A 140,597-nucleotide genomic window follows, 5' to 3' on the forward strand; every position below is an offset into this window, starting at 1 on the left:
ATTCTCTCAATACAGACCCTCTGACAGTGCATCACTCCCTCGGTACTGACCATCTGACAGTGTAGCACTCCCTCAGTACTGACCCTCTGACAATGCTGCACTCCCTCCACAATGATTCTCTGACAGTGCAGCTCTCCCTCAGTACAGACCCTCAGACAGTGCAGCACTCTCTCAGCACTGACCCTCTGACAGTGCAGCACTCCCTCAGTACTGACAATCTGACAGTGCTGCACTCCCTCAGTAATGACCCTCTGACAGTGCAGCACTCCCTGAGTACTGACCAGCTGACAGCGCGGCACTCCCTCAGTGCTGACCCTCTGACAGCGCAGCACTCCCACAGTACTGACCCTCTGACAATGCTGCACTCCCTCCACACTGATCCTCTGACAGTGCAGCACTCCCTCAGTGCTGACCCTCTGACAGTGCAGCACTCCCTCAGTACTGAACCTCTGACAGTGCAGCAGTCCCTCAGAACTGATCGTCTGACAGTGCAGCATTCCCTCAGTACTGAACCTCTGACAGTGCATCACTCCCTCAATACTGACCATCTGACAGTGCAGCACTCCCTCAGTACTGACCCTCTGACAATGCTGCACTCCCTCCACACTGATCCTCTGACAGTGCAGCTCTCCCTCAGTAATGACCCTCAGACAGTGCAGCACGCCCTCAACTGAATCTCTGACAGTGCAGCACTCCCTCAGAACTGACCCTCTGACAGTGCAACACTCCCTCAGTACTGACCCTTTGACAGTGCAGCATTCCCTCAATACTGACCCTCTGACATTGCTGCACTCCCTCAGTACTGACCCTTTGACAGTGCAGCACTCCCTCAGTACTGACCGTCTGACAGAGCAGCATTTCCTCAGTACTGACCCTCTGACAGTGCTGCACTCCCTCAGTACTGACCCTCTGACAGTGCAGCTCTCCCTCAGTACTGACCCTCAGACTGCGCGGCACTCCCTCAGTACTAACCCTCTGACAGCGCAGCACTCCCTCAGTACTGACCCTCTGACAATGCTGCACTTCCTCCACACTGATCCTCTGATAGTGCAGCATTCCCTCAGTACTGACCCTCTGACAGTGCAGCACTCCCTCAGTACTGACTCACTGACAGTGCAACACTCCGTATGTCCTGACCCTCTGACAGTGCGGCCCTCCCTCAGAACTGATCCTCTGACAGTGCAGCACTCCCTCAGTACTGACCCTCTGACTGTGCTTCAATCCCTCAGTACTGACTCTCAGACAGTGCAGCACTCCCTATGGACTGACCGTCTGACAGTGCAGCATTCCCACAGTACTGACCCTCTGACAGTGCAGCATTCCCTCAATACTGACACTCTGAGAGTGCAGCATTCCCTCAATACTGATCCTCTTAGAGTGCAGCATTCCCTCAATACTGATGCTCCGACAGTGCAGCACTCCCTCTGTACTGACCCTCTGACAGAGCAGCATTCCCTCAGTACTGACCCTCTGACAGTGCTGCACTCCCTCAGTATTGACCCTCTGACAGTGCAGCTCTCCCACAGTACTGACCCTCAGACTGCGCGGCACTCCCTCAGTACTGACCTTCTGACAGCGCAGCACTCCCTCAGTACTGACCCTCTGACAACGCTGCACTCCCTCCACACTGATGCTCTGATAGTGCAGCATTCCCTCAGTACTGACCCTCTGACAGTGCAGCACTCCCTCAGTACTGACTCACTGACAGTGCAACACTCCATCTGTACTGACCCTCTGACAGTGCGGCCCTCCCTCAGAACTGATCCTCTGACCGTGCAGCACTCCCTCAGTACTGACCCTCTGACTGTGCTTCACTCCCTCAGTACTGACCCTCAGACAGTGCAGCACTCCCTAGGGACTGACCGTCTGACAGTGCAGCATTCCCACAGTACTGACCCTCTGACAGTGCAGCATTCCCTCAATACTGACCCTCTGAGAGTGCAGCACTCCCTCAGTACTGATCCCCTTAGAGTGCAGCATTCCCTCAATACTGATGCTCCGACAGAGCAGCATTCCCTCAGTACTGACCCTCTGACAGTGCTGCACTCCCTCAGTATTGACCCTCTGACAGTGCAGCTCTCCCACAGTACTGACCCTCAGACTGCGCGGCACTCCCTCAGTACTGACCTTCTGACAGCGCAGCACTCCCTCAGTACTGACCCTCTGACAACGCTGCACTCCCTCCACACTGATGCTCTGATAGTGCAGCATTCCCTCAGTACTGACCCTCTGACAGTGCAGCACTCCCTCAGTACTGACTCACTGACAGTGCAACACTCCATCTGTACTGACCCTCTGAAAGTGCGGCCCTCCCTCAGAACTGATCCTCTGCCAGTGCAGCACTCCAACTTACTGACCCTCTGACAGTGCGGCCCTACCTCAGAACTGATCCTCTGACAGTGCAGTGCTCCCTCAGTACTGACGCTCTGACTGTGCTGCACTCCCTCAGTACTGACCCTCTGACAGTGCAGCACTCCCTCAGGACTGACCAGCAGACAGTGCAGCACTCCCTCAGTACTGAACCTCTTACAGTGCAGCATTCCCTCAATACAGACCCTCTGACAGTGCATCACTCCCTCAGTACAGACCCTCTGACAGTGCAGCACTCCCTCAGTACTGACCCTCTGACAATGCTGCACTCCCTCCACACTGATCCTCTGACAGTGCAGCTCTCCCTCAGTACCTACCCTCAGACAGTGCAGCACTCTCTGAGCACTGACCCTCTGACAGTGCAGCAATCCCTCAGTACTGGCGATATGACAGTGCTGCACTCCCTCAGTACTGACCCTCTGACAGTGCAGCACTCCCTCAGTACTAACCGGCTGACAGCGCGGCACTCCCTCAGTGCTGAACCTCTGACAGCGCAGCACTCCCTCAGTACTGACCCTCTGACAATGCTGCACTCCCTCCACACTGATCCTCTGACAGTGCAGCTCTCCCTCAGTGCTGACCATCAGACAGTACAGCACTCCCTCAGTACTGAACCTCTGACAGTGCAGCACTCCCTCAGAACTGATCGTCTGACAGAGCAGCATTCTCTCAGTACTGAACCTCTGACAGTGCAGCACTCCCTCAGTACTGAACCTCTTACAGTGCAACATTCCCTCAATACTGACCATCTGACAGTGCAGCACTCCCTCAGTACTGACCCTCTGACAATGCTGCACTCCCTCCACACTGATCCTCTGACAGTGCAGCTCTCCCTCAGTAATGACCCTCAGACAGTGCAGCACGCCCTCAGTACTGAACCTCTGACAGTGCAGCACTCCCTCAGAACTGACCCTCTGACAGTGCAACACTCCCTCAGTACTGACCATCTGACAGTGCAGCATTCCCTCAATACTGACCCTCTGACATTGCTGCACTCCCTCAGCACTGACCCTTTGACAGTGCAGCACTCCCTCAGTACTGACCGTCTGACAGAGCAGCATTCCCTCAGTACTGACCCTCTGACAGTGCTGCACTCCCTCAGTACTGACCCTCTGACAGTGGTGCTCTCCCTCAGTACTGACCCTCAGACTGCGCGGCACTCCCTCAGTACTGACCCTCTGACAGCGCAGCACTCCCTCAGTACTGACCCTCTGACAATGCTGCACTTCCTCCACACTGATCCTCTGATAGTGCAGCATTCCCTCAGTACTGACCCTCTAACAGTGCAGCACTCCCTCAGTACTGACTCACTGACAGTGCAACGCTCACTATGTCGTGACCCTCTGACAGTGCGGCCCTCCCTCAGAACTGATCGTCTGACAGTGCAGCACTGCCTCAGTACTGACCCTCTGACAGTGCATTTTTCCCTCAGTACTGACCCTCTGACTGTGCTGCACTCCCTCAGTACTGACCCTCTGACAGTGCAGCACTCCCTCAGGACTGACCGTCTGACAGTGCAGCATTCCCACAGTACTGACCCTCTGACAGTGCAGCATTCCCTCAATACTGACCCTTTGAGAGTGCAGCACTCCCTCAGTACTGATCCTCTTAGAGTGCAGCATTCCCTCAATACTGATGCTCCGACAGTGCAGCACTCCCTCAGTACTGACCCTCTGACAGAGCAGCATTCCCTCAGTACTGACCCTCTGACAGTGCTGCACTCCCTCAGTATTGACCCTCTGACAGTGCAGCTCTCCCTCAGTACTGACCCTCAGACTGTGCGGCACTCCCTCAGTACTGACCTTCTGACAGCGCAGCACTCCCTCAATACTGACCCTGTGACAACGCTGCACTCCCTCCACACTGATCCTCTGACAGTGCAGCACTCCCTCAGTACTGACTCACTGACAGTGCAACACTCCATCTGTACTGACCCTCTGACAGTGCGGCCCTCCCTCAGAACTGATCCTCTGACAGTGCAGCACTCCATCTGTACTGACCCTCTGACAGTGCGGCCCTACCTCAGAACTGATCCTCTGACAGTGCAGTACTCCCTCAGTACTGACGCTCTGACTGTGCTGCACTCCCTCAGTACTGACCCTCTGACAGTGCAGCACTCCCTCAGGACTGACCAGCTGACAGTGCAGCATTCCCTCAGTACTGACCCTCTGACAGTGCAGCATTCCCTCAATACTGACAGTCTGACAGTGCAGCACTCCCTCAGAACTGATCGGAGTTTGCACATTCTCCCCGTGTCTGCGTGGGTTTCCTCCGTGTTCTCCGGTTTCCTCCCACAGTCCAAAGATGTGCAGGTCAGGTGGGTTGGCCATGCTAAATTGTCTGTAGTGTTAGGTAAAGGGGGATAAATGTAGGGGAATGGGTGGGTTGCGCTTCGGCGGGTAGGTGTGGACTGGTTGGGCCGAAGGGCCTGTTTCCACACTGTAAGTAATCTAATCACTCTCTCAGCACTGACCCTCTGACAGTGCATCACTCCCTCAGTACTGACGATCTGAAAGTGCTGCGCTTCCTCAGTACTGACCCTCTGACAGTGCAGCACTCCCTCAGTACTGACCGGCTGACAGCGCGGCACTCCCTCAGTGCTGACCCTCTGACAGCGCAGCACTCCCTCAGCACTGACCCTCTGACAATGCTGCACTCCCTACATACTGATCCTCTGATAGTGCAGCTCTCCCTCAGTACTGACCCTCAGACAGTGCAGCACTCCCTCAGTACTGAACCTCTGACAGTGCAGCACTCCCTCAGAACTGATCGTCTGACAGTGCAGCGTTCCCTCAGTACTTACCCTCAGACAGTGCCGCACTCCCTCACTACTGACCCTCTGACAGTGCAGCACTCCCTCCGTACTGACCATCTGACAGTGCTGCACTCCCTCAGTACTGACCCTCTGACAGTGCAGCACTCCCTCAGTACTGACCGTCTGACAGCGCGGCACTCCCTCAGAGCTGACCCTCTGACAGCGCAGCACTCCCTCAGTACTGACCCTCTGACAATGCTGCACTCCCTCCACACTGATCCTCTGACAGTGCTGCACTCCCTCAGTACTGATCCACTTAGAGTGCAGCATTCCCTCAATACTGATGCTCTGACAGTGCAGCACTCCCTCAGGACTGACCAACTGGCAGTGCTGCACTCCCTCAGTACTGACCCTCTGATAGTGTAGCACTCTCTCTGTAATGAACCCATGACAAAGCTGCACTCTCTACACACTGACACTCTGACAATGCTGCACTCCCTCCACACTGATCCTCTGACAGTGCATCTCTCCCTCAGTACTGACCCACTGACAGTGCAGCTCTCCCTCAGTACTGACCCTCTGACAGTTCACCACTCCCTCACTACTGACCTCTGACAGTGCAGCACTCCCACAGTACTGACCCTCTGACAGTGCAGCATTCCCTCAATACTGACCCTCTGAGAGTGCAGCACTCCCTCAGTACTGATCCTCTTAGAGTGCAGCATTCCCTCAATACTGATGCTCCGACAGTGCAGCACTCCCTCAGTACTGACCCTCTGACAGAGCAGCATTCCCTCAGTACTGACCCTCTGACAGTGCTGCACTCCCTCAGTATTGACCCTCTGACAGTGCAGCTCTCCCTCAGTACTGACCCTCAGACTGTGCGGCACTCCCTCAGTACTGACCTTCTGACAGCGCAGCACTCCCTCAATACTGACCCTGTGACAACGCTGCACTCCCTCCACACTGATCCTCTGACAGTGCAGCACTCCCTCAGTACTGACTCACTGACAGTGCAACACTCCATCTGTACTGACCCTCTGACAGTGCGGCCCTCCCTCAGAACTGATCCTCTGACAGTGCAGCACTCCATCTGTACTGACCCTCTGACAGTGCGGCCCTACCTCAGAACTGATCCTCTGACAGTGCAGTACTCCCTCAGTACTGACGCTCTGACTGTGCTGCACTCCCTCAGTACTGACCCTCTGACAGTGCAGCACTCCCTCAGGACTGACCAGCTGACAGTGCAGCATTCCCTCAGTACTGACCCTCTGACAGTGCAGCATTCCCTCAATACTGTCCCTCTGACAGTGCTGCACTCCCTCAGCAGTGACCCTCTGACAGTGCAGCACTCTTTCAGCACTGACCCTCTGACAGTGCAGCACTCCCTCAGTACTGACGATCTGACAGTGCTGCACTCCCTCAGTACTGACCCTCTGACAGTGCAGCACTCCCTTTTTCCTGACCGGCTGACAGCGCGGCAATCCCTCAGTGCTGACCCTCTGACAGCGCAGCACTCCCTCAGTACTGACCCTCTGGCAATGCTGCACTCCCTCCACACTGTTCCTCTGACCGTGCAGCACTCCCTCAGTACTGAACCTCTTATAGTGCAGCATTCTCTCAATACAGACCCTCTGACAGTGCATCACTCCCTCAGTACTGACCATCTGACAGTGTAGCACTCCTTCAGTACTGACCCTCTGACAATGCTGCACTCCCTCCACAATGATTCTCTGACAGTGCAGCTCTCCCTCAGTACAGACCCTCAGACAGTGCAGCACTCTCTCAGCACTGACCCTCTGACAGTGCAGCACTCCCTCAGTACTGACAATCTGACAGTGCTGTACTCCCTCAGTAATGACCCTCTGACAGTGCAGCACTCCCTGAGTACTGACCAGCTGACAGCGCGGCACTCCCTCAGTGCTGACCCTCTGACAGCGCAGCACTCCCACAGTACTGACCCTCTGACAATGCTGCACTCCCTCCACACTGATCCTCTGACAGTGCAGCACTCCCTCAGTGCTGACCCTCTGACAGTGCAGCACTCCCTCAGTACTGAACCTCTGACAGTGCAGCAGTCCCTCAGAACTGATCGTCTGACAGTGCAGCATTCCCTCAGTACTGAACCTCTGACAGTGCATCACTCCCTCAATACTGACCATCTGACAGTGCGGCACTCCCTCAGTACTGACCCTCTGACAATGCTGCACTCCCTCCACACTGATCCTCTGACAGTGCAGCTCTCCCTCAGTAATGACCCTCAGACAGTGCAGCACGCCCTCAACTGAATCTCTGACAGTGCAGCACTCCCTCAGAACTGACCCTCTGACAGTGCAACACTCCCTCAGTACTGACCCTTTGACAGTGCAGCATTCCCTCAATACTGACCCTCTGACATTGCTGCACTCCCTCAGTACTGACCCTTTGACAGTGCAGCACTCCCTCAGTACTGACCGTCTGACAGAGCAGCATTTCCTCAGTACTGACCCTCTGACAGTGCTGCACTCCCTCAGTACTGACCCTCTGACAGTGCAGCTCTCCCTCAGTACTGACCCTCAGACTGCGCGGCACTCCCTCAGTACTAACCCTCTGACAGCGCAGCACTCCCTCAGTACTGACCCTCTGACAATGCTGCACTTCCTCCACACTGATCCTCTGATAGTGCAGCATTCCCTCAGTACTGACCCTCTGACAGTGCAGCACTCCCTCAGTACTGACTCACTGACAGTGCAACACTCCGTATGTCCTGACCCTCTGACAGTGCGGCCCTCCCTCAGAACTGATCCTCTGACAGTGCAGCACTCCCTCAGTACTGACCCTCTGACTGTGCTTCAATCCCTCAGTACTGACTCTCAGACAGTGCAGCACTCCCTATGGACTGACCGTCTGACAGTGCAGCATTCCCACAGTACTGACCCTCTGACAGTGCAGCATTCCCTCAATACTGACACTCTGAGAGTGCAGCATTCCCTCAATACTGATCCTCTTAGAGTGCAGCATTCCCTCAATACTGATGCTCCGACAGTGCAGCACTCCCTCTGTACTGACCCTCTGACAGAGCAGCATTCCCTCAGTACTGACCCTCTGACAGTGCTGCACTCCCTCAGTATTGACCCTCTGACAGTGCAGCTCTCCCACAGTACTGACCCTCAGACTGCGCGGCACTCCCTCAGTACTGACCTTCTGACAGCGCAGCACTCCCTCAGTACTGACCCTCTGACAACGCTGCACTCCCTCCACACTGATGCTCTGATAGTGCAGCATTCCCTCAGTACTGACCCTCTGACAGTGCAGCACTCCCTCAGTACTGACTCACTGACAGTGCAACACTCCATCTGTACTGACCCTCTGACAGTGCGGCCCTCCCTCAGAACTGATCCTCTGACCGTGCAGCACTCCCTCAGTACTGACCCTCTGACTGTGCTTCACTCCCTCAGTACTGACCCTCAGACAGTGCAGCACTCCCTAGGGACTGACCGTCTGACAGTGCAGCATTCCCACAGTACTGACCCTCTGACAGTGCAGCATTCCCTCAATACTGACCCTCTGAGAGTGCAGCACTCCCTCAGTACTGATCCCCTTAGAGTGCAGCATTCCCTCAATACTGATGCTCCGACAGAGCAGCATTCCCTCAGTACTGACCCTCTGACAGTGCTGCACTCCCTCAGTATTGACCCTCTGACAGTGCAGCTCTCCCACAGTACTGACCCTCAGACTGCGCGGCACTCCCTCAGTACTGACCTTCTGACAGCGCAGCACTCCCTCAGTACTGACCCTCTGACAACGCTGCACTCCCTCCACACTGATCCTCTGATAGTGCAGCATTCCCTCAGTACTGACCCTCTGACAGTGCAGCACTCCCTCAGTACTGACTCACTGACAGTGCAACACTCCATCTGTACTGACCCTCTGAAAGTGCGGCCCTCCCTCAGAACTGATCCTCTGCCAGTGCAGCACTCCAACTTACTGACCCTCTGACAGTGCGGCCCTACCTCAGAACTGATCCTCTGACAGTGCAGTGCTCCCTCAGTACTGACGCTCTGACTGTGCTGCACTCCCTCAGTACTGACCCTCTGACAGTGCAGCACTCCCTCAGGACTGACCAGCAGACAGTGCAGCACTCCCTCAGTACTGAACCTCTTACAGTGCAGCATTCCCTCAATACAGACCCTCTGACAGTGCATCACTCCCTCAGTACAGACCCTCTGACAGTGCAGCACTCCCTCAGTACTGACCCTCTGACAATGCTGCACTCCCTCCACACTGATCCTCTGACAGTGCAGCTCTCCCTCAGTACCTACCCTCAGACAGTGCAGCACTCTCTGAGCACTGACCCTCTGACAGTGCAGCAATCCCTCAGTACTGGCGATATGACAGTGCTGCACTCCCTCAGTACTGACCCTCTGACAGTGCAGCACTCCCTCAGTACTAACCGGCTGACAGCGCGGCACTCCCTCAGTGCTGAACCTCTGACAGCGCAGCACTCCCTCAGTACTGACCCTCTGACAATGCTGCACTCCCTCCACACTGATCCTCTGACAGTGCAGCTCTCCCTCAGTGCTGACCATCAGACAGTACAGCACTCCCTCAGTACTGAACCTCTGACAGTGCAGCACTCCCTCAGAACTGATCGTCTGACAGAGCAGCATTCTCTCAGTACTGAACCTCTGACAGTGCAGCACTCCCTCAGTACTGAACCTCTTACAGTGCAGCATTCCCTCAATACTGACCATCTGACAGTGCAGCACTCCCTCAGTACTGACCCTCTGACAATGCTGCACTCCCTCCACACTGATCCTCTGACAGTGCAGCTCTCCCTCAGTAATGACCCTCAGACAGTGCAGCACGCCCTCAGTACTGAACCTCTGACAGTGCAGCACTCCCTCAGAACTGACCCTCTGACAGTGCAACACTCCCTCAGTACTGACCATCTGACAGTGCAGCATTCCCTCAATACTGACCCTCTGACATTGCTGCACTCCCTCAGCACTGACCCTTTGACAGTGCAGCACTCCCTCAGTACTGACCGTCTGACAGAGCAGCATTCCCTCAGTACTGACCCTCTGACAGTGCTGCACTCCCTCAGTACTGACCCTCTGACAGTGGTGCTCTCCCTCAGTACTGACCCTCAGACTGCGCGGCACTCCCTCAGTACTGACCCTCTGACAGCGCAGCACTCCCTCAGTACTGACCCTCTGACAATGCTGCACTTCCTCCACACTGATCCTCTGATAGTGCAGCATTCCCTCAGTACTGACCCTCTAACAGTGCAGCACTCCCTCAGTACTGACTCACTGACAGTGCAACGCTCTCTATGTCGTGACCCTCTGACAGTGCGGCCCTCCCTCAGAACTGATCGTCTGACAGTGCAGCACTGCCTCAGTACTGACCCTCTGACAGTGCATTTTTCCCTCAGTACTGACCCTCTGACTGTGCTGCACTCCCTCAGTACTGACCCTCTGACAGTGCAGCACTCCCTCAGGACTGACCGTCTGACAGTGCAGCATTCCCACAGTACTGACCCTCTGACAGTGCAGCATTCCCTCAATACTGACCCTCTGAGAGTGCAGCACTCCCTCAGTACTGATCCTCTTAGAGTGCAGCATTCCCTCAATACTGATGCTCCGACAGTGCAGCACTCCCTCAGTACTGACCCTCTGACAGAGCAGCATTCCCTCAGTACTGACCCTCTGACAGTGCTGCACTCCCTCAGTATTGACCCTCTGACAGTGCAGCTCTCCCTCAGTACTGACCCTCAGACTGTGCGGCACTCCCTCAGTACTGACCTTCTGACAGCGCAGCACTCCCTCAATACTGACCCTGTGACAACGCTGCACTCCCTCCACACTGATCCTCTGACAGTGCAGCACTCCCTCAGTACTGACTCACTGACAGTGCAACACTCCATCTGTACTGACCCTCTGACAGTGCGGCCCTCCCTCAGAACTGATCCTCTGACAGTGCAGCACTCCATCTGTACTGACCCTCTGACAGTGCGGCCCTACCTCAGAACTGATCCTCTGACAGTGCAGTACTCCCTCAGTACTGACGCTCTGACTGTGCTGCACTCCCTCAGTACTGACCCTCTGACAGTGCAGCACTCCCTCAGGACTGACCAGCTGACAGTGCAGCATTCCCTCAGTACTGACCCTCTGACAGTGCAGCATTCCCTCAATACTGACAGTCTGACAGTGCAGCACTCCCTCAGAACTGATCGGAGTTTGCACATTCTCCCCGTGTCTGCGTGGGTTTCCTCCGTGTTCTCCGGTTTCCTCCCACAGTCCAAAGATGTGCAGGTCAGGTGGGTTGGCCATGCTAAATTGTCTGTAGTGTTAGGTAAAGGGGGATAAATGTAGGGGAATGGGTGGGTTGCGCTTCGGCGGGTAGGTGTGGACTGGTTGGGCCGAAGGGCCTGTTTCCACACTGTAAGTAATCTAATCACTCTCTCAGCACTGACCCTCTGACAGTGCATCACTCCCTCAGTACTGACGATCTGAAAGTGCTGCGCTTCCTCAGTACTGACCCTCTGACAGTGCAGCACTCCCTCAGTACTGACCGGCTGACAGCGCGGCACTCCCTCAGTGCTGACCCTCTGACAGCGCAGCACTCCCTCAGCACTGACCCTCTGACAATGCTGCACTCCCTACATACTGATCCTCTGATAGTGCAGCTCTCCCTCAGTACTGACCCTCAGACAGTGCAGCACTCCCTCAGTACTGAACCTCTGACAGTGCAGCACTCCCTCAGAACTGATCGTCTGACAGTGCAGCGTTCCCTCAGTACTTACCCTCAGACAGTGCCGCACTCCCTCACTACTGACCCTCTGACAGTGCAGCACTCCCTCCGTACTGACCATCTGACAGTGCTGCACTCCCTCAGTACTGACCCTCTGACAGTGCAGCACTCCCTCAGTACTGACCGTCTGACAGCGCGGCACTCCCTCAGAGCTGACCCTCTGACAGCGCAGCACTCCCTCAGTACTGACCCTCTGACAATGCTGCACTCCCTCCACACTGATCCTCTGACAGTGCTGCACTCCCTCAGTACTGATCCACTTAGAGTGCAGCATTCCCTCAATACTGATGCTCTGACAGTGCAGCACTCCCTCAGGACTGACCAACTGGCAGTGCTGCACTCCCTCAGTACTGACCCTCTGATAGTGTAGCACTCTCTCTGTAATGAACCCATGACAAAGCTGCACTCTCTACACACTGACACTCTGACAATGCTGCACTCCCTCCACACTGATCCTCTGACAGTGCATCTCTCCCTCAGTACTGACCCACTGACAGTGCAGCTCTCCCTCAGTACTGACCCTCTGACAGTTCACCACTCCCTCACTACTGACCTCTGACAGTGCAGCACTCCCTCAGTACTGATCCTCTGACACTGCAGCTCTCCCTCAGTACTGACCCTCTGACAGTGCAGCTCTCCCTCAGTACTGAAACTCTCAAATTTCAGCACTCCCTCAGTACTGACCCTCTCACAGTGCAGCACTCCATCAGTACTGACTCTCTGACAGTGCAGCACTCCCTCAGTAATGACCCTCTGAAACAACACCCTCAGAACTGACACACTGACCAAGTAGCGCTCCCGAAGTAATGACCATTTGACAGTCCATCACTCTCTCAGTACTGACCCTCTGGCAATGCAGCAATCACTCAGTACTGACTGTCGGACACATAGTGTGGCGCTCCATCTGTACTTACCCTCTCACACCGCGCTGATCCCTCAGTAATAACCCCGTCAGTGTGTGGTGATCCCTCATTTCTAACCCTCTCACAGTGCAGCGCTCCCTCAATAGTAACCCTCTCACAGTGCAACTGTCTGACAGCATGGACATCCATTAGCACTGACCCGCAGAGAGTGTTCACTTCATCATTGCTGACTCTCTCACTGCATAGCAATCCCCCCGTCCTGACTCTCTGACAATGCTGCACTCCCTCCACACAGACCCTCTGACAATGCAGCACTCCCTCCACACTGACCCTCTGACAATGCTGCACTCCCTCCACACTGATCCTCTGACAGTGCAGCTCTCCCTCAGTACTGACCCTCAGACAGTGCAGCACTCCCTCAGTACTGAACCTCTGACAGTGCAGCACTCCCTCAGAACTGATCGTCTGACAGTGCAGCATTCCCTCAGTACTGACCCTCTGACAGTGCAGCACTCCCTCACTACTGACCCTCTGACAGTGCAGCACTCCCTCAGTACTGACCATCTGACAGTGCTGCACCCCCTCAGTACTGACCCTCTGACAATGCAGCACTCCCTCAGTACTGACCGTCTGACAGCGCGGCACTCCCTCAGAGCTGACCCTCTGACAATGCAGCACTCCCTCCACACTTAATTAATTTCAAAGGATTTCACTTCATGTACGAAGATTAAGTCAAAGGAAGTAAACGGAGTACATTTATTTGGGGCATCTTCGACGATAAGCAATTTACTGGGACACCTTTATCACAATCATTTGGCCAATCCTGACAGTACGCTGGTAACATGGTCTTCAGCGTCTGATGCTTACTTTTTAATGCTCCCTGGGATTCAGGATGGGACGCACTTGATTTGAAGTGCTGTATGCCTATGCTATCCATGACTTCCTTAAACAGCTGAGGGGTAAAATGAGACCATTGGTCTGATTGAATCTCTCTGCGGAGCCCACAGTGAGTAAAAAAAGCCACCAACTCCTCTACCTCCCTTTTTGCCTTAATACTCCGTAATGGAATTGCCTCTGGAAATCTGGTCGACACATCCATTATGGTCAGCAAGTGTTGGTTTCCACTTTTACTTTAGAAAGGGGAGCTCCACAATTAATCAGAACCCACGTGAAAGGTTCTTCGAATGCAGAAATCGGCAACAAAGATGCTTGTTGTTTATTGCCTGTGACTTACCGACCACATGGCATGTATGATATGTAAAACAAAAATTAACCACATCCTTGAGCATTCCAGGCCACTAGAAATGCTTCTGCACCTAAGCTTGAGTCTTCCTTACACCTAGGTGACCACCTGCAGTTAGTTCGTGTGTTACCCATAACACGGTATGCTACCAGTCAAATGATCGAGTGCACTTGGCCCATTCCCCTTCTGCACTAACCTACCGTTTTTCTCCACGTTCAGGATGTTCCTGCACCGTGACATCACACAGGGTGTCAGTTACCTGAACATCAACTCCTTTGTCTTTTTCTTTCATTTTTCCTTCCTGCTGTAACTTATGACAATGGGATGTTGTTACTGCACAGTCTGGAAAATTCCTGGGTATATTTCTTTTAACTCCTCAGTTCCCTAGTTTTCATTTGACTTCTCCACCATCAGAGGTCTCTCCCACCTTGGACCCTATTAAATTGTTCACAAGAACAAACTGTATTCCTGGGACTGACACTCTGTCACTAACTCTCACTGTTACTTCCCCAATCCTGATTTGGCACTCCAATGTGATGTTTCTGTCCCCAACCTGAGTTTCTGTCCCAATTCCACAAATTATCACACTCTTGAGTAACATGTCAGAAAGAGTGAAAATCCTTCCATCTCTTGCTATGAGGGGCTGAGAGAAAGTGAGGACTATAAACGGTGGAGATTAGAGTTGAATATTGTGGGCCTGGAAAAGCACAGCAGATCAGGCAGTATCTTAGGCAGGAGAGTTGGCGTTTCAGGCACAAGTCCTTCATCAGATAAGTGGGGGTTAAGGGAGGGAAAAAGGGGGCTGAGAACTAAAGAGGAGGGTGGGGGTGGAGCTGGGTGGAAGGTAGCTTGCAAGATGATAAGTAGATGCTGGTGGGGTGTGATGGTGATAGGACGGAGAGGAGGGTGAAGTGGATAGGTGGTAGGACAGCTGGACCCCTCAAACTATACCGCATCAACATCGACTTCACCAATTTCCAAATCTCCCCTCCCACAACCTTATGCCAGATCCAACCATTCAAATTATTCCGCCCTCTTGAACTGTCTTAATTATCCTTCATCCTTCCCAACTATTCACTCCACCCTCTCCTCCGACATATCACTATCACTCCCAACTACATCTTCCTATCACCCTCCCAGTGACCCTCCCGCGAGTCCAGCTCCTACCCTCCTATTTATCTTTCAGTCTCCTTGTTCCCCCGCCACATTCCTGACGATGGGTTTATACCTGATATGTCGATTGTCCTGTTCTTCAGATGCTGCCTGATCTGGCACCTCACTTCTCAACTATTAGCAACTGCACAGGTCCCATATCTCAGAAAATTATAATTTATCGTCCTCCCCGGAACCTCCCCCCCCCCCCGCCCCCCCACCTTCTGAGTAAACTTTATCCACAGAGGTTAATTCTTTATAGAGCCCAGGCACTGACTCTGTACCTAGGCTGTGCACTCTCCTACAGCTCCTTGGAGACTTGGGGTCTTCTTTAACAGTTTCACTAATGCCACTGGCTTAGCCTCTTCCACCACATCTTTTCCCAAAGTATCTTCCTTCAACCCCCAGCACGGTGTGTCCCAGCTTACTGCAGTGAAAGCTCCTTTTCCCAGTGCCTTTCTTAAACCATGGGCACTGTAATGGTATGTGTTTCAATCCCTAATAGTGAGAACACCATAGGCCTTTCACCTCCTTTCAACTCCCTTGGGCTTCTATTTTCACCTATAGTAAACTATTGTGTGCTACTGTTCGCTTTGTAGTGTGTGATCTCTCCTTCTCCCAGTTTCTATCCTTCACAGGATGAAAATCCTCCCAGAAGCTAAATTTCATCTCATGCACCAATGCGTATTTACCTGCCGTTTCTGCCACGCTTCCAACTTCTTGAAATTTCTATTCATTCACATGATTTTTTACCATCTCTGGAAGTGCGTCTTTAAACTCCTCCAGCAGAATAATCTCCCTTCGAGCCTCACAGGTCTTATCCATTTTTAAGGTCCGCACCCATCTATCAAAATGACTGTGTTTAATTCTTTCAAACTCAACATAAGCCTGACCTGGTTCCGTCTCTATATTTCTGAACTTCTGCCTATATTCTTCTTGTATCAATTCATAACCAACCAAAATAGCCAGTCTGACATCTGAATAATCTCTTGACCCCTCATCTGCCAGTGTTGCAAATACCTCACTCCTGTGCCCACCAGCGTAATCTGAACGAGCATTATCCACAAGTTCATGGGACACACCATCTGCCAAGCCATTTTGTTCTTCAAATGAAATAAAAACAGATATTTACATTTTTCTCACCGAAATATGACAAGGTATTATCATAGCTGTATACATCCCTTCATCTCTATCCTGTTCATTTAACTTTCTTGTCTAATTCCCAACTTTCGAAATTCAAATTATCTCTCTCTTTTCCTCTCTTACCCATTCCCTTTGTTCTCTCTCTGTTTCCGTCCCTATTTTCACCTTCTAACTCCTGTTGCCAGATTTGCAATTGAAGATTTTTTCTAACTCTACTGCAGTTGCCTGTTTCTCTGACACACCAAAGTCCTTGACCAACTCCGTTACAATTTCAGCTTTCCTTTTGTCCCTGGTTAAACCCAATTCCAACCTATTTGCTAATTATAAAAATATTCCTTGCTCTGACTTTGTAAACTTCCTTGGCAAATTTGGGAACCTCTTTAGTAATGTTAAAAAAAAAACAATTCTTTCACTTTTACTTTAACCAACCACAAGTTAACAAAATTAAATGAATTTTCCTAACGGTTTTATGTGAAGATCCAGGTATCTAATTGCAATGTGTTGGAATCTGCTGGGACCCTTTGTACCACAAATCTGTTCAAGTCTGTCCAAGTCTCCAGCAAGGCCCCAAACACATCCAGAAAAGCTCGCCTCGCATCATAATCTGATAAAAGGTGGGTGACAGAGAACTCCTAAATTCCACTAATTAACGAAAAATAATAATTTGTATGTATGCAAGTTAGCTCACTGAGCATGAATATTTGTTTTCAGATGTTTCGTCACCATGATTAGGTGACATCATCCGTGAGAGTTTCCGCTGAAGCGCTGGTGGTTTGTCCTGTCTCTCTATTTATAGGTTTTTCTTCCCGAAGGTGGGTGATGTCATTTCCGATTTTTTATTAGAAGAGAAAGTAGATAGGATCCAAATTGATGCATTTATTGAAGGACTTCTGGTTAGAATACCATTCTTCTGAGAACGTCCTTGCGTGTCTTAGTATGTGTGTGTGTTGTTCCAGTCAAAGTGATGCCCTTTTCTGTCTGTATTATGGAATATAGTGATAATGGGTCATGTCTTTTGGTGGCCAGTTGGTGTTCATGTATCCTGGTAACATGACAACAGGACCATTACAATGGCAGAAAAACGATTCTGTATACATTGTTTAATCAATGTGTGTGCAGATATTTTTCATATGTTCACAACACATTCTAAATGAACAACGGAGACACAGTTATTGAAAAATGATACACATCATGTATAAAATTTATAAAACATTATTTGATGCTCATCTACTGTGACATGTTCCCCTTCTCGCAATGTTCCCTCCTTTTCTGGAATTCTCTACTCTAACTTCACATTCTTATCAGGTTGTGTGTTGTGCATTCTTTCTTCTGGTGTCCCAACGTATTTCCGTTAATCCCCTTTCTACTGGGACGTCAATATATTGGCCTGCTGGGTGCTTTCCAAAGTTAGTGTCTGTCATATCATTGGAGATAAAAATTCTGGCATCAGACCCACCATTTGAACACATTACTCTGTTATAAATGCACTGTAGAAAGTACCACAGCACACAGGAATTGCCAAAACATTGAGGGATGTGCATCTATTTCTGTCAATAACCTAGTTTACTCATTTTTCACATGTCCCCATCCATATCCTCTCTCTTGCTCTCTCTTTGTATCTAGTCAAAAATTTGTCAATTATTCTTTATGTCCCATCTCTCAAAACACCTTATTTCGATTTATATCTATTCCTCTCTTCTTGATGTAATGTGATTATAATTGAGCAATATAAAGATATGAGGGAGAAGCTGGCTAAAGTGAATTGGAAGGGGAGCCAAGCAGGGAAAACCACGGAGCTACAATGGCAGGAATTTATGTTGGATAATTCGGAGGATATCAGAAATTCTCCCAAAAAAGATGAATCATATTCATGGGAGGACAAGGCAGCCATGAGTGACAAGGCATCGAAGCAAAAGAGAAAACATACAATGTGGTGAAGATGATTGGGAATCTAGAGAATTCATTGGCTCTGAAACTACATCAGGCTGGCATCCCTGACACTGCAGAGCTCTTAATCATTGTCAGGGAGAGAAACAGAGGGAATCACATTCAACTTAAACACAGGAGATGGGATTACTCAAGGGAAAAGATTCAGGTGAATTTAACAATTGAATTAAAATCAGTTAAATGTTCTTACGGAATGTGTCAGATTGGAAACATGACCTCAGCAGAATGAGAATATGAAAATGCAAGTATTTCCACATCAGAAACCAGAGTAGTCACTGAGTACAGGGCTGATAGGTGAATGAGTCTCAATGTGAACTAGCGGACAGACAGCAGAATTGAATTTCAGATATTGCAGCTCAAAACTGCATATTCATGTAGTGCTGGAGACCACAGCAGCAGGAGAAGCAGAATACCATTCAAGCACCACCTTTTATATTTTACCCAGGGATAATCTCCTCAGTCTGCCATTACAATCAACACGATCTATATATCAGTAATGACTGTGGGTGAACATGTCAGGGTCCAAACCACGTGAACCTAAACCTGCTTTTCGCATCAGAGAGAGGCAGGAGCTGGGCGGAAGTGAAGTCGGAGCGCAAAGCCGGCCGGGAAGGTAAGTAATTGTTATTTAAGTGGAAGTGATTACGCCACAGTTGAAGAGGGTGAAGACATGACTGCCCAACTGGTTCAGTGTGCTACCTTCTTGATGTGGGAGGTCAATGACTCTGGTGTGTCTGGCTCGTATAAGTGTGGAAAGTGTGTGCACGTTCAGCTACTGACAGAGCATATTGCAGCACTGATGAAAGAACTCGAGGACCTTAGGCTCATCCGAGAGAACGAGATCTTTCTGGACAAGACCTTCGGCGAGGTTATTACGCTAATCGTACCAGAAGAGAGCAGAGGAGGGCAGATAATGAGTAAGGCAGAGAGGAGACGGGTGCAAGAGACCCCGGGGGAAGTACATGTCAGGAACAAGTTGAAACTTTTGGAAACAGTAGAGACAGACGACACTGCCAGTCCACGAGGCGGCCAGGTCTATCAATCAAAAGTTGGCATGGAGGCAGAGCAGAAGAGTCACACAGAGCCGTGGTAATAGGGGACTCCATAGTGAGAGGAACTGACCGGGGTTTAAGGATGGTGTGTTGCCTTCCTGGTGCCAGGGTTAAAGACATCACAAACAGAGTGCAGGAAATTCTCCAGGGCGAAGGTGAAGAGCCAGAGGTGGTGGTACATGTCGGCACAAATGATGTCGGGAAGAAGAGGAGGAACATACTACAGCGGGACTTCGGAGAACAAGGAAGAAGGCTGAAAAGCAGGACGTCCAAGGTGGTTATCTCCGGTTTGCTTCCAGTTCCTAGGGCTGGTGTGGCCAGAAACAGGGAGATAATGGACTTGAACGTGTGGTTGGGGAACTGCTGCAGGAAGCAAGGATTTAAATTCTTGGATCACTGGGGTATATTTTGTGGGAAGCATAAATTCTACAAGAGAGACGATTTGCACCATCATTCTGGCAGGCAGGTCTGCTACTGCAACACAGCTATGTTTAAACTAAGAAGCCGGGGGAGGGGGGTGGTGGAGGGGACAAACTGGATGTTTATGAAGGAAATTGGAGGGAAAGTTAGAACAGGGGAAGGCAAGAAAGATAACTGTGTCAATGAGGCAGGAAACTCAGAAAGAGATCATGCTGTAAGGTTGAGTGAAATAGGAGTTGATGGAAAGGGTCAGGGCAGTAACAAATTAAAAATACCATATATGAATGTATGAAGCATTAGAAATAAGATGGATGAGCTTGAGGCTCGTTTGGAAATTTACAGATCCGGTATTGTGGGGATAACTGAGACGTGGCTTCAAGTGGACAGGGGCTGGGAAATGAATATTCAAGACTACACATGCTATTGTAAGGACAGAATGACGGGCAGAGGGGGTGGGGTGGCCATGTTGGTAAGGGATGATATGCAGTCCCTCGCACGGGGGGACGTAGAATGAGGAGATGTAGAGTCAGTGTGGATAGAGCTCAGAAATACTAAGGGTAAAAATACCCTCTTGCGAGTTATCTACACGCCCCCAAACAGGAGTCTGGATGTTGGAAGTAAGTTAAATCAGGAGCTGAAATTGGCCTGTCGCAAATATGTTGCTAGAGTTGTTATGGGGGATATCAACGTGCAGGTAGACTGGGAGAATCAGGATGGTATTGCACCTCAAGAAAGAGACTTTATGGAGTGCCTCAGAGATGGATTCTTAGAACAGCTGGTGCTGGAGCCGACCTGGGAGAAGGCAATTCTGGATCTGGTATTGTGTAATGAACCAGAATTGGTCAGGGACCTCGATGTGAAGGAGCCATTGGGAAGTAGTGACCATAATACAATAAGCTTCAATCTGCAATTTGAGAGGGAGAGGGTACAATCAGAAGTGATATTTTTTCAGTATAATAAAGGGAACTATTAAGCTATGAGGGAGGAGCAGGCCAAAGTTCAATGGTGCAATACCTTAGCAAGACGACAGTGGAGGAACAATGGCGGATATTTCTGTGCATAATGCAGAAGTTGCAGGATCAATTCATTCCAAAAAGGAAGAAAGATCCTAGGAGGAGGCATGGGTGGCTGTGGCTGACGAGGGAAGTTAAGAATCATATAAAGTTAAAAGAGAAAAAAGTATAACATAGCAAAGATAAGTGGGAAAACGGGGGACTGGAAAGAACAACAGAGGATTACCAAGAAGGAAATACGCAGAAAAAAAAGGTACGAATTTAAGATGGCTAATCATATAAAGGAGGATAGTAAAAGTTTTTTTTAGGTATGTGAAAGGCAAAAAAAATGGTTAAGACTAACATTGGGCCCTTGAAGACAGAAACAGTGGAAATATTACGGGGAACAAAGAAATGGCAGAATAATTGAATTTGTACTTCAGATCTGTGTTCACTGGGGAAGACACAAACAATCTCCCTGAGGTAACAGTGGCTGAAGAACCTGAACTGAAGGAAATTTATATTTGCCAGGAATTGGTGTTGGATAGACTGTTAGGTCGGAAAGTTGATAAGTCCACTGGGCCTGATGGTCTACATCCCAGGGTACTGAAGGAGATGGCTCGAGAAATCATGGATGCGTTGGTGATTATTTTCCAGAGTTCGATAGATTCGGGATCAGTTCCTGCCGATTGGAGGGTGGCTAATGTTATACCACTTTTTAAGAAAGGTGGGAGAGAGAAAGCAGGAAATTATAGACCAGTTAGTCTGACCTCAGTCGTGGGAAAGATGCTGGAGTCTACTATAAAGGATGAAATTACGACACATCTGGATAATAGTAACAGGATAGGTCAGAGCCAGCATGGATTTATGAAGGGGAAATCATGCTTGACTAATCTTCTGGAATTTTTTGAGGATGTAACTCTGAAGATGGACGAGGGAGATCCAGTAGATGTAGTCTACCTGGACTATAAGAAAGCTTTTGATAAAGTCCCGCATAGGAGGTTAGTGAGCACACTTAGGGCGCATAGTATTGGGGGCAAAGTATTAACTTGGATTGAAAGTTGGTTGGCTGATAGGAAACAAAGAGTAGTGATAAACGGCTCCATTTCAGAATGTCAGGCAGTGACCAGTGGGGTCCCACAGGGATCAGAACTGGGACTGCAGCTTTTTACAATATATGTTAATGATATAGAAGATGGTATTAGCAATAACATTTGCAAATTTGCAGATGATACTCAGCTGGGTGGCAGGGTGAAATGTGATGAGGATATTAGGAGATTACAGGGTGACCTGGACAAGTTAGGTGAGTGCTCAGATGCATGGCAGATGCAGTTTAATGTGAATAAATGTATGGTTATCCACTTTGGTGGCAAGAACAGGAAGGCAGATTACTATCTCACTGGAATCAATTTAGGCAGTACAGAAAGATCTGGGTGTTCTTGTACACCAGTCAATGAAGGTATGCATGCAGGTTCAGCAGGTAGTGAAGAAGGCTAATAGCATGCTTGCCTTCATGTCAAGAGGGATTGAGTATAGAAGCAAAGAGGGGCTTCTGCAGCTGTACAGGGCCCTGGTGAGACCACACCTGGAGTACTGTGTGCAATTCTGGTCTCCAAATTTGGGGAAAGACATTCTGGCTATTGAGGGAGTGCAGCATAGGTTGACGAGGTCAATTCCTGAGATGGCGGGTTACCTTACACTGAAAGACTGGAGCGACTGGGCTTGTATACCCTTGAGTTTAGAAGACTGAGAGGGGATATGATGGAGGCATATAAGATTATTAAAGAATTGGACACTCTCGAGGCAGTAAACATGTTTCTGCTGATGGGTGAGTGATGAACCAGAGGATACAGCTTAAAGATATGGGGTAGACCATTTATGACAGAGATGAGGAGAAACCTCTTCAACCAGAGAGTGGTGGCTGTATGGAATGCTCTGCCCCAGAGGGCAGTGGAGGCCCAGTATCTGGATTCGTTTAAGAAAGAGTTAGATAGAGCTCTCAAGGATTGTGGACTCAAGGGTTATGGAGATAAGGCAGGAACAGGATATTGATTAAGGATGATCAGCCATGATCATATTTAATGGTGGTGCAGGCTCAAAGGGCAGTGTGGCCTACTCCTGCACCTATTGTCTATTGTCTATTGATGCTAACCCATTAATGTTACCACACTTGAGCAACCGATCTGATCAAAGCTCCGCAGTCCTGCCACATTCAGTTGTAACTGGTGGTGGATAATTAAACAAATGACTGGAGGAAAGCGATCCACAAACATCCCCATCCTAGATAATGGAACAGACCTACATATCAGTGTAAAAGGCAAGGATGTAATATCTGCGCCATCCTCAGCCAGAAGTGTTGAGTCGATGATCCACCTCACTCTCGCCATGATGCCCACAGAATCACAGATGCCAGTCTTTAATCAATCTGATTTGCTGCCCGTGACATGAAGAAACAGCTGAACACAGTAGATACGACAAAGGCAATAGGCCCTGACCCCATTCCTGTAATAGGACTGAAGAATTGTGCTGCACAATATGCCGTGTCCCTGGGGAAGCTGTTTCATTCCAGCTCCAACTCTGACATCTCCCTGGTAATGTGGAAAATTACTCAGCTATGTCCAGTCCCCTAAGAGGGGATAATTACTATCTGACCAATTACCACTCCCTCGGGACAGTCACGATAGTCAAGTTGGTGGGAGTTCTTTTTGACAGAGCTGTCAAGCAGCACAGAAATAACCAGCTCAGTGTTGTCTCTGATAGGTCCCCATGTGGAGATGGTGCTGTTGTGAAATTTCATTGGATTACCAATCCAGACCAGGCTAATGGTCTGGCAGCGGGTGGAAGTTTAAAATAATTAATAAAATATTAAGATGCAAAATCTGGTGTCAGTAATATTACCTTGAAGCCAATATCGATTGTAAACACGAATTGCTTCCCCAATGGACTTTCAGGAAGTAAACCTCCCGTGCTTCCCTGGTCTGTCCGAAACGTGACTCCAGACACACAGATATGTGTTAATCGTTTCAATGGTCTCTGAGTCGGCCAAGCAAGATAATCTATTGTTTCAAACTGCTCCGAGGTCGTAAAGGATAAAACGAGACACAACACCCGGCACCATCCTCGGTATCGGAAAAGGGAATGTTAAACTCAATCCTGTCGATCCTGCAGAGGCCTCCTTCCTAATATCTGAGAGTTTGTGACAACTTTCCCACAGACTACACAGAAACACCGGTAAAGGAGGAGGTTTTAAAACACATTGAGCCTCACCCATTCTAGGTCATGTTCAAACATCTCCTCAATGCACTTATCCCACACTCTGAATATATCCATTAATGTGAGTAACCTTGGAGAGCTATAAAATAGGAAATGCAGTACTCCCTTTGGTCCATCAGGTTTGCTACCCAATTCAATATAATGATGGTTGGCCCTTTATTTCCACACCGTACTCCTGCTCTCCCGCCATCCCTTTACTGTCTCTAAATCCTTATTTATATGCAGTGTCTTGGCTACCAGGTGTGACCGAATTCCCCAGTGTCACCAGTGCCTGAGTGCAGACATTTATTCTCATCTCAATGCAGTGTGTCCTGCCTGTATCTGATACTTTGGCCCCTTGTTTTAGACATACCAGCCAGGGGAATTATCATTCCTGCTTGCAATCTGTCTCACCCTGTCAGAGTGTTATTTCTGTGACTGAGATCTCCACTCATTTTCCTAAAGCCCATGGAATACAGGGCTACTTGCCCCAAGCTCTGCTCCCACAACAAGCCTGTCATCCCAGAGATCAGTCTGGTCATCCGTCACTGCTCTCCCTCAATGTCAGATTTGTCCTTTATTAGGTAAGGAGACCAAAACTGCACACAATACTGCGCAATGTTCGAGATGGGGTCCCAACAAGGCCCTGTACAGCTGCAGTAAGAAGCCCTTACTCCTGGACTCAAATCCTCCTGAAATGAAGGTCAATGCACCAGTAACCTTCCTAACTACTTTCTGTTCCTGCAATATTGTTTTCAGTGACTGGTGTACAGGGAGATCCAGATCCTTTTCAATGTTGCAACTCCCCCCTTGGAGGGTCTATGTACCCTGGGCAGCGTGACAATGCCATTCCCAGTATTGACCTCTGGGTTGAGAACTCACTGCGCTGCAGGGACCTCGGAACGCTGCTCAGAAGGAAACAACAAAAAAGAGCATACATCGCTATGTAGATCAACATGGTTCAAACATGGGCTGCCAATCTTTTGTTCCCACCAAAAGGACACACCGTCACCTCTACCCACCTTGCTCTCCATTTGCCACGTATTTGCCCATTCACTCCACTTGTCTCAGTCACCTTGGAGCTTTTTTACAATCTCCTCGCCCACTCACAATCCCACATCCTTTAGTGCTGTCAGCAGGCTGGGATTTGATTCCTGTAACCAAATTTTTAATATGTATTGTGAACAGCTGGGGCCCAAGCACCGATCCCTGTGATACCTCAGTAACCTTCCTCTGTTAATTTTATTTTTCTGGTTTATTTATTTCGTGAATCTGGGTGTCACTGGCTGGGCCAACATTTATTGCCTGTCCCTAGTTGCCCTGGAGCAGGTGGTGATGAGCTGCCTTGTTGAATTGCTGCAGTCCACTTGTTCCACAATGCCATTTGGGAGGGAATCCCAGGATTCGGACCTGGTGACAGTGAAGGGACGGTGATATATTCCCAAATCAGGATGGTGCATGGCTTGGAGGGGAACTTGAAGATGGTGATGTGCCCATACATCTGCCGCCCTTGTCCTTCTGGACAGACGTGGTCGTGAATTGGGAAGATGGTGTCTGAGCATCTTTGGTGAATCATTTCAGTGCATTTTGTCGATAGTAAAGCATTGCTGCTGCTGACCGTTGATGGTGGAGCATTGTGGACGAAACGACACTCAAACTGGCTGCTTTGTCGTGGATGTTATCAAGCTTCTTGAGTGTTGTTGGGACTGCAATCATCCAGAAAAATGTGGCGAACTCTATCACACTTCTGACTTATGCATCGTAGATAATGGACAGGCTTTTGGAAGTCAGGATGTGAGTTAGTCGCCGCAGTATTCCTAGCTTCTCACCTGCTCTTGAAGTTACTGTGTTTATGTGGCGAGTCCAGTGAGTTTCTGAGCAATGATTATACCTCAGGCTTTTGACACTGGGGGATTCAGTGATTGTAACACCATTGAATGCCAAGGGACCGCGATTAGATTGTATTTTAGTGGTGGTGGTTACGGTCTGGCATTTGTGTGGCGTCAATATTACTTGCCATGTGTCAGCCTGGATACTGTCCAGAAATTGTCGCCTTTGGATATGGACTGTTTCAGTATCTGAGGAGCCACAAATGCTGCTGAATATTGTGCAATCATTGGCGAACATCCCCACTTCTGACATTATAATAGAGGGAAGGTCATTGATGGACCTAGGCCACGGCCCGAGGAATTCCTACAGACTTGTCCTGGAGCTGAGTTGACTAACCTTTATAAACCATAACCATCTTCCTCCGTGTCAGGAATGATTCTAATCAGTTGGGAGTTTGCCCCTCATACCTACTGATTCCAGTTTTACTAAGGCGCCTTCATGCCACGCTTGGTCGAAGACAGTCTTGTTTGAAAGGTCTGTCACTCTCACCCTACCTCTGGAATTCAGCTCTTTTGTCCATGTTTGAATCAAGGTAATGAGGTCAGGAGCTGAGTGGTCCTGTTGGAGCCCACACTGGGTGTCATTGACCAGATTATATCTGAGCATGTGCTGCATGAAAACACTGACACCTTCCATCACTTTACTGATGATCGAGAGTGGGCTAATGGGTTGGTAATTGGCCGGATTGGATTTGTTCTGCTTTTTCTGTATAGGAGATACTTGCGTAATTTTCCACATAATCGGGTAAATGTCATTGTTGTAACGGAATTGGAACAGCTTTGCTAGGGCAGTGACAAGTTCTGGAACACAAGTTTTCAGTACTATTGCCAGAATGTTGTCAGAGTATGGACCCTATAGAGTATCGAGTATCTCCAACCGTTTCTGGACATCGCGGGGACTGAATCGAATTGACTGATGACTGGTAACTGAATTGCTGAGGACCACTGGAGGAGGCTGAGATGGATCATCCACTCAGCATTTCTGACTGAAGATTGTTGGGAGTGCATCAGCCTTATCTTATACACTGAAGTGTTGGGCTCTTCCATCATGGAGAAAGGGGTTATTTCTGGAATCTCTTCCTCCAATGAATTATTTAATTGTCCCCAGCTTTTCTCAACTAGAAGTGGAAGGACTGCAGAACTTAGATCTGATCCGTTGCTTGTGGGATCACTAAGCTCTGTCTATCATTACTGCTTATGCTGGTTGGTGCACACGTTGTCCTGTTTGGTGGCATCACCAGGCTGACATCTCATTGTCAAGTGTGCCAAGTTCTGTTCCTGCCCTCCTGCACACTCCATTCAACCAAGGTTGATCCTCAGGATTGATGGTAATTGTTGTGAGGGAGATATGCCAGGCCATGAGGGTGTGCAGGAGTACAATTCTGCTGCTATTGCTGACACACAATACCTTATGGAAACCCAGACTTGAGCTGCTAGATCTGTTCAAAATATGTCTTATTTAGCACATGGATAGTGCCACTCAAAATGATGGAGGTTCTTCTCAATGTGAAGGTGTGACTTTGTCTCCACAATAACTATGCGGTAGTCACTCTTACCAATATTGTCACGTACAGATACTTCTGCAATTGGCAGAATAGTAAGGATGTGGCCAAGTATGTATTTTCCTCTAGTTGGTTCATTCACCGCCTGCCACAGACCCAATCTAGCTGTTATATCCTTTAGGATCCGACCAACTCGATCAGTAATGCTGCTGCAGAGCCACTCTTGGTGGTGGACATTGAGATCGCCCACCCAGAGTTCATTTTGTGTCCTCACCACCGTCAGTGTTTCCTCCAAGTGTTGGTCAGCATGGAGGAGTACTGATTCATCAGTTGAGAGAGGCTTTTTTCTGTATAGGATCAGTTGGTAATCAGCAGGAGTTTTCATTTCCCATAAGTAAACTAACGCCATGAGACTTCATGGATACAGAGTCACTATTGAGGAATTCCAGAGCAATTCCCTTCCAACTGTATCCCACTGTGCCACCATTTCTGCTGTATGTCCTTCTGGTGAGACAGGAGATTTCCGGGGAAGGTGATGGGGTGTCTGGGACATAGTCATATTCACAGAATCATACCTTGCAGACAATGTCAGGCTATTGCTTGACGAGTCTGTTTATTTCAATTCACTGTTTCCTGCCAGCTGTCCCATTCTAGAAACATGTCCATATTAGCTCCAATCCACTAAGATTTAATTTTGCAAACTAGGCTTGGGGCTTTACCAAAGTTTTTCTGAAAATGCAAATGCATTACCTCCATTGCTTCTCTTTCATTTGTCTCCCAGTCTGTTTCTCAATCATAATTCCCATTTCATAAATCTATGTTATTATCATTTATGACCATTATTTTGAGTCCTATTAATTTCTCCTAAATCATTTACTTACGATGTTCTATGTTCCATGTACTATATCCCTTTTCCACACCAGACTTGGTTTTCCTAGTATTGTTCGAATGTTCTGTGCAGACAGAACTGAAGTAATGGTTTATTAGTTCTGCCATTTCCCTGCTCCCCATTGCCCATTCTCTGGTTTCAGATTGTAAGGAAGCTGCACTTATTTTATCATACTTCTCACATTGACATGATTTAATAAGCTATTAAAGTTTACTCTTATAACGCTTGTGAATATACTCTTCAGAAACCGATCAACTTCAGCTGCTCAATAATTCCACACCATACACTCACAGGACTATAGACTCTGTGCCAACAGAAATACAGCACGACCTATATTGGTCCCAGATTCCAACACCAGGCTCATAGCCTGGAATGCTAAGACACTTCCAAGTGCTCGTCCAAGCACTTTTTAACTGTTGTGGAGCTACCCATGATAACTCGCCTCTCAGCAAGTACATTCCAGACCCCAACACCCTCTGGGTGAAAAAAAACTCCTCTCTGTTCCTCAAACTCTTCACTTTAAAAGTGTTCTCCCTTGTTCTTGACACTCTAACTACAATCACCTTATGAAACTCAAGACCACAGGCTGAGTTTCCCCATCAGACAATCTTGCCATTGCAGGGATTAATCTGGATAATGCCGTTTGCAGTTCACCTGTTGTCATTATATTCCATTTTGAATTGGGACTCCAAACGGTACACAATACTTTAAGTTTAGCCTCACCAACACTCTATGCAATTGGTGCACGACATCTCCTACATTGTAATTGCATTCACATGAATATAAACCTATTCTAAGTGTCCCATTTGCATATATTCTTCCCAATACCTCGCGCTTTAATTTTTTCTTATGAGCTTACTGTGTGAGTTCTTTAATAATTGCTCCTGAATATCCAACTACACGTTATCCATTGGTTCTTCATTGTCTATGTCTACAAGAATCATTTTCAAACCATTCCAAAAAGTGTTTGCCACTTATGGCTTTCATTTCATCGATGCGTTATCGTACTTCCCAGTTTTGCCATTATCTTCTACATATATAGCAGCACGTTCTTTGTAATTGAGTCCAACAGACACCCGACTGCGGATGACAAGTTAACGGTCTGCAGTTCACTGCTCTCCATCTTCACCCTTTCTTAAACTGTCGGATAATATTTATAACCTTCACCTTATCCAGGTTGGCTAAATGCCTTTCTGTAATGTGTAGGAAAATAACATGAAAATCCGCAATGCAATCATTATGTCTATTGCTGCTTCATCTCAAATTCTTGTATGAACCACATCTGGTCTGTCAGATTTATCAATACTCAATCCTGCTATCTTTTCAAAGACGACCTCATCACTGATAAGAATGATCTTAGACTTTACTTACACAACTCCCATGGTCTCTTGGTATTTCTGGGAGAATTTCTGGATATTCTTCCTTGAAGATGGACACAAAAATAACTGTTTCTTTTCCCTGTGATTTCTCTGTTCTCTACAATAAATGATCTTTCTGCACACTCACTGTCCCATATTTGACCTTGTTTTTGTTTTTGTTTCATACATTAATAGAAGCTTTTTAGCAGTCTTTATGTTTTTCTTTTGTTTGCATGCTTTACATTTTTTGATTTTCTTCTCAGTTTCTTGGCCATCCTTTACTGGGCCTGACATTTCTCCGAATCCACTGGCTTACTACAACACTTGGCATTTTTCTAATCTGCCTCCTTTGATCTAATAAGTAGATGAAGGTGAGGCTGATAGGATGGAAGGTGGACACATAGGAACGTTCAAAATGGCAGTGCTGAGTTGGATGTTTGGACTGGGATAAGGTGGGGTTTGGGGAAGCGGGGAAACTGGTGAAATCCACATTGACCCCTTTGGTTGGAGGATCCCAAGGGAGAAGATGACGCTTTCATCCTCCATGCTACTGGTGGTTAGCGAGTGGAAATGGACCAGGCCCAGAACCCTCGTGTCCTTGGCAGAGTGGAAAGGGGAGTTAAAGTGTTCAGCCTCAAGACTATTGAGTTGGTCAATGTGGCTGTCCCAGCGATGTTCTCTGAAAGGATCCACAAGTTGGCGTCCTGTCTCGCCAATGTAGAGAAGACCACTTTGGGTGTAATGGATACAGTAGATGAGGCATTCTGTCTCCGTTTATCACCTTTCACTTTCAGCCCCACTTTCATCTACCTATCAAATTCCCAGCTACCTCCCCCCGCCACACCCCCTTATCATTTATCTCTCAGCCCCCTTGGAACACAAGCCTCATTCCTGATGACGGGCTTATGCCCAAAACATCGATTCTCCTGCTCCTAGTATGCTGCCTGACTGTGCTCTTCCAGCACCATACTCTTCGACTCTGATCTCCCGCATCTGCAGTCCCCACTTCCACCTCACACCTTCAGGACTTGCATGACTCAGATTTATAATGGTTATTTCAAATAAAACAAAAATTGTTGTGTACTCAAACATCATAAAAGAAAACAAATACACTGTGGTCATTGGTCCCAAAAGGTCCTTTACAGCAAAGTTTTCAATTAGTTCTCCTGATCACCCAACACCAATTCCTAAAAAACCTGATCTCGAGCTCGGTGCTCGACATAATGTTAATACAAGCCATCTCAGACATGATCAGGAAATCCATTTTCCCAGCATTCAGTTGGGTTCACACAGATTAGATCTAATTTAAACAGCACATTATTACTGCAGCAGCCACAGACGTGTATATCTCATTTTCCTGTTTTATAACATACCCAGCATTTGTATTACAGCTTTCACTTTGATATATAACTCCCATCAAGGTTTGCTCTCCTTGCTGTTTCTGAGCTCCACCTTATTTGATTCTATAGAATCTGAGCGACGTGATCTCTGGATAAATTAATGTTAGAGATCATCTCGCCACATCATTTATGCTCTCCTTCAGATCTTCTGTTATGCTGTGGAGTAGAGATGGACAATGATCTTTCAACAACGCTGTGTATTTCCCCTGAGACTGCTGTAACCTCTTTGGGAACCATACAGCAAGCTGATGAAGTGTTGCTGCTGCTGTACAGGGTCTTAGTGAGATCACATCTGGAGTAGTGTGTACAGATTTAATCTCTTCACTGAAGAAAGGATATTGTTACATTGGAATAGATGGTTCCCTCAACTGATCCCTGTAATGAAGGTGTTAACCTATAAGGAAAGGATTATCAGGTTGAGTTTAGAAGAATGAAAGATGATTATATTTTTACATCGAACACCGGGAGGAGTCAGTAATAGAAGCCAATTACACAACAAATGGAGGAATCCATTCCACTTCTCCAGCTTGATACACAGGAACAGCAGAAGGGTATTCACACCTTCAACTGTTTTACAGCAGGACAGGACAAGGTTATACAGCCCTGGAGCATGATATAAGGTTACAGGAGAAGGCCAATCAGCCCCTCGATTCAAAACACTGGACCCAGAGTAGGCCATGCTGCACCATTATCCTGTTACACAGCAACAGGATCAGTCCATTCCGCCTTCTCAAGTCTGCAACACAGCAACTGGAAGAGGTCACACAATAACTGGAGATTTGGAAAACAGGTGGTAATTCAGCCCTTCCGATCCGTTGTAGGGGAATTGGACAAGGATACAAAGTATCTGAGACCTTTTTGAATCAGAACGTTGGAGGTAATTCAGACACGTTTCTGTTGTGTAAGGACAGGAGAAGACCAATCAGTCCCTCAGTTCCATCTCAGAGATGCATGAGGAGACCATTTAGTGTTTCCAACCTATGGTGGAAGAATATGGGAAAATCCATCATCCCCTCAAAATGTTACACAGCAACAGGAAGATTCCATAATCCCCCAACCCTCTAACACATCAACAGGAGGAGGTCATTCTGGCCATATAGATGAGAATATAGGAAAACCAGAAAGACGTCATCTCATCGGGTTTGTACACCAGCAGGATGATGATCAATTCAGCCACACATGGCTCTTACACAGCAATTGGGGCATATCCCTTAAAAACCGGTTAAACAGGAATTCAAAGAAAACGCCAATGTTTTCAAAATGGAAGAACTTATAATAACTATAAACATTAGGGAGTAAAACGTAACGATAAAACTATTGTATATTTAAGGCAAATTATTAGAATCCATTGTTAGGACATTTGCAAAGGTAACCACAATCCATCAATGTTTTACGAAGATTAAACCGAGTATGAATTGTTAGCTTGAGTTACTTAAGGATGTGACAAACTAGGTGGATAGTAGGATTGCTGGAGATGGAATTTATCTGGTCCTCCTGCAGGCATTGGAAATGTCGCTTCTCCAAAGAGAAAATGGTAAGATCAGACAACATGGGTTTAGGAATAATTTATTAGCTTGGATGGAGGATTGGTTAACCAACAAAATGCAGTCAGATGGAATAAATGTGTAATTTTCTTTTGGTAAGTGCAAATTATGGGGTGCCATAGGTTTCAGTATTCATGCCTCAACTATTTGAGTTCGATATTATTACTCGGTTGACGGGATGGAAAATACTATTTTCAGATGACACCAATATTGGTTCGAAATTACTTCGGAATGAAGATGGAAGAGATATAAAAATAAATATAGATAGATTGGTCGAATGGGCCAAAATCTGGCAATGAAAATTAAATTGGAAAAATATGGGTTATTCAAGTTGGCCAGCGTAATAGAAAGGCAAATTATTATCTAAAGGACAGAAACTTTAAAGTGCTTTGGAGCAGAAGGATACGGTGTCCGCTTGCATATCACAGAAAACCTGTATGTGGGTACTGCAAGTAATGAGAAATGCAAGCATAATCTCAGTGTTTATTAGGAAAATGACAAAGTAGAAAAGGTAGAGTGTGTTACTGTAGCTATGCAAGACATTCGTGAGGCTGCAACTGGAGTATATTTGGGTGCGCTGACTTGTGGAAGGATGCGTTTGCATTTGAGGTAATTCAGAAGCGGTTCATGAGATTGATTCCAGAGATGAAACATTTGTCGAATGAAGAGAAATTGAGCAGTTCAGGCCTATGTTCTCAAGTTTATAAGAATGAAAGGAGATATCATTGAGGTCTGTAAAATATTAAGAGTAATTGCAAGTGTAGATATGGACAGGATATTTTTTCATGTGGGTCAATCTACAGCAAGAAAGCAGCGTTTTAAGATGGAGAGATGGCAGGAAAGTGGGACAGAGGCCGCGATGACATCAGCCATGCTTGTATTCAATGGTGGAGCGGAGATGATACCAGCCATGTTTGTATTCAATGACGGAGCAGAGGTGACATGAGCCATGTTTGTATTCAATGGCGGAGCAGAGGTGACATTAGCCATAATTGTATTCAATGGCGGAGCAGAGGTGACATCAGCCATGCTTGTATTCAATGGTGGATTTGAGATGGCATCAGCCACGTTTGTATTTAATGGCGGAGCAGAGGTGACATTAGCCATAATTGTATTCAATGGTGGAGCTGAGATGACATCTGCCATCTTTGTTTTCAATGGGGGAGCAGAGGTGACATCAGCCATGATTGTATTCAATGGCGGAGCAGAGATGACATCAGCCATAATTGTATTCAATGGCGGAGCAGGCGACCCCCAATGGGTTCTCAAGTAGTTACAATCTATATCAATGATCAGTGGGATGGAACAGATGTACTGATATTGAGTTTGGTGATGTCGCTGTGATAAGGAAGAGATTACATTATCAAGAGAGGGTGCAGAGTCTGCAAATAGATACAGAGTGGTAAAAGCAATGGATAATCGTTTGGCAGGTGGAATATAACATGATATAACTTGTCATTTCACTTACAGAACAATGGAAGGCATTAAGTTACCGAAATGGAGAGGGATTACAGGACTTAATGATACTGTGTACTGGTGGGTTCAGACCCGTTCAGACAGGGGAGGTTTTGTTCCATCCCCGATCGTCTGCTCTTTGACGCTCCAAGTGACCCCATTGCTCTCTGTACACATGGAATATTTTGTTGTGGTTGGTTGGTGGTGGGATGATGTTTTGAAATGTGTATCAAAGGGATGGCTTTTATCCAAGATACATTCATTCCTTTCTACAAGGAGACCCAAAGACGATGGGAATGGCTGTCTGCTTCTGAATGAAGGAACTGTGGCTGCTGGCAGGACATGGGTATTCACCAACATGATGCACCGTGCATGGACACACTATAACATTAATTTAGAGAGAGCTCCTTCAGTTCCTCTACCTCTCCCCATTGACATGAGTACTCCGAAGTTGACATGTACACCATCCGGAATCCCACGATACGGGGAAAATAAGGATACCCCCAATACCTCCCTGCTGTGGGAGAAACAATGTGTTTACCTAATCCACCATGTACATCCTCCGTCACCGAATGCTGATATTGATATTGAGATACTGGGAGATGATTGATATGTCACCCACTCCTGCCTGGAAACTTCCGGATCATGGAAGCTGAATGGAACTGTGACCTTAACAGCCACTGGCAGCACTGTCCTCCCCCAGGTATGAAGCTGCAGGTCATGTAGAAGGAGGTGACACCTTTCAATGAGCCGCTCCTTGTTCAATCAGGATCCCCTCACACTCTGATCCTAGCTTAAATTGAGCTTAGGAAGCTGGTCCTGGAAAACCCGGTGTGGATACAGCAGATCGCGTTCCCCAGATACGCTCACTCCGTGGTTTCAGAGCTTCCCCTGTCTGCAGCCTCTGCTTCATTTGTTGTTCATGTTGCAGGCTCAGATGCTGTAGCTACGGTCCCCATGCTCCATCCAGAGTTGGTCACCAAATCCTCAGGTCTTCCTGAATGTGTGAGGCAGCTTCCAGTAAACTATCTCCAGACCCTCCATTAATTGTTCAATTACAGGAGTCAGTCAGAACCCCCTCAGCTACAAGTGTTGTGGACCAGACCAGATCCCCGCAAACTATTTTAAGAAGGCCACTTAGACCCAAACCTTTCCTTATTTTGAATATAGATGGGAAGTGCGTGTTCCAGATATGGTGTGACTGGTGAAACCACTCGACATTAAGCAAAATATAATGTATTCATCTGCTTTAGTTAAAACATAATCAAAGAAAATACTATTTGGGCATAGCTTATATGTTGGAACACTTACACAAACAATATATACTGTACCTTCTTGGTTTACACCGCTAGGCAAAAAGATATATTCAAATACAGATTCTTACAGCAGTTTTCCAATCCAGGAGGAAACAACATCAACAGAGATCTCAGAGAGAAAAGTAACTGGGGAACATGTATTGAAACTTCTAAACCTTCTGGGATCCTCAATGCTGCAGCTAAAAACTAAATGAGAAAACCAGGTCTGGGAGAGCTGGCCGCTGCCCTTCCATTGTTACCACCGTTTTAATGAAACCTAAAGATTTTCTCAGTTATTTACTTAAACTGCTTTCAGACAGCGGTTCTGTACCTCTGCCTTTAAAACCTCTCTTCAAAAAAAAACCCAAGAGAAAATAAACTTTTTAGTATCCTCACGATTCCACCTTTAATATAATGACCCGTCAATATAAAAAGTTGGGTTCATTTTAGACCTCCTAATCTTCCTCTATTAGTAGACTGCAATGCATACATATTACAGTGACTCTGAGCATACAAATGTTCAAAACTAGTTTCGATTTCACTCATTTTACTCCTGCCACAAAAAGCCTTTGTCTTTCTTCATCCACGTCTCCACAACATATCAAAAGTTAGGTTTTCTCGCCCTGTCACCTGTATAATTTCAAATTGAATGGCACCAATAATAAGCTCAATTGAAACAGATTGGTATTTTTCTCCCTAAACTTCTCCAAAAACTTTCAGCGGCCACGATCAGTGAAAAAGATTTGTCTCATGTATGTTATTCGCAATTTAAATGCTGAAATGTTGGAACGCCAACATCAAGCACAAGGACTCCTTCCCCATTTTGGAATAAATCTGTTGATGTTTCCACTGGACACTCCAACCACACGTTACATAATGGAGCACTCCTCATCTCTCCAATAGTCCTTCTGAATGACATATCTCCTCATGTCTCAGCATGAAAGAATAACATACATCTGTCCCTCTTAATGCTATAACCTCTTTACTCCCGGCCTATACCAGTAAGCCTTACTTTCACAGGTATATGTTTTAAGAAAATCTCGCACATTCTTCTCAATCTCTAACAGAAACTAAACTTTGATTTCTGAACCCAATCATCACCATCAGCCATATCAGCTTCTAATCTTGCCATTGTTACTCTCTGCTCTTCCGCACGAGTTCTCACGACTGCAGGAAGTGAATTGTTAAACTTCTCCAAAATAGTAATCTCTCTAAGAGTGTCATAGATTTGTTCTGTTTTAAAACCCTTACCCACCTTTCAAAATTACTTTGTTTGATTCTTTCAAACTCAATGCACCTTTCAACCGGGACACTTTTTTAGTTTCCTCAAATGCCGTCTGTCGGCTTCTGGAACAAGCTCATATGCACTTCAGATGGTGTTCTTCACCTCCTCATCCTGGCCCGATACCTCCTGATAGTGATGCAAATACCGACCAGCTTTGTTTAGATCAACTAAATCCACATGGTCACTGGCCACTGCTTTGCTTTAGCCACTTTCTCAAATGAAATTCAAACGGCTTCCCCGTCATTCTCATCAAATTTAGATAATGCCTGGATGTACTTAAACAGAACCCCATCAGGCTTTTGGCTACTATAAGTAGCCAAATGAGCCAATATCGGGCCAGTATGAGGAGGTTTACCAGGATGTTGCCTGGAATGGTAGGAAAATCTTATGAGGAAAGGCTGAGGCACTTGGGGCTGTTCTCATTGGAGAAGAGAAGGTTTAGGGGAGATCTGATAGAAGTGTATAAGATGATTAGGGGTTTAGATAGGGTAGATACTAAGAACCTTTTACCGCTAATGGAGTCAGGTGTTACTAGGGGACATAGCTTTAAATTAAGGGGTGGTAGGTATAGGACAGATGTTAGGGGTAGATTCTTTACACAGCGGGTTGTGAGTTCATGGAATGCCCTGCCCGTATCAGTGGTGAACTCTCCTTCTTTATGTTCATTTAAGCGGGCATTGGATAGGCATTTGGAAGTTATTGGGCTAGTATAGGTTAGGTAGGATTCGGTCGGCGCAACATCGAGGGCCGAAGGGCCTGTCCTGCGCTGTATCCTTCTATGTTCTATGTTCTATAAGGTTGATCAACCTCACTAACCTCCTCATCCAGCTTATGGTCTACCTTCATCTCCGCCTTCTATGTCAACGTTCCTCTCTAATTGTTAACTTTTTAAGTTGAAACTCTGCTCTTCTTCTCTAATTTTCTCTCTTTCTTCTTCATTTCCTTTTCTTTTATTTCTACTTTTCATCATAATTCAAACTGTTTCAATTCCTTCTCATGTTCAAAGTCCCTCATTTGAAAATGAATTCTAGCCATTTCCAAAGAGTTTGATGGCGGTTCCACCAAATGTAATTGCCGAGCTATAGCTGTAGTTATCTTTCATTTTCTCACAAACAAACACAACCCCAACTCCAGCTTGTCTGTCAATTCCTACAGCTTTGTCTTCCTTACCTTTTGTAAAGCCCCCAATTTCAGTTCTTCTACACCCAGAGAAATCTTAGCGAATGAAAGAATCTTTATTCACAAAACATTGTTTGAACCAACATAATTCAACATCCGCAACAAAAGACACTGACAACTACCATACGCGACCTTTGAACCCAATAGTCTCCCGGTACACACTCTCCAGTGTCTGCATGAGCTTATTCCGGATGCTCTGGTTTCCTCCCACAACCAAAAGATGCCCATTCCAGGTGATTTGGCCATGCTAAATTGTTTGTAGTGTTCAGGGATGTGTGGATTAGGAGCCTTTGCCCGGGTAAATATTAATAATAGGGGAGAGGGATGGGTCTGGGTAGGTTACTCCTCGGAGGGTCGGTGTGGACTTGTTGGGTCGAATGGCCTGTTTGCACACTGTAGGGATTGTAATTCTAAACCCAATTTGGTGTTACCGATTTAGAACCTGACAAGAGACCCCAGTTTGCTATAGACCAACCAGACTGTCTCAAACAATTTTAAGAAGGTAGCTTGGATGCTAACCTTTTCTTAATTTAAAGGTAGATGTGAAGTCGGAGTTCCAAATGTGATGCTAAAGTCAAACCACTCACCATTAAGTAAAACATAATGCAATCACTCTAATAATTCAAACACTCTAATGCAATCTACTCAAAATGAAGAGGAATTTAGAATAATTTAACTGTTGGAAACCTTAAACGAATAATGGATACATTACCTTCCACAAATGAACTGTTACAATATACTAACATCACATAAACACACCTTGGCAAAAAGGAACATTCAGACATACATTCTCACATACACTTCTCCAATCCACGAGGGAAAAGCATCAGGTCAGGTTTCAGAGAGAGTAGGAGCTATGGATCAGTTACTAGGCCAGTGTTACAAATATTTAATAAAAACCCTAAAAGCGTCGTAAGTTATTTACTTCAGCCGTTTTCAGCAGGCAGTTTGTCCTTTAAGATCTCTTATTTAAAAAACGGAGAAAATAATCTTTTTTTTTTAAGTGACAGCATTGTCACACCATTTAGATACCTGGTCCACTACTTAAGGGGCTTCCTCATACTACTGATCGCAAGCTCACCTGAGAGGGACAAATACAGGTACAGACTAAGTTACAAGGATGTGTCTCATAACTTCTGAAACAAGCCTGTCCATGGTCCATCACATGGGACATATCGGGAAGTGAACAACAGCCCGACATACACCATTTCACTGTTTCTGAGCTTCACAATGCCAGCACTCTATACACTAGGGAGCAAAAACCCAAGGCCAGGGAAAGATACAGAGGGACAGAAAGATTCATATTAAAGACAGAAACAGACAGTTGATTAACTGAAAAGATGTTGTGGAAATATGGGGAAAATGACTGGGCAGTGGGACTAACTGGAGAAGAGAGATCTTCGAGAGTAAAATTACTAGAATGAGATCATGCTAGTGTATTGCTCAGTAAACTGCACTAACTGCCAAGCATAGAGAGTATTTCAAACTTTAATATCATATGCTAACTATACTCACGTCAGATTACTGCCTACAATGGGAAGGTTTGGGTGTGTGTGTGTGTGTGTGTGTGTGTGTGTGTGTGTGTGTGTGTGTGTGTGTGTGTGTGTGTGTGTGTGTGTGTGTGTGTGTGTGTGTGCGCGCGCGCGCGCACTTGGCGTGGTTGAATGCGAAATTCATTGTTTGAGGAGGATCGCACATGGAGGAAACTATTTTAAATACGAACAACTAGAAGGCTTTTTGTTAATCGATAGAGAAAGAGTGAGAGAAGTTTCATGGACAGATGAGATAAAGTGTTTGATAATGTTAAAATAAAGGCATTGCCAGACACAATAGCAATATACATCCGCGTGCACATGAATGACAGATGGATGGGACTTTGGTGTGAGTTCGAATCAGAATTGCTTTGGCAGGTTTGAAGCCGGGAGCGTCAGCAGCAGATTATTGGCTTCTTTAAGACTGTATTTCATAGCTAAAGATTCAAACAGCAGATGGAATAAGCCAATGAGATATATTCTGGAGTGGTGAGAATTTCAAGTTGGAAATGGTCAGGGAATGGTTCAAGAATTAATACATGATCAAAGGGATCGCCCACAGTTGTGGCTTGTCTGCTTTAGCCGCAGATATTGGCCAGCAATGGGATAGAAACAGTGGAAGGAAGTGGAGTTTGTAACGAGAACAATAGAGAGCTGTTAATATTTAAGTAACAAAGGCAATGATACAATGCATTGTGGTTCTCAGCTGGAACTGAGTAGGTCAACATAGAGACCCGTGAATAACATTGCCAGAGCAGAGAGGGAGACAGTAATTGAACACCTTCATTGATGTAGTTAGTAGTGGTCTGGAGTGTGAATATCTGGATTGAGAGTTTCAACAGGAACATAATAGTGATAAGAAGTCTGGACGACATAAAAGAACAGTAATATAGTCATAACCGGTTTATAGAGAAAGAAATCTGGACATTGATACTTACCAGGAACACCAACGATAGCTACAACAACGGATGAATTGGGAACCGCACAACAATTAACAAACAGGAGTGTTCCCTTCCAGTTGGGGAACACTTCAGTGGTCCAGGACATTCAGTCTCAGACCTTCTGGTGACCATCCTTCAAGGTGGACTTGGGGACAGACAGCAGCGAACAGTGGCTGAGCAGAGGCTGATACCTAATTTCTTGACCCAGAGGGAGGGCCTCAACCGGGACACTGGGTTCACGTCACATTATAGATTACCAGCATTGCACTGTACACACACACACACACACACACACACACACACAGGCACTCCTATACACACACATGCATACGGACACACATGTACACAGACACGTACGTATACACTCACACACACCCTTACAGACAGCCACACTCAGACAGTCATCCGATCAGAGACTTAGACAACTCTACACTCATGCACACACATATATACTCTCTGTCACTGATATTCAACCCTCCCCCCACCCCAGCCACGCACACACACTCCCACATGCACCCCCTCACAAACTTAAGACACTCTACATCACTACACACACATATACACTCCCTCTCACACTCACAACCCCCAACCAAGACAAACACACACACACAAACAGACAAAGACCCACATGCACACATACATTTTGTGGGGTGAATTTGTGCTTGCAGAGTTACATTGTACTTTGCTCAAAAACTACATGAATTCATACTGAGCTCAAAAACTGTATGAATTCATGCAAAACTCTGTTATCTCACTTTTCAGATTAGAATCATCTGAACATCATGATATAGACAGAGCACACAGGGGGCTAGCACCTTCAACATATTGTCTAGCTATCACTCAATGTTACAGCTAACCTGAGAATGCTAATTTAAAAGAAAAAGGTGTTGTGATTTACACATGAAAGAAGTGAAACTATCATGGTATTCGAACAGATGAATGACTCAACAGAAAATCAAGGTATTTTTCAATGTATAATTTCAGTTGCATCACACTGTAAATTTTTGCTATAAATTCTGTGCCTTAGAAGTGTGTCCTCCACTATCACCTGATGATGGAGCGGCGCTCCAAAAGCTAATGTGCTTCCAATTAAACCTATTGGACTATAACGTGGTACTGTGTGATTTTTAACTTTGTACACCCCAGTCCAACACCAGCATCTCCAATTCATGACTAAACAAACGGGCTCAGTTAACCAGTTCCACACATCACTTTTCATATCACTATAACAGGGAACATTTACTGGGTTTGGATGGAATGGATGAGGATTGCTGAGGGATGGACCATAAATCTTTAAACCTTTTAAATCTTCTTTTAAACGTGTATATGTGAGTATTAACAGGACACTGCAGGGGTCTATATATGTTCCGCTCTGTTTATGAAAGGAGGCAGTTATAAAATAACAGATCGGTTGCATAAAAAAGAACTCGGGTGTGTAAGTTTCTAAATACCTGAACACAAAGTACGGTACTTATTGACCAGTGTGAGGCTACTCCTGGTTTTAATGCCCTGTTATTAAATTATTTCATAACCTTGAGACAGAGCATGGAGACTGCTGCTCTGGAACAGGCCAAAACAATTCTGTCCCTATGGGCCTCTTACAGAGGGATAGGAGAAGGCCATTCAGCCCATATTAGCCTGTTGCAAATTTCAAGAGGTGAAAATCTAGAATATTGGCACATTTTGCCAACAGAATCATTCAAATCGAAGAGATGTGTCGCTGCAGCTGTATGAGGTGTTACTGGGAGGGCACCTGGAGTACATTGTGTTGCTTGTGTTTCTGTAACTGAGAAGGCATGGACCTCCATCAGATACAGTTTAATGGCTGCTCGTAATCCACGGATTGCTATCTCATTTAATGTCTCGGGTCTGTTACAGAAGGACAGGAGGAGGCCATTTAGCCTCTCCAGTCTATTACACAGGGCCACAAGGAGCCCCTTCAGCCTCTCGAGCCTGGTCCAGAGGGACAGGAAGTATTTATTAAACTTTCAAGTCAGTTAGGCATAAATATTAGTTTTAAGTTAATTTTGGAATAGGAAAGACCTGATGTAAACATTAAAGTTCTAACTTTTAACAAGGCCAATTTTGAAAGTGTTAGGCGATCCCTGTGAAAGGCTGATTGGAATATCCTATTCACAGGTAAAGGGATGGTTGGAAAATGTGAGGCTATCAAAACTTGGTTTCATAGAGTCCAGAGCCAACGTGTTCCCATTAGTGAGAGGGGCAAAGCTGGTGGGTGCAGGGAATGCTGGATGGATAGATATATGGATGCTCTGGTCAAGGTAAGTAAGGAGGCATATGTCAGGTAAACAGAGCTGAGATCAAATGAATCCCGAGAGATGTATAAGGACAGCAAGTGTATATTCAATGGAGAAATTGGGCCAGAAAAATGTGGACAAGAGATGGCTTTAGAAATAGGGTTAATGAGGCATTGAAGAAATTCTACAAATCCTTTTATGACAAAAGATTAATTAGGGAGAGAATAGGGCCCCGTATAGATCAGTAAGGCTACCTATGTGTGGAACCACATATATGTGGTTGGAGGGATACTAAACAAGTATTTCTCCTCAGAGTTTAATGTGGCGGAGGTTACAATAGCGAGAGAATGAAGAGGGCATACCATGAACTCTCAACCCACTGAGTAAAGAATCTACCCCTAACATCTGTTCTATACCAACCTCCCCTCAATTTAAAGCTGTGTCCCCTAGTAACAGCTGACTCCATACGCGGAAAAAGGTTCTCACTGTCAACCCTATCTAAACCCCTAATCATCTTGTACACCTCTATCAAATGTCCCCTAAACCTTCTTTTCTCCAATGAGAGCAGCCCCAAGTGCCTCAGCCTCTCCTCATATGATCTTCCTACCATGCCAGGCAACATCCTGGTAAACCTCCTCTGCACCCGTTCCAGTGCCTCCACATCCTTCCTATAGTATGGCGACCAAAACTGCACACAATACTCCAGATGAGGCCGCACCAGAGTCTTATACAACTGCAACATGACCTCAGGACTCTGGAACTCAATTCCTCTACCAATAAAGCCCAGTACGCCATATGCCTTCTTCACAGCACTATTTACCTGGGTGGCAACTTCCAGAGATCTGTGTATATGGACACCAAGATCCCTCTGCTCATCCACACTACCAAGTAGCCTGCCACTAGCCCAGTAATCCATCTTCTTGTTACTCCTAACAAAGTGAATGACTTCACACTTAGCTACATTGAACTCCATTTACCACCTTTCTGCCCAGCTCTGCAACTTATCTATATCCCGCTGTAGCCTGCCACATCCTTCTTCGCTGTCCACAACTTCACCGACTTTCGTATCATCTGCAAACTTGCTCACCCAGCCTTCAAGCCCCTCCTCCACGTCATTTATAAAAATGACAAACAGCAATGGTTCCAAAACAGATCCTTGTGGATCACCGCTAGTAACTGCACTCCAAGATGAACCTATACCATCAACTATTACCCTCTGTCTCCTTCCAACCAGCTAATTCCTAATCCAAACCTCTAATGCACTCTCAATGCCATTCCTCCGTAATTTTTGCAGTAGCCTATCATGGGGTACTTTATTGAATTCCTTGCTCAAATCCACATACACAACATCTACTGCTTTACCCTCGTCCACTTCCTTAGTCACCTTCTCAAAGAATTCAATAAGGTTTGTGAGGCACGACCTGCCCTTCACAAAACCATGCTGACTATCCTTGATCACATTATTCTTATCCAGATGTTCATAAATCCTATCCCTTACAATTCTCTCTAAGACTTTGCCCACAACAGACGTGAGACTCACTGGCCTATAGTTACTAGGGCTATCCCTACTCCCCTTCTTGAACAAGGGGACCACATTCGCTATCCTCCAGTCTCCTGGCACTATTCCTGTAGACAACGACGACATAAAAAAAATCAATGCCAATGGCTCTGCAATCTCCTCCCTAGCTTCCCAGAGGATCCTAGGATAAATGCCATCAGCCCCAGGAGACTTACCTATTTTCACCCTTTCCAGTATTCCCCAGACCTCTTCCCTACATATCTCAAAGCCATCCATTCTAATCACTTGTGACTCAATATTCCCATCAGCAACAATGTCCTGTTCCTGAGTGAATACTGACGAAAAGTATTGATTTAGTGTCTCTCCAATCTCCTCCACCTCCACGCACAACTTCCCACTACTATCCTTGACTGGATCGATACCTACCCTAGTCATCCTTTTATTCCTGACATACCTATAGAAAGCCTTTGGGTTTTCCCTAATCCTACCAACTAAGGATTTTTCATGTACCCTTCTCGTTGCTCTTAGCTCTCTCTTTAGATCCTTCCTGGCTACCTTATAACTCTCAATCGCCCAACTGAACCTTCACGCCTCATCTTTACATAGGCTGCCCTCTTCCCTTTCACAAGGGATTCCAATTCCGTATTAAACCACGGCACCCTCACAAGACCCTTTCCTCCGTGCCTGACTGGTACATACTTATCAAGGACACCCATTAGCTACTCCTTGAACAAGCTCCACATATCATTTGTGTCCTTCACTTGAAGCTGAAAATGTGTTGCTGGTTAAAGCACAGCAGGTTAGGCAGCATCCAAGGAACAGGAAATTCAACGTTTTGGGCCAGAGCCCTTCATCAGGTTCCTTGGATGCTGCCTAACCTGCTGTGCTTTAACCAGCAACACATTTTCAGCTCTGATCTCCAGCATCTGCAGACCTCACTTTTTACTTTCCTTCCCTCGAAGACTATTTTTCCAATCCACACATCCTCAGGCATGCCTCACCGCATCATAATGTCCCTGCCCCCAGCTATAACTCCCGTCCTGCAGTGCACACTTATCCCTCTCCATCACTAGACTCTGACTGAAATGTGTAAATATAGATGGCATGAAAATTTCATGAATATATGTTATATTTCTCCAGAAGAAAAGCAGAGGACGCAAGTTCAGAAATCTTGAATATCTGAGAATTTGTAAAGATTAAACAATTTTAATCAATAGTCAGTGAATGTCTCGTTTTTTTCTAATTCATCATGCTAGCATTTCAATTCACCGTTCTCTGATCTTCGTAAATATCTAATCAACATCAGAGCAAACCCTTTTGGAAAATTGTCTCATTTACATTTCCAAAATTTGAAAATTAAGTACCAATTCATTGTCATTCCATCTGTAATACAGTAATTCAGGTTAGTCTTTATAACAAGCATCGTCAGATTTACATTTTAATTTAATCCACTGTTTCTTAGTGAAAATATTATAGTGAAACATGGATTGTTTATTCCTGATCAATATATCCGCAAACCAACCAATGATTTTACATCCAACATCCACAGCGAATATCGGATCCTTTCTCATTTGATTGTTCACAGAAATCATTGGATCAATATTTGGCTTTATAAACTAAGACACTTCGGATGGTTTTGAAACATGAGATTTCTAATCATTTTTAAGATTGCTATGAAAGTTTAAAAGACTAATTGATGCTTATGTCTAATATTTAATCGTTGTTCAAAGTCAATATATCCAGTTTTATTTGTGGAAGTGTGGATTAGTGATGGAACCATATTGCACTGCAACTTTTGCAAAATGATAGTGAATGCTGATTTCTATCTCCTTGACATGCTTTGATTAGATCCCAATTCAACACTAACATTCATTGTGATTCAAATGACCACGTTAAACACCAAATAATTTTCCTGTGAAAACAGTTTTAAATTTGCTTTTTTAATGTGTGTACGAAAACAATGGAGTTATATCAATTTGTTTTTCAACTAAAGTAACACGAAATTTTGAATGTTCGGAAATACTACACTATGGGAAAAATTTTATTCGTCAACTCACATGTCAAATTAAATGACACTTTGCCTTTCCAAATCATGTGCATTCAAAATGGTTTTTAATTTCATTTCATTACAAGAAAAAAATGATTGAAGGTGTGAGCATTTTTTTCTTATTTGTTCCAGCATGAGTTGACAATGAATAATAATCAGCCAATTATCAGAATTCTCTTTTCTATCAAATGTCATTGACTTCATCTTTTGTTCACCAGAACACTCACTTTCACTGTTTACTTATCTTCTTCCAAATTCTGACGCAAAGGGCGAAACATTGATCATGACAAAAATTTCACAAAAACTGATTATATATGTCTCGACAAGAAAACCAGAGCCAGGAAAAATAAAACTGCTGTGTTTTTGAGCATAAACAATTTTGTTTAATAACCACTGAATGGCTTTTTAAAAATTTATCAAGCTATTAGTTCTTTGAGAAGGTGACTAAGGAAGTGGATGAGGGTAAAGTAGTAGATGTTGTGTATATGGATTTTAGTAAGGCGTTCGATAAGGTTCCCCATGGTAGGCTAATGCTAAAACTTCGGAGGTATGGCATTGAGGATACATTAGAGGTTTGGATTAGGAATTGGCTGGCTGGAAGGAGACAGAGGGTAGTAGTTGATGGATTATGTTCATCTTGGAGCGCAGTTACTAGCGGTGTACCACAAGGATCTGTTTTGGGACCATTGCTTTTTGTTATCTTTATAAATGATCTAGAGGAAGGACTTGAAAGCTGGGTAAGCAAGTTTGCGGATGACACAAAAGTCGGTGGAGTTGTGGATAGTGAGGAAGGAAGTGGTAGGTTACAGCGGGATATAGATAAGTTGCAGAGCTGGGCGGAAATGTGGCAAATGGAATTCAATGTAGCTAAGTGCGAAGTCGTTCACTTTGGTAGGAATAACAAGATGATGGATTACTGGGCTAATGGTAGGTTACTTGGTAGTGTGGATGAGCAGAGGGATCTTGGTGTCTATGTACACAGATCTCTGAAAGTTGCCACCCAGGTAAATAGTGCTGTGAGGAAGGCATATGGTGTACTGGGCTTTATTGGCAGAGGAATTGAGTTCCGGAGTCCTGAGGTCATGTTGCAGTTGTATAAGACTCTGGTGAGGCCTCATCTGGAGTATTGTGTGCAGTTTTGGTCGCCATACTATAGGAAGGATGTGGAAGCTTTAGAACGAGTGCAGAGGAGGTTTACCAGGATGTTGCCTGGAATGGTAGGAAAATCTTATGAGGAAAGGCTGAGGCACTTGGGGCTGTTCTCATTGGAGAAGAGAAGGTTTAGGGGAGATCTGATAGAAGTGTATAAGATGATTAGGGGTTTAGATAGGGTAGATACTAAGAACCTTTTACCGCTAAAGGAGTCAGGTGTTACTAGGGGACATAGCTTTAAATTAAGGGGTGGTAGGTATAGGACAGATGTTAGGGGTAGATTCTTCACACAGCGGGTTGTGAGTTCATGGAATGCCCTGCCCGTATCAGTGGTGAACTCTCCTTCTTTATGTTCATTTAAGCGGGCATTGGATAGGCATTTGGAAGTTATTGGGCTAGTATAGGTTAGGTAGGACTCGGTCGGCGCAACATCGAGGGCCGAAGGGCCTGTACTGCGCTGTATCCTTCTATGTTCTATGTTCTATGTACCTTCTCTATGTAATTTATCAGTTTATCAATGTAAATGAATATCTGTTTAACATCAGAGCAAAGTACGCTCAATATGTTGAATTGATTTATCCGTCAAGATTACAGCATCAATTACGAATTCATCGGCATTACGATAATTATAAAACTTTACATCTTCTTTGTAACTAGTGAACGTTTTTACTTCACCCATTATTTCTTGGTGCCAAAACTACAATATAAAATATCTGTTTTTGTCATGCCAACATACCCACAAAAGAGCTGATGAATTCCATTCCAAACCTCATTGTAAATATGTGATGTTTACTGATTTGAAAGGTCTCAGTCATCTATGCCATAGAGATTTACAGAAAGCTCCTCTTTATTTCTACATATTAGTCAGTCGAGAGGTTATCTCATTTGTCTTATTTTCAATAGTAGCATTTTAATACATGCTTGTTGCTAATATCTAATTTATATTAATTATTCAACCCAGTAAGGGTTATAAATGTGGAATTATGTCTCCATACAATAATAATACAAGGACATTGCAGTGTACAATCTCTCAATCATTGTGAACATCGATTTTTATTTTAACCATGTAATTATTGTTGAATTGAATTGATTATATTTTACTTCAAAGCTAACTTTTATTGTGTTTCTAATCACTGTGTGTTCTAACTTTATCTCATGTGATGAACTATTTCAATTAATGCCAATCTTTAAATATACAAAAAAGAATCCACATCTTGTTTTTTTTTCATTTAACAATGATAGTACATTTTGAATTCTTGGAAATCTTGAAATTTTTTGAAAAAGTCAAGTTTGTCTTCAGTTAAAGAGTCACATTGAATGACTACTTCATTATTTGTTTCCAGTTCACGTATCTTGCAAAAGCATTTATAATTTTCATTTCATCAAATGACAAACGACTTTGAACATATTGTATTATTTCATTGCTAATTACTTATCAGTGCACAGCAATAATACAATTATGTCAAATTGTCTTTCCATGAATGATCACAAATCTCATACGTAATTAAGACATTTATTGATTCATTCCAAAGTTACGGTGAATTACGGATTCATTTTCAGTTCATTCCACATAGAAGCTATCTAATTAATTCCCAATGCCATTATCATGCTAAATATGAGATTAGCGTTCACTTGAGAAACCACGGTGAACATATCGTTAGGGCCCTGCTCTGTTTATGATCTGAGTGAAATTTACATTTAGTTTTCCACTCACCTCCTCATATTGAATGTGAGATTGAAATGCATTGAAAATATCAGGGTGTGTTCATCTGAAAATTGACTTTGCATATCTCTAACTTATCTCATTTATTGCATGATGGTTTAAAAACGTTTCATTCAGCAATCCGAGTAAAGATCAAAATTTGTCAGATGTTAAATAAGATGTTTCACACGCAATTATCAATGTCTTTCTTAATTCATGTAAATATTTCAATTTTATTAAAATGAATCTTCACACAAACCAGTCATGATTTGGAGATGCTGGTGTTGGGCTGGGGTGTACAAAGTTTTAAAAAATCTCACAATACCAGTTTATAGTCTAACAGGTTTAATCAGAAACACTAGCTGATGATGGATCAGCGCTCCAAAGCTAATGTTTCCACTTAAACTTGTTTGACTATAAACTGGTGTTCTGTGATTTTTAACTTTGAACATAAAACAATGCATATAAATCGACTCAAGGTTTTCATGACCATCTAGTTATATCAAGTTGAATGTCTGAATAAGTATGTTATTGTTCCTGAGACCAATGGCAGTTCTAAACATTTGTTCACTGTTCCATGCAATACGTTCAGTAGTTAAAGATGATTTATGCTGCTTAAAACAATAATTCTACTTTATCACAGATATTGACTGTAATGCAGTCACAGAAACATAAGCTTTTGTCTATCTAAAAATCATTGTTTTCTTTTTGTATTTGTGTGCAAGAGAAAATTCAAATTCCAGCCATTTTTGTCATATAATTCAACAAACACTAAATTTCAAATTTGTGAAAGCCCTCAATTTTTGAAAAATAAAAGTAGTTTTCAGTGAATATGTCGCATTAAATGTCTAGATTAGAGTGGTGCTTGAAAAGCACAGCAGGTCAGGCAGCATCCAAGGAGCAGAACTGATTAAGGGCTTTTTTTTCCCGAAACATTGATTTTCCTGCTCCTCGGATGCTGCCTGACCTGCTGTGCTTATCAAGCACTAGTCTAATCTAGACTCTGGTTTCCAGCTTCTGCAGTACTCACTTTTACCTATGTTACTTCAAATGTCGTTTTTTGTTCAAAATGTGTGCACTGCACAATGTTTATTGGTTTCCTTTCATGGTTAGGAAACTGCTTTGAACATATTAATGCCTTTGTCGTTTCTATTCCAACATTATTCACATTGTAAAATAATGACACAATTATTAAAATTGCTTTTCGTACTAAAAGTCATTGACTGCATCGTTTGTTCACTTTCATGTTCACTTTCATTATCTCCTTTCAAATTCTGACACAAATGTCTCAACATTGATCACAGTATTAATTGTATAAGTTAAAATAATATGTCTCTACAAGGAAAAAGCGGATAGAAAATCAGAATTATTGTATTACCTACATTTTTTGTGTCAAAAAGAAAAACAAATTGTTCTACAATCACTGAATGGCTTTTTTTTCTTCAATTCATAAAGCCAGATGCTATATTGTATTCCTCAGTTTACTGATCTTCATGAATATCCGATCAACATCACAGCAAAGTGATTTAGAAAACTGAATCATTTTAATTGTCCATATTACAACATTAATCTTCAACTCATTGTTATCCAATAATTCCACAATTATTTAAGAAACTCTTTCAAACAAGTATAGTAAGATTCACATAATAATACCACAGTAGAAATCTGCATTTTCTTTTCAGGTCAACTGTCCCACGATGGAACCAATGATTACCATCCAACATTCATCGTAAATACCTGATGTTTCCTCATGTGAATGATCACAGTAATCTCAACCTTAAGATTCAGGAAAATGTAATTGCTTTTCACTGATTTAATTCAGTTCATTTCCACACAATCCTCAGTCGCTTAGCAAAATGAGTTTTCTCATTATTTGTTAATGTATTTGGTAGAATTTGACAATTCAATTGTTGTTGATTTCTCATCATATTTAATAATCATTCAATCCAGCACGTGGTATAAACGTGGAATTACGACTCAGTGCATGAAGTACTGTAAAGATATTGCAGTGCACAATCTCTCACTCAGTGTGAATTTTAATTTTTAGTTTACCCATGGAAACATAATTGAAATTCACTGCAATGTTAACATTTATTCTGTTTATAAACACAATATAGGTTAAATATTTTACATGCTACAAAATGCGTTATTTTAAGTCAAATCAAAACACATTAACATCTTTTTACTTTTTCATTTTAAAAAAGGTAATACACTTAAATTTTTGAAAGTGCATTGAATGACTAATTCGCAATAAATGTTGTTTATTCTCTACGAATTCCCTAGAAAAGAAATTTACTGGTTCTGCTGGTTGTAAATACCTGGAAAATATTTGAGAATGTTTCAGTCTTAAACATAAAAAAGGCTAAGTGATCGTACTGATTTTTTTTATTCAAAAGAGCTTAATTGAAACATTAGAAACACATCAATTGTTATTCTGAAGTGTCACAAGGATAAAAAAACAAATTAATTTCTTCTTCAATAAAATAAACAAGTGCCACTTCCTATTATTCATTAGTCAGCGACTTACCAACACTTGTTAAAATACATTGCAATTCACCTATAAAATGTTAAGACCTTTGATCAAATTAACTTTCTGATTATTTTTCGTTTGTGAATTGTCAGGAATTTGTTTTTGTTTTCAATTCCCCTGTTCATATTGAATGTAAAATTGAAATGGTTTGACAATGCCGGAGAGTGTTCATTTGAAAATTGACTTTGCATATTTTCACTGATCTTCTGTTCTTCATATGCTGGCACAGTGGCTCAGTGGTTAACACGCCTGTCTCACAGCGCCAGCGACCTGGGTTCAATTCTCCTCCTTGGGTGACAGTCTGTGTGGAGTTTGCACCTTCTCCTGGTGTGTGAGTTGGTTTGCTCTTGTTTCTTCCCAGAATCCAAAGCGGTGCAGGTTCAGTGCTGAGACACCCATTACATTCAGTGATATGTAGATTAGGCGCATTAGTTAGAGAACAATGTAACTCGAAGAAGCTGTGGTGGAGACGAGACTGTTACAAACACTACTTCTGGAATTTGCCTCTGCAAAGGAAGTCTGGAGAGGAATACAGGGGTGTTTTGTTGAGGTTCAGCTCGAGCAGCTCCGTGACGCGGGACTCTGTGTTCTACGTTATGTTCCCTGGATGCACACTGAGACGAACATCGACTGTGCCTGGAGGACCATCAATTCGGTGAAAGACGGTCTTTGGTCTGCCCGAACCTGCTGGTCTTCCAGCTGACGGATTTGACACCGACTGAGTTTTGCAGACTGGCACATTCCAGGGTCCAGGACTACTGAGGCAGCTGCTACCAAGGCGGAGTGGAAAAGACAACTGTGTAAGTCCCTTCTGCTAAAGAATAACAAATCAGTAATTGAGGTCCTTTGATGCCTAGCTAAATGGGAAAAATTTGCATGGTTAACACACAGAATTGCAAAAACCAATAACTCAGTCAGTTCGCTGAATCTAAAGTGTACATCTGAATGGCATAATCAACTTTACAAGTACCAAAGATTTGTATTAATAAAGTATATTTTTGACGGAAAGAAAATCTAGAGTAACAGGGTAAGGAGATGGGTTCGGGAGGGTTAAGGTTTGGCTGGTCAGTGTGACTTAATCGGTCAAATGGCCTGTTACCACACAACCACACTGTAGGGATCTAAAATCGTTTAAGAGCTTTTTACTCAACAATTCTGCCATTTTAAAAATGTTGGCATTATGTAGTATCTTTAACACTTGACTATCAATGTGTTCCTACATCTTGTGAAATATGTGAAATATTGTGGGCGGCACGGTGGCACAGTGGTTAGCACTGCTGCCTCACAGCGCCTGTAGACCCAGGTTCAATTCCCGACTCAGGCGACTGACTGTGTGGAGTTTGCACGTTCTCCCCGTGTCTGCGTGGGTTTCCTTCGGGTGCTCCGGTTTCCTCCCACAGTCACAAAGATGTGCGGGTCAGGTGAATTGGCCAAGCTAAATTGCCCGTAGTGTTAGGTAAGCGGTAAATGTAGGGGTATGGGTGGGTTGCGCTTCGGCGGGTCGGTGTGGACTTGTTGGGCCGAAGGGCCTGTTTCCACACTGTAAGTCTAATCTAATCTAAAAAAAAATTTCAATATTATTGAAATCAATGTTCACACAAAACATTACACATAAAGTCACACAAATGTCTTCATGCGCAGCTAACTACTGTTCAGTGGAATATTCAGAGGAACTATCTTATTGTTCCTGACAGAAATTACCACAGTAACGATCTAGTTACCATTCCCTTCCAATAAATGTAATAGGTGTCCTTTGGCATTTCCGTTAAGTAATTATACATAACACTGGTGGCTCAAAGTAGTGTTTATTCTTTACTATGAATGGGCAATGATGCTAACAGCAAGAGATGCTGATAGTACTGATATTTTGCATGTTCTCAAACAGGCTTTCATTTCTAACATTGCAAAAAAGGTGTTAATTTGTGTTTTTCTAACTGCCAATGCCAGCATTTCCATTTCATGTCCATTAAAAATATTTGTCTGCTTTTCAGAGCAAATACTGAACGTTGCCTCTGTAAATTTAAGTTACAGTACTTTCTAAAATATTCATGTTAATTGCTCCTCGTTTTCTTCTTTAATATGATGCGTATTCTCAAAATACTAAATACAACAAAACTTATATGAATTATAAATTTGCATCTCGACAAGAAAAACAATAGAAAGCTATACAGATTTTTTGAACAGCCTATATATTTGAATCAAAAAGCAATTCATTCCAAATAAATCACTGCACATTGATATCTTTTTTCAATTCAATAATCCTGCAACTAGATTATAATCTCTCTTAATGAGTCAATGTCAGTATAAACTAATGAACGTATTGAATCGTTTTATTTGTTAAAATCCAGAAATTAATAAGTAATTAATTTTAGTGAGCCACGTATTATTTATCCACTGAAGTCAAGCGACCACTGGCCTGTAATTGAACATTCCAAATATTCTTACAGCTGGAGAAATCGGAGTTTTTTAAAAATGGTTTAACTAAATCCAACACTAGCCAGAATCAATCAGCTCCAGGAAACAGTGCAAACCCTAGTGACAGAGGTCACAAAAATTCAAGAGATGCAGTTGCAACCATCATGAGATTGTGGATTGGAGAGTTTAAATTGGAGTTTTAGGCAACTTGACCTCCAGTCCGTGCTGCAGCATTACACACTTCGCTTTGAAAGGTCAACACTGAAGGGTGTTTGCACCAGCTCATTGTTTTTTTTTAATCCAGCTCATGATTATATTCAGAGTACATCACACGATTATTATTCATTTTAAGAATCATGGAAAAATAGCTGAAATCTATTGAAATCAAAGTACTTGTCATCATTGCACTTAATATCACATGATGATCTTCAAGAACACTAATTACTGTTCAGTGAAAAACTCTTTGCAAGTATCTTATTTTTTCTCAGGATATACAACAACACCAAATATTTGGCTATAACCCCAACCAAAGATAAGCAGGAGATGCTCTCTTATGGTTTATTGTTCCCAGGCCAATAATCACACATTATTATTTATGATGTGGAGGTACCAGTGTTGGATTGGGGTGGACAAAGTTAAAAGTCACACAACGCCATGTTATAGCCCAACAGATTTATTTGAAAGTCCTAGGTTCAGAGCGCTGCTCCTTCATCAGATAAATGAAGCAGCAGTCTCTGAAAGCTAATACTTCCCAATAAATCTGTTGGACTATAACCTGGTGTTGTGTGATTTTTAATTTTGTTATTTATGCTTGAGGAAGCTAAGCATACCATGTATCGAGATGAAGCAAACCCTGAATATAGACCAGGTGTCTAACAGGTTTCCAATCCAACCATCACACCAAACGTGTAATTGTGCATATGTAAATCAGTAGCTGCAAACATTTTGCACAGATCCCCATTAAACATATTCATTTCTTTGTTCAGAGACAAAATTTGAAACAATTCATCTATATATGCCGTAAACTGCATTTTTCTATTCCTAATCTACATTATTTTTTCTACAGAGTGACTCAAATGTGCAAATATTGATGATACAAAAAATTGCATGGATCGTCAAATCGCGACAGTGTGGAAACAGTGCATTTGGCCCAACAAGTCCACACCAATCCTCTGGAGTTTAACTCACCCACATTCCCCTTTCCTTATTATTCGATATTTACTCCTGAATAATATACCTAACCTACACACACCTGAATACTATGGGTAATTTAGCACGACCAATTCATCAAAACTGCATATCTTTGGATTGGGAGAGGAAACCCACGCAGACACATGTAAAAACGCAGTTTGGCTTGGCCGAGGCTGGAATCCAACCCAGGTCACTCGTGTTTTGCCATCACTTAATTTTCCAAAGTTCTAAAATTAATTCATTGTCATTCCAATAATCAGACAATAATTCAGTTTCGTCTTTGTGGTATGCAAAATACAGACACATTTTAATTGAACCAATTATTTCTTCATGTTAACATTACAATGAAAAATTGAAATCATTCTTTCCAGGTTAACATAGCTGGAAAACAACCAATGATTTTCTATCTAGCACTCAAAGTAAATCTAGTATCTCTTCTGATGTGAATACACAAATTAATCATGTAATTGATATTCAGTCATATAAGTTAAGACATGTCAGATTTGTATTCATTCTAATAATTACTGTTCTTTTCTGCACTTTACACATTTGCATACCAATATGAGGTTTCACACCAATTTGAAGTTTGACATTAACTGTTCTTCACATTAATTGTTGCTAATAGCAATTATTTAATAATTGTTCAATCCAGGAGTGCAATCTTAGTTGATTTATATTTTAACAGTAGGATCCTGTTTGATTTGCTTTGATGATATTTCAGTTCAATACAAACATTCAATTTGTTTTGAGTCATCACATTAAAAGCCACATCTTTCTCAAAACATTCAAAATCTTGTATTTTTTCTGCAAGAAATGAAGTTACATAGATTTGCTATTCTGTTCAACAGACACAATACATTTTAAATTATTGAAAGCCCTATTTTTTAAACAAACAGGAAAGTAATCTTCAACTGATATATCACTTTAAATGGTTACATGCTTTTTCAGATGTGTGTAGTGCAATATTTTACATTCAATTCTTAATAAGAAAGACTTTGCTTTGCAAATGTGAATTTATTTATAAATTTATTACAAAAAAGTATTAACATCTAATAATCACAAAATTATGTAAGTTCATTTTTCTACCAAATGACATTGAATGTGTGTTGTGGTCAATGTGATATTCGCTTTCATTATCCACTTATTTTCTTCCTAATTCAGACACAAATGTTTAAACTTTGATCAGGATACAAACTACATAATTTAAAATTACGTATCTGCAAGTCAACCAATAGAAGGAAATACATAATTTTTGAATCATCTGCATTTTTGAGCAAAATTAAATTCTGTTCAATATTTGCTGAGTGACTCAATTTTAGTCTTCTATCCACCAATTTAGTTATTATATTTTAAACTTCATTTTATCGATCTTGACCAAACAACATCAGAGCAAAGTGCTTTTACCCAATTGAATAAATGTCTCTGCTCACAATTCAACATTAATTATCATTATAATAATAATTGCATAATAATTCAAGTTTGCCTTTCTAACATTTATATTGAGATTATCATTTTAATTTAATACATTGTTTAACTTAATCCATTGCAACATTATTATAATATCAAAATCATATCAGTCAAGACTCATTGTAAATTCTGATTTTTGCTCATTTGAATGGTCATAGTAATGTTGCTTTATGAATTCAGAGAATTCCAATTAGTTTTCACTGCAATACTTCCTGTTCATATCTACACATTGCATGATGACGTAGTAAAATTAAACTTCTGATGCTTTAGAATTCTTTAGATTCTTCACTACACTGATCGAATTTTGAAAACCTCAGTGTTGATAATATCGAATAATTGTTCAGTTCAGTAATGGGTGTAACTGTGGAATTATGGCTCAGTACATGAACTAGTGTGAGGACATTGTAGTGTGCAAACTCATAATCATTTTGTTTATGAGTTTGCACACTACAAACATATCAATTTTTGTTTTAACCATGGAAACACAGCTGAATTAATTTCATTGTATTTCACTTAAATGCTCACATTCATCGTATTTCTAACCATAATAAGGGTGAACTATTTTACATGACAAAATTGTTTAAAATTCATGTCAATTATTTAAGTACGTAACACCTATTTGTTCTTTCCTTTATCAATCACAGCATTTTTTTTTAAATTGTGGAATGTTCGATTGATATGGCATAGAAACAGGCCCTTCAGCCCAACTTGTCCATACCGACCAGGAATCCTCAACTGAACCAGTCCTATGTTCCTGTGATTCACCGATATCCCTCTAGATCTTTCCTGTCAATGTAACTATCCAAAAGTCTTATAGACGTTGTCATTGTAACAGCTGTGCCCCTTCTTTTGAAAGTTCATTCTATATGTGCCTGACACGCTGTGTGAAACAAGTTGCCCCACAGGTCCCTTTTAAATATTTCCCCTCTCACCCTAAAATATTATTTACACCAAAGAATCTTTAAGACTGCAAAATTCTGCAAATGTCAGGAATTTAGAATCAGCATAATGACATGCATTATTTAATTAGTGTCCTGAAGCAAATACATTGGAGTTGCTGTGCTTACTTAAATAAACAACAGGTTCAAGTAGTTTTAACGTTAGAATGAAAAGCAATTCAATTGACAGTGAGACATTTGCTAATCAACACTCAGAGCTACTTTGACACACCTCTGGAAAAGGTTGGGAATTGAAATCATTCCTTGTGATCTATTAGTAGAGACATTACCAATTCTCCAGAAGACCCTCCATAATATTCCCACTCAGGAATTGCAAGACTGTAATCACATGCGGACTGTGGTTACTACAGGAAAGCGAATCGGATATTTATTGTGATAATGGGACACGGATTGAATTAAATAATTCTTATGTGTAATGGACTGACAAAAAGAAATAGTGATTTCTAATAATAATGGAACTAAGTAACAATGGTCATACAAATTTCGTGATAATTAGCAGAAATTGGAAATGACATAATCAGTGAAGAATAACAATAAAACAATAATTCAACATGTCTGAAGCAGTTAATCACATGCTTAATGTTTTGGAAGTAAAGAGTTAATATTTCCGCTGAAGTCAACTTGTCTCATTTTCACAAATTTCTGATGTCTAAGAGTTCCAGGTTTGCTTTGAAATAAAAGAACAAGCATATATTTATACTGTCTTATGTACACAAGAAGCACGTGAAAATTAAATGATATGTATTATGAAAAATCATCGCATATTATTGTAATATTTAGAAGCATATACATGCTCACATTGAAGTGGAATGCAATCTATATAAGAAACCAAACAACTGCAGATGCTGGCAATCAGAAACAAAATCATAATTTTGTAAGAATAAATCTCAGCATATCTGGAATCATCTGTGGAAAGAAAGCAGAGTTAATGTTTAGGCTCCAGTGACCCTTCTTCAGAATACATTTTTGTTCAATGCATTCATTGTTGAATTCAGCCCAATTTCCATTGTTGAAATGATCACTTATACTCACAATGATCAAGAAAATGCGAGTCTAAAGGTTTACATCATTTGATGAACTGAGGCATATTTGCACATTTCTAGCAATTACTGGATTGAAGAAAAAAACATTGCTTGATATTAGCACCAATTATCTTTGTAAAAATTGGTCTTAGTGAATGAAAGAATAGTAACATATCTCATGGCTATTTGCCTGATCAATGAACAGCAATTATTGGAGTGAAAAATAATTAGACATCGCTTATTTCATAAGGCTGCATAATAGGCGATGATTATTATGAGTATTCAAATAAGAAATTGGATGTGAATTCATTTTGTGTGTGTTTGTGTGTGTGTGCTTTGGCATGCTGGACCCTGCTGAAAAAGCTCACTCAACCCAAAGCGTTAGTTCTGCTTTCTCTGCACAGATGTTGTCAGACCTGCGGAGCTTTTCCACCTTGGTGGTTCCTGATTTACGGCATCTGCATTTCTTTCATTTAATACTTATAACTATTTTTAGAGTTCTAAAAAATGATTCAATACTTTCTAAGCAGTTTACTTTTGCGTTCATTAGATATTCATTATGATCAGTAAACAGGATTAAAACATAGTCACCAGGTTGATTGATTGAAATAAAATTAAATTTCAGTGATTATTAAACAGAATTACTTTTCACTCAAAATCACAGACGAATTACAAATTCTCTTTTCCTTCCATTACTTTTCTTGCCAAGAAAAGTAACCTATAAATTATCACGGTTTCACCACAATCAGTGTTTAGATTTTTATGTCAGAATTATACAGAATGTAAATAGATAATTAATCTGATTATTCTCGTTCATGAAATATACAGTCCGTGACATTTCGTAGAAAGAAGAATTGAGATACTTGTGCAAATATTGTACATTGATAAATAATGTGGAACAAAATCTTTATTTTTTTTTCTTACATTGAACTGGAAGTTTAAAATATTTTGCAGTGCATAAGAATTGGGAAAAGAGAAACCAGTTATTGAAGATGACAAATCAGCTGAAAGCACTTTCCCTTCTACCAACCATGTGGGAATTTCAATAAATCATGGGACATTTAACGGATTTTTTAGCAAGAAAAATTATGCAGCTCTTACGATCATCATTGGAAATACAATGAATGTTTGCATTGAAGTGAAATATAATCAAATCAAATTAACTGGAGTACTGTGTGCAGTTCAGGTCTCCACATTTGAGGAAAGACATTCTTGCTATTGAGGGAGCACAGCGTAGGTTCACGAGGTCAATTCCTGGAATGACGGGATTACCTTACACGAAAAGACTGGAGCGACCGGGCTTGTATGAGTTCAGAAGACTGAGAGGGGATCTGATTGAGACGTATGAGATTATCAAAGTATTGGAAACTCTGAAGGCAGGAAAGATGTTTCTGCTGATGGGTGAGTGCTGAACCAGAGTACACAACTTAAAAATACGGGGTAGCCAATTTAGGACAGATATGAGGAGAAACTTCTTCACCCAGAGAGTGGTGGCTATGTGGAATGCTCTTCCCCAGAGGGCAGTGGAGGCCCAGTCTCTGGATTCATTTAAGAAAGAGTTGGATAGAGCTCTCAAGGATTGTGGAATCAAGGGTTATGGAGATAGTTAAAAATCACACAACACCAGGTTATAGTCCAACAGGTTTAATTGGAAGCACACTAGCTTTCGGAGCGATGCTCCTTCATCAGGTGATTGATTAATAAATAATGTGGAGCGTCGCTCTGAATGCTAGTGTGCTTCCAATTAAACATGTTGTACTATATCCTGATGTTGTGTGATTTTTAACTTTGTACACCCCAGTCCAACACCGGCATCTCCAAGTTATGGAGATAAGGCAGGAACAGGATACTGATTAAGGATGATCAGTCATGATCATAATGAATGGCGGTGCAGGCTCGAACTGCAAAATGGCCTACTCCTGCACCAATTTTCTAACTAAGTTTCTACTCTTCAAATTATATTTGCTCAGATTGTCAGGTTGTAGAATGCAATTTCTTTTGCGTCAGTTGATTTACTAAGCCATAATTTCACACATATAGCTGGAAATTCTGGATTTCAACAAAAATCTAACAACTGTTAGATATTGGCAAGAAGTAGTTTTTTAAATAACTGACAATAAATTTATGAATGATGAAAAAGCACAATGTGCCTGTGCAATATTTTGGTAAGAACAGAAATGGTGTTGTGAAAAATTATGAGACATCTCATAAGTTTTAAGACTTCTATTAATATGAGTATTTAAATGAAAGTTTATTACTATGAGTGTTGGATAAGAAATCCTTGGTTGTTGGGACGTGTGTTGACCTGAAAACAATAGTAATGTTTCATTATAATTTTGGAATTAAGAAACAATGGGATTAGAATTAAAAGTGCGTGTTACAAAGACTAAAATGCATCATGGTGTGATAATTGAAATGACATTAAAATGATAATTAATGTTTGAACTCAATTAAAATGTTTCAAAACAGTTTTTTAAATCTTAACTAGATGTACATAAAGATTGGTAAACTGAGGATTGAAATATTCAATTATTAAAAAATCACACATTCAGAGATTATTGATCAGAATTGTTTCTTCATTGAATAATCTCATTTATTCATGAATTCCATGGTGCTTATTAGAAATGCAGTTTCTGTTCACCTCAATTTAAAAGGCAGTTTCTGAACAGAGGAACTGAAATCAAAAGCTAATTATCTCACCCCACCCCCACTCCGGGAGTGGTGCTAACTGCACTTGATTGCTTTTTGTTCTCGATGTGAAGAGCTCTCACGCCTGAGTCACCTTCACGCCTCTTGTTGCTGAGTGACTCAAAAAGAAGGAGTTTCAACAGAGCTGCAACTGCCTCACTTTCCCAGTCGCTCTCCCCGTTTACATTTTCCTGCTCATCAGTGATTTAATGAAAACCAAAAGGATGCGATGTTATTCTGCAGCCTCTTTGTCGATTCCTCCGTTTAAATTCCAACATGGCTTAGATCTCGGGGCGCACCTTAATGCTAGCTTTGAAAGCACAGGTCCAGAGCTTCCTCTGAGAGTGCAATTTCTTTCATTGCTGTTGCTGATTGAATGAGCCACTAACGTGCGAACTGCTCCAAAACATGATGCAGGACCTCTGGTGCCAATTCTCGCACTTTGAATAACGACAGACAGCTTCCAAATGAGGCCTTTCAGATACGACTTTGGGGTACATTTGGCAGACAGAATAGTTCAGGAATCCGTGGTGCACTGTGACACCAGCGCATCACCTTCTTCCCTGTCTTTGAACCGGGCCGCCTCAGCAAGGAATGCAAATGCAGTATTGCTCTTCGTGGAAGGATCGGTAACTACACTCTCAAACTGAATGGCACATGATCAGAAGCAGTTTGTAGAATATCTTTACAATGCTCTGCACAGTAATCAAATGGAAATGCATTGCATTTCACTACGAGAGCAGATTTTTTCAAGCAAATTCGAAGGCAGGTTTGCAGATGGGAAAGCAAGCAGGAAAGCTCCGTTCTTGTCCATGTAAAAGGCTGCAGATGAAGAACAAAACAGTTTCGACCGCGGGAACCTAGCTTGCGGAAGGCGAACGTGCTGATCACTGTGCTACAGAAACAAGCCCACAGCCGCCCCTGCTGCAGCTCAGTGGTATCCGACACTGAAAGTTGAAGACGTTCTACCTTTCACCTTTCTGTTTCCAAATGCTCGTTGTTTCATGGGAGTTGTTTAATTTTGGCTGTGTGGTATGCATGGACGAGATACACCGAAGTATCTGTTTTCACGCGGTGTAGCCCAATAACGTTGTGTTGCTTACACCGGCTTTAAAAGGATAACTTTTTAGCCGAGCTGGCCGTCGCAGTCTGTGGCACAATCATTTAGTCTGTTCGACTGCTCACTGGAAAGGTAGTATTGTGAAACACTGCAGAAACGAAGGACTTCCTTACTTTTGCTGCGACTGACCATACTCTGTCAAATTTTCCCAGATTCTCAGTTGAGGAGTTTTTGCAGCTGGAAATTACCTCAGAAAGCCTGTTAATTCGTAATGTATTGAACGAATCGCAAAACAGAAAACATTTGGCACGCAACACAAACAAAACTGGCAAACCAAATGCATTTTCAGATACAGTGAGCATGAATGCTAAATGTGAGACACTCCGAGGGCATGAGCCGTAAAGTAATCTCACAACTAACAACAGGGCAATTCCAAATTACTTTTCAATGATACTTGAGCCTCAGTGCACCACCATATCACAGACAATGCTGAAAAGAGAGAAAGAAAGAACATAATAAGAATGGGCCACAAAAAGTGAATTTCACCAATCACAGTCTCGATTAGATTACCTTTCCCTTCAGGGGTCTCCGGGACAGAAACGAAGGAAATTGGAGAAATTCAATAGCATATGACATCAAAATTCATCGGAACGATTTTCCCACTCGCCAGAAAGCCAAATAACGATGAATCGACTCACCGCAGGCCTTTGTTTCACAACAGCGATGAAATAGCAGTCACCATTCGGTTCCAGTAAAATCTCAACATGCTTGGAACGTAAAGCAACAGTAGAGATGTTTGCAATTTTCCACGCGGGAGACGAACACGATCATGACAGCAGAGGAAATTTGGCACTTTCCCAATCGACAGTTAATTCCCGGGGAAACAAATCGAATTTTGGTCTGAACGACATCAGTGGTGGCAACAGCATTTCAACAAGCTGCACCGTTGCAGTCGATCAGCAGCAATGGCAGTGGTGGGATTCGAACCCACGCCCCTGTCGAGACTGGAACCTAAATCCAGCGCCTTAGACCGCTCGGCCACACTACCAACTGCGCCAGTGCCCCATTTTCTTTCACTTCCAATTGAGCTCCTGCATAACAACAGATGGAAAGTCAAGTGAAAAGGGTTCCATGATCCCTCTCGGACTCGCACGGCTGCGTGGATGTGCCCGGCTACAATATCAATTTCGCAGCAGATAATGATAGCCCATCAATCCGGATAAAAATCAATGGTAAGCTGAGGCTATCTTCTCAGACTCTTTTCAACTACAAATGTATCTGTGAGTGCGTGAGCATACATGTTCGCTTATGATTTGGTCAAATAACCATGAACTGCTTGACATTACTGCCATTTCGATTCTTACTTTGCTAAATGATTTCACCCATTGCTCGAAATAGGACAACTTTCACGTTTACACGGAACATGAAACACACCGGACTACAGGGAAAATAAACAAAGCTGAGCAGGCCGTGTTCCACATCATACCGTGCAGCATAGTTTCAGTCACTGTGTCTGTTTTGTAGAATAATAGTCCCAAAGAATGTTCTCCACACTAACACCGGAGGTAGCATTACAATCCGAGAACGACCGATCACATTGTAAGGATGCTCTGACCTCGGGGCCAGTTCGAGATGCCACTTTCCTTGCCTTTTATGCAATTGGCTGCAGGGATGTTCACACCTGGACATGAGCCACATCGACATCAACTGAGTTGGAAACCTGCGTGGGAATCGATGAGAAGCGACCCAAAAAATCTTGCTAAATTCCATGGTGCTTATTAGAAATGCAGTTTCTGTTCACCTCAATTTAAAAGGCAGTTTCTGAACAGAGGAACTGAAATCAAAAGCTAATTATCTCACCCCACCCCCACTCCGGGAGTGGTGCTAACTGCACTTGATTGCTTTTTGTTCTCGATGTGAAGAGCTCTCACGCCTGAGTCACCTTCACGCCTCTTGTTGCTGAGTGACTCAAAAAGAAGGAGTTTCAACAGAGCTGCAACTGCCTCACTTTCCCAGTCGCTCTCCCCGTTTACATTTTCCTGCTCATCAGTGATTTAATGAAAACCAAAAGGATGCGATGTTATTCTGCAGCCTCTTTGTCGATTCCTCCGTTTAAATTCCAACATGGCTTAGATCTCGGGGCGCACCTTAATGCTAGCTTTGAAAGCACAGGTCCAGAGCTTCCTCTGAGAGTGCAATTTCTTTCATTGCTGTTGCTGATTGAATGAGCCACTAACGTGCGAACTGCTCCAAAACATGATGCAGGACCTCTGGTGCCAATTCTCGCACTTTGAATAACGACAGACAGCTTCCAAATGAGGCCTTTCAGATACGACTTTGGGGTACATTTGGCAGACAGAATAGTTCAGGAATCCGTGGTGCACTGTGACACCAGCGCATCACCTTCTTCCCTGTCTTTGAACCGGGCCGCCTCAGCAAGGAATGCAAATGCAGTATTGCTCTTCGTGGAAGGATCGGTAACTACACTCTCAAACTGAATGGCACATGATCAGAAGCAGTTTGTAGAATATCTTTACAATGCTCTGCACAGTAATCAAATGGAAATGCATTGCATTTCACTACGAGAGCAGATTTTTTCAAGCAAATTCGAAGGCAGGTTTGCAGATGGGAAAGCAAGCAGGAAAGCTCCGTTCTTGTCCATGTTAAAGGCTGCAGATGAAGAACAAAACAGTTTCGACCGCGGGAACCTATCTTGCGGAAGGTGAACGTGCTGATCACTATGCTACAGAAACAAGCCCACAGCCGCCCCTGCTGCAGCTCAGTGGTATCCGACACTGAAAGTTGAAGACGTTCTACCTTTCACCTTTCTGTTTCCAAATGCTCGTTGTTTCATGGGAGTTGTTTAATTTTGGCTGTGTGGTATGCGTGGACGAGATACACCGAAGTATCTGTTTTCACGCGGTGTAGCCCAATAACGTTGTGTTGCTTACACCGGCTTTAAAAGGATAACTTTTTAGCCGAGCTGGCCGTCGCAGTCTGTGGCACAATCATTTAGTCTGTTCGACTGCTCACTGGAAAGGTAGTATTGTGAAACACTGCAGAAACGAAGGACTTCCTTACTTTTGCTGCGACTGACCATACTCTGTGAAATTTTCCCAGATTCTCAGTTGAGGAGTTTTTGCAGCTGGAAATTACCTCAGAAAGCCTGTTAATTCGTAATGTATTGAACGAATCGCAAAACAGAAAACATTTGGCACGCAACACAAACAAAACTGGCAAACCAAATGCATTTTCAGATACAGTGAGCATGAATGCTAAATGTGAGACACTCCGAGGGCATGAGCCGTAAAGTAATCTCACAACTAACAACAGGGCAATTCCAAATTACTTTTCAATGATACTTGAGCCTCAGTGCACCACCATATCACAGACAATGCTGAAAAGAGAGAAAGAAAGAACATAATAAGAATGGGCCACAAAAAGTGAATTTCACCAATCACAGTCTCGATTAGATTACCTTTCCCTTCAGGGGTCTCCGGGACAGAAACGAAGGAAATTGGAGAAATTCAATAGCATATGACATCAAAATTCATCGGAACGATTTTCCCACTCGCCAGAAAGCCAAATAACGATGAATCGACTCACCGCAGGCCTTTGTTTCACAACAGCGATGAAATAGCAGTCACCATTCGGTTCCAGTAAAATCTCAACATGCTTGGAACGTAAAGCAACAGTAGAGATGTTTGCAATTTTCCACGCGGGAGACGAACACGATCATGACAGCAGAGGAAATTTGGCACTTTCCCAATCGACAGTTAATTCCCGGGGAAACAAATCGAATTTTGGTCTGAACGAAACAACATCAGTGGTGGCAACAGCATTTCAACAAGCTGCACCGTTGCAGTCGATCAGCAGCAATGGCAGTGGTGGGATTCGAACCCACGCCCCTGTCGAGACTGGAACCTAAATCCAGCGCCTTAGACCGCTCGGCCACACTACCAACTGCGCCAGTGCCCCATTTTCTTTCACTTCCAATTGAGCTCCTGCATAACAACAGATGGAAAGTCAAGTGAAAAGGGTTCCATGATCCCTCTCGGACTCGCACGGCTGCGTGGATGTGCCCGGCTACAATATCAATTTCGCAGCAGATAATGATAGCCCATCAATCCGGATAAAAATCAATGGTAAGCTGAGGCTATCTTCTCAGACTCTTTTCAACTACAAATGTATCTGTGAGTGCGTGAGCATACATGTTCGCTTATGATTTGGTCAAATAACCATGAACTGCTTGACATTACTGCAATTTCGATTCTTACTTTGCTAAATGATTTCACCCATTGCTCGAAATAGGACAACTTTCACGTTTACACGGAACATGAAACACACCGGACTACAGGGAAAATAAACAAAGCTGAGCAGGCCGTGTTCCACATCATACCGTGCAGCATAGTTTCAGTCACTGTGTCTGTTTTGTAGAATAATAGTCCCAAAGAATGTTCTCCACACTAACACCGGAGGTAGCATTACAATCCGAGAACGACCGATCACATTGTGAGGATGCTCTGACCTCGGGGCCAGTTCGAGATGCCACTTTCCTTGCCTTTTATGCAATTGGCTGCAGGGATGTTCACACCTGGACATGAGCCACATCGACATCAACTGAGTTGGAAACCTGCGTGGGAATCGATGAGAAGCGACCCAAAAAATCTTGCTAAATTCCATGGTGCTTATTAGAAATGCAGTTTCTGTTCACCTCAATTTAAAAGGCAGTTTCTGAACAGAGGAACTGAAATCAAAAGCTAATTATCTCACCCCACCCCCACTCCGGGAGTGGTGCTAACTGCACTTGATTGCTTTTTGTTCTCGATGTGAAGAGCTCTCACGCCTGAGTCACCTTCACGCCTCTTGTTGCTGAGTGACTCAAAAAGAAGGAGTTTCAACAGAGCTGCAACTGCCTCACTTTCCCAGTCGCTCTCCCCGTTTACATTTTCCTGCTCATCAGTGATTTAATGAAAACCAAAAGGATGCGATGTTATTCTGCAGCCTCTTTGTCGATTCCTCCGTTTAAATTCCAACATGGCTTAGATCTCGGGGCGCACCTTAATGCTAGCTTTGAAAGCACAGGTCCAGAGCTTCCTCTGAGAGTGCAATTTCTTTCATTGCTGTTGCTGATTGAATGAGCCACTAACGTGCGAACTGCTCCAAAACATGATGCAGGACCTCTGGTGCCAATTCTCGCACTTTGAATAACGACAGACAGCTTCCAAATGAGGCCTTTCAGATACGACTTTGGGGTACATTTGGCAGACAGAATAGTTCAGGAATCCGTGGTGCACTGTGACACCAGCGCATCACCTTCTTCCCTGTCTTTGAACCGGGCCGCCTCAGCAAGGAATGCAAATGCAGTATTGCTCTTCGTGGAAGGATCGGTAACTACACTCTCAAACTGAATGGCACATGATCAGAAGCAGTTTGTAGAATATCTTTACAATGCTCTGCACAGTAATCAAATGGAAATGCATTGCATTTCACTACGAGAGCAGATTTTTTCAAGCAAATTCGAAGGCAGGTTTGCAGATGGGAAAGCAAGCAGGAAAGCTCCGTTCTTGTCCATGTTAAAGGCTGCAGATGAAGAACAAAACAGTTTCGACCGCGGGAACCTATCTTGCGGAAGGTGAACGTGCTGATCACTATGCTACAGAAACAAGCCCACAGCCGCCCCTGCTGCAGCTCAGTGGTATCCGACACTGAAAGTTGAAGACGTTCTACCTTTCACCTTTCTGTTTCCAAATGCTCGTTGTTTCATGGGAGTTGTTTAATTTTGGCTGTGTGGTATGCGTGGACGAGATACACCGAAGTATCTGTTTTCACGCGGTGTAGCCCAATAACGTTGTGTTGCTTACACCGGCTTTAAAAGGATAACTTTTTAGCCGAGCTGGCCGTCGCAGTCTGTGGCACAATCATTTAGTCTGTTCGACTGCTCACTGGAAAGGTAGTATTGTGAAACACTGCAGAAACGAAGGACTTCCTTACTTTTGCTGCGACTGACCATACTCTGTGAAATTTTCCCAGATTCTCAGTTGAGGAGTTTTTGCAGCTGGAAATTACCTCAGAAAGCCTGTTAATTCGTAATGTATTGAACGAATCGCAAAACAGAAAACATTTGGCACGCAACACAAACAAAACTGGCAAACCAAATGCATTTTCAGATACAGTGAGCATGAATGCTAAATGTGAGACACTCCGAGGGCATGAGCCGTAAAGTAATCTCACAACTAACAACAGGGCAATTCCAAATTACTTTTCAATGATACTTGAGCCTCAGTGCACCACCATATCACAGACAATGCTGAAAAGAGAGAAAGAAAGAACATAATAAGAATGGGCCACAAAAAGTGAATTTCACCAATCACAGTCTCGATTAGATTACCTTTCCCTTCAGGGGTCTCCGGGACAGAAACGAAGGAAATTGGAGAAATTCAATAGCATATGACATCAAAATTCATCGGAACGATTTTCCCACTCGCCAGAAAGCCAAATAACGATGAATCGACTCACCGCAGGCCTTTGTTTCACAACAGCGATGAAATAGCAGTCACCATTCGGTTCCAGTAAAATCTCAACATGCTTGGAACGTAAAGCAACAGTAGAGATGTTTGCAATTTTCCACGCGGGAGACGAACACGATCATGACAGCAGAGGAAATTTGGCACTTTCCCAATCGACAGTTAATTCCCGGGGAAACAAATCGAATTTTGGTCTGAACGAAACAACATCAGTGGTGGCAACAGCATTTCAACAAGCTGCACCGTTGCAGTCGATCAGCAGCAATGGCAGTGGTGGGATTCGAACCCACGCCCCTGTCGAGACTGGAACCTAAATCCAGCGCCTTAGACCGCTCGGCCACACTACCAACTGCGCCAGTGCCCCATTTTCTTTCACTTCCAATTGAGCTCCTGCATAACAACAGATGGAAAGTCAAGTGAAAAGGGTTCCATGATCCCTCTCGGACTCGCACGGCTGCGTGGATGTGCCCGGCTACAATATCAATTTCGCAGCAGATAATGATAGCCCATCAATCCGGATAAAAATCAATGGTAAGCTGAGGCTATCTTCTCAGACACTTTTCAACTACAAATGTATCTGTGAGTGCGTGAGCATACATGTTCGCTTATGATTTGGTCAAATAACCATGAACTGCTTGACATTACTGCAATTTCGATTCTTACTTTGCTAAATGATTTCACCCATTGCTCGAAATAGGACAACTTTCACGTTTACACGGAACATGAAACACACCGGACTACAGGGAAAATAAACAAAGCTGAGCAGGCCGTGTTCCACATCATACCGTGCAGCATAGTTTCAGTCACTGTGTCTGTTTTGTAGAATAATAGTCCCAAAGAATGTTCTCCACACTAACACCGGAGGTAGCATTACAATCCGAGAACGACCGATCACATTGTGAGGATGCTCTGACCTCGGGGCCAGTTCGAGATGCCACTTTCCTTGCCTTTTATGCAATTGGCTGCAGGGATGTTCACACCTGGACATGAGCCACATCGACATCAACTGAGTTGGAAACCTGCGTGGGAATCGATGAGAAGCGACCCAAAAAATCTTGCTAAATTCCATGGTGCTTATTAGAAATGCAGTTTCTGTTCACCTCAATTTAAAAGGCAGTTTCTGAACAGAGGAACTGAAATCAAAAGCTAATTATCTCACCCCACCCCCACTCCGGGAGTGGTGCTAACTGCACTTGATTGCTTTTTGTTCTCGATGTGAAGAGCTCTCACGCCTGAGTCACCTTCACGCCTCTTGTTGCTGAGTGACTCAAAAAGAAGGAGTTTCAACAGAGCTGCAACTGCCTCACTTTCCCAGTCGCTCTCCCCGTTTACATTTTCCTGCTCATCAGTGATTTAATGAAAACCAAAAGGATGCGATGTTATTCTGCAGCCTCTTTGTCGATTCCTCCGTTTAAATTCCAACATGGCTTAGATCTCGGGGCGCACCTTAATGCTAGCTTTGAAAGCACAGGTCCAGAGCTTCCTCTGAGAGTGCAATTTCTTTCATTGCTGTTGCTGATTGAATGAGCCACTAACGTGCGAACTGCTCCAAAACATGATGCAGGACCTCTGGTGCCAATTCTCGCACTTTGAATAACGACAGACAGCTTCCAAATGAGGCCTTTCAGATACGACTTTGGGGTACATTTGGCAGACAGAATAGTTCAGGAATCCGTGGTGCACTGTGACACCAGCGCATCACCTTCTTCCCTGTCTTTGAACCGGGCCGCCTCAGCAAGGAATGCAAATGCAGTATTGCTCTTCGTGGAAGGATCGGTAACTACACTCTCAAACTGAATGGCACATGATCAGAAGCAGTTTGTAGAATATCTTTACAATGCTCTGCACAGTAATCAAATGGAAATGCATTGCATTTCACTACGAGAGCAGATTTTTTCAAGCAAATTCGAAGGCAGGTTTGCAGATGGGAAAGCAAGCAGGAAAGCTCCGTTCTTGTCCATGTTAAAGGCTGCAGATGAAGAACAAAACAGTTTCGACCGCGGGAACCTATCTTGCGGAAGGTGAACGTGCTGATCACTATGCTACAGAAACAAGCCCACAGCCGCCCCTGCTGCAGCTCAGTGGTATCCGACACTGAAAGTTGAAGACGTTCTACCTTTCACCTTTCTGTTTCCAAATGCTCGTTGTTTCATGGGAGTTGTTTAATTTTGGCTGTGTGGTATGCGTGGACGAGATACACCGAAGTATCTGTTTTCACGCGGTGTAGCCCAATAACGTTGTGTTGCTTACACCGGCTTTAAAAGGATAACTTTTTAGCCGAGCTGGCCGTCGCAGTCTGTGGCACAATCATTTAGTCTGTTCGACTGCTCACTGGAAAGGTAGTATTGTGAAACACTGCAGAAACGAAGGACTTCCTTACTTTTGCTGCGACTGACCATACTCTGTGAAATTTTCCCAGATTCTCAGTTGAGGAGTTTTTGCAGCTGGAAATTACCTCAGAAAGCCTGTTAATTCGTAATGTATTGAACGAATCGCAAAACAGAAAACATTTGGCACGCAACACAAACAAAACTGGCAAACCAAATGCATTTTCAGATACAGTGAGCATGAATGCTAAATGTGAGACACTCCGAGGGCATGAGCCGTAAAGTAATCTCACAACTAACAACAGGGCAATTCCAAATTACTTTTCAATGATACTTGAGCCTCAGTGCACCACCATATCACAGACAATGCTGAAAAGAGAGAAAGAAAGAACATAATAAGAATGGGCCACAAAAAGTGAATTTCACCAATCACAGTCTCGATTAGATTACCTTTCCCTTCAGGGGTCTCCGGGACAGAAACGAAGGAAATTGGAGAAATTCAATAGCATATGACATCAAAATTCATCGGAACGATTTTCCCACTCGCCAGAAAGCCAAATAACGATGAATCGACTCACCGCAGGCCTTTGTTTCACAACAGCGATGAAATAGCAGTCACCATTCGGTTCCAGTAAAATCTCAACATGCTTGGAACGTAAAGCAACAGTAGAGATGTTTGCAATTTTCCACGCGGGAGACGAACACGATCATGACAGCAGAGGAAATTTGGCACTTTCCCAATCGACAGTTAATTCCCGGGGAAACAAATCGAATTTTGGTCTGAACGAAACAACATCAGTGGTGGCAACAGCATTTCAACAAGCTGCACCGTTGCAGTCGATCAGCAGCAATGGCAGTGGTGGGATTCGAACCCACGCCCCTGTCGAGACTGGAACCTAAATCCAGCGCCTTAGACCGCTCGGCCACACTACCAACTGCGCCAGTGCCCCATTTTCTTTCACTTCCAATTGAGCTCCTGCATAACAACAGATGGAAAGTCAAGTGAAAAGGGTTCCATGATCCCTCTCGGACTCGCACGGCTGCGTGGATGTGCCCGGCTACAATATCAATTTCGCAGCAGATAATGATAGCCCATCAATCCGGATAAAAATCAATGGTAAGCTGAGGCTATCTTCTCAGACTCTTTTCAACTACAAATGTATCTGTGAGTGCGTGAGCATACATGTTCGCTTATGATTTGGTCAAATAACCATGAACTGCTTGACATTACTGCAATTTCGATTCTTACTTTGCTAAATGATTTCACCCATTGCTCGAAATAGGACAACTTTCACGTTTACACGGAACATGAAACACACCGGACTACAGGGAAAATAAACAAAGCTGAGCAGGCCGTGTTCCACATCATACCGTGCAGCATAGTTTCAGTCACTGTGTCTGTTTTGTAGAATAATAGTCCCAAAGAATGTTCTCCACACTAACACCGGAGGTAGCATTACAATCCGAGAACGACCGATCACATTGTGAGGATGCTCTGACCTCGGGGCCAGTTCGAGATGCCACTTTCCTTGCCTTTTATGCAATTGGCTGCAGGGATGTTCACACCTGGACATGAGCCACATCGACATCAACTGAGTTGGAAACCTGCGTGGGAATCGATGAGAAGCGACCCAAAAAATCTTGCTAAATTCCATGGTGCTTATTAGAAATGCAGTTTCTGTTCACCTCAATTTAAAAGGCAGTTTCTGAACAGAGGAACTGAAATCAAAAGCTAATTATCTCACCCCACCCCCACTCCGGGAGTGGTGCTAACTGCACTTGATTGCTTTTTGTTCTCGATGTGAAGAGCTCTCACGCCTGAGTCACCTTCACGCCTCTTGTTGCTGAGTGACTCAAAAAGAAGGAGTTTCAACAGAGCTGCAACTGCCTCACTTTCCCAGTCGCTCTCCCCGTTTACATTTTCCTGCTCATCAGTGATTTAATGAAAACCAAAAGGATGCGATGTTATTCTGCAGCCTCTTTGTCGATTCCTCCGTTTAAATTCCAACATGGCTTAGATCTCGGGGCGCACCTTAATGCTAGCTTTGAAAGCACAGGTCCAGAGCTTCCTCTGAGAGTGCAATTTCTTTCATTGCTGTTGCTGATTGAATGAGCCACTAACGTGCGAACTGCTCCAAAACATGATGCAGGACCTCTGGTGCCAATTCTCGCACTTTGAATAACGACAGACAGCTTCCAAATGAGGCCTTTCAGATACGACTTTGGGGTACATTTGGCAGACAGAATAGTTCAGGAATCCGTGGTGCACTGTGACACCAGCGCATCACCTTCTTCCCTGTCTTTGAACCGGGCCGCCTCAGCAAGGAATGCAAATGCAGTATTGCTCTTCGTGGAAGGATCGGTAACTACACTCTCAAACTGAATGGCACATGATCAGAAGCAGTTTGTAGAATATCTTTACAATGCTCTGCACAGTAATCAAATGGAAATGCATTGCATTTCACTACGAGAGCAGATTTTTTCAAGCAAATTCGAAGGCAGGTTTGCAGATGGGAAAGCAAGCAGGAAAGCTCCGTTCTTGTCCATGTTAAAGGCTGCAGATGAAGAACAAAACAGTTTCGACCGCGGGAACCTATCTTGCGGAAGGTGAACGTGCTGATCACTATGCTACAGAAACAAGCCCACAGCCGCCCCTGCTGCAGCTCAGTGGTATCCGACACTGAAAGTTGAAGACGTTCTACCTTTCACCTTTCTGTTTCCAAATGCTCGTTGTTTCATGGGAGTTGTTTAATTTTGGCTGTGTGGTATGCGTGGACGAGATACACCGAAGTATCTGTTTTCACGCGGTGTAGCCCAATAACGTTGTGTTGCTTACACCGGCTTTAAAAGGATAACTTTTTAGCCGAGCTGGCCGTCGCAGTCTGTGGCACAATCATTTAGTCTGTTCGACTGCTCACTGGAAAGGTAGTATTGTGAAACACTGCAGAAACGAAGGACTTCCTTACTTTTGCTGCGACTGACCATACTCTGTGAAATTTTCCCAGATTCTCAGTTGAGGAGTTTTTGCAGCTGGAAATTACCTCAGAAAGCCTGTTAATTCGTAATGTATTGAACGAATCGCAAAACAGAAAACATTTGGCACGCAACACAAACAAAACTGGCAAACCAAATGCATTTTCAGATACAGTGAGCATGAATGCTAAATGTGAGACACTCCGAGGGCATGAGCCGTAAAGTAATCTCACAACTAACAACAGGGCAATTCCAAATTACTTTTCAATGATACTTGAGCCTCAGTGCACCACCATATCACAGACAATGCTGAAAAGAGAGAAAGAAAGAACATAATAAGAATGGGCCACAAAAAGTGAATTTCACCAATCACAGTCTCGATTAGATTACCTTTCCCTTCAGGGGTCTCCGGGACAGAAACGAAGGAAATTGGAGAAATTCAATAGCATATGACATCAAAATTCATCGGAACGATTTTCCCACTCGCCAGAAAGCCAAATAACGATGAATCGACTCACCGCAGGCCTTTGTTTCACAACAGCGATGAAATAGCAGTCACCATTCGGTTCCAGTAAAATCTCAACATGCTTGGAACGTAAAGCAACAGTAGAGATGTTTGCAATTTTCCACGCGGGAGACGAACACGATCATGACAGCAGAGGAAATTTGGCACTTTCCCAATCGACAGTTAATTCCCGGGGAAACAAATCGAATTTTGGTCTGAACGAAACAACATCAGTGGTGGCAACAGCATTTCAACAAGCTGCACCGTTGCAGTCGATCAGCAGCAATGGCAGTGGTGGGATTCGAACCCACGCCCCTGTCGAGACTGGAACCTAAATCCAGCGCCTTAGACCGCTCGGCCACACTACCAACTGCGCCAGTGCCCCATTTTCTTTCACTTCCAATTGAGCTCCTGCATAACAACAGATGGAAAGTCAAGTGAAAAGGGTTCCATGATCCCTCTCGGACTCGCACGGCTGCGTGGATGTGCCCGGCTACAATATCAATTTCGCAGCAGATAATGATAGCCCATCAATCCGGATAAAAATCAATGGTAAGCTGAGGCTATCTTCTCAGACTCTTTTCAACTACAAATGTATCTGTGAGTGCGTGAGCATACATGTTCGCTTATGATTTGGTCAAATAACCATGAACTGCTTGACATTACTGCAATTTCGATTCTTACTTTGCTAAATGATTTCACCCATTGCTCGAAATAGGACAACTTTCACGTTTACACGGAACATGAAACACACCGGACTACAGGGAAAATAAACAAAGCTGAGCAGGCCGTGTTCCACATCATACCGTGCAGCATAGTTTCAGTCACTGTGTCTGTTTTGTAGAATAATAGTCCCAAAGAATGTTCTCCACACTAACACCGGAGGTAGCATTACAATCCGAGAACGACCGATCACATTGTGAGGATGCTCTGACCTCGGGGCCAGTTCGAGATGCCACTTTCCTTGCCTTTTATGCAATTGGCTGCAGGGATGTTCACACCTGGACATGAGCCACATCGACATCAACTGAGTTGGAAACCTGCGTGGGAATCGATGAGAAGCGACCCAAAAAATCTTGCTAAATTCCATGGTGCTTATTAGAAATGCAGTTTCTGTTCACCTCAATTTAAAAGGCAGTTTCTGAACAGAGGAACTGAAATCAAAAGCTAATTATCTCACCCCACCCCCACTCCGGGAGTGGTGCTAACTGCACTTGATTGCTTTTTGTTCTCGATGTGAAGAGCTCTCACGCCTGAGTCACCTTCACGCCTCTTGTTGCTGAGTGACTCAAAAAGAAGGAGTTTCAACAGAGCTGCAACTGCCTCACTTTCCCAGTCGCTCTCCCCGTTTACATTTTCCTGCTCATCAGTGATTTAATGAAAACCAAAAGGATGCGATGTTATTCTGCAGCCTCTTTGTCGATTCCTCCGTTTAAATTCCAACATGGCTTAGATCTCGGGGCGCACCTTAATGCTAGCTTTGAAAGCACAGGTCCAGAGCTTCCTCTGAGAGTGCAATTTCTTTCATTGCTGTTGCTGATTGAATGAGCCACTAACGTGCGAACTGCTCCAAAACATGATGCAGGACCTCTGGTGCCAATTCTCGCACTTTGAATAACGACAGACAGCTTCCAAATGAGGCCTTTCAGATACGACTTTGGGGTACATTTGGCAGACAGAATAGTTCAGGAATCCGTGGTGCACTGTGACACCAGCGCATCACCTTCTTCCCTGTCTTTGAACCGGGCCGCCTCAGCAAGGAATGCAAATGCAGTATTGCTCTTCGTGGAAGGATCGGTAACTACACTCTCAAACTGAATGGCACATGATCAGAAGCAGTTTGTAGAATATCTTTACAATGCTCTGCACAGTAATCAAATGGAAATGCATTGCATTTCACTACGAGAGCAGATTTTTTCAAGCAAATTCGAAGGCAGGTTTGCAGATGGGAAAGCAAGCAGGAAAGCTCCGTTCTTGTCCATGTTAAAGGCTGCAGATGAAGAACAAAACAGTTTCGACCGCGGGAACCTATCTTGCGGAAGGTGAACGTGCTGATCACTATGCTACAGAAACAAGCCCACAGCCGCCCCTGCTGCAGCTCAGTGGTATCCGACACTGAAAGTTGAAGACGTTCTACCTTTCACCTTTCTGTTTCCAAATGCTCGTTGTTTCATGGGAGTTGTTTAATTTTGGCTGTGTGGTATGCGTGGACGAGATACACCGAAGTATCTGTTTTCACGCGGTGTAGCCCAATAACGTTGTGTTGCTTACACCGGCTTTAAAAGGATAACTTTTTAGCCGAGCTGGCCGTCGCAGTCTGTGGCACAATCATTTAGTCTGTTCGACTGCTCACTGGAAAGGTAGTATTGTGAAACACTGCAGAAACGAAGGACTTCCTTACTTTTGCTGCGACTGACCATACTCTGTGAAATTTTCCCAGATTCTCAGTTGAGGAGTTTTTGCAGCTGGAAATTACCTCAGAAAGCCTGTTAATTCGTAATGTATTGAACGAATCGCAAAACAGAAAACATTTGGCACGCAACACAAACAAAACTGGCAAACCAAATGCATTTTCAGATACAGTGAGCATGAATGCTAAATGTGAGACACTCCGAGGGCATGAGCCGTAAAGTAATCTCACAACTAACAACAGGGCAATTCCAAATTACTTTTCAATGATACTTGAGCCTCAGTGCACCACCATATCACAGACAATGCTGAAAAGAGAGAAAGAAAGAACATAATAAGAATGGGCCACAAAAAGTGAATTTCACCAATCACAGTCTCGATTAGATTACCTTTCCCTTCAGGGGTCTCCGGGACAGAAACGAAGGAAATTGGAGAAATTCAATAGCATATGACATCAAAATTCATCGGAACGATTTTCCCACTCGCCAGAAAGCCAAATAACGATGAATCGACTCACCGCAGGACTTTGTTTCACAACAGCGATGAAATAGCAGTCACCATTCGGTTCCAGTAAAATCTCAACATGCTTGGAACGTAAAGCAACAGTAGAGATGTTTGCAATTTTCCACGCGGGAGACGAACACGATCATGACAGCAGAGGAAATTTGGCACTTTCCCACTCGACAGTTAATTCCCGGGGAAACAAATCGAATTTTGGTCTGAACGAAACAACATCAGTGGTGGCAACAGCATTTCAACAAGCTGCACCGTTGCAGTCGATCAGCAGCAATGGCAGTGGTGGGATTCGAACCCACGCCCCTGTCGAGACTGGAACCTAAATCCAGCGCCTTAGACCGCTCGGCCACACTACCAACTGCGCCAGTGCCCCATTTTCTTTCACTTCCAATTGAGCTCCTGCATAACAACAGATGGAAAGTCAAGTGAAAAGGGTTCCATGATCCCTCTCGGACTCGCACGGCTGCGTGGATGTGCCCGGCTACAATATCAATTTCGCAGCAGATAATGATAGCCCATCAATCCGGATAAAAATCAATGGTAAGCTGAGGCTATCTTCTCAGACTCTTTTCAACTACAAATGTATCTGTGAGTGCGTGAGCATACATGTTCGCTTATGATTTGGTCAAATAACCATGAACTGCTTGACATTACTGCAATTTCGATTCTTACTTTGCTAAATGATTTCACCCATTGCTCGAAATAGGACAACTTTCACGTTTACACGGAACATGAAACACACCGGACTACAGGGAAAATAAACAAAGCTGAGCAGGCCGTGTTCCACATCATACCGTGCAGCATAGTTTCAGTCACTGTGTCTGTTTTGTAGAATAATAGTCCCAAAGAATGTTCTCCACACTAACACCGGAGGTAGCATTACAATCCGAGAACGACCGATCACATTGTGAGGATGCTCTGACCTCGGGGCCAGTTCGAGATGCCACTTTCCTTGCCTTTTATGCAATTGGCTGCAGGGATGTTCACACCTGGACATGAGCCACATCGACATCAACTGAGTTGGAAACCTGCGTGGGAATCGATGAGAAGCGACCCAAAAAATCTTGCTAAATTCCATGGTGCTTATTAGAAATGCAGTTTCTGTTCACCTCAATTTAAAAGGCAGTTTCTGAACAGAGGAACTGAAATCAAAAGCTAATTATCTCACCCCACCCCCACTCCGGGAGTGGTGCTAACTGCACTTGATTGCTTTTTGTTCTCGATGTGAAGAGCTCTCACGCCTGAGTCACCTTCACGCCTCTTGTTGCTGAGTGACTCAAAAAGAAGGAGTTTCAACAGAGCTGCAACTGCCTCACTTTCCCAGTCGCTCTCCCCGTTTACATTTTCCTGCTCATCAGTGATTTAATGAAAACCAAAAGGATGCGATGTTATTCTGCAGCCTCTTTGTCGATTCCTCCGTTTAAATTCCAACATGGCTTAGATCTCGGGGCGCACCTTAATGCTAGCTTTGAAAGCACAGGTCCAGAGCTTCCTCTGAGAGTGCAATTTCTTTCATTGCTGTTGCTGATTGAATGAGCCACTAACGTGCGAACTGCTCCAAAACATGATGCAGGACCTCTGGTGCCAATTCTCGCACTTTGAATAACGACAGACAGCTTCCAAATGAGGCCTTTCAGATACGACTTTGGGGTACATTTGGCAGACAGAATAGTTCAGGAATCCGTGGTGCACTGTGACACCAGCGCATCACCTTCTTCCCTGTCTTTGAACCGGGCCGCCTCAGCAAGGAATGCAAATGCAGTATTGCTCTTCGTGGAAGGATCGGTAACTACACTCTCAAACTGAATGGCACATGATCAGAAGCAGTTTGTAGAATATCTTTACAATGCTCTGCACAGTAATCAAATGGAAATGCATTGCATTTCACTACGAGAGCAGATTTTTTCAAGCAAATTCGAAGGCAGGTTTGCAGATGGGAAAGCAAGCAGGAAAGCTCCGTTCTTGTCCATGTAAAAGGCTGCAGATGAAGAACAAAACAGTTTCGACCGCGGGAACCTATCTTGCGGAAGGTGAACGTGCTGATCACTATGCTACAGAAACAAGCCCACAGCCGCCCCTGCTGCAGCTCAGTGGTATCCGACACTGAAAGTTGAAGACGTTCTACCTTTCACCTTTCTGTTTCCAAATGCTCGTTGTTTCATGGGAGTTGTTTAATTTTGGCTGTGTGGTATGCGTGGACGAGATACACCGAAGTATCTGTTTTCACGCGGTGTAGCCCAATAACGTTGTGTTGCTTACACCGGCTTTAAAAGGATAACTTTTTAGCCGAGCTGGCCGTCGCAGTCTGTGGCACAATCATTTAGTCTGTTCGACTGCTCACTGGAAAGGTAGTATTGTGAAACACTGCAGAAACGAAGGACTTCCTTACTTTTGCTGCGACTGACCATACTCTGTGAAATTTTCCCAGATTCTCAGTTGAGGAGTTTTTGCAGCTGGAAATTACCTCAGAAAGCCTGTTAATTCGTAATGTATTGAACGAATCGCAAAACAGAAAACATTTGGCACGCAACACAAACAAAACTGGCAAACCAAATGCATTTTCAGATACAGTGAGCATGAATGCTAAATGTGAGACACTCCGAGGGCATGAGCCGTAAAGTAATCTCACAACTAACAACAGGGCAATTCCAAATTACTTTTCAATGATACTTGAGCCTCAGTGCACCACCATATCACAGACAATGCTGAAAAGAGAGAAAGAAAGAACATAATAAGAATGGGCCACAAAAAGTGAATTTCACCAATCACAGTCTCGATTAGATTACCTTTCCCTTCAGGGGTCTCCGGGACAGAAACGAAGGAAATTGGAGAAATTCAATAGCATATGACATCAAAATTCATCGGAACGATTTTCCCACTCGCCAGAAAGCCAAATAACGATGAATCGACTCACCGCAGGACTTTGTTTCACAACAGCGATGAAATAGCAGTCACCATTCGGTTCCAGTAAAATCTCAACATGCTTGGAACGTAAAGCAACAGTAGAGATGTTTGCAATTTTCCACGCGGGAGACGAACACGATCATGACAGCAGAGGAAATTTGGCACTTTCCCACTCGACAGTTAATTCCCGGGGAAACAAATCGAATTTTGTTCTGAACGAAACAACATCAGTGGTGGCAACAGCATTTCAACAAGCTGCACCGTTGCAGTCGATCAGCAGCAATGGCAGTGGTGGGATTCGAACCCACGCCCCTGTCGAGACTGGAACCTAAATCCAGCGCCTTAGACCGCTCGGCCACACTACCAACTGCGCCAGTTCCCCATTTTCTTTCACTTCCAATTGAGCTCCTGCATAACAACAGATGGAAAGTCAAGTGAAAAGGGTTCCATGATCCCTCTCGGACTCGCACGGCTGCGTGGATGTGCCCGGCTACAATATCAATTTCGCAGCAGATAATGATAGCCCATCAATCCGGATAAAAATCAATGGTAAGCTGAGGCTATCTTCTCAGACTCTTTTCAACTACAAATGTATCTGTGAGTGCGTGAGCATACATGTTCGCTTATGATTTGGTCAAATAACCATGAACTGCTTGACATTACTGCAATTTCGATTCTTACTTTGCTAAATGATTTCACCCATTGCTCGAAATAGGACAACTTTCACGTTTACACGGAACATGAAACACACCGGACTACAGGGAAAATAAACAAAGCTGAGCAGGCCGTGTTCCACATCATACCGTGCAGCATAGTTTCAGTCACTGTGTCTGTTTTGTAGAATAATAGTCCCAAAGAATGTTCTCCACACTAACACCGGAGGTAGCATTACAATCCGAGAACGACCGATCACATTGTGAGGATGCTCTGACCTCGGGGCCAGTTCGAGATGCCACTTTCCTTGCCTTTTATGCAATTGGCTGCAGGGATGTTCACACCTGGACATGAGCCACATCGACATCAACTGAGTTGGAAACCTGCGTGGGAATCGACGAGAAGCGACTCAAAAAATCTTGCTAAATTCCATGGTGCTTATTAGAAATGCAGTTTCTGTTCACCTCAATTTAAAAGGCAGTTTCTGAACAGAGGAACTGAAATCAAAAGCTAATTATCTCACCCCACCCCCACTCCGGGAGTGGTGCTAACTGCACTTGATTGCTTTTTGTTCTCGATGTGAAGAGCTCTCACGCCTGAGTCACCTTCACGCCTCTTGTTGCTGAGTGACTCAAAAAGAAGGAGTTTCAACAGAGCTGCAACTGCCTCACTTTCCCAGTCGCTCTCCCCGTTTACATTTTCCTGCTCATCAGTGATTTAATGAAAACCAAAAGGATGCGATGTTATTCTGCAGCCTCTTTGTCGATTCCTCCGTTTAAATTCCAACATGGCTTAGATCTCGGGGCGCACCTTAATGCTAGCTTTGAAAGCACAGGTCCAGAGCTTCCTCTGAGAGTGCAATTTCTTTCATTGCTGTTGCTGATTGAATGAGCCACTAACGTGCGAACTGCTCCAAAACATGATGCAGGACCTCTGGTGCCAATTCTCGCACTTTGAATAACGACAGACAGCTTCCAAATGAGGCCTTTCAGATACGACTTTGGGGTACATTTGGCAGACAGAATAGTTCAGGAATCCGTGGTGCACTGTGACACCAGCGCATCACCTTCTTCCCTGTCTTTGAACCGGGCCGCCTCAGCAAGGAATGCAAATGCAGTATTGCTCTTCGTGGAAGGATCGGTAACTACACTCTCAAACTGAATGGCACATGATCAGAAGCAGTTTGTAGAATATCTTTACAATGCTCTGCACAGTAATCAAATGGAAATGCATTGCATTTCACTACGAGAGCAGATTTGTTCAAGCAAATTCGAAGGCAGGTTTGCAGATGGGAAAGCAAGCAGGAAAGCTCCGTTCTTGTCCATGTAAAAGGCTGCAGATGAAGAACAAAACAGTTTCGACCGCGGGAACCTATCTTGCGGAAGGTGAACGTGCTGATCACTATGCTACAGAAACAAGCCCACAGCCGCCCCTGCTGCAGCTCAGTGGTATCCGACACTGAAAGTTGAAGACGTTCTACCTTTCACCTTTCTGTTTCCAAATGCTCGTTGTTTCATGGGAGTTGTTTAATTTTGGCTGTGTGGTATGCGTGGACGAGATACACCGAAGTATCTGTTTTCACGCGGTGTAGCCCAATAACGTTGTGTTGCTTACACCGGCTTTAAAAGGATAACTTTTTAGCCGAGCTGGCCGTCGCAGTCTGTGGCACAATCATTTAGTCTGTTCGACTGCTCACTGGAAAGGTAGTATTGTGAAACACTGCAGAAACGAAGGACTTCCTTACTTTTGCTGCGACTGACCATACTCTGTGAAATTTTCCCAGATTCTCAGTTGAGGAGTTTTTGCAGCTGGAAATTACCTCAGAAAGCCTGTTAATTCGTAATGTATTGAACGAATCGCAAAACAGAAAACATTTGGCACGCAACACAAACAAAACTGGCAAACCAAATGCATTTTCAGATACAGTGAGCATGAATGCTAAATGTGAGACACTCCGAGGGCATGAGCCGTAAAGTAATCTCACAACTAACAACAGGGCAATTCCAAATTACTTTTCAATGATACTTGAGCCTCAGTGCACCACCATATCACAGACAATGCTGAAAAGAGAGAAAGAAAGAACATAATAAGAATGGGCCACAAAAAGTGAATTTCACCAATCACAGTCTCGATTAGATTACCTTTCCCTTCAGGGGTCTCCGGGACAGAAACGAAGGAAATTGGAGAAATTCAATAGCATATGACATCAAAATTCATCGGAACGATTTTCCCACTCGCCAGAAAGCCAAATAACGATGAATCGACTCACCGCAGGACTTTGTTTCACAACAGCGATGAAATAGCAGTCACCATTCGGTTCCAGTAAAATCTCAACATGCTTGGAACGTAAAGCAACAGTAGAGATGTTTGCAATTTTCCACGCGGGAGACGAACACGATCATGACAGCAGAGGAAATTTGGCACTTTCCCACTCGACAGTTAATTCCCGGGGAAACAAATCGAATTTTGTTCTGAACGAAACAACATCAGTGGTGGCAACAGCATTTCAACAAGCTGCACCGTTGCAGTCGATCAGCAGCAATGGCAGTGGTGGGATTCGAACCCACGCCCCTGTCGAGACTGGAACCTAAATCCAGCGCCTTAGACCGCTCGGCCACACTACCAACTGCGCCAGTTCCCCATTTTCTTTCACTTCCAATTGAGCTCCTGCATAACAACAGATGGAAAGTCAAGTGAAAAGGGTTCCATGATCCCTCTCGGACTCGCACGGCTGCGTGGATGTGCCCGGCTACAATATCAATTTCGCAGCAGATAATGATAGCCCATCAATCCGGATAAAAATCAATGGTAAGCTGAGGCTATCTTCTCAGACTCTTTTCAACTACAAATGTATCTGTGAGTGCGTGAGCATACATGTTCGCTTATGATTTGGTCAAATAACCATGAACTGCTTGACATTACTGCAATTTCGATTCTTACTTTGCTAAATGATTTCACCCATTGCTCGAAATAGGACAACTTTCACGTTTACACGGAACATGAAACACACCGGACTACAGGGAAAATAAACAAAGCTGAGCAGGCCGTGTTCCACATCATACCGTGCAGCATAGTTTCAGTCACTGTGTCTGTTTTGTAGAATAATAGTCCCAAAGAATGTTCTCCACACTAACACCGGAGGTAGCATTACAATCCGAGAACGACCGATCACATTGTGAGGATGCTCTGACCTCGGGGCCAGTTCGAGATGCCACTTTCCTTGCCTTTTATGCAATTGGCTGCAGGGATGTTCACACCTGGACATGAGCCACATCGACATCAACTGAGTTGGAAACCTGCGTGGGAATCGACGAGAAGCGACTCAAAAAATCTTGCTAAATTCCATGGTGCTTATTAGAAATGCAGTTTCTGTTCACCTCAATTTAAAAGGCAGTTTCTGAACAGAGGAACTGAAATCAAAAGCTAATTATCTCACCCCACCCCCACTCCGGGAGTGGTGCTAACTGCACTTGATTGCTTTTTGTTCTCGATGTGAAGAGCTCTCACGCCTGAGTCACCTTCACGCCTCTTGTTGCTGAGTGACTCAAAAAGAAGGAGTTTCAACAGAGCTGCAACTGCCTCACTTTCCCAGTCGCTCTCCCCGTTTACATTTTCCTGCTCATCAGTGATTTAATGAAAACCAAAAGGATGCGATGTTATTCTGCAGCCTCTTTGTCGATTCCTCCGTTTAAATTCCAACATGGCTTAGATCTCGGGGCGCACCTTAATGCTAGCTTTGAAAGCACAGGTCCAGAGCTTCCTCTGAGAGTGCAATTTCTTTCATTGCTGTTGCTGATTGAATGAGCCACTAACGTGCGAACTGCTCCAAAACATGATGCAGGACCTCTGGTGCCAATTCTCGCACTTTGAATAACGACAGACAGCTTCCAAATGAGGCCTTTCAGATACGACTTTGGGGTACATTTGGCAGACAGAATAGTTCAGGAATCCGTGGTGCACTGTGACACCAGCGCATCACCTTCTTCCCTGTCTTTGAACCGGGCCGCCTCAGCAAGGAATGCAAATGCAGTATTGCTCTTCGTGGAAGGATCGGTAACTACACTCTCAAACTGAATGGCACATGATCAGAAGCAGTTTGTAGAATATCTTTACAATGCTCTGCACAGTAATCAAATGGAAATGCATTGCATTTCACTACGAGAGCAGATTTGTTCAAGCAAATTCGAAGGCAGGTTTGCAGATGGGAAAGCAAGCAGGAAAGCTCCGTTCTTGTCCATGTAAAAGGCTGCAGATGAAGAACAAAACAGTTTCGACCGCGGGAACCTATCTTGCGGAAGGTGAACGTGCTGATCACTATGCTACAGAAACAAGCCCACAGCCGCCCCTGCTGCAGCTCAGTGGTATCCGACACTGAAAGTTGAAGACGTTCTACCTTTCACCTTTCTGTTTCCAAATGCTCGTTGTTTCATGGGAGTTGTTTAATTTTGGCTGTGTGGTATGCGTGGACGAGATACACCGAAGTATCTGTTTTCACGCGGTGTAGCCCAATAACGTTGTGTTGCTTACACCGGCTTTAAAAGGATAACTTTTTAGCCGAGCTGGCCGTCGCAGTCTGTGGCACAATCATTTAGTCTGTTCGACTGCTCACTGGAAAGGTAGTATTGTGAAACACTGCAGAAACGAAGGACTTCCTTACTTTTGCTGCGACTGACCATACTCTGTGAAATTTTCCCAGATTCTCAGTTGAGGAGTTTTTGCAGCTGGAAATTACCTCAGAAAGCCTGTTAATTCGTAATGTATTGAACGAATCGCAAAACAGAAAACATTTGGCACGCAACACAAACAAAACTGGCAAACCAAATGCATTTTCAGATACAGTGAGCATGAATGCTAAATGTGAGACACTCCGAGGGCATGAGCCGTAAAGTAATCTCACAACTAACAACAGGGCAATTCCAAATTACTTTTCAATGATACTTGAGCCTCAGTGCACCACCATATCACAGACAATGCTGAAAAGAGAGAAAGAAAGAACATAATAAGAATGGGCCACAAAAAGTGAATTTCACCAATCACAGTCTCGATTAGATTACCTTTCCCTTCAGGGGTCTCCGGGACAGAAACGAAGGAAATTGGAGAAATTCAATAGCATATGACATCAAAATTCATCGGAACGATTTTCCCACTCGCCAGAAAGCCAAATAACGATGAATCGACTCACCGCAGGACTTTGTTTCACAACAGCGATGAAATAGCAGTCACCATTCGGTTCCAGTAAAATCTCAACATGCTTGGAACGTAAAGCAACAGTAGAGATGTTTGCAATTTTCCACGCGGGAGACGAACACGATCATGACAGCAGAGGAAATTTGGCACTTTCCCACTCGACAGTTAATTCCCAGGGAAACAAATCGAATTTTGTTCTGAACGAAACAACATCAGTGGTGGCAACAGCATTTCAACAAGCTGCACCGTTGCAGTCGATCAGCAGCAATGGCAGTGGTGGGATTCGAACCCACGCCCCTGTCGAGACTGGAACCTAAATCCAGCGCCTTAGACCGCTCGGCCACACTACCAACTGCGCCAGTTCCCCATTTTCTTTCACTTCCAATTGAGCTCCTGCATAACAACAGATGGAAAGTCAAGTGAAAAGGGTTCCATGATCCCTCTCGGACTCGCACGGCTGCGTGGATGTGCCCGGCTACAATATCAATTTCGCAGCAGATAATGATAGCCCATCAATCCGGATAAAAATCAATGGTAAGCTGAGGCTATCTTCTCAGACTCTTTTCAACTACAAATGTATCTGTGAGTGCGTGAGCATACATGTTCGCTTATGATTTGGTCAAATAACCATGAACTGCTTGACATTACTGCAATTTCGATTCTTACTTTGCTAAATGATTTCACCCATTGCTCGAAATAGGACAACTTTCACGTTTACACGGAACATGAAACACACCGGACTACAGGGAAAATAAACAAAGCTGAGCAGGCCGTGTTCCACATCATACCGTGCAGCATAGTTTCAGTCACTGTGTCTGTTTTGTAGAATAATAGTCCCAAAGAATGTTCTCCACACTAACACCGGAGGTAGCATTACAATCCGAGAACGACCGATCACATTGTGAGGATGCTCTGACCTCGGGGCCAGTTCGAGATGCCACTTTCCTTGCCTTTTATGCAATTGGCTGCAGGGATGTTCACACCTGGACATGAGCCACATCGACATCAACTGAGTTGGAAACCTGCGTGGGAATCGACGAGAAGCGACTCAAAAAATCTTGCTAAATTCCATGGTGCTTATTAGAAATGCAGTTTCTGTTCACCTCAATTTAAAAGGCAGTTTCTGAACAGAGGAACTGAAATCAAAAGCTAATTATCTCACCCCACCCCCACTCCGGGAGTGGTGCTAACTGCACTTGATTGCTTTTTGTTCTCGATGTGAAGAGCTCTCACGCCTGAGTCACCTTCACGCCTCTTGTTGCTGAGTGACTCAAAAAGAAGGAGTTTCAACAGAGCTGCAACTGCCTCACTTTCCCAGTCGCTCTCCCCGTTTACATTTTCCTGCTCATCAGTGATTTAATGAAAACCAAAAGGATGCGATGTTATTCTGCAGCCTCTTTGTCGATTCCTCCGTTTAAATTCCAACATGGCTTAGATCTCGGGGCGCACCTTAATGCTAGCTTTGAAAGCACAGGTCCAGAGCTTCCTCTGAGAGTGCAATTTCTTTCATTGCTGTTGCTGATTGAATGAGCCACTAACGTGCGAACTGCTCCAAAACATGATGCAGGACCTCTGGTGCCAATTCTCGCACTTTGAATAACGACAGACAGCTTCCAAATGAGGCCTTTCAGATACGACTTTGGGGTACATTTGGCAGACAGAATAGTTCAGGAATCCGTGGTGCACTGTGACACCAGCGCATCACCTTCTTCCCTGTCTTTGAACCGGGCCGCCTCAGCAAGGAATGCAAATGCAGTATTGCTCTTCGTGGAAGGATCGGTAACTACACTCTCAAACTGAATGGCACATGATCAGAAGCAGTTTGTAGAATATCTTTACAATGCTCTGCACAGTAATCAAATGGAAATGCATTGCATTTCACTACGAGAGCAGATTTGTTCAAGCAAATTCGAAGGCAGGTTTGCAGATGGGAAAGCAAGCAGGAAAGCTCCGTTCTTGTCCATGTAAAAGGCTGCAGATGAAGAACAAAACAGTTTCGACCGCGGGAACCTATCTTGCGGAAGGTGAACGTGCTGATCACTATGCTACAGAAACAAGCCCACAGCCGCCCCTGCTGCAGCTCAGTGGTATCCGACACTGAAAGTTGAAGACGTTCTACCTTTCACCTTTCTGTTTCCAAATGCTCGTTGTTTCATGGGAGTTGTTTAATTTTGGCTGTGTGGTATGCGTGGACGAGATACACCGAAGTATCTGTTTTCACGCGGTGTAGCCCAATAACGTTGTGTTGCTTACACCGGCTTTAAAAGGATAACTTTTTAGCCGAGCTGGCCGTCGCAGTCTGTGGCACAATCATTTAGTCTGTTCGACTGCTCACTGGAAAGGTAGTATTGTGAAACACTGCAGAAACGAAGGACTTCCTTACTTTTGCTGCGACTGACCATACTCTGTGAAATTTTCCCAGATTCTCAGTTGAGGAGTTTTTGCAGCTGGAAATTACCTCAGAAAGCCTGTTAATTCGTAATGTATTGAACGAATCGCAAAACAGAAAACATTTGGCACGCAACACAAACAAAACTGGCAAACCAAATGCATTTTCAGATACAGTGAGCATGAATGCTAAATGTGAGACACTCCGAGGGCATGAGCCGTAAAGTAATCTCACAACTAACAACAGGGCAATTCCAAATTACTTTTCAATGATACTTGAGCCTCAGTGCACCACCATATCACAGACAATGCTGAAAAGAGAGAAAGAAAGAACATAATAAGAATGGGCCACAAAAAGTGAATTTCACCAATCACAGTCTCGATTAGATTACCTTTCCCTTCAGGGGTCTCCGGGACAGAAACGAAGGAAATTGGAGAAATTCAATAGCATATGACATCAAAATTCATCGGAACGATTTTCCCACTCGCCAGAAAGCCAAATAACGATGAATCGACTCACCGCAGGACTTTGTTTCACAACAGCGATGAAATAGCAGTCACCATTCGGTTCCAGTAAAATCTCAACATGCTTGGAACGTAAAGCAACAGTAGAGATGTTTGCAATTTTCCACGCAGGAGACGAACACGATCATGACAGCAGAGGAAATTTGGCACTTTCCCACTCGACAGTTAATTCCCGGGGAAACAAATCGAATTTTGTTCTGAACGAAACAACATCAGTGGTGGCAACAGCATTTCAACAAGCTGCACCGTTGCAGTCGATCAGCAGCAATGGCAGTGGTGGGATTCGAACCCACGCCCCTGTCGAGACTGGAACCTAAATCCAGCGCCTTAGACCGCTCGGCCACACTACCAACTGCGCCAGTTCCCCATTTTCTTTCACTTCCAATTGAGCTCCTGCATAACAACAGATGGAAAGTCAAGTGAAAAGGGTTCCATGATCCCTCTCGGACTCGCACGGCTGCGTGGATGTGCCCGGCTACAATATCAATTTCGCAGCAGATAATGATAGCCCATCAATCCGGATAAAAATCAATGGTAAGCTGAGGCTATCTTCTCAGACTCTTTTCAACTACAAATGTATCTGTGAGTGCGTGAGCATACATGTTCGCTTATGATTTGGTCAAATAACCATGAACTGCTTGACATTACTGCAATTTCGATTCTTACTTTGCTAAATGATTTCACCCATTGCTCGAAATAGGACAACTTTCACGTTTACACGGAACATGAAACACACCGGACTACAGGGAAAATAAACAAAGCTGAGCAGGCCGTGTTCCACATCATACCGTGCAGCATAGTTTCAGTCACTGTGTCTGTTTTGTAGAATAATAGTCCCAAAGAATGTTCTCCACACTAACACCGGAGGTAGCATTACAATCCGAGAACGACCGATCACATTGTGAGGATGCTCTGACCTCGGGGCCAGTTCGAGATGCCACTTTCCTTGCCTTTTATGCAATTGGCTGCAGGGATGTTCACACCTGGACATGAGCCACATCGACATCAACTGAGTTGGAAACCTGCGTGGGAATCGACGAGAAGCGACTCAAAAAATCTTGCTAAATTCCATGGTGCTTATTAGAAATGCAGTTTCTGTTCACCTCAATTTAAAAGGCAGTTTCTGAACAGAGGAACTGAAATCAAAAGCTAATTATCTCACCCCACCCCCACTCCGGGAGTGGTGCTAACTGCACTTGATTGCTTTTTGTTCTCGATGTGAAGAGCTCTCACGCCTGAGTCACCTTCACGCCTCTTGTTGCTGAGTGACTCAAAAAGAAGGAGTTTCAACAGAGCTGCAACTGCCTCACTTTCCCAGTCGCTCTCCCCGTTTACATTTTCCTGCTCATCAGTGATTTAATGAAAACCAAAAGGATGCGATGTTATTCTGCAGCCTCTTTGTCGATTCCTCCGTTTAAATTCCAACATGGCTTAGATCTCGGGGCGCACCTTAATGCTAGCTTTGAAAGCACAGGTCCAGAGCTTCCTCTGAGAGTGCAATTTCTTTCATTGCTGTTGCTGATTGAATGAGCCACTAACGTGCGAACTGCTCCAAAACATGATGCAGGACCTCTGGTGCCAATTCTCGCACTTTGAATAACGACAGACAGCTTCCAAATGAGGCCTTTCAGATACGACTTTGGGGTACATTTGGCAGACAGAATAGTTCAGGAATCCGTGGTGCACTGTGACACCAGCGCATCACCTTCTTCCCTGTCTTTGAACCGGGCCGCCTCAGCAAGGAATGCAAATGCAGTATTGCTCTTCGTGGAAGGATCGGTAACTACACTCTCAAACTGAATGGCACATGATCAGAAGCAGTTTGTAGAATATCTTTACAATGCTCTGCACAGTAATCAAATGGAAATGCATTGCATTTCACTACGAGAGCAGATTTGTTCAAGCAAATTCGAAGGCAGGTTTGCAGATGGGAAAGCAAGCAGGAAAGCTCCGTTCTTGTCCATGTAAAAGGCTGCAGATGAAGAACAAAACAGTTTCGACCGCGGGAACCTATCTTGCGGAAGGTGAACGTGCTGATCACTATGCTACAGAAACAAGCCCACAGCCGCCCCTGCTGCAGCTCAGTGGTATCCGACACTGAAAGTTGAAGACGTTCTACCTTTCACCTTTCTGTTTCCAAATGCTCGTTGTTTCATGGGAGTTGTTTAATTTTGGCTGTGTGGTATGCGTGGACGAGATACACCGAAGTATCTGTTTTCACGCGGTGTAGCCCAATAACGTTGTGTTGCTTACACCGGCTTTAAAAGGATAACTTTTTAGCCGAGCTGGCCGTCGCAGTCTGTGGCACAATCATTTAGTCTGTTCGACTGCTCACTGGAAAGGTAGTATTGTGAAACACTGCAGAAACGAAGGACTTCCTTACTTTTGCTGCGACTGACCATACTCTGTGAAATTTTCCCAGATTCTCAGTTGAGGAGTTTTTGCAGCTGGAAATTACCTCAGAAAGCCTGTTAATTCGTAATGTATTGAACGAATCGCAAAACAGAAAACATTTGGCACGCAACACAAACAAAACTGGCAAACCAAATGCATTTTCAGATACAGTGAGCATGAATGCTAAATGTGAGACACTCCGAGGGCATGAGCCGTAAAGTAATCTCACAACTAACAACAGGGCAATTCCAAATTACTTTTCAATGATACTTGAGCCTCAGTGCACCACCATATCACAGACAATGCTGAAAAGAGAGAAAGAAAGAACATAATAAGAATGGGCCACAAAAAGTGAATTTCACCAATCACAGTCTCGATTAGATTACCTTTCCCTTCAGGGGTCTCCGGGACAGAAACGAAGGAAATTGGAGAAATTCAATAGCATATGACATCAAAATTCATCGGAACGATTTTCCCACTCGCCAGAAAGCCAAATAACGATGAATCGACTCACCGCAGGACTTTGTTTCACAACAGCGATGAAATAGCAGTCACCATTCGGTTCCAGTAAAATCTCAACATGCTTGGAACGTAAAGCAACAGTAGAGATGTTTGCAATTTTCCACGCGGGAGACGAACACGATCATGACAGCAGAGGAAATTTGGCACTTTCCCACTCGACAGTTAATTCCCGGGGAAACAAATCGAATTTTGTTCTGAACGAAACAACATCAGTGGTGGCAACAGCATTTCAACAAGCTGCACCGTTGCAGTCGATCAGCAGCAATGGCAGTGGTGGGATTCGAACCCACGCCCCTGTCGAGACTGGAACCTAAATCCAGCGCCTTAGACCGCTCGGCCACACTACCAACTGCGCCAGTTCCCCATTTTCTTTCACTTCCAATTGAGCTCCTGCATAACAACAGATGGAAAGTCAAGTGAAAAGGGTTCCATGATCCCTCTCGGACTCGCACGGCTGCGTGGATGTGCCCGGCTACAATATCAATTTCGCAGCAGATAATGATAGCCCATCAATCCGGATAAAAATCAATGGTAAGCTGAGGCTATCTTCTCAGACTCTTTTCAACTACAAATGTATCTGTGAGTGCGTGAGCATACATGTTCGCTTATGATTTGGTCAAATAACCATGAACTGCTTGACATTACTGCAATTTCGATTCTTACTTTGCTAAATGATTTCACCCATTGCTCGAAATAGGACAACTTTCACGTTTACACGGAACATGAAACACACCGGACTACAGGGAAAATAAACAAAGCTGAGCAGGCCGTGTTCCACATCATACCGTGCAGCATAGTTTCAGTCACTGTGTCTGTTTTGTAGAATAATAGTCCCAAAGAATGTTCTCCACACTAACACCGGAGGTAGCATTACAATCCGAGAACGACCGATCACATTGTGAGGATGCTCTGACCTCGGGGCCAGTTCGAGATGCCACTTTCCTTGCCTTTTATGCAATTGGCTGCAGGGATGTTCACACCTGGACATGAGCCACATCGACATCAACTGAGTTGGAAACCTGCGTGGGAATCGACGAGAAGCGACTCAAAAAATCTTGCTAAATTCCATGGTGCTTATTAGAAATGCAGTTTCTGTTCACCTCAATTTAAAAGGCAGTTTCTGAACAGAGGAACTGAAATCAAAAGCTAATTATCTCACCCCACCCCCACTCCGGGAGTGGTGCTAACTGCACTTGATTGCTTTTTGTTCTCGATGTGAAGAGCTCTCACGCCTGAGTCACCTTCACGCCTCTTGTTGCTGAGTGACTCAAAAAGAAGGAGTTTCAACAGAGCTGCAACTGCCTCACTTTCCCAGTCGCTCTCCCCGTTTACATTTTCCTGCTCATCAGTGATTTAATGAAAACCAAAAGGATGCGATGTTATTCTGCAGCCTCTTTGTCGATTCCTCCGTTTAAATTCCAACATGGCTTAGATCTCGGGGCGCACCTTAATGCTAGCTTTGAAAGCACAGGTCCAGAGCTTCCTCTGAGAGTGCAATTTCTTTCATTGCTGTTGCTGATTGAATGAGCCACTAACGTGCGAACTGCTCCAAAACATGATGCAGGACCTCTGGTGCCAATTCTCGCACTTTGAATAACGACAGACAGCTTCCAAATGAGGCCTTTCAGATACGACTTTGGGGTACATTTGGCAGACAGAATAGTTCAGGAATCCGTGGTGCACTGTGACACCAGCGCATCACCTTCTTCCCTGTCTTTGAACCGGGCCGCCTCAGCAAGGAATGCAAATGCAGTATTGCTCTTCGTGGAAGGATCGGTAACTACACTCTCAAACTGAATGGCACATGATCAGAAGCAGTTTGTAGAATATCTTTACAATGCTCTGCACAGTAATCAAATGGAAATGCATTGCATTTCACTACGAGAGCAGATTTGTTCAAGCAAATTCGAAGGCAGGTTTGCAGATGGGAAAGCAAGCAGGAAAGCTCCGTTCTTGTCCATGTAAAAGGCTGCAGATGAAGAACAAAACAGTTTCGACCGCGGGAACCTATCTTGCGGAAGGTGAACGTGCTGATCACTATGCTACAGAAACAAGCCCACAGCCGCCCCTGCTGCAGCTCAGTGGTATCCGACACTGAAAGTTGAAGACGTTCTACCTTTCACCTTTCTGTTTCCAAATGCTCGTTGTTTCATGGGAGTTGTTTAATTTTGGCTGTGTGGTATGCGTGGACGAGATACACCGAAGTATCTGTTTTCACGCGGTGTAGCCCAATAACGTTGTGTTGCTTACACCGGCTTTAAAAGGATAACTTTTTAGCCGAGCTGGCCGTCGCAGTCTGTGGCACAATCATTTAGTCTGTTCGACTGCTCACTGGAAAGGTAGTATTGTGAAACACTGCAGAAACGAAGGACTTCCTTACTTTTGCTGCGACTGACCATACTCTGTGAAATTTTCCCAGATTCTCAGTTGAGGAGTTTTTGCAGCTGGAAATTACCTCAGAAAGCCTGTTAATTCGTAATGTATTGAACGAATCGCAAAACAGAAAACATTTGGCACGCAACACAAACAAAACTGGCAAACCAAATGCATTTTCAGATACAGTGAGCATGAATGCTAAATGTGAGACACTCCGAGGGCATGAGCCGTAAAGTAATCTCACAACTAACAACAGGGCAATTCCAAATTACTTTTCAATGATACTTGAGCCTCAGTGCACCACCATATCACAGACAATGCTGAAAAGAGAGAAAGAAAGAACATAATAAGAATGGGCCACAAAAAGTGAATTTCACCAATCACAGTCTCGATTAGATTACCTTTCCCTTCAGGGGTCTCCGGGACAGAAACGAAGGAAATTGGAGAAATTCAATAGCATATGACATCAAAATTCATCGGAACGATTTTCCCACTCGCCAGAAAGCCAAATAACGATGAATCGACTCACCGCAGGACTTTGTTTCACAACAGCGATGAAATAGCAGTCACCATTCGGTTCCAGTAAAATCTCAACATGCTTGGAACGTAAAGCAACAGTAGAGATGTTTGCAATTTTCCACGCGGGAGACGAACACGATCATGACAGCAGAGGAAATTTGGCACTTTCCCACTCGACAGTTAATTCCCAGGGAAACAAATCGAATTTTGTTCTGAACGAAACAACATCAGTGGTGGCAACAGCATTTCAACAAGCTGCACCGTTGCAGTCGATCAGCAGCAATGGCAGTGGTGGGATTCGAACCCACGCCCCTGTCGAGACTGGAACCTAAATCCAGCGCCTTAGACCGCTCGGCCACACTACCAACTGCGCCAGTTCCCCATTTTCTTTCACTTCCAATTGAGCTCCTGCATAACAACAGATGGAAAGTCAAGTGAAAAGGGTTCCATGATCCCTCTCGGACTCGCACGGCTGCGTGGATGTGCCCGGCTACAATATCAATTTCGCAGCAGATAATGATAGCCCATCAATCCGGATAAAAATCAATGGTAAGCTGAGGCTATCTTCTCAGACTCTTTTCAACTACAAATGTATCTGTGAGTGCGTGAGCATACATGTTCGCTTATGATTTGGTCAAATAACCATGAACTGCTTGACATTACTGCAATTTCGATTCTTACTTTGCTAAATGATTTCACCCATTGCTCGAAATAGGACAACTTTCACGTTTACACGGAACATGAAACACACCGGACTACAGGGAAAATAAACAAAGCTGAGCAGGCCGTGTTCCACATCATACCGTGCAGCATAGTTTCAGTCACTGTGTCTGTTTTGTAGAATAATAGTCCCAAAGAATGTTCTCCACACTAACACCGGAGGTAGCATTACAATCCGAGAACGACCGATCACATTGTGAGGATGCTCTGACCTCGGGGCCAGTTCGAGATGCCACTTTCCTTGCCTTTTATGCAATTGGCTGCAGGGATGTTCACACCTGGACATGAGCCACATCGACATCAACTGAGTTGGAAACCTGCGTGGGAATCGACGAGAAGCGACTCAAAAAATCTTGCTAAATTCCATGGTGCTTATTAGAAATGCAGTTTCTGTTCACCTCAATTTAAAAGGCAGTTTCTGAACAGAGGAACTGAAATCAAAAGCTAATTATCTCACCCCACCCCCACTCCGGGAGTGGTGCTAACTGCACTTGATTGCTTTTTGTTCTCGATGTGAAGAGCTCTCACGCCTGAGTCACCTTCACGCCTCTTGTTGCTGAGTGACTCAAAAAGAAGGAGTTTCAACAGAGCTGCAACTGCCTCACTTTCCCAGTCGCTCTCCCCGTTTACATTTTCCTGCTCATCAGTGATTTAATGAAAACCAAAAGGATGCGATGTTATTCTGCAGCCTCTTTGTCGATTCCTCCGTTTAAATTCCAACATGGCTTAGATCTCGGGGCGCACCTTAATGCTAGCTTTGAAAGCACAGGTCCAGAGCTTCCTCTGAGAGTGCAATTTCTTTCATTGCTGTTGCTGATTGAATGAGCCACTAACGTGCGAACTGCTCCAAAACATGATGCAGGACCTCTGGTGCCAATTCTCGCACTTTGAATAACGACAGACAGCTTCCAAATGAGGCCTTTCAGATACGACTTTGGGGTACATTTGGCAGACAGAATAGTTCAGGAATCCGTGGTGCACTGTGACACCAGCGCATCACCTTCTTCCCTGTCTTTGAACCGGGCCGCCTCAGCAAGGAATGCAAATGCAGTATTGCTCTTCGTGGAAGGATCGGTAACTACACTCTCAAACTGAATGGCACATGATCAGAAGCAGTTTGTAGAATATCTTTACAATGCTCTGCACAGTAATCAAATGGAAATGCATTGCATTTCACTACGAGAGCAGATTTGTTCAAGCAAATTCGAAGGCAGGTTTGCAGATGGGAAAGCAAGCAGGAAAGCTCCGTTCTTGTCCATGTAAAAGGCTGCAGATGAAGAACAAAACAGTTTCGACCGCGGGAACCTATCTTGCGGAAGGTGAACGTGCTGATCACTATGCTACAGAAACAAGCCCACAGCCGCCCCTGCTGCAGCTCAGTGGTATCCGACACTGAAAGTTGAAGACGTTCTACCTTTCACCTTTCTGTTTCCAAATGCTCGTTGTTTCATGGGAGTTGTTTAATTTTGGCTGTGTGGTATGCGTGGACGAGATACACCGAAGTATCTGTTTTCACGCGGTGTAGCCCAATAACGTTGTGTTGCTTACACCGGCTTTAAAAGGATAACTTTTTAGCCGAGCTGGCCGTCGCAGTCTGTGGCACAATCATTTAGTCTGTTCGACTGCTCACTGGAAAGGTAGTATTGTGAAACACTGCAGAAACGAAGGACTTCCTTACTTTTGCTGCGACTGACCATACTCTGTGAAATTTTCCCAGATTCTCAGTTGAGGAGTTTTTGCAGCTGGAAATTACCTCAGAAAGCCTGTTAATTCGTAATGTATTGAACGAATCGCAAAACAGAAAACATTTGGCACGCAACACAAACAAAACTGGCAAACCAAATGCATTTTCAGATACAGTGAGCATGAATGCTAAATGTGAGACACTCCGAGGGCATGAGCCGTAAAGTAATCTCACAACTAACAACAGGGCAATTCCAAATTACTTTTCAATGATACTTGAGCCTCAGTGCACCACCATATCACAGACAATGCTGAAAAGAGAGAAAGAAAGAACATAATAAGAATGGGCCACAAAAAGTGAATTTCACCAATCACAGTCTCGATTAGATTACCTTTCCCTTCAGGGGTCTCCGGGACAGAAACGAAGGAAATTGGAGAAATTCAATAGCATATGACATCAAAATTCATCGGAACGATTTTCCCACTCGCCAGAAAGCCAAATAACGATGAATCGACTCACCGCAGGACTTTGTTTCACAACAGCGATGAAATAGCAGTCACCATTCGGTTCCAGTAAAATCTCAACATGCTTGGAACGTAAAGCAACAGTAGAGATGTTTGCAATTTTCCACGCGGGAGACGAACACGATCATGACAGCAGAGGAAATTTGGCACTTTCCCACTCGACAGTTAATTCCCAGGGAAACAAATCGAATTTTGTTCTGAACGAAACAACATCAGTGGTGGCAACAGCATTTCAACAAGCTGCACCGTTGCAGTCGATCAGCAGCAATGGCAGTGGTGGGATTCGAACCCACGCCCCTGTCGAGACTGGAACCTAAATCCAGCGCCTTAGACCGCTCGGCCACACTACCAACTGCGCCAGTTCCCCATTTTCTTTCACTTCCAATTGAGCTCCTGCATAACAACAGATGGAAAGTCAAGTGAAAAGGGTTCCATGATCCCTCTCGGACTCGCACGGCTGCGTGGATGTGCCCGGCTACAATATCAATTTCGCAGCAGATAATGATAGCCCATCAATCCGGATAAAAATCAATGGTAAGCTGAGGCTATCTTCTCAGACTCTTTTCAACTACAAATGTATCTGTGAGTGCGTGAGCATACATGTTCGCTTATGATTTGGTCAAATAACCATGAACTGCTTGACATTACTGCAATTTCGATTCTTACTTTGCTAAATGATTTCACCCATTGCTCGAAATAGGACAACTTTCACGTTTACACGGAACATGAAACACACCGGACTACAGGGAAAATAAACAAAGCTGAGCAGGCCGTGTTCCACATCATACCGTGCAGCATAGTTTCAGTCACTGTGTCTGTTTTGTAGAATAATAGTCCCAAAGAATGTTCTCCACACTAACACCGGAGGTAGCATTACAATCCGAGAACGACCGATCACATTGTGAGGATGCTCTGACCTCGGGGCCAGTTCGAGATGCCACTTTCCTTGCCTTTTATGCAATTGGCTGCAGGGATGTTCACACCTGGACATGAGCCACATCGACATCAACTGAGTTGGAAACCTGCGTGGGAATCGACGAGAAGCGACTCAAAAAATCTTGCTAAATTCCATGGTGCTTATTAGAAATGCAGTTTCTGTTCACCTCAATTTAAAAGGCAGTTTCTGAACAGAGGAACTGAAATCAAAAGCTAATTATCTCACCCCACCCCCACTCCGGGAGTGGTGCTAACTGCACTTGATTGCTTTTTGTTCTCGATGTGAAGAGCTCTCACGCCTGAGTCACCTTCACGCCTCTTGTTGCTGAGTGACTCAAAAAGAAGGAGTTTCAACAGAGCTGCAACTGCCTCACTTTCCCAGTCGCTCTCCCCGTTTACATTTTCCTGCTCATCAGTGATTTAATGAAAACCAAAAGGATGCGATGTTATTCTGCAGCCTCTTTGTCGATTCCTCCGTTTAAATTCCAACATGGCTTAGATCTCGGGGCGCACCTTAATGCTAGCTTTGAAAGCACAGGTCCAGAGCTTCCTCTGAGAGTGCAATTTCTTTCATTGCTGTTGCTGATTGAATGAGCCACTAACGTGCGAACTGCTCCAAAACATGATGCAGGACCTCTGGTGCCAATTCTCGCACTTTGAATAACGACAGACAGCTTCCAAATGAGGCCTTTCAGATACGACTTTGGGGTACATTTGGCAGACAGAATAGTTCAGGAATCCGTGGTGCACTGTGACACCAGCGCATCACCTTCTTCCCTGTCTTTGAACCGGGCCGCCTCAGCAAGGAATGCAAATGCAGTATTGCTCTTCGTGGAAGGATCGGTAACTACACTCTCAAACTGAATGGCACATGATCAGAAGCAGTTTGTAGAATATCTTTACAATGCTCTGCACAGTAATCAAATGGAAATGCATTGCATTTCACTACGAGAGCAGATTTGTTCAAGCAAATTCGAAGGCAGGTTTGCAGATGGGAAAGCAAGCAGGAAAGCTCCGTTCTTGTCCATGTAAAAGGCTGCAGATGAAGAACAAAACAGTTTCGACCGCGGGAACCTATCTTGCGGAAGGTGAACGTGCTGATCACTATGCTACAGAAACAAGCCCACAGCCGCCCCTGCTGCAGCTCAGTGGTATCCGACACTGAAAGTTGAAGACGTTCTACCTTTCACCTTTCTGTTTCCAAATGCTCGTTGTTTCATGGGAGTTGTTTAATTTTGGCTGTGTGGTATGCGTGGACGAGATACACCGAAGTATCTGTTTTCACGCGGTGTAGCCCAATAACGTTGTGTTGCTTACACCGGCTTTAAAAGGATAACTTTTTAGCCGAGCTGGCCGTCGCAGTCTGTGGCACAATCATTTAGTCTGTTCGACTGCTCACTGGAAAGGTAGTATTGTGAAACACTGCAGAAACGAAGGACTTCCTTACTTTTGCTGCGACTGACCATACTCTGTGAAATTTTCCCAGATTCTCAGTTGAGGAGTTTTTGCAGCTGGAAATTACCTCAGAAAGCCTGTTAATTCGTAATGTATTGAACGAATCGCAAAACAGAAAACATTTGGCACGCAACACAAACAAAACTGGCAAACCAAATGCATTTTCAGATACAGTGAGCATGAATGCTAAATGTGAGACACTCCGAGGGCATGAGCCGTAAAGTAATCTCACAACTAACAACAGGGCAATTCCAAATTACTTTTCAATGATACTTGAGCCTCAGTGCACCACCATATCACAGACAATGCTGAAAAGAGAGAAAGAAAGAACATAATAAGAATGGGCCACAAAAAGTGAATTTCACCAATCACAGTCTCGATTAGATTACCTTTCCCTTCAGGGGTCTCCGGGACAGAAACGAAGGAAATTGGAGAAATTCAATAGCATATGACATCAAAATTCATCGGAACGATTTTCCCACTCGCCAGAAAGCCAAATAACGATGAATCGACTCACCGCAGGACTTTGTTTCACAACAGCGATGAAATAGCAGTCACCATTCGGTTCCAGTAAAATCTCAACATGCTTGGAACGTAAAGCAACAGTAGAGATGTTTGCAATTTTCCACGCGGGAGACGAACACGATCATGACAGCAGAGGAAATTTGGCACTTTCCCACTCGACAGTTAATTCCCAGGGAAACAAATCGAATTTTGTTCTGAACGAAACAACATCAGTGGTGGCAACAGCATTTCAACAAGCTGCACCGTTGCAGTCGATCAGCAGCAATGGCAGTGGTGGGATTCGAACCCACGCCCCTGTCGAGACTGGAACCTAAATCCAGCGCCTTAGACCGCTCGGCCACACTACCAACTGCGCCAGTTCCCCATTTTCTTTCACTTCCAATTGAGCTCCTGCATAACAACAGATGGAAAGTCAAGTGAAAAGGGTTCCATGATCCCTCTCGGACTCGCACGGCTGCGTGGATGTGCCCGGCTACAATATCAATTTCGCAGCAGATAATGATAGCCCATCAATCCGGATAAAAATCAATGGTAAGCTGAGGCTATCTTCTCAGACTCTTTTCAACTACAAATGTATCTGTGAGTGCGTGAGCATACATGTTCGCTTATGATTTGGTCAAATAACCATGAACTGCTTGACATTACTGCAATTTCGATTCTTACTTTGCTAAATGATTTCACCCATTGCTCGAAATAGGACAACTTTCACGTTTACACGGAACATGAAACACACCGGACTACAGGGAAAATAAACAAAGCTGAGCAGGCCGTGTTCCACATCATACCGTGCAGCATAGTTTCAGTCACTGTGTCTGTTTTGTAGAATAATAGTCCCAAAGAATGTTCTCCACACTAACACCGGAGGTAGCATTACAATCCGAGAACGACCGATCACATTGTGAGGATGCTCTGACCTCGGGGCCAGTTCGAGATGCCACTTTCCTTGCCTTTTATGCAATTGGCTGCAGGGATGTTCACACCTGGACATGAGCCACATCGACATCAACTGAGTTGGAAACCTGCGTGGGAATCGACGAGAAGCGACTCAAAAAATCTTGCTAAATTCCATGGTGCTTATTAGAAATGCAGTTTCTGTTCACCTCAATTTAAAAGGCAGTTTCTGAACAGAGGAACTGAAATCAAAAGCTAATTATCTCACCCCACCCCCACTCCGGGAGTGGTGCTAACTGCACTTGATTGCTTTTTGTTCTCGATGTGAAGAGCTCTCACGCCTGAGTCACCTTCACGCCTCTTGTTGCTGAGTGACTCAAAAAGAAGGAGTTTCAACAGAGCTGCAACTGCCTCACTTTCCCAGTCGCTCTCCCCCGTTTACATTTTCCTGCTCATCAGTGATTTAATGAAAACCAAAAGGATGCGATGTTATTCTGCAGCCTCTTTGTCGATTCCTCCGTTTAAATTCCAACATGGCTTAGATCTCGGGGCGCACCTTAATGCTAGCTTTGAAAGCACAGGTCCAGAGCTTCCTCTGAGAGTGCAATTTCTTTCATTGCTGTTGCTGATTGAATGAGCCACTAACGTGCGAACTGCTCCAAAACATGATGCAGGACCTCTGGTGCCAATTCTCGCACTTTGAATAACGACAGACAGCTTCCAAATGAGGCCTTTCAGATACGACTTTGGGGTACATTTGGCAGACAGAATAGTTCAGGAATCCGTGGTGCACTGTGACACCAGCGCATCACCTTCTTCCCTGTCTTTGAACCGGGCCGCCTCAGCAAGGAATGCAAATGCAGTATTGCTCTTCGTGGAAGGATCGGTAACTACACTCTCAAACTGAATGGCACATGATCAGAAGCAGTTTGTAGAATATCTTTACAATGCTCTGCACAGTAATCAAATGGAAATGCATTGCATTTCACTACGAGAGCAGATTTGTTCAAGCAAATTCGAAGGCAGGTTTGCAGATGGGAAAGCAAGCAGGAAAGCTCCGTTCTTGTCCATGTAAAAGGCTGCAGATGAAGAACAAAACAGTTTCGACCGCGGGAACCTATCTTGCGGAAGGTGAACGTGCTGATCACTATGCTACAGAAACAAGCCCACAGCCGCCCCTGCTGCAGCTCAGTGGTATCCGACACTGAAAGTTGAAGACGTTCTACCTTTCACCTTTCTGTTTCCAAATGCTCGTTGTTTCATGGGAGTTGTTTAATTTTGGCTGTGTGGTATGCATGGACGAGATACACCGAAGTATCTGTTTTCACGCGGTGTAGCCCAATAACGTTGTGTTGCTTACACCGGCTTTAAAAGGATAACTTTTTAGCCGAGCTGGCCGTCGCAGTCTGTGGCACAATCATTTAGTCTGTTCGACTGCTCACTGGAAAGGTAGTATTGTGAAACACTGCAGAAACGAAGGACTTCCTTACTTTTGCTGCGACTGACCATACTCTGTGAAATTTTCCCAGATTCTCAGTTGAGGAGTTTTTGCAGCTGGAAATTACCTCAGAAAGCCTGTTAATTCGTAATGTCTTGAACGAATCGCAAAACAGAAAACATTTGGCACGCAACACAAACAAAACTGGCAAACCAAATGCATTTTCAGATACAGTGAGCATGAATGCTAAATGTGAGACACTCCGAGGGCATGAGCCGTAAAGTAATCTCACAACTAACAACAGGGCAATTCCAAATTACTTTTCAATGATACTTGAGCCTCAGTGCACCACCATATCACAGACAATGCTGAAAAGAGAGAAAGAAAGAACATAATAAGAATGGGCCACAAAAAGTGAATTTCACCAATCACAGTCTCGATTAGATTACCTTTCCCTTCAGGGGTCTCCGGGACAGAAACGAAGGAAATTGGAGAAATTCAATAGCATATGACATCAAAATTCATCGGAACGATTTTCCCACTCGCCAGAAAGCCAAATAACGATGAATCGACTCACCGCAGGACTTTGTTTCACAACAGCGATGAAATAGCAGTCACCATTCGGTTCCAGTAAAATCTCAACATGCTTGGAACGTAAAGCAACAGTAGAGATGTTTGCAATTTTCCACGCGGGAGACGAACACGATCATGACAGCAGAGGAAATTTGGCACTTTCCCACTCGACAGTTAATTCCCAGGGAAACAAATCGAATTTTGTTCTGAACGAAACAACATCAGTGGTGGCAACAGCATTTCAACAAGCTGCACCGTTGCAGTCGATCAGCAGCAATGGCAGTGGTGGGATTCGAACCCACGCCCCTGTCGAGACTGGAACCTAAATCCAGCGCCTTAGACCGCTCGGCCACACTACCAACTGCGCCAGTTCCCCATTTTCTTTCACTTCCAATTGAGCTCCTGCATAACAACAGATGGAAAGTCAAGTGAAAAGGGTTCCATGATCCCTCTCGGACTCGCACGGCTGCGTGGATGTGCCCGGCTACAATATCAATTTCGCAGCAGATAATGATAGCCCATCAATCCGGATAAAAATCAATGGTAAGCTGAGGCTATCTTCTCAGACTCTTTTCAACTACAAATGTATCTGTGAGTGCGTGAGCATACATGTTCGCTTATGATTTGGTCAAATAACCATGAACTGCTTGACATTACTGCAATTTCGATTCTTACTTTGCTAAATGATTTCACCCATTGCTCGAAATAGGACAACTTTCACGTTTACACGGAACATGAAACACACCGGACTACAGGGAAAATAAACAAAGCTGAGCAGGCCGTGTTCCACATCATACCGTGCAGCATAGTTTCAGTCACTGTGTCTGTTTTGTAGAATAATAGTCCCAAAGAATGTTCTCCACACTAACACCGGAGGTAGCATTACAATCCGAGAACGACCGATCACATTGTGAGGATGCTCTGACCTCGGGGCCAGTTCGAGATGCCACTTTCCTTGCCTTTTATGCAATTGGCTGCAGGGATGTTCACACCTGGACATGAGCCACATCGACATCAACTGAGTTGGAAACCTGCGTGGGAATCGACGAGAAGCGACTCAAAAAATCTTGCTAAATTCCATGGTGCTTATTAGAAATGCAGTTTCTGTTCACCTCAATTTAAAAGGCAGTTTCTGAACAGAGGAACTGAAATCAAAAGCTAATTATCTCACCCCACCCCCACTCCGGGAGTGGTGCTAACTGCACTTGATTGCTTTTTGTTCTCGATGTGAAGAGCTCTCACGCCTGAGTCACCTTCACGCCTCTTGTTGCTGAGTGACTCAAAAAGAAGGAGTTTCAACAGAGCTGCAACTGCCTCACTTTCCCAGTCGCTCTCCCCGTTTACATTTTCCTGCTCATCAGTGATTTAATGAAAACCAAAAGGATGCGATGTTATTCTGCAGCCTCTTTGTCGATTCCTCCGTTTAAATTCCAACATGGCTTAGATCTCGGGGCGCACCTTAATGCTAGCTTTGAAAGCACAGGTCCAGAGCTTCCTCTGAGAGTGCAATTTCTTTCATTGCTGTTGCTGATTGAATGAGCCACTAACGTGCGAACTGCTCCAAAACATGATGCAGGACCTCTGGTGCCAATTCTCGCACTTTGAATAACGACAGACAGCTTCCAAATGAGGCCTTTCAGATACGACTTTGGGGTACATTTGGCAGACAGAATAGTTCAGGAATCCGTGGTGCACTGTGACACCAGCGCATCACCTTCTTCCCTGTCTTTGAACCGGGCCGCCTCAGCAAGGAATGCAAATGCAGTATTGCTCTTCGTGGAAGGATCGGTAACTACACTCTCAAACTGAATGGCACATGATCAGAAGCAGTTTGTAGAATATCTTTACAATGCTCTGCACAGTAATCAAATGGAAATGCATTGCATTTCACTACGAGAGCAGATTTGTTCAAGCAAATTCGAAGGCAGGTTTGCAGATGGGAAAGCAAGCAGGAAAGCTCCGTTCTTGTCCATGTAAAAGGCTGCAGATGAAGAACAAAACAGTTTCGACCGCGGGAACCTATCTTGCGGAAGGTGAACGTGCTGATCACTATGCTACAGAAACAAGCCCACAGCCGCCCCTGCTGCAGCTCAGTGGTATCCGACACTGAAAGTTGAAGACGTTCTACCTTTCACCTTTCTGTTTCCAAATGCTCGTTGTTTCATGGGAGTTGTTTAATTTTGGCTGTGTGGTATGCATGGACGAGATACACCGAAGTATCTGTTTTCACGCGGTGTAGCCCAATAACGTTGTGTTGCTTACACCGGCTTTAAAAGGATAACTTTTTAGCCGAGCTGGCCGTCGCAGTCTGTGGCACAATCATTTAGTCTGTTCGACTGCTCACTGGAAAGGTAGTATTGTGAAACACTGCAGAAACGAAGGACTTCCTTACTTTTGCTGCGACTGACCATACTCTGTGAAATTTTCCCAGATTCTCAGTTGAGGAGTTTTTGCAGCTGGAAATTACCTCAGAAAGCCTGTTAATTCGTAATGTCTTGAACGAATCGCAAAACAGAAAACATTTGGCACGCAACACAAACAAAACTGGCAAACCAAATGCATTTTCAGATACAGTGAGCATGAATGCTAAATGTGAGACACTCCGAGGGCATGAGCCGTAAAGTAATCTCACAACTAACAACAGGGCAATTCCAAATTACTTTTCAATGATACTTGAGCCTCAGTGCACCACCATATCACAGACAATGCTGAAAAGAGAGAAAGAAAGAACATAATAAGAATGGGCCACAAAAAGTGAATTTCACCAATCACAGTCTCGATTAGATTACCTTTCCCTTCAGGGGTCTCCGGGACAGAAACGAAGGAAATTGGAGAAATTCAATAGCATATGACATCAAAATTCATCGGAACGATTTTCCCACTCGCCAGAAAGCCAAATAACGATGAATCGACTCACCGCAGGACTTTGTTTCACAACAGCGATGAAATAGCAGTCACCATTCGGTTCCAGTAAAATCTCAACATGCTTGGAACGTAAAGCAACAGTAGAGATGTTTGCAATTTTCCACGCGGGAGACGAACACGATCATGACAGCAGAGGAAATTTGGCACTTTCCCACTCGACAGTTAATTCCCAGGGAAACAAATCGAATTTTGTTCTGAACGAAACAACATCAGTGGTGGCAACAGCATTTCAACAAGCTGCACCGTTGCAGTCGATCAGCAGCAATGGCAGTGGTGGGATTCGAACCCACGCCCCTGTCGAGACTGGAACCTAAATCCAGCGCCTTAGACCGCTCGGCCACACTACCAACTGCGCCAGTTCCCCATTTTCTTTCACTTCCAATTGAGCTCCTGCATAACAACAGATGGAAAGTCAAGTGAAAAGGGTTCCATGATCCCTCTCGGACTCGCACGGCTGCGTGGATGTGCCCGGCTACAATATCAATTTCGCAGCAGATAATGATAGCCCATCAATCCGGATAAAAATCAATGGTAAAGCTGAGGCTATCTTCTCAGACTCTTTTCAACTACAAATGTATCTGTGAGTGCGTGAGCATACATGTTCGCTTATGATTTGGTCAAATAACCATGAACTGCTTGACATTACTGCAATTTCGATTCTTACTTTGCTAAATGATTTCACCCATTGCTCGAAATAGGACAACTTTCACGTTTACACGGAACATGAAACACACCGGACTACAGGGAAAATAAACAAAGCTGAGCAGGCCGTGTTCCACATCATACCGTGCAGCATAGTTTCAGTCACTGTGTCTGTTTTGTAGAATAATAGTCCCAAAGAATGTTCTCCACACTAACACCGGAGGTAGCATTACAATCCGAGAACGACCGATCACATTGTGAGGATGCTCTGACCTCGGGGCCAGTTCGAGATGCCACTTTCCTTGCCTTTTATGCAATTGGCTGCAGGGATGTTCACACCTGGACATGAGCCACATCGACATCAACTGAGTTGGAAACCTGCGTGGGAATCGACGAGAAGCGACTCAAAAAATCTTGCTAAATTCCATGGTGCTTATTAGAAATGCAGTTTCTGTTCACCTCAATTTAAAAGGCAGTTTCTGAACAGAGGAACTGAAATCAAAAGCTAATTATCTCACCCCACCCCCACTCCGGGAGTGGTGCTAACTGCACTTGATTGCTTTTTGTTCTCGATGTGAAGAGCTCTCACGCCTGAGTCACCTTCACGCCTCTTGTTGCTGAGTGACTCAAAAAGAAGGAGTTTCAACAGAGCTGCAACTGCCTCACTTTCCCAGTCGCTCTCCCCGTTTACATTTTCCTGCTCATCAGTGATTTAATGAAAACCAAAAGGATGCGATGTTATTCTGCAGCCTCTTTGTCGATTCCTCCGTTTAAATTCCAACATGGCTTAGATCTCGGGGCGCACCTTAATGCTAGCTTTGAAAGCACAGGTCCAGAGCTTCCTCTGAGAGTGCAATTTCTTTCATTGCTGTTGCTGATTGAATGAGCCACTAACGTGCGAACTGCTCCAAAACATGATGCAGGACCTCTGGTGCCAATTCTCGCACTTTGAATAACGACAGACAGCTTCCAAATGAGGCCTTTCAGATACGACTTTGGGGTACATTTGGCAGACAGAATAGTTCAGGAATCCGTGGTGCACTGTGACACCAGCGCATCACCTTCTTCCCTGTCTTTGAACCGGGCCGCCTCAGCAAGGAATGCAAATGCAGTATTGCTCTTCGTGGAAGGATCGGTAACTACACTCTCAAACTGAATGGCACATGATCAGAAGCAGTTTGTAGAATATCTTTACAATGCTCTGCACAGTAATCAAATGGAAATGCATTGCATTTCACTACGAGAGCAGATTTGTTCAAGCAAATTCGAAGGCAGGTTTGCAGATGGGAAAGCAAGCAGGAAAGCTCCGTTCTTGTCCATGTAAAAGGCTGCAGATGAAGAACAAAACAGTTTCGACCGCGGGAACCTATCTTGCGGAAGGTGAACGTGCTGATCACTATGCTACAGAAACAAGCCCACAGCCGCCCCTGCTGCAGCTCAGTGGTATCCGACACTGAAAGTTGAAGACGTTCTACCTTTCACCTTTCTGTTTCCAAATGCTCGTTGTTTCATGGGAGTTGTTTAATTTTGGCTGTGTGGTATGCATGGACGAGATACACCGAAGTATCTGTTTTCACGCGGTGTAGCCCAATAACGTTGTGTTGCTTACACCGGCTTTAAAAGGATAACTTTTTAGCCGAGCTGGCCGTCGCAGTCTGTGGCACAATCATTTAGTCTGTTCGACTGCTCACTGGAAAGGTAGTATTGTGAAACACTGCAGAAACGAAGGACTTCCTTACTTTTGCTGCGACTGACCATACTCTGTGAAATTTTCCCAGATTCTCAGTTGAGGAGTTTTTGCAGCTGGAAATTACCTCAGAAAGCCTGTTAATTCGTAATGTATTGAACGAATCGCAAAACAGAAAACATTTGGCACGCAACACAAACAAAACTGGCAAACCAAATGCATTTTCAGATACAGTGAGCATGAATGCTAAATGTGAGACACTCCGAGGGCATGAGCCGTAAAGTAATCTCACAACTAACAACAGGGCAATTCCAAATTACTTTTCAATGATACTTGAGCCTCAGTGCACCACCATATCACAGACAATGCTGAAAAGAGAGAAAGAAAGAACATAATAAGAATGGGCCACAAAAAGTGAATTTCACCAATCACAGTCTCGATTAGATTACCTTTCCCTTCAGGGGTCTCCGGGACAGAAACGAAGGAAATTGGAGAAATTCAATAGCATATGACATCAAAATTCATCGGAACGATTTTCCCACTCGCCAGAAAGCCAAATAACGATGAATCGACTCACCGCAGGACTTTGTTTCACAACAGCGATGAAATAGCAGTCACCATTCGGTTCCAGTAAAATCTCAACATGCTTGGAACGTAAAGCAACAGTAGAGATGTTTGCAATTTTCCACGCGGGAGACGAACACGATCATGACAGCAGAGGAAATTTGGCACTTTCCCACTCGACAGTTAATTCCCAGGGAAACAAATCGAATTTTGTTCTGAACGAAACAACATCAGTGGTGGCAACAGCATTTCAACAAGCTGCACCGTTGCAGTCGATCAGCAGCAATGGCAGTGGTGGGATTCGAACCCACGCCCCTGTCGAGACTGGAACCTAAATCCAGCGCCTTAGACCGCTCGGCCACACTACCAACTGCGCCAGTTCCCCATTTTCTTTCACTTCCAATTGAGCTCCTGCATAACAACAGATGGAAAGTCAAGTGAAAAGGGTTCCATGATCCCTCTCGGACTCGCACGGCTGCGTGGATGTGCCCGGCTACAATATCAATTTCGCAGCAGATAATGATAGCCCATCAATCCGGATAAAAATCAATGGTAAGCTGAGGCTATCTTCTCAGACTCTTTTCAACTACAAATGTATCTGTGAGTGCGTGAGCATACATGTTCGCTTATGATTTGGTCAAATAACCATGAACTGCTTGACATTACTGCAATTTCGATTCTTACTTTGCTAAATGATTTCACCCATTGCTCGAAATAGGACAACTTTCACGTTTACACGGAACATGAAACACACCGGACTACAGGGAAAATAAACAAAGCTGAGCAGGCCGTGTTCCACATCATACCGTGCAGCATAGTTTCAGTCACTGTGTCTGTTTTGTAGAATAATAGTCCCAAAGAATGTTCTCCACACTAACACCGGAGGTAGCATTACAATCCGAGAACGACCGATCACATTGTGAGGATGCTCTGACCTCGGGGCCAGTTCGAGATGCCACTTTCCTTGCCTTTTATGCAATTGGCTGCAGGGATGTTCACACCTGGACATGAGCCACATCGACATCAACTGAGTTGGAAACCTGCGTGGGAATCGACGAGAAGCGACTCAAAAAATCTTGCTAAATTCCATGGTGCTTATTAGAAATGCAGTTTCTGTTCACCTCAATTTAAAAGGCAGTTTCTGAACAGAGGAACTGAAATCAAAAGCTAATTATCTCACCCCACCCCCACTCCGGGAGTGGTGCTAACTGCACTTGATTGCTTTTTGTTCTCGATGTGAAGAGCTCTCACGCCTGAGTCACCTTCACGCCTCTTGTTGCTGAGTGACTCAAAAAGAAGGAGTTTCAACAGAGCTGCAACTGCCTCACTTTCCCAGTCGCTCTCCCCGTTTACATTTTCCTGCTCATCAGTGATTTAATGAAAACCAAAAGGATGCGATGTTATTCTGCAGCCTCTTTGTCGATTCCTCCGTTTAAATTCCAACATGGCTTAGATCTCGGGGCGCACCTTAATGCTAGCTTTGAAAGCACAGGTCCAGAGCTTCCTCTGAGAGTGCAATTTCTTTCATTGCTGTTGCTGATTGAATGAGCCACTAACGTGCGAACTGCTCCAAAACATGATGCAGGACCTCTGGTGCCAATTCTCGCACTTTGAATAACGACAGACAGCTTCCAAATGAGGCCTTTCAGATACGACTTTGGGGTACATTTGGCAGACAGAATAGTTCAGGAATCCGTGGTGCACTGTGACACCAGCGCATCACCTTCTTCCCTGTCTTTGAACCGGGCCGCCTCAGCAAGGAATGCAAATGCAGTATTGCTCTTCGTGGAAGGATCGGTAACTACACTCTCAAACTGAATGGCACATGATCAGAAGCAGTTTGTAGAATATCTTTACAATGCTCTGCACAGTAATCAAATGGAAATGCATTGCATTTCACTACGAGAGCAGATTTGTTCAAGCAAATTCGAAGGCAGGTTTGCAGATGGGAAAGCAAGCAGGAAAGCTCCGTTCTTGTCCATGTAAAAGGCTGCAGATGAAGAACAAAACAGTTTCGACCGCGGGAACCTATCTTGCGGAAGGTGAACGTGCTGATCACTATGCTACAGAAACAAGCCCACAGCCGCCCCTGCTGCAGCTCAGTGGTATCCGACACTGAAAGTTGAAGACGTTCTACCTTTCACCTTTCTGTTTCCAAATGCTCGTTGTTTCATGGGAGTTGTTTAATTTTGGCTGTGTGGTATGCATGGACGAGATACACCGAAGTATCTGTTTTCACGCGGTGTAGCCCAATAACGTTGTGTTGCTTACACCGGCTTTAAAAGGATAACTTTTTAGCCGAGCTGGCCGTCGCAGTCTGTGGCACAATCATTTAGTCTGTTCGACTGCTCACTGGAAAGGTAGTATTGTGAAACACTGCAGAAACGAAGGACTTCCTTACTTTTGCTGCGACTGACCATACTCTGTGAAATTTTCCCAGATTCTCAGTTGAGGAGTTTTTGCAGCTGGAAATTACCTCAGAAAGCCTGTTAATTCGTAATGTCTTGAACGAATCGCAAAACAGAAAACATTTGGCACGCAACACAAACAAAACTGGCAAACCAAATGCATTTTCAGATACAGTGAGCATGAATGCTAAATGTGAGACACTCCGAGGGCATGAGCCGTAAAGTAATCTCACAACTAACAACAGGGCAATTCCAAATTACTTTTCAATGATACTTGAGCCTCAGTGCACCACCATATCACAGACAATGCTGAAAAGAGAGAAAGAAAGAACATAATAAGAATGGGCCACAAAAAGTGAATTTCACCAATCACAGTCTCGATTAGATTACCTTTCCCTTCAGGGGTCTCCGGGACAGAAACGAAGGAAATTGGAGAAATTCAATAGCATATGACATCAAAATTCATCGGAACGATTTTCCCACTCGCCAGAAAGCCAAATAACGATGAATCGACTCACCGCAGGACTTTGTTTCACAACAGCGATGAAATAGCAGTCACCATTCGGTTCCAGTAAAATCTCAACATGCTTGGAACGTAAAGCAACAGTAGAGATGTTTGCAATTTTCCACGCGGGAGACGAACACGATCATGACAGCAGAGGAAATTTGGCACTTTCCCACTCGACAGTTAATTCCCAGGGAAACAAATCGAATTTTGTTCTGAACGAAACAACATCAGTGGTGGCAACAGCATTTCAACAAGCTGCACCGTTGCAGTCGATCAGCAGCAATGGCAGTGGTGGGATTCGAACCCACGCCCCTGTCGAGACTGGAACCTAAATCCAGCGCCTTAGACCGCTCGGCCACACTACCAACTGCGCCAGTTCCCCATTTTCTTTCACTTCCAATTGAGCTCCTGCATAACAACAGATGGAAAGTCAAGTGAAAAGGGTTCCATGATCCCTCTCGGACTCGCACGGCTGCGTGGATGTGCCCGGCTACAATATCAATTTCGCAGCAGATAATGATAGCCCATCAATCCGGATAAAAATCAATGGTAAAGCTGAGGCTATCTTCTCAGACTCTTTTCAACTACAAATGTATCTGTGAGTGCGTGAGCATACATGTTCGCTTATGATTTGGTCAAATAACCATGAACTGCTTGACATTACTGCAATTTCGATTCTTACTTTGCTAAATGATTTCACCCATTGCTCGAAATAGGACAACTTTCACGTTTACACGGAACATGAAACACACCGGACTACAGGGAAAATAAACAAAGCTGAGCAGGCCGTGTTCCACATCATACCGTGCAGCATAGTTTCAGTCACTGTGTCTGTTTTGTAGAATAATAGTCCCAAAGAATGTTCTCCACACTAACACCGGAGGTAGCATTACAATCCGAGAACGACCGATCACATTGTGAGGATGCTCTGACCTCGGGGCCAGTTCGAGATGCCACTTTCCTTGCCTTTTATGCAATTGGCTGCAGGGATGTTCACACCTGGACATGAGCCACATCGACATCAACTGAGTTGGAAACCTGCGTGGGAATCGACGAGAAGCGACTCAAAAAATCTTGCTAAATTCCATGGTGCTTATTAGAAATGCAGTTTCTGTTCACCTCAATTTAAAAGGCAGTTTCTGAACAGAGGAACTGAAATCAAAAGCTAATTATCTCACCCCACCCCCACTCCGGGAGTGGTGCTAACTGCACTTGATTGCTTTTTGTTCTCGATGTGAAGAGCTCTCACGCCTGAGTCACCTTCACGCCTCTTGTTGCTGAGTGACTCAAAAAGAAGGAGTTTCAACAGAGCTGCAACTGCCTCACTTTCCCAGTCGCTCTCCCCGTTTACATTTTCCTGCTCATCAGTGATTTAATGAAAACCAAAAGGATGCGATGTTATTCTGCAGCCTCTTTGTCGATTCCTCCGTTTAAATTCCAACATGGCTTAGATCTCGGGGCGCACCTTAATGCTAGCTTTGAAAGCACAGGTCCAGAGCTTCCTCTGAGAGTGCAATTTCTTTCATTGCTGTTGCTGATTGAATGAGCCACTAACGTGCGAACTGCTCCAAAACATGATGCAGGACCTCTGGTGCCAATTCTCGCACTTTGAATAACGACAGACAGCTTCCAAATGAGGCCTTTCAGATACGACTTTGGGGTACATTTGGCAGACAGAATAGTTCAGGAATCCGTGGTGCACTGTGACACCAGCGCATCACCTTCTTCCCTGTCTTTGAACCGGGCCGCCTCAGCAAGGAATGCAAATGCAGTATTGCTCTTCGTGGAAGGATCGGTAACTACACTCTCAAACTGAATGGCACATGATCAGAAGCAGTTTGTAGAATATCTTTACAATGCTCTGCACAGTAATCAAATGGAAATGCATTGCATTTCACTACGAGAGCAGATTTGTTCAAGCAAATTCGAAGGCAGGTTTGCAGATGGGAAAGCAAGCAGGAAAGCTCCGTTCTTGTCCATGTAAAAGGCTGCAGATGAAGAACAAAACAGTTTCGACCGCGGGAACCTATCTTGCGGAAGGTGAACGTGCTGATCACTATGCTACAGAAACAAGCCCACAGCCGCCCCTGCTGCAGCTCAGTGGTATCCGACACTGAAAGTTGAAGACGTTCTACCTTTCACCTTTCTGTTTCCAAATGCTCGTTGTTTCATGGGAGTTGTTTAATTTTGGCTGTGTGGTATGCATGGACGAGATACACCGAAGTATCTGTTTTCACGCGGTGTAGCCCAATAACGTTGTGTTGCTTACACCGGCTTTAAAAGGATAACTTTTTAGCCGAGCTGGCCGTCGCAGTCTGTGGCACAATCATTTAGTCTGTTCGACTGCTCACTGGAAAGGTAGTATTGTGAAACACTGCAGAAACGAAGGACTTCCTTACTTTTGCTGCGACTGACCATACTCTGTGAAATTTTCCCAGATTCTCAGTTGAGGAGTTTTTGCAGCTGGAAATTACCTCAGAAAGCCTGTTAATTCGTAATGTATTGAACGAATCGCAAAACAGAAAACATTTGGCACGCAACACAAACAAAACTGGCAAACCAAATGCATTTTCAGATACAGTGAGCATGAATGCTAAATGTGAGACACTCCGAGGGCATGAGCCGTAAAGTAATCTCACAACTAACAACAGGGCAATTCCAAATTACTTTTCAATGATACTTGAGCCTCAGTGCACCACCATATCACAGACAATGCTGAAAAGAGAGAAAGAAAGAACATAATAAGAATGGGCCACAAAAAGTGAATTTCACCAATCACAGTCTCGATTAGATTACCTTTCCCTTCAGGGGTCTCCGGGACAGAAACGAAGGAAATTGGAGAAATTCAATAGCATATGACATCAAAATTCATCGGAACGATTTTCCCACTCGCCAGAAAGCCAAATAACGATGAATCGACTCACCGCAGGACTTTGTTTCACAACAGCGATGAAATAGCAGTCACCATTCGGTTCCAGTAAAATCTCAACATGCTTGGAACGTAAAGCAACAGTAGAGATGTTTGCAATTTTCCACGCGGGAGACGAACACGATCATGACAGCAGAGGAAATTTGGCACTTTCCCACTCGACAGTTAATTCCCAGGGAAACAAATCGAATTTTGTTCTGAACGAAACAACATCAGTGGTGGCAACAGCATTTCAACAAGCTGCACCGTTGCAGTCGATCAGCAGCAATGGCAGTGGTGGGATTCGAACCCACGCCCCTGTCGAGACTGGAACCTAAATCCAGCGCCTTAGACCGCTCGGCCACACTACCAACTGCGCCAGTTCCCCATTTTCTTTCACTTCCAATTGAGCTCCTGCATAACAACAGATGGAAAGTCAAGTGAAAAGGGTTCCATGATCCCTCTCGGACTCGCACGGCTGCGTGGATGTGCCCGGCTACAATATCAATTTCGCAGCAGATAATGATAGCCCATCAATCCGGATAAAAATCAATGGTAAAGCTGAGGCTATCTTCTCAGACTCTTTTCAACTACAAATGTATCTGTGAGTGCGTGAGCATACATGTTCGCTTATGATTTGGTCAAATAACCATGAACTGCTTGACATTACTGCAATTTCGATTCTTACTTTGCTAAATGATTTCACCCATTGCTCGAAATAGGACAACTTTCACGTTTACACGGAACATGAAACACACCGGACTACAGGGAAAATAAACAAAGCTGAGCAGGCCGTGTTCCACATCATACCGTGCAGCATAGTTTCAGTCACTGTGTCTGTTTTGTAGAATAATAGTCCCAAAGAATGTTCTCCACACTAACACCGGAGGTAGCATTACAATCCGAGAACGACCGATCACATTGTGAGGATGCTCTGACCTCGGGGCCAGTTCGAGATGCCACTTTCCTTGCCTTTTATGCAATTGGCTGCAGGGATGTTCACACCTGGACATGAGCCACATCGACATCAACTGAGTTGGAAACCTGCGTGGGAATCGACGAGAAGCGACTCAAAAATCTTGCTAAATTCCATGGTGCTTATTAGAAATGCAGTTTCTGTTCACCTCAATTTAAAAGGCAGTTTCTGAACAGAGGAACTGAAATCAAAAGCTAATTATCTCACCCCACCCCCACTCCGGGAGTGGTGCTAACTGCACTTGATTGCTTTTTGTTCTCGATGTGAAGAGCTCTCACGCCTGAGTCACCTTCACGCCTCTTGTTGCTGAGTGACTCAAAAAGAAGGAGTTTCAACAGAGCTGCAACTGCCTCACTTTCCCAGTCGCTCTCCCCGTTTACATTTTCCTGCTCATCAGTGATTTAATGAAAACCAAAAGGATGCGATGTTATTCTGCAGCCTCTTTGTCGATTCCTCCGTTTAAATTCCAACATGGCTTAGATCTCGGGGCGCACCTTAATGCTAGCTTTGAAAGCACAGGTCCAGAGCTTCCTCTGAGAGTGCAATTTCTTTCATTGCTGTTGCTGATTGAATGAGCCACTAACGTGCGAACTGCTCCAAAACATGATGCAGGACCTCTGGTGCCAATTCTCGCACTTTGAATAACGACAGACAGCTTCCAAATGAGGCCTTTCAGATACGACTTTGGGGTACATTTGGCAGACAGAATAGTTCAGGAATCCGTGGTGCACTGTGACACCAGCGCATCACCTTCTTCCCTGTCTTTGAACCGGGCCGCCTCAGCAAGGAATGCAAATGCAGTATTGCTCTTCGTGGAAGGATCGGTAACTACACTCTCAAACTGAATGGCACATGATCAGAAGCAGTTTGTAGAATATCTTTACAATGCTCTGCACAGTAATCAAATGGAAATGCATTGCATTTCACTACGAGAGCAGATTTGTTCAAGCAAATTCGAAGGCAGGTTTGCAGATGGGAAAGCAAGCAGGAAAGCTCCGTTCTTGTCCATGTAAAAGGCTGCAGATGAAGAACAAAACAGTTTCGACCGCGGGAACCTATCTTGCGGAAGGTGAACGTGCTGATCACTATGCTACAGAAACAAGCCCACAGCCGCCCCTGCTGCAGCTCAGTGGTATCCGACACTGAAAGTTGAAGACGTTCTACCTTTCACCTTTCTGTTTCCAAATGCTCGTTGTTTCATGGGAGTTGTTTCATTTTGGCTGTGTGGTATGCATGGACGAGATACACCGAAGTATCTGTTTTCACGCGGTGTAGCCCAATAACGTTGTGTTGCTTACACCGGCTTTAAAAGGATAACTTTTTAGCCGAGCTGGCCGTCGCAGTCTGTGGCACAATCATTTAGTCTGTTCGACTGCTCACTGGAAAGGTAGTATTGTGAAACACTGCAGAAACGAAGGACTTCCTTACTTTTGCTGCGACTGACCATACTCTGTGAAATTTTCCCAGATTCTCAGTTGAGGAGTTTTTGCAGCTGGAAATTACCTCAGAAAGCCTGTTAATTCGTAATGTATTGAACGAATCGCAAAACAGAAAACATTTGGCACGCAACACAAACAAAACTGGCAAACCAAATGCATTTTCAGATACAGTGAGCATGAATGCTAAATGTGAGACACTCCGAGGGCATGAGCCGTAAAGTAATCTCACAACTAACAACAGGGCAATTCCAAATTACTTTTCAATGATACTTGAGCCTCAGTGCACCACCATATCACAGACAATGCTGAAAAGAGAGAAAGAAAGAACATAATAAGAATGGGCCACAAAAAGTGAATTTCACCAATCACAGTCTCGATTAGATTACCTTTCCCTTCAGGGGTCTCCGGGACAGAAACGAAGGAAATTGGAGAAATTCAATAGCATATGACATCAAAATTCATCGGAACGATTTTCCCACTCGCCAGAAAGCCAAATAACGATGAATCGACTCACCGCAGGACTTTGTTTCACAACAGCGATGAAATAGCAGTCACCATTCGGTTCCAGTAAAATCTCAACATGCTTGGAACGTAAAGCAACAGTAGAGATGTTTGCAATTTTCCACGCGGGAGACGAACACGATCATGACAGCAGAGGAAATTTGGCACTTTCCCACTCGACAGTTAATTCCCAGGGAAACAAATCGAATTTTGTTCTGAACGAAACAACATCAGTGGTGGCAACAGCATTTCAACAAGCTGCACCGTTGCAGTCGATCAGCAGCAATGGCAGTGGTGGGATTCGAACCCACGCCCCTGTCGAGACTGGAACCTAACTCCCGCGCTTTAGACCGCTCGGCCACACTACCAACTGCGCCAGTTCCCCATTTTCTTTCACTTCCAATTGAGCTCCTGCATAACAACACTCTGGTGATATCACTCAGGATCTCTCCATGTGGTATCCTCACTGTGTGGGTCTAATTGCTGCCTCTGTCAGCGAGTCTCGCTCTTGCAGCTACTCCAGATCCTGAGGCAACAAAATGGTTCACTCCACAGAGACGCAGCAGCACAGGCCAGGGATGGAGACTGGGACTTTCCATATATCTATGGGACTCTGTGCCGTTCTCCATATGTAACCCTCATTGTATCAGCCTAATTTCCCATTCTCTCTCTCTCTCTGTCTCCTGTAGGTTCCCAGAAAGTTCCTGACTCAATTGACTTCCCAAATGCTGGGTGTCTCGTACATTACCACATTGAAGATGGTTAGTCAGCCAGAGAGACAAAGGGCAGGGAGATCTGGAGTCTTCAATAAATCCTGCAGAGAGGTAAGATCACTCACAGTGCACAGAGCAGGGAGCAATGAGAGGGCTCCTAACATCGCTAACAAGACATGACACAGATACAGTGCTGGAGGGGGAGCACAGTACAGAGACACACCTGAGGCTCAATCACTGCCCCCACTGTTAGTTTTGTTGTTTTGAGAAAGCATATAGAGTTCACAATTATCCATCCAGGTCTGTGCTGTCTTAGTGAGCATCAGTACAACAGAGGGAAAAGCCGGCCTCCCACAAGAGGGAGGGAATGCTGCATGGGATCTTTCTGTTCTGTATTCCCTCTCCAACACTGTATCTACAGCATGTCAGTGTCTTCAATAATTTTTAACTCCTATAACAGCTCCTGTCCCTGTAACCTCCTCCCTTCCCCTACATTCCCTCCACATATTTGAAATATGCTGCATTCCGGACTATCATCTCTATTGCTGCAACTTGGTTCAGTCTCTGCAACATGCCTTATCTCGATACTCTCCCCCTCCAATGATAAAGTCATACAGCATGAAAACAGAACCTTCAATGCAACTAGTCCATGTCCATGTTGACCATGGTTCCTGAACGAGTGACATTTCCCTGCATTTGATCCATATCCCTTCAAACCTTCTCCTCTCCATGTTCCTACCTAAATATATTTTCCATGGTGTACTTGCACTTTTCTCTCCCATTTCTCTGACAGCTCATTCAATACGTGCACCATCCTCTGTGTGGGAAATGTTCTCCTCCGGTCCATTTTAAGCATTTCCTCTCTCACCTCATATTTATGCCCTCTAGTATGGGATCCCCTACCCGGGGATAGAGACCTTCACTATTCACCCTACGTATACGCCCTGTGGTTTTATAATCCTTTATAATCCTTTATAAGCTCACCCCCTCAGCCACCTACGCCCAAGGGAAATGTGAAGGACGACACAAATATCTCTGCCACTTTCTCTGCTGCAACTTTGCCACAATGTTCTGGGATACACTTGTTCAGGACCTGGGGCTTTCTCTACCTTTGTGTTCTAAGATCTCCAGCACCACCTCTTCTGTAATGGGGACTCTTTATAAGGCATCACTGATTATTTCCCTTTGTTTCCAAGTCTTTGTCCATAGTACGTTCTGACATGAAATGTTCATTTAGGCTCTCCACCACCTCCTGTGGTTCCACGCATGGATGGCCTCGTTGATCTGTTGTCTCTCCAGTTGCTCTTTTGTTCGTGCATGCTGTAGGATCTCTTTGCATACTCTTAACCTTATCTGTCAAATATATCTCATCCCAACGTTTTGTTTTCCAACTTATCCATCCTCTCCTTTCAAGTCAAACCCTCCAGTATCAGTAACATCTTTGTCAATCTTTCCTCCATTTTCAGTTTGAGAATATGCTTCCCAAAGCAGGAGGATCAGAATTCTACACAGTCCTCCATCTGGAGACCCAGCAATGTCTGAAACTGCCATATCATGATGTATCAACTCATGTACTCAATGCTCTGTTCCATGAGGGGAAATGTGTCACATGCTGCTTTCCCTGGCCTGTCCACCTGCGATGCCACTTCCAAGGAACAATGTGACTGAAGCTCTTGGACTTTCTGCCTCTCTCTCTCTCTCTCTCTGTTTGACAACACGGCCCAGAGCTATTCCATTGATTGTTTTAGTTGTCTCTGGTTTGTTATAACAAAATCCAGCTCCTGAATTCAACTCCACCTTTCATTTGAACAACTGGCTCAGTGGGTTAAGATCACCTTTGATAACTGTATTCACTGCCCACTATAACACTTATTTTACTATCCACAAACTTACTAAAATTAATTCCTATACTCTCGCTTATGTCAATAATGCACATGCGTGACCCCAGCACCAATCCTTATGGCACACCGCTGGTCAGAGGCACCCAGTCTGCACAACAACCCTCTGCCACCATCCTCTGTCTCCTACTATCAAGCCCATTTTGTGTCTGTTTGTCTCGGTCTCCCTGATCCCATGTGATCTAACCTTACTAACCAGTGCACCATGATAAACCCTGTCAAACGCCTTGCTGAAGTTAGGATAGACAACATCTACTGCTCTGCCTTCATCCACCTCCTTGGTCACCTCTTAAACAACCTCTATCAGGTTTGAGAGACACTCCTTTATACGCACAAAGCTTTGCTGACTTACTCTAATCAATCATTGCCTTTCCAAATGCATGTTACGCCTGTCCCACAGAATCACTTCCAACATCACTCACACCACTGACATCAAGCTAATTTGTGTTTATGTCCCTGGCTTTGCCTCACAGCCTTTCCTAAATGCTGGCACAACATTAGCCATAATCCAGGCTCCCAACTCACTCCCCGTGGCTGTCAGTGATAGAAATGTCTTTGTAAGTTTGTTTCCTAATTTACCCCAATGTCCTGGGATGTACTTGACTAGTTCCCAAGGAGTTGTATAATTGCAATGCATTTTAACACCTTTAGCATCTCCTGTGTACATCACTGTTTATTTCCCGGCTTCTCCAGTGTTTTTTCCACAGTCAGTTCTGACATGAAATTTTTGTTTCTGATCTCGCCATTTTCTGTTGTTCCAGACATGGATGGCTTCACTGAACTTTAAGGAATCACATTATGTCTCGAGGTAATCTTCTGTTGTTATTATACTTGTACAATCTCTCTGGATTTTTCTGAACCTTCTCTGCCAAAGCTCTGTCAGGTCCCCTTTGGGCCCTCATGGTTTCCCCCTTAAGAGTATTACTACACCCACAATGTTCTTCAAGGGATTGAGTTAATCCAGCTGGCTGTATATGACATGTATCCCCTTTTGTCTTGACCAGAGCCTCAATATCCCCAGTCATCCAGTATTTCCCACTTATGTCTGCATTGTCCTTCACACTAAAAGGAATATGCTGGCCCTGAAATCTTAATTTATCTCTCTTTTGAAAGAATCCCACTTTACTTGCTAATAGCCTCCACGAATCAACTTTTGGATGGTCTTGTCTAATACCTTCTGGATTGGGGCAAGGTTAGTTTTGACCTTCGACTTGTGGACCAGGCTGTTCTTTTCCATCTCTATTTTCAAACTAATGAAATTATGGTGACTTTGCAAATGTGCTCCCCACAAACACTTCAGCCCCTTTCACTACCTTGTCTCCCAAAGGGAGGTCAGATTTTATCCCTATCTCCAGTCGGACCAGTTCCATGGATAGAGACAGTTTTCTTGAACACACCGAACAGATTCCTTCAATCCAAGCTCTGAACACTCTTGCAGTCCGAGTCTAGCTTTGGAAAGTTAAAATCCCCGACCATTACAACCCTACCACTCTTACAGATATCTGAGATCTCCGACATATTTGCTGCTCAATTTCCCACTGACTACTGCGGGCCTGTCGTACAGTCATATCAAACTGATTATTCATTCTTATTTCTCAGTTCCACTAACATAGCTTCACTGGGAGATCCCCAGGAATATCCTCTCTCAGTGCTGCAGTGATGTTTTCACTGATCAAAAACTCCATTCCCCCATTCTCTTGCCTCTCCTTCTATCCCTCCTGCTGAAACTGTCCCCTGGAACAGTGATCTGCGAGTCCTGTCCCTCCCTCAGCTGTGTTTCTGGAACTCCTGTGATTTCCCAGTCCCAGGTTCCCATCCATGTCTTGCTTTAATCAGCCTTACCTGTCAGGCATTTTACATCAAAGTAAAAGCAGTTTTCCCTCATTGCCTGCTGTGCTCTTGCCTGGTTATCAATTGAAATTACTCTGTTGAAATCCCGTCCCAGCCTCAACCTTCAGACTGTAGCCTGAGACCATCCTCCTCACTGTGTAGAACACTCTCACCTTTCAAGTCTTTGCAAACCTACTAATGATTCCTTCTGCTTTCATATCCAAGTGATTAATGCCCATAAGTAGCAGCAATGACTCCTGCACAGGCCCCTGTGGTACACCCGCCGGGCAAAGGCTTTCAAACAAAAAGATAACCCTCCACCAATTGTGGATTCAATTTGCCAACTTGCTTTGGATCCCATGGGCTCTTCCCTTTTGGACCAGCCTCCCATGTGGGCCCTTGTCAAAGACCTTAATGAACTCCATGGAACTCACATCATTTGCACTGCACTCATCAATATTTTCAGACACCAATTTAAAAAAAAAACTGAACTGATTTATTCAGACAAGATTTTTCAGTTCTTAGGTCAATGGGATCTCTTCTGGGGTAGAGGTGACCTGTACCAGGGGGATGGTTTGCACTCGAAGCAGGGGTACCAGTATCCCAGAGTGGAGATTTGCTCGTGTTACCGGGCAGGAATTAAACGAGTCTGGCAGGGAGTTGAGACTCTGAATAAGAGAGGGGCCATCAACTCGTCAGGAGAAAATACATCAGCCATCGAGAGCTAGTTTCCTATTCAGGATATCCAGGACACAGTAAAGGGAGGGAAGAGACTTCTGGTTTAAAGGGTATTTATTACAACGCACGAGGCCTGACTGGTAAGGCAGACGAGCTCAGAGCATGGATTGACTCTGGGAACTGGGATATTATAGCCATAACAGAAACATGGCTGAGAGAAGGGCAGGACTGGCAGACCAGTGTTCCAGGATGCAGAAGCTACAGGCTGGACAGAAGGACAAGTAAGTGAGTAGGGGAAGTTGTCCCTTTCATTAGGGAGGACATAGCAACAGTGCTTAGGGACAATATTGTTAAGTGGTATTTGAATGAGGCCATATTTTTACAAGTTAGAAACAAAAAGGGGATGGTCAGTCTGCTGGGATGGTGTTCTAGATCCCCACATAGCCAAAGGATACGAGTGGAGCAATTGCATTGTGAGATTGCAGGTACCTATAAAAATAATAGAGTAGTATTGGATGGAGATTTTAACTTCCCCTGGATTGACTGGGTCACCCAGAGTGTAAAAGGTCCATACGGGGTGGAATTTGTCAAATATGTCTAAGAACGTTTCCTAAACCAAGATGTAGAGTGCTCTACGCTACACAGGCGGATGCAACACGAGACCTCCCCTCAGAAACCGAGGTCGGCCAAGTGACTGAAATTTCATTCGGAGAGCACATTGCATCCAGTGACCACAACTGTCTTCGTTTTAACATCGCCAGGGGAAAATGATCAGTCAGGTCCACAAATTAAGGTCTTAAACTGGAAGAGGGCCAATGTTGGGGCCATTCAGAAGGATCAAGCAGGGGTTGATTGGGTGCAGGTAAAAATCACACAACACCAGGTTATCATCCAGCTGGTTTACACAGGAACCTCGATTATCTGAATGAAATGGGCGGGCAAAAGTTCATTCAGATAATTGATTATTCAATTAATCAATTCAATGCCTTTCCTCTGGAGATCGGAATTTTTGGTAATGGCAAGACCCCGTTGAGGTGACTCGGCAGCAGCAAACCATGTGTGAGCCCTCACACCCCGCCAGCCACCAAAAACCCATCCAACACCGACCCACACCCGCCCCGCCAACAAAACCGTCCAACACCACCCTCCACTGACCACCTGCCACTGCCGCCAAACCCATCCAACACCACCCTCCACCCGCCTCCAAACCCGTCAAACACTGCACCCACCCGGTCCCAAACCCATCCAACACTGCCCCCCACCATTCGCGCCCATACTCCCAGCTGCCCTGCCATCTGTGCGCCCCTGCCCCCATCATCTCCTCCCCCTCCTGGGCAGCCGGAGTGGACACCAACAGTAAGAGAGCTGCTGCCTTTGGTGGTTAAGTCTCCAAATAGCGCACACGCACATGTACACATACATGAGCACACAGCCACATGTACACACGTACACACTTTATACTGCAACATTTCGAAAAGTTCCATCTGTGCACTGTACAGGAAAATGTTCGAGAGAATATCTGGGGAAGGGTTCTTTAGGATTTACCCCTGTGTAGAACTTCAGGCTAAGTGTGGGGAGAGGGTGGGAGGTCAGTCAATTGGAGATGGTATCTGGGCTCGATGTCCAGGACTATTCATGGCAACGGTTCAGTCAGCTGAGATCGGTTTTAATCAGTGTGAACAAAAAAAAACGCAATCAGGGTTGAAACATCTTGTTGATATAATGTTTCTCTCAGGACCTCGAGATCTCCTTTGGATAATCAGATATTTGGATAATTGGTATTTGGATAATCGAGGACCCTCTGTGTTTAGAAGTGCTAGACTTAGAAGCGCTGGGGATCATTCTAAAAGATGAAAGACTTAATCAAAACTTGTTTAATATTTCATTCCATGACACTGCCATCCTGTTGCTATAAATTCTGTGACTGTGCTCCACAACTACCTGATGAAGATGCAGCACTTGGAAAGCTAGTGCGTCCAAATGAACCTAGTGCACCTATAAGCTGGTGTTGTCATTTTTAACTTTGCCCATCCCAGTCCAACAATGGCACGTCCAAATCATGGGTCAGTCTGTTTGAAGGAAAAGGAATAACTAGCAAATGGGAGACTTTTAAAAGTGTGACCTCAAGAATCCAGTATGTCCCTGTTAGTGTGAAGGGAAAATCCCATACAACCCTTCCCACTTTGACCATTCTGGAGGAGGTTACTAATGCTCCCTTATCTGAAAAACTGTCTCCAACCAAAATTACTGCCGTTCTGGAAAATCTGTCAGACTCCACCCTCCATATCTAAATAATCTGCAGAGTCTAAACCTTCCTGTATCTATAAACATCTTCAGCCATGACTACCCTCCATATCTCTGTTTCTTCCTCCAGTCAATACAACCCACTTTATTGCTGTAATCTGCTCGATTCGCCTAAAACATTCCTGCCTGTGTACACCGCTCCATCCAACCAATATCCTTATCCCTGTCAACTGGCCCATCCCTCCTAAACTCCCCAACTCCATGAACTCCTGCAGGCCATACAGCTCTCCGCATCTCTGTTCCCTCCTGTGACTGTTTGGTCCTCCCTCCCTGTTAAAACACCTCCAATCCCCACACCCATCCCAGGCTGTGTCATCTGCTTCAGATCAGGTGTTTCTGTTATCTCTGGCACTCCGAGCAAACCTTCCTAATTATGTCTATTCATTCAGATCCCATCCTCTCCAGCCTCCTGAAACCTCTTCCTGCCATTGTAATCCTCCTTGTTTGGAACACAGAACAGTACAGCACAGTTTCTCCTGTAACCACATCTTACTAGTGACCAAATCTTTTCGATACTTTGACAATTCCAAAAAAACCTGTAATTGACGTTTTCCCAGAATTTCCTGTCAGAGCCTAATTCACTGTCCATTCCTGTTCCTTTCTGCTTGTCTTCAGTCACATTCCCATGCTGTTCTGATGTGACACCTTTTCTCTTTGGATTTGGAAAGCTCCTTTCACCTGAACTCTGTCCCTGCATCCACTCTGTCAGTTTAAAGCCCTGTCCATAAACCTAACGACATGATTGGCCAGGACACTGCTCCCAGCAGTGTTGTTTTTAATTCACTCGTTGCATATTGGTGTCTCTAGCTGGCCAGCATTTCATGCCCACCCCCGAGCTGCCCATGAGCTGAGTGGCTTGCCAGATCATTTCAGGGGACAGTTGAGAGTCAACCTCCCTGTTCTGGGTCTGGATTCATATGTACGCCAGACCGGCAGCCTATAAAAGATTTCCTTACTTAAAGGGTATTAAGCAGTCAGATGGGTATCCCTGCTACCGGCATTAAATTCTGGATGAACAGTCGAGTGAGAGTAACATGAGATCATTGCCTGGCCCACTGATTGCTCCCTCATCTCTGAGTACTGCTCCCAGTGCACCTTCTTCCTGACCGTGATTTGATTGTGATACCTTCCTGCACTCTGGTGATATCACGCGGTATCTCTCCATGTGGTATCCCTCACTGTGAGGGTCTAATTGCTGCCGGTGACTGCACCTTTTGCAGCTACTCCAGATCCTGAGCCAACAGAGTTCTCCATTCCTGGGAGATGGGCAGCACAGACCAGGGATGGAGACTGGGATTTTCCAGATCTCTGTGGGACTCATTGCCATTCTCCATGTGTAAACCTAACTGCATCAGTCTAGTTTCCCATTCTGTCTGTTTCTCTGTCTCCTGTTCGTACTCGGGATGCTCCTGACTCAGCAGAATTCCCAACTCCTGTTTTGTTCATCACCACATTGAAGACAGTTGGTCAGCCAGAGAGATGGTGAGTGAGATCTGGAGCCTTCAGTAAATCCTGCAGTGATCACTCACAGTGCACAGAACAGAGTGTATTTAATACGTCGAACTTTGGTCCAGAAGACATGACATAGATACAGTGTTGGAGAACGAACACAGAGCATGGTGGTCCCAGGCTCAAACCCCACCCTCTTGTTAATTTTCATCTCTGCTGTACTGAACTGTGTCAATATAGGAAGTTCTGTACTGTGTCAATATAGGAAGTTCACAGTTATCAATCCAAGCCTGTGCAGTCTCAGTGAGGATCAGTACAACAGGGGGGAAAGCAGGTCTCCACCAAGGAGATGGCAATGAAACCTGGAATCTTTCTGTTCTATATTCCCCCCCTCACGCTGTCTCTTGTCATGGGATAGAGTCATTCAGCAAGGAATCATTCCATTCGATCCAACTTGTTTGTGCCAGTGTCTTGAATGCTGGTAATTCCCAGAATATTTCCTGTTACTATAATCTCCACCCTTCTCATATTCCGTCTGTGTATTTGAAACCTACTCCAATGCTGACGACTCTCCCTGTGTGTAAATTGCTCCAGTGTCGATAACATGCCCAATCTCAATAATCCCATCCTGCACTCAGTCCAATACTCCCTACTTCGGTAGGCTTGCACAATACTTACAGTGCCCCCGTCTCTGTAAAATCCTCCAGCCCGGACCAAAACACCCACCTGTGTACCTTCCTCAAGCCCCAGGAGAACATGATATCACTGAAACCTTCTGCAGGCCCTATAACACTCTGCCTCCTGGCCTATAGCACCACACGACCACAGTAACCTTCTCCAATCCCTACCGAGCTCCTTATCTGTTTTCAAGCCACAACAGCACTCCACATCTCTGTTTGTTCCTCCACTCCCTACATCCCTCCCAGCACCTCAAACATTCTCTCTTTGTATAAGTCTGCAATTTGGGGCAGCACGGTGGCTCAGTGGTGAGCAATGGTGCCTCACAGCGCCAGGGAACGAGGTTCGATTCCAGCGTTTGGTGACTCGCTGTGTGGAGTTTGCACATTCTCCCTGTGTCTGCATGGTTTCCTTCGGGTGTTCTGGTTTCTTCCCACAGTCCAAAGATGTACAGGTCAGGTGAATTGGCCATGCTAAATTGTTCAAAGTGTTAGTTGCATTGTCAGAGAGAAGTGGGTCTGGGTGGGTTACTCTTTGGAGAGTTGGTGTGGACTTGTTGGGCCGAAGTACTTGTTCCCATGCTGTAGGGAATCTAATCTAAACTCTCCCTCTGCGTTCCATATTACTGTCCCTAAATATATCCCTTTATCCATAAATAGCCCCAAACTCTTCAAACCTCCGAGTCTCTGTGAACTCCCACAGCTCCAACATCCCTCCTTAACTGTGTAACCTTTCCTAATCCTGGAACACTCTGAAAATGTGGACATCCTACAATCGTCCCTATCTGCATAATCCTCTCAGGTCCCTGCAACACCCCCGATCTGTGGAACCAACTCCAATGCTTGTGACTCTCCCGATCAGTTTCTACAAGACTTACTCTCTACGTAACATCCTCCCGTCGCTAACACCAGCCTGTCAATGTAAGCTCCTCCAGTCTCCCCACCAATCTAATCATCTCTATAACCTTCTCCAGCTCTTACACCCCTATCTGTGTAAACGTTACACTCCCCTACAACCATCCCTAACACAGAAACCTCCTCCAGTGTCTGCAATGCTCCCTCTCTGTGTTAGTGTTTCCAGGCTCTATTGCTGTTCCTGTCTCTGTAAGCTCTGACAGATTGCCCAGCTTTCCTGTCCATATAATTTCCAGAACCTCAGCATCCGACATCAACAAATGTCTTCATTAACTACAGCCTCCCATATCTGTTTTCGTCCTCAATTCTATACAACTTCATAATCTCAGTAAATAACGCCATTCCATAAAATACTCCCTGTCTGCGTAAACTGCCCCAATCCTACAATGAGAAGACTCACTCTCCTTTGATCATCTCTGGTCCCTTCAGATCTCCCTGTATCTTTCCATTGAACACAACTCATCTCATTTCATAACTTTTCTAAATCATATGTTACTCCCCATTTCTGTATTATTCTTCAGTTCCTGCAATTCTCATTTTTTTTATCTCCAGAACTTCCAATCCCCCTGATCGATGTAAGGTTATTGATCCCTTGCAGCATGTTTAACACCTGTAGCAGTCTCCAACTCCTCAATGCATCCTGTCTCTGTAACCTCCTCAAATACTACAGCTCACTATCTTTGTAATATCTTCCAGTAACTGCAACCCTGTTGATATCTGTAACCTCCACCAGAACAATACTCCACATCTCTGTGTAACTGATGGGAATGCTGCAAACCTACATTCACAGTCCTCACTAACTCTCTGAACTCCTGCAGCTCTCCAACCCTCAGTATCTCTGGCTGGTCCAATCCCTACACTTCTCCCTGGCTGTGTGAACTGATCTAGCCCCTTCAACCCTCCCTATCTCACTCACTCATGCAGCTCCATTATTGTCTGTGTTAATGTAATTTCCAGCACCAACAATCCTCCATAAACTCCTGCAGCTCCAACTACCACCCCAATCCGTGTAATCCCAGTCCCTCCAATCCTCCATTTCTCCATAAACTCCTGCAGCTCCAATTTCGCCTCTATCTGTGTAATCGCCAGTCCGAACAACCTTCCCTTCCTGAGCCCCTGCACCAGCGTTGGAACTGTTGTTATCTGTGTCCCCTCCAGCAGGCACTACAACACTCCTCATGTCTGTAACTGCACACAGACAATGCAGCTCTCCCTTTTATATCGGACATCCTCCCCGACGTATAACTCTTAGAGTTCCTCACAATATCTCACCTCCTCCATTCCCATCTGTGTTAGAGATCTCTAAAATTTATTTATTCTTGTTTAAACTTCTGATCACCTAAAATCTCTCCCCTTTTAAATGTGTGCCCCCTTCAGCTTCAGTAACTCTCCATATAACTGTAATCAATGACAGCACAGGTTCCCTTCCTTAATCTCTATAATTACAATGGTTGCATGTGTTAAATTGGCAATTTTCATCCTCTTTATCCATCTCAGGACTTCCAGCCCCTACAATCCCACTATTTGGAATGCTCCCATTCTCTGCACCTCCTCATGTCCTGGGGGTCCTTGAACACCACCAGTGCTCCAAAAGTTTATAGTCCCCCAGATACTGCAAGTCTTCTCACTCTATAACATCCAGCAGTCTCCAGTACCAGACAACACTTGCTGGCTGTCAATTTGCACTTGTTGAAGTCTACACGTCTCTTTAAGCAGCTCAGAAACAGCCCTTTAGACTCTACAAAGCTCCATCGTGAACAAGCCACCATCTCTCTATTTTCTTTGTTTTTTTTCAGAGTCTGCAACTCTCACTGTATCTTCCAGTAATGTTCTTGAGTTGATGCAGGTCTGCCTAGCTCCCCAGATAACCTGTTCCATCCCATATAGCTCACCTCAATCACTATAACTCACTCTGTTCTGTCTAATCCTCCTCTTTTCCACTGTCTTCCGGCTACAACAGCAATTCTGTAAGAGGGCAGTGTGGAATGGGATGTCATAAATCTCAGTTGAGGCTTGAGGCCTACCATTACCTGGGAGTCACAAAGGGAGAGAACCTGAGAGACAGCAGCACAGATCGGGAGAATATAAATCACCACGGATCGAGGCCGACTGAAACTTGGACTTGGAGAAACAGCAGAGCAGGAGGCTGGATATCAGCACCAAGTCACAGAGGGAGTGACCATGTGAGGGAGCAACTTGGAGCAGGAGCTTGAGGCTAACTCACACCTAGGAGGTGGAAGCACCAAAATGAGAGGATATAAATCAGCACTGAGGATCGAGGCCTAGTTGTGCCTGCGAGTCACAGAGACAGTGACCCTGTGCGGGAGCAGAGTGGAGTGGGAGCTGGAGGATTACACATACCTGGGAGTCACAGATACGGTGACCCTGTGAGGGAGCAGATTGGAGTGGGAGATGGAGGATTACATGTCCCTGGGAGTAACAGTGACGGTGACGCTGTGAGGGAGCAGAGTGGAGTGGGGGCTGGAGGATTACGTGTACCTGGGTGTCACAGAGTCGGTGACCCTTTGATGGAGCTGAGTGGAGTGAGAGCTGGAGGATTACACGTCCCTGGGTGTCACAGAGACGGTGACCCTGTGAGGGAGCAGAGTGGGGTGGAAGCTGGAGGATTACACGTACCTGGGAGTCACAGAGATAACTTTCTGTTGCTGCCACCTGCTGCACTGAGGTTGAAAGAAGTGCAAGAGCCTTCACAGAAAAAGCTGTAAGTTCATTGGCTGATAAATGCACCGTTATTGGCGACTGTCAGTTAATTATTATAAGTTAGCATTTTTTTCTACTTCTGAAATAAGGGTTGAACAGAGAATTAAGCGGGAGAAGTGAAATTGTGATCCAATATAATAAATTACCCTCAGTAAGCCACAGTTGAATAAGGGACTTAACCATATTGTTATTTCCTGGAAGTTAACTTCATTCTAAGCAATTAATTAAGTTACTCCAGACATGTTGCATCTTAAGACATGGCAGCACATATTTGTCAGATGGAAAATGTGTTCAGTTACATTGGGAAGCCATAGCCCCTGCTCGTGTCCTAGATGAACACGGGGTCATGGAGCTCAGACAGGGACTAGAGACTCCATGGGACATCTGTGATGCTGACAGGTGGATAGCACACACACACACACACAGCAGATCACCCTGCAGACATGACGGCCTGGAACAAGGAAGGGTGTGGGGGATGAAGCAATTGGAGTGAAACAGTCAGGGAATACAAGAATGTCCTGGTGTCTCCCTCCCAAATCAATTTGGAAGCTGATGAAGGTGTGGGCTGCTCAAGGGAGGGCAGTCAGACCCATGCCTGTGGCACCACAAGCAGCCTGACTATACAGGAGGGGAGGGAGAAGGAAAGAGGGGCAATAGTCACAGGGGAGTCAGGAAAGTGAAAAAGGTGTCAGCGTGTCTGTAATTCCAGATTTAGTGGGGTTAAGAATGTTACTGTGACTGTAGGACATTTGTCTGGGGGACAGTGAGCTGTTAAATGTCATGTCCATGTTGGTAGGAATGACCTGGGTAGGAAGTGTGAAATGGTCTGGAAATCAGAATTTAGGGAGCTTGGTGGATGGTTAGCAAGCAGGACCTCAAATGTAGCAATCCCTGGAATAATCCCAGTGCCGTGTCCAGTGAAAACAGGACTCTGAGTTTTAGGTAGATGGGAGTGTGACTGGAACGATGGTGCAGCAGGAAGTGCTTCAGATTCCTTGGACACTGGGACTGGTTCTGGAGAAGGCACCAACTGTACAAGCTGGATGGGCTGACGTGACAGAGCTGGGACTGAATTCCTTGTGGGGGTTTGAGAGGGGTTGAAAATAATTTGGTGTGTGCTTAGGATACAACAAATAATAGTAGAGGAGACTACCAGGATTCGCAAAATAAGGGGAGATGCAGTTACAATTAATATACAACAGCAAGTTTATCAGTGGAAGATGGAGTGAGAAAGAAAGCCTTAATCTGAAGTACTCTGCATGGACATGAATACTCGGAGTGTGGGGAGTTCCTGATGCAGATTGGTGTTTGGAAATCTGATGAACTGATCACCGAGAGCTGGCTCAAGGATGTCAGGACTGGGTGTTTAATATTGTTGGGTAGAAAGGATTCCGAAATGATAGAAGGGAAAGGATGAAAGTAGAAGTATTGGTTTAGATAGCATTCGTTAAGGAGTCCAAAAGAAAGAGGATCGGTCCAAGGACAGAATGAATTTGGCTGGAGCTACAGAACGAAACGTATACAAGTAAACTGTGAGGTCCAGTCTGTCTGCCAGCAACCAAAGAAATGATGGAGAGAATAAACATGCAGGGTCATTTGAGATGAATGACAATACTACAGATTAGTTATACTGAGAAACTTAATGTTTCCAGATATAGACAGGGATACTGGCGATGAAGGGTCATGAGGGCCAAGTATTCCTGGATTGCATGGAGGAGAGCTGACTGCAGGAGTATGTATCCAGCCGAAGAGAGCATGTGCTGTTGGACCTGGTCTTTGGGAAAGAGATGGGGCAAGTGGATCAATTGTCAGTAAGGGATGATTTTGCAGTGCAGCGATCATTTTATTGTAAAGATCAGGATGATTTTAGAGAAAGATATGCAATAATTGAGAGTGAGAAACATTAGTTGACTGCCATCAGCCTTCAATAGGGCAAAGATAAAGCTGAGAAATTTTCAACCAGGCCAATGAAATGGTAGCTTTAAATAGCGTGAACCAGGTCAGATTGAGCTGTCATTATGGAGATGGGGCTGCAGTGTGCCCACGACAGACCGGGATAATCACAGGTTTTCCCCATTTCTAAAGGAAGGAGAAACAGGCCAACACAGTGAAGTAGCGTTGTGTATATAGGATGGGATCAGTATTATTGTGATGCCAATCAATTCACACACTGCTCGTCCCTGCCCTCACTCCTCATCCCTGCGTATTGATCCTATCAGATGTTGCTAACCTTTGAAACCTTCAAAAATAGCACAGGATAGAGGAGATGACTCTGGCCACTGCCTGCATTGGTCAAGATGTAACGTTGTTTTTTAAAGCCTTAGTTCTGTCCCCCAGACAGTGAAGGACTTCAGGTGCGGTTCCCGGCACGTTTGTAAAAATGGTTTGAGAGTTTCTGCCTATACTCCACTTCCATGTGTGACTCCCAGATCCCGACCATAAACTGCGTGAAATAACAACTTTCCCATCACTTCTCTAATATTTCAATTTATTACATGAAATATTCGCCACTGGTACCTGAGCTCTCCAACAGGAACAAAGGGTTCTCTCCCTTTCTACACAGCCCCTTGACAATACGTGCACCTCAATCAAATCTCCTCTCAGCATCCTCAATTCCAATCTTTCTTCACAACTGCACTTTCACTGTCACAGGGTGAAGAATCTCCTCTGTACCCTCTCCAGTCCAATTCCATCCTTCCATGTGATGGGGTGACCAGACTGCACACAGCCCCCAACCTGTAACTGAACTCATTATTTATACATGATGAAGGGCTTATGCTCGAAACGTCGAATTCTCTATTCCTGAGATGCTGCCTGGCCTGCTGTGCTTTGACCAGCAACACATTTGCAGTCATTATTTATACAGTTCCTGCATGAGCTTCCTGCTCTGAAAATTCTGCACTTTGGCTGAAAGTGGAAATGATGCCATTTGCTCCATTAACGAGACTATTGGTGATTCCAGCTACCTTCATTTATCTGCCCACACTGACCATATTCTCATTTATTGTACGTTCCTCTCTATTGTTGATGTCCCCAAATGCCTTGCCTTGCACTTCTCCGGGTTGTTTGCTCCATTCACTTGGACCCTATAGTTTCTGTTTTTTAAGCAGCCTGCCATGGGATCTCTCGTCAATCCAAGCAAGTCCTATGCAATTACAAGTTACTGCCTCAAACCGGCACAGTCAGATTAATTACACACGATCTTCCTTGACCAAATCCAGACCGACTGTCCTGGAGTCCCTGGGACTTCCTCAGTGACCGTTTATCCACTGTCTCCGAATTCCAGCCACGACCTATTCAGTCAGTCCCTTGGTCCACATTAAACAAAGTTGCAGTATTAGCCATTCTCCTGTCCTCCGGCATCATCCCTGCATCCAGTGAGAATTGTATAATGTAGGGGATTTTCCCCGGCTCCTTTTAACATTCTGGAACATTGTGTTACTTTTTTTGAGGATTTAAATCTCCTGTATAATTCTCCACTCCAAGTCTGTTGCTTCCAATATTTCATCCCTATTTTGACAGAGGCCGAAATCATCTTATGATTTGGTCAAGTCCCATTTTAGTCCAGTTTCATGGAGGGTTTCTCTCCACAAGGTGAATTGCATTTTCTCATGATACCATCCCCAATCTTCTTCATTAACTACCCACCCTGCCCACATGGTCTTCCTCTCATCTGACACTAACGCGATGATTTTCCCCTTTGTCATAACAACTGCCCTCTGCCTGGATATCCCAGAATGCACCAGCCTCCCTGTTTCCAGGAGCCATCTTTAAAATGTCATTTTACACTTGCATTGTGAATCCGAAACTGGCCTGGACATGGCAGAGGGGATAAAAGTGGCACCCCACTTTGTGGCCAAGCCTCTGGTCAGTGTGGTGCCAGCCATCTGGGTGAACACCCAGCAGTGTAGGAAGGAGGTCAGTGACCTTCTCCCCTCTACCTGGGTAAGGGCCACCATCTGCAATTCGTGACTTCACCCTCATTCTCTCTGTTACTGCACCCCCCCCCCCCCCCCCCCGCCAAGGCTCATGTTCTCCCACCTTCAGTGAATGCAGCTCTTTCTCTCAGTCTCTCTGTAATCTCTTCTCTGCCCCAACTCTGCCTGGTGTCTGTGCTGCCCACTCACTCACTCAGAACACCTCGACACCTTTCCCCAAACTGTCCCAGCAGTAACAGCTGTACCAACTACTTCCAAATCCCTAATCCTTCTTGGTAATTCTCACATTCTGGAAGGAACCATCCCATCCTAGGGCACAAAGAACAAAGAGGGAAATGGGGCAGCCTAACATTCAACTCCTCACCCCTCACAGGGGAAGGATCCTGACCCTAACAACCACGAGAAGCTGACTGACCGTGTCCAATCTCCCGGACTGGGATCTGAGACTCCCCTTGTCTCACTGTGCTGGGCACTCTGACTGACGGTGGACAATGATATCAAGCTTCCTTGATTTGTGTCTGTGCTAAACACCAAGACAACACAGCAGACGGGTGAGCTTGGTAGCTCTAGCTGAGGGGTAACTCTGCTAAAGGCAGGGTAAGGCAAGGCAATAATTCTGTGATCATTCAACTCAGTTCAAAGTGAGTGTGCAGAAACATGGAGTGAGTGGCCCAGAGAGACAGCCCATGAGCTGGGTGGGTGTCCCTGAGCACAGTGTCCTTGCAGCAGCATTGAATGTGTACAAACACGGAGTGAGCAGCCCAGACGGTAATCATTCAGTGAGCATCTCGCCACTCTCGTGCTCAATTCTTGTCTTAAAGAACAGTCCAGTACAGGAACAGGCCCTTCAGCCCAGCAATCCCGCACTGACACTTCTAACGTTAAACAAAAGTTTTTGTTCCGACACCCTCAATGTCATTCTATTCCCTACTTACTCATACTTGTGCCAAGATACCTCTTAAACCTTGCTATATTGGCTTCTCCCCTCTATCAGTGCATTCCAGGCACTTTCACATTCCGTCTGGAACAGCAAGAAAAAAAATGGACCTATCACATCCTGAACTTACTCCCTTTAACTTAAAACCTACGGTCCTGAGTAATTGATATTTACACTCTGGGGGAAAAAAGCCTCTAACTGTCCTTCTATCTATGCCTCTGATAATTTTTGTAAATATCTGTCAGGTAGCCCCATAGCCAATGATGCCCAGGTGCAAACAATTCATGTGTGTTCAATTTCTCCTTCTGGCTAATACCCTCCAAACCAGGCAACATGCTGGTAAACCTTTTCCATACCCTCTCCAACACTTCAACATCGTGTGGCAACCAGTACTGCACACAATATTCTAAATGTAACTCGGACTAACTTTATCTAAAGCTGCAATATGACCTGCTAATTTTCATACTGCATGCTCTGATACATGTCTGTAAGTTTGCCATCAGTCTTCTTGATCACCCTATCCACCATGTTACCACTTTCAGGGAACTGTGGAGCTGTACACCAAGGTCCCTTCGGATGTTGATGCAGATACACCTCTCTATTTCATATATCAGGAAGAATGGTCACTGCACAATGGGGAGCAAGGGCTACCTTCATATATTGCAGACCCTCCTCGCAATGATATGTACTTTATACTCCTCTCCTGCATTAGACCTTCCAAAATGCATCTCGTCAAAATTGTCCAAACAAAGTTACATCTGTGTTTTCTCTGTCCAAGTCTGCAGCTGACCTGTATCCTGCTGTATTACTTGGCAATCATCCTCACAATCTGCAACTCCGCCTATCTATGTACAGATCTCCAGTCACAAAACACTGTTCCACACTACTCTGTCTTCCATGGCCAAGCAGTTCTCTATCCATCTTACTAACTGACCGCTGATCCCATTTCACTTCACCTTCTATATGAGCCAGCCATAAGGAACCATATCAAAGGCCTTGCTAAGGTCCAAACGGCCAAAATCCAGCCCCATGCCCTCCTCAATCAATTTTGTCACTTCTTCAAAACACTCAATCAAGTTTGTGAACATGATCTTCCCCACACAAGTGTGTTGCCTGTTGCTAGTAAGTCCATACTAGAGTACTGTTGGAGCTGCACTCACTCAGACAATTGATTATTCCATCATATTCCTGACATGAACCTTGCAGAGTAGATTAGATTCCTTACAGTGTGGGAAACAGGCCCTTTGGCCTAACCAGTCCACATCAACCCTGCGAAGAGTAACCCACCCGCACCCATTTCCCCTCTGACTAAAACACTTAAAAATTTAGTATAGCCAATGAGAGGAAATCCATGCAGACACGGGGTGAATGTGCAAACTCTACACAGACAGTTGCCCAAGGATGGAACCGACCCCAGGACCGTGGCGTGGGGAGGTAGCAGTGGTAAACACTGAGCCACCATGCCGCTCTTGGTGGCTCCTCTAGAGTGGGACATATGATGGGCCGTTATAGTTACTGTACAGTGGGAGGTATGTTAGGGCCGTGATGGTTACTGTACAGTGGGAGCTATGTAAATCTGATGGTTACTGTACAGTGGGAGGTATGTCTGGCTGTGAGTTTGCAGACTGTATGAGTAGAGTATGATTCTGCTGCGGGCCTTCTTCACCTCATGGCTGTATCACTATTAATTATTCAATCTGTTTAAAGTCTGTCCCATTCAGTACTCAAGGGGCTACATATCATGGCGAGGAGGGTCTGCGAAATGTGAAGGTAGCCCTTGCTCCCCATTGTGCAGTGACCATTCTTCCTGATATATGAAATAGGGAGGTGTCTATCTGCAGCAGGCAGATTGGTGACGATGTGGTCAATTATATGTTTCCCTTTTATTGATTCACCATAACCTGCCACAGAGCAGTCTAGCAGCCAGGATCCAGCATCAATGCTGAGCACTATCATTAGATTGGTTGCCATACAGTATGGGGACTGGGTCTTCGGCCCAACCAGTTCATACCAACCCTCCGAAGAACAACACACGCCTCTCTGACTAATGCACTGAACACTATGCCCAGTGTACCACGGCCAATTCACCAGAGCTGCACATCTTTGGACTGTGGGAGGAAACCCACGCAGACAAAGGGAGCATGTGCAAACTCCACACAGGCAGTTGCCTGAGCCTGGACTCAAAGCTGGGACTCTGGTTCTATGAGGCAGCAGTGCTAACCACTGAGCCACCATGCCAGCCTATATTGACTATATACCAGGCGCTGTCCCTCTTTGCCTGGCTGTGTCCTGTCAGTGGGACAGAACCTACCAGAGAGGATGGTGATGTTGCCGGGATATAGTCCTGTTCACAGAATCCTGCTTTCCAGACAATATCTGACTGCTGCTTGATTAATCTGTGGGAAATGTACAACAGGTCAGTTTTACATTTTCTGCAATGAAGAGTTAATATCACTTTATTTCTTACAATTTTAAAAATAAACCAAACATCATTGTTTTTCAGTTGAGAACTATTGAAGTGAGCAATAATTGAAATACCGTGCGGACACCTAACTATTACAGTTCAGTGACTGAGGTAAACAGCTGATTCATGTTCAGATCAGTGAACACACCATCTTGCAGGCAGCAAAGCTGTTGGAAATTATTTTGTGAAAAAGCCTGAGTTCAGACACAGTGTTACTGGCCTCACCATGACCTCCAAAACACTGGCCATCTCCAAAGCCTGTCCAGAGAGCTTCCAAACTGGAGCTGGGCAGTTACTCACACAATCCCTGTCTGGTTAGAGACATACCTGAACAACAGGGAGATGTGTGTGGGGCAAACTGGTCAATGGACTAGCAACATTTGCTGGTCCAGAGGCAGTTCAATATTTATAACAACGACCTGTAAACAGCCATGTCTTGCAAGTATAATCTCTTTTTGTGTGGCTACTAAACTATGTATTTCTGCACCTTGTACCTGATCCTGAATGAAGGTGTTATAAAAGGTGATAGGCTCCTGCAGCACATGGCATCTTACATTGAATCCCTCATAAACAATATCCAGGTGTTGTTAGCCCACAATGTCAGCATACAAACAGAATTGTGCAGCTCCACTGATGGCCAGTATGATCCAGCCCAAAGACCTTGTGTGTGACTTAAGCTGGAAATCTCTGTGTAAATGTTTGCAGCATTGTTCTAACCATTAAGAGCCATTAAGTAAAGTCTCTTTACTGAAGGTCCCAAATCCTTTCATAATACCAATTTTAGATTGTCCCCAAAGCCACAAAATCCACCCATTTATTCAGTACGCTGTTATAACAACAATATGATGAAAACTCACATTAAGTAGCATTGAAATGATGAGTCGCATTGCCTCACCCAAGACCAAACTATTAATAAGTTACAAGGACTTTGAAAATATACAATTATTTTCCCTTGTATTAATATTGTTACTTAATACTCGATTCTCCTGCTCCTCAGATGCTGCCTGAACGTCTGAGTTTTTTTTGTCAGAAACACTTTTTGACTTGATCTCCAGCATCTGCAGTCCTCACTTTCTCCCTGCTTCATATCCACTCATCATCATTTTCATGGCAACAATATCACTGTGTGTTTAACATGTCCCAGTCAGATATGAGTACGTTTTCAGTTGCTTCTGTCTATCTCAGAACTCAGCAAGGTGGGATGAGAATGCCAGTGTCTGTGATGCTCGGTATATAGGCCATGCCTCTGAGATGACAGATTGTTTCAAACAGCATATTCCTTCAGCTGTTCACAACAAGCAAGGTACTGGCTGACAAACCAGCTGAGCTCACAAAACCCAACAAAAAATTTCCAGCATTGAACAGGTCTGACAATTTGTTTTATTTTATTATTCATGAAATGTGATTGGGACAGCATTTATTGATAGGTAGGGAACTTGAAACAGTGACACTGGCAATATACTTCCCAGTAAGGATGGTGGATGGCTTGGAAAGAATGCGAACATAGTGGGGGGTCCCGTGTATCTGCTTCTCTTGTCCTTCTTGATGGTCGGGGGTTCAGAGGTACGTTGTAAGGAGACTTGGTAATTTCTGCAGAGCACGGTGTAGATGCAGGTATTGCTGCTACTGAGCGTCAGTGGATGAGGGGTGGAGTTGCACTCACACAGGCTAATGGAAGTATTTAATCATACACTCATTCAACATGTGTCTTAGCAATAGGGAACAGGCTTTAGGAAATGTTGAGGTGAGTTATTCCTGCAGAATCTCTAACCCATGACAC

At 44.5% G+C, this 140,597-nt stretch overlaps 19 non-coding genes across 19 annotated transcripts; all 19 read right to left on the bottom strand.

The window, feature by feature from the left end:
• Nucleotides 1-63,229: 63,229 nt before the first annotated feature.
• trnal-uag (transfer RNA leucine (anticodon UAG)) lies at nt 63,230-63,311 on the bottom strand. The gene has a single exon. It is a non-coding gene; the product is annotated as a tRNA-Leu (tRNA).
• Nucleotides 63,312-66,142: 2,831 nt separating this feature from the next.
• On the bottom strand, nt 66,143-66,224 carry trnal-uag (transfer RNA leucine (anticodon UAG)). The gene has a single exon. It is a non-coding gene; the product is annotated as a tRNA-Leu (tRNA).
• Nucleotides 66,225-69,055: 2,831 nt separating this feature from the next.
• Nucleotides 69,056-69,137, bottom strand: trnal-uag (transfer RNA leucine (anticodon UAG)). Its single transcript has one exon. It is a non-coding gene; the product is annotated as a tRNA-Leu (tRNA).
• Nucleotides 69,138-71,968: 2,831 nt separating this feature from the next.
• Nucleotides 71,969-72,050, bottom strand: trnal-uag (transfer RNA leucine (anticodon UAG)). Its single transcript has one exon. It is a non-coding gene; the product is annotated as a tRNA-Leu (tRNA).
• Nucleotides 72,051-74,881: 2,831 nt separating this feature from the next.
• trnal-uag (transfer RNA leucine (anticodon UAG)) lies at nt 74,882-74,963 on the bottom strand. Its single transcript has one exon. It is a non-coding gene; the product is annotated as a tRNA-Leu (tRNA).
• Nucleotides 74,964-77,794: 2,831 nt separating this feature from the next.
• trnal-uag (transfer RNA leucine (anticodon UAG)) lies at nt 77,795-77,876 on the bottom strand. The gene has a single exon. It is a non-coding gene; the product is annotated as a tRNA-Leu (tRNA).
• Nucleotides 77,877-80,707: 2,831 nt separating this feature from the next.
• Nucleotides 80,708-80,789, bottom strand: trnal-uag (transfer RNA leucine (anticodon UAG)). The gene has a single exon. It is a non-coding gene; the product is annotated as a tRNA-Leu (tRNA).
• A 2,831-nt stretch (nt 80,790-83,620) lies between these two features.
• On the bottom strand, nt 83,621-83,702 carry trnal-uag (transfer RNA leucine (anticodon UAG)). Its single transcript has one exon. It is a non-coding gene; the product is annotated as a tRNA-Leu (tRNA).
• A 2,831-nt stretch (nt 83,703-86,533) lies between these two features.
• trnal-uag (transfer RNA leucine (anticodon UAG)) lies at nt 86,534-86,615 on the bottom strand. The gene has a single exon. It is a non-coding gene; the product is annotated as a tRNA-Leu (tRNA).
• Nucleotides 86,616-89,446: 2,831 nt separating this feature from the next.
• On the bottom strand, nt 89,447-89,528 carry trnal-uag (transfer RNA leucine (anticodon UAG)). Its single transcript has one exon. It is a non-coding gene; the product is annotated as a tRNA-Leu (tRNA).
• Nucleotides 89,529-92,359: 2,831 nt separating this feature from the next.
• Nucleotides 92,360-92,441, bottom strand: trnal-uag (transfer RNA leucine (anticodon UAG)). The gene has a single exon. It is a non-coding gene; the product is annotated as a tRNA-Leu (tRNA).
• A 2,831-nt stretch (nt 92,442-95,272) lies between these two features.
• trnal-uag (transfer RNA leucine (anticodon UAG)) lies at nt 95,273-95,354 on the bottom strand. The gene has a single exon. It is a non-coding gene; the product is annotated as a tRNA-Leu (tRNA).
• A 2,831-nt stretch (nt 95,355-98,185) lies between these two features.
• Nucleotides 98,186-98,267, bottom strand: trnal-uag (transfer RNA leucine (anticodon UAG)). Its single transcript has one exon. It is a non-coding gene; the product is annotated as a tRNA-Leu (tRNA).
• A 2,831-nt stretch (nt 98,268-101,098) lies between these two features.
• trnal-uag (transfer RNA leucine (anticodon UAG)) lies at nt 101,099-101,180 on the bottom strand. The gene has a single exon. It is a non-coding gene; the product is annotated as a tRNA-Leu (tRNA).
• A 2,832-nt stretch (nt 101,181-104,012) lies between these two features.
• Nucleotides 104,013-104,094, bottom strand: trnal-uag (transfer RNA leucine (anticodon UAG)). The gene has a single exon. It is a non-coding gene; the product is annotated as a tRNA-Leu (tRNA).
• A 2,831-nt stretch (nt 104,095-106,925) lies between these two features.
• Nucleotides 106,926-107,007, bottom strand: trnal-uag (transfer RNA leucine (anticodon UAG)). Its single transcript has one exon. It is a non-coding gene; the product is annotated as a tRNA-Leu (tRNA).
• Nucleotides 107,008-109,839: 2,832 nt separating this feature from the next.
• trnal-uag (transfer RNA leucine (anticodon UAG)) lies at nt 109,840-109,921 on the bottom strand. The gene has a single exon. It is a non-coding gene; the product is annotated as a tRNA-Leu (tRNA).
• Nucleotides 109,922-112,752: 2,831 nt separating this feature from the next.
• trnal-uag (transfer RNA leucine (anticodon UAG)) lies at nt 112,753-112,834 on the bottom strand. The gene has a single exon. It is a non-coding gene; the product is annotated as a tRNA-Leu (tRNA).
• A 2,832-nt stretch (nt 112,835-115,666) lies between these two features.
• On the bottom strand, nt 115,667-115,748 carry trnal-uag (transfer RNA leucine (anticodon UAG)). Its single transcript has one exon. It is a non-coding gene; the product is annotated as a tRNA-Leu (tRNA).
• Nucleotides 115,749-140,597: the final 24,849 nt, after the last annotated feature.

The sequence above is a fragment of the Hemiscyllium ocellatum genome, chromosome 35 (genome assembly GCF_020745735.1).
Source record: "Hemiscyllium ocellatum isolate sHemOce1 chromosome 35, sHemOce1.pat.X.cur, whole genome shotgun sequence".
In the NCBI taxonomy this organism is placed as follows: domain Eukaryota; kingdom Metazoa; phylum Chordata; class Chondrichthyes; order Orectolobiformes; family Hemiscylliidae; genus Hemiscyllium; species Hemiscyllium ocellatum.